Below are 144,179 nucleotides of genomic sequence, written 5' to 3' on the forward strand. Positions count from 1 at the left end.
CCGGAGCAAGTATGGTGGGTCTGACACACCGGTGTCAATGTGTTCTTTTTTCCATTTCCAGGAGTGTATAATGAATTTGCAGCTGAGTTAGGCCCTCTCCTAACTATAACCTGTAGTAGATCCCTCGAACAAAAACCCGTGCCCAGTTCTTGGAAAAGGCACACGTCACACCCGTCTATAAGAAGGGTAATAGACGTCATCCACAAAACTACCGTCCAATATCCCTGACTTCGATTTCTTGTAGAATCTGAGAACATATTCTGAGCTCAAACATAATGAGCTATCTCGAACAGGATGACTTCCTCAGTGCCAACCACCGTTGATTACGAGAACACTGATCATGTGAAACGCAACTCGCGCTTATCTTATACGGCATACTGAAAGAATTGGATCACGGCAACCAGGTAGATGAAGTAATTCCTAATTTCCGAAAAGTAATTGAATCAGTACCGCACCTACGCTTAATGTAAAAGACAATAATACTCTATCTCATAAAAAGTATCAGGACACCAGGCTGAAAACTACTTACAAGTTCGTGAGGCCCTGCATGGGTATTGCTGGAATTCAGTATGGTGTTGGCCCACCGTTAGCCTTGATGACAGTTTCCACTCTCACAGGCATACGTTCAGTCAGGGGCTGGAAGGTTTCTTGGATCACAGGCATACGTTCAGTCAGGGGCTGGAAGGTTTCTTGGAGAAAGGGAGCCCATTCTTCACAGAGTGCTGCACTGAGGAGAGGTACCGATGTCGGTCGGTGAGACCTGGCACGATGTCGGCGCTCCAAGACGTCCCAAAGGTGTTCTATAGGATTCAGGTCAGGACTCTGTGCAGGCCAGTCCATTCCAGGGATGTTATTGTCGTGTAATTACTCCGTCATAGCCGGTGCATTATTAACAGGTTATCCATCCTGTTCAAAGATGCAGTCGCCATCCCCGAATTGCTGTTCAACAGTGGGAAGCCAGAATGTGCTTAAAACATTAATGTAGGCCTGTCCTGTGATAGTGCCGCACAAAACAGTAGTATCCTATGACTACGATATGAATGATTCACCGTTGTAAGCGCCGGCCGCGGTGATCTTGCGGTTCTAGGCGCTTCAGTCCGCAACCGCGCGACTGCTACGGTCGCAGGTTCGAATCCTGCCTCGGGCATGGATGTGTGTTAGGTTTACGTAGTTCTAAGTTCTAGGGGACTGATGACCTTACAGGTTAAGTCCCATAGTGCTCAGAGCCATTTGAACCATTTTTTTCACCGTTGTAATCAGCCGACTCATACAAGTACCTGAGTGTAACACTTTGTGGGAATATGCAATGATCTCATAGGTTCACTCTTGGATAAAGCAGGCTGTACAGTTCGTTTTATTGGTAGAATACTGGGGAAGTGGAATCAGTCTACAAAGGAGATTGCTTACAAATCACTCGTGCGACCAGTTCTAGAATATTGATCAAGTGTGTAGGACCCATATCACATAGGGGTAATAGCGGATATTGAATATATGCAGAGAAGGGCAGCACGAATGGTCGCAGGTTTGTTTAATCTGTGGAAGAGTGCCATAGAATTTCTGAAGGAACTGAACTGGAAGGCCGGCCGAAGTGGCCGTGCGGTTAAAGGCGCTGCAGTCTGGAACCGCAAGACCGCTACGGTCGCAGGTTCGAATCCTGCCTCGGGCATGGCTGTTTGTGATGTCCTTAGGTTAGTTAGGTTTAACTAGTTCTAAGTTCTAGGGGACTAATGACCTCAGCAGTTGAGTCCCATAGTGCTCAAAGCCATTTGAACTGGAAGACGCTTGAACAAAGACGTAAGCTATCCCCACAAAGTCTATCAACAAATTTTCAAGAACCGGCTTAAAATGATTACTCCAGGAACATATGACAACTCCCTACGTATCACTCACTTCGAATTTTATTAGAAAGTGTGTGGTATCGTGATAAAATACCAAACAGTAGCTCCATTCGTCGTAAGTAGGGATCGTAAGGATAAAACTGCAATAATTACTATACGCACAGAGGCATTTAAACAATCATTCTTTCCACACTCCATACGTGAATAGAACAGGAAGAAACCCTAATAACTGGTACAATGGGACGTACCGTTTGCCATGGACTTCACGGCGGTTTGCATGATGTAGATGTAGATGTAGAAGTTCACCAGATCCGTGATTAGAAGGAACACAGATAGTATGAAGAGAGCAGGAAACAACACATTCAGGTAGTGGTGAACTTCTACATCTACATCTACATCATGCAAACCGCCATGAAGTCCATGGCAAACGGTACGTCCCACTGTACCAGTTATTAGGGTTTCTTCCTGTTCTATTCACGTATGGAGTGTTGGAAGAATGATTGTTTGAATGCCTCTGTGCGTATAGTAATTATTCTAATTTTATCCTTACGATCTCTACTTTTGAACATAATCTCCCCCACGCTCAATGCAAGACCTCCAACCTTTACAAAGTGCATAAATTCCTTTAGAAAAAAATTCTTTTGGTAGTTCGCGCTACCACTCATGCATCAGTTCACCAGTACCTGAATCTGTTGTTTCCTGCTCTCTTAATAATATCTGTGTATCTTCTAATCATGGATCTGCTTCGTTTCCTACTCTTAATGGAAGCGTCACAAAACTATTTCTATGATAGTATTGCGCATACAAATCCTACGAAATATTGGCAAACGCATACTGTATTACTTTGATCGCTGGTTAATATACGAGGGTGAGTCAAATGAAAACCTTAAATGTATAATAACAACTCCAAATTTCACCCCGTTATACTGTGTGTTGGTAAGCGTGCTAGAAACAGTGTGCATAATGGCCTGTAGGTGGTAGCATAGTGCAGATGCACACACACCGCCGCAGTATGAGTATAAAGGTGGCCGCTCCACTAGCGACTTGCACCAGGGAAGAACAGCGTTCTGCTACTCGGTTTCAGCGTAGTGGAGGTGAGAAACCTATTGAAATTCATCGACGAATGAAGGTTCAGTACGATGATGCATGTTTGTCACAGCAGCAAGTCTACGAATGGAGTAGGAAGTTCGGAAATTGTGTGACTTCAGTGGAAGATGCTCCTCATCCAGGTCAGGCACAACGAGTTGTGACTCCACAGAACGTTGCAGCAGTTGAACTCACAGTGAAGGAAAACCGCCAAGTGACACTGAATGACATTGCAGCATGTTTACAGATTAGACATGGGTCACCACATTGTGCATGATGTGCTCCAGTTTCATAAAGTGTCTGTAAGATGGGTGGCAATGCTGCTGACTCCTGAAATGAGAGAACGACGTGTTGATGCTTGTGAAGAACGTTTTCGGCACTTTGATCGAGAACGTGGTGGCTTCCTTGCAAGAATCGTTACTAAGAACAAAACCTGGGTTCACTTCCACCAACCGGAAAGGAAGAGAGCGACCATTCCTCATCACCAATTGATTTCCATATGTTAGGACCACTCAAAGACGCAATGGGAGGAACGAAGTACCGTTCTGATGAAAAGGTACGCCATGCGATGCATGAGTGGTTGCGCGGACTACCAAAAGAATTTTTTTCTAGAGGAATTTATGCATTTCGTAAAGGCTGGAGGTCTTGCATTGAGCGTGGGGGAGATTATGTTGAAAAGTGGTACCGCTTTGTACCACTTCTGCATAATAAATAAAATTAAAAAAATATTTACGGTTTTCATTTGACTCACCCTCGTACGTATACTACCCATGAAATCTTGTACCAGAAAGATAGTTTCCGTTCAGTAAGATCTGTGCTCTTTTTATGTGAAGTGCGTTATCATGTAGCTAATCATAGCCAACTGAGGTGTGACACATTCAAGTCATATTCTCAATTGAGCTGGTGTTCTTCAATGACGATGTCTGCACCATCCACAGTACTGCATTCCGTTATTTGTGTATAAACACTATTTATACTATTGCTGATCGAAATAACAATGGGGAGAAATATTCCAACATATGTAGTCACTTGATCACTAGCACCAATTTTAGTATCAAAATTTATGTGGGTCACGGTAGTTTGTACTGGGAGTTCATGACGAATGTAGCTACTGTTTGGTATTTTATCACAATACCACACATTTTCTAATAAAATTCGAAGTTTTTGATGAACAATGGTTTTAATGAAGATTTAACTGAACATTTATTTCTGTAAATATTCATTACAATTCACTTTTCATCAGAATAGTACCTACTCACTGGATGTTTGTTTCCGAAGACTATAAGACACAAAAAATATCAGCAACTCAAATATATGTGGTACACAGGCTGCAACCGTTCTTTGTTCATACTAAAGCAGATCATGCAGGAAAGTGTTAACAATTTAGATATCAAAGCGACACCGAATAGCACACCGTAAACTCGAAAATACACTCCTGCCTAGTCTATTTCTTTCTCTGTCTCTTTCTATGCTTGTCTGTCTATCTGTGTATGTGTGTGTGTGTGTCTAGATGTTTGTGTCGTCTTATCTGTAAAGCTCATTTAACGTGCAGAATAGTCTGACATTGTTCAGTGTTTTCCGTAGATGAGTGTTGGTTACCAGCTCTTACGTGATCAAATGTGCCATGATAGTTATCACTTTTTAGTGAGTGTTCTGAATATCTTGCATATTTGGTCCATTTTTACTGACTGACAAGTGTTGCATACAAACTAATATATGCCTGACATCTTCAATTTATCTGTGGATGTTTCCTGTGTTCTGAGCTTCATCTAGATTGTGTTGCCCGCCCTGTATCTTATTTTAATTCCCTGTTTATTCAAAATGTTGCCTATTCTTTGAACTACACACATGCTAATAAATTAAAGATAATTGATAAATGTGGTGCCACACAAGATGGCACTACACAAAACTGGCGCTAATAGCATAGGCACAGATCTTTTAGTCCACGGTATTGGTGATAAGTCGAGAAAACCGTCCCGAAACACATGTGCTGCAAAACGCCACTGTTTCTGCGCATGTACCCCGACATCAGTGTGTGATATGATCACCATGCACACGTACACAGGCCGCACTACGGGTTCGCATACTCTGGATCAGGTGGTCGATCAGCTGCTGAGGTATAGCTCCCCATTATGGCACCACTGCCTGTCGGAGCTCCTGATTTGTCGTAGGGGTTTGAAGACGTGCAGTGCAACGTCGACTGAGAGCATCCCAGACGTGTTCGATGGGGTTTAGTTCTTGAGAACAGGCAGGCCACTCCATTCGCCTGATATCTTCTGTTTCAAGGTACTCCTATACGATGGCAGCTCGGCGGAACCGTGCGTTATCATCCATCAGGAGGAAGGTGGGACGCACTGCACCCTGAAAAAGCGGACACCCTGGTGCAAAATGACGTCCTGATGCACCTGATGTGTTACAGTTCCTCGGTCAAAGACATGCAGGGGTGTACGTGCACCAATCATAATCCCATCCCACACCATCAAACCAAGACCTCCATACATGTCATTATCAAGGACATTAAGTGGTTGTTATTTGTTTCCTGGTTGACGCCAGATGAAAACCCGGCGAGAATCACTGTTCAGACTATTCCTGGACTCGACCGTGAATATAACCTGAGACCACTGTTCCAATGACCATGTACTGTGTTCTTGACACCAGGCCTTACGGGCTCTCCTGTGACCAGGGGTCAGTGGAATGCACATTACAGGTCTCCAGGCGAATAAACCATGTCTATGCAGACTTCTGTAGACTGTGCGTCTGCAGAAAAGTGTTCCAGTGGCTGCGGTAAGGTCCTGAGCAAGGCTACCTGCAGCACTCAGTGGGCGTCTGCGTTCACTCATGGTGAAATATCGGTCTTCTTGTGGTGTTGTACACTGTCGGCGTCACGTACTGTAGCACCTGCAGACATTTCCAGTCTGCTGGAATCGTTGCTATAATCTAGAGATCACCCTTTGTGGCACACGGTTGGCCCGTGCTACGACCTGCTGTGTTTGACCAGCCTCCAGTCACCCCAGTATTCTTCCCCCCATAACGTCATCAATATGTGTTCTTTGATCCATTTTAAACACACAATCACCATTAGCACGCCAGAAAACGTCTGAATACTTACTCGATGCACCATACTCTGACATGCACCAACACACCTCTGTGTATATAAACTGATGCCCGCGCCACCGTGGAACGACTGCAGGTCAAATGCACTGCATGGTCATAACCCCCGAGTTGATTTAAACCCGCAAACTGCCCACCAGAGCGTTGTTTACCATGTATCAGCATTATACCTAATTTATGAGCATGAGTCTATTTTATTATTGTAGGAGTGCTTGTGCCGTTTCTTTTGTGTGTAAGTTGTTTCTCTGCTGTGCGAAACTTGTGGCCATTGTCTGTGTGTTGTGTTATTTTAGGTTGTTGTGCCGGGTATTGTGTACATGTTGTTCGTCGATTCCTTTCCCGTTTACATTTTTGTTGCTTTCTTTTCTCAAGAATTCGGGTGTCATAACCCTTTCCCATTAGTATTTGTTTTATTATGTTTAGCTTCTATGTGAAATTCAGTTTACTTAAATGTGTACTGTTTAATCAGTGGAGTATACAAGAACATTAAAACAAGATATTTAAAACATCTCAGAGCTATAACAATTAGCATATTTCTTACCTATCATACATTGCATAACTATCACCCAACTAAACTAGTAACGAATTTAAAAATACTGAAATCCTGCCACAGCTTGTTCTACCATTAGGTTTCAGTAGAATAAAACTTCCACAAACGAGGGTGTTAGCAGACTGAAAACAGATTTTATACAAATACATTACACTAAACAATGGCACACTACATAATACATTAATGGATGTTTATAGGAAAGTTGATGCAAATAGCTAAACAAACACAGATACCTACACAGAAGGAGATAAGGATGGGGGTGGCAAGGGAGGGAAGGGGGAGACGAAAGGAAATAAAATTCGAATTTGATACCAAATTCACTTAAGAAAAAAGTCAACGACATCTGGGAATGGACACACAACAAAAGCATTAATTATCCGTTGTGTTCTAGCAAGGTTGAGAGGTGCTATTTACAAATGCAGTTTTGCAAATATCAGTAGAGTCTGTCTGGGGTCCTCAACAGCTTATGGGAATGCAGATTCAAACGGATTTGCGACAGCTAAATGTAAATAATCGCAAGTATAGTCATGACATATCTTCGAACAACGTAATTACTTTTAGATAAAACTTACTTGTTAACTAGCATACCAAATTCAAATTAACATCATTTACCGGCATATTAACCCAGATACGGCTGTTGTCTTTCTGGAAGGATTTTTACAGTGGCGCTTATAACTGCTTATAGCACTTACTTATTCTGCTTGCCAACAGATGGCATTAGTGTAGACTTCATCCAATACACCTTTTCCATTGTTTGAAACATAATTGACCTTCCATTGTCGAGTCACTCATGTGCTGTGTGAGTGTGCTGAAAATGGATTATCTGCCCGACCTTATCGTCGACGAGATAGTATAACGTCTATATGCATATATTTATTACACACGTAAATATTCACATATTACTTCCGAATGTCATATTAGCATACCAAGGATAATATAGATATTTCCTTGCCAAATATTACCCTTACGACCGTCTATTTAATCACATCGTTCTAGAATGACGTTAGCTTATTGCATACAAAAATTAGACCCAAAGTTTTCTGAGATTTTCATTTCGCTGCAACGTAATTTCGAGTGCTTATACAAAGTTTTGGCGACAGAGACTGTGGTTTTAATCACTAAAATGTATGAAACATGCTCTTAAGCACGTTTAACATCACATAACCTTTTCTAAAATTTTCATTGTTTTTATATCAGAACTGAGAACCCTGGTTTATATTACATTTTCGTAAATTCTCATTTAAAAAGCCCTACTTTTGTAAGTTATTTTTACAAGCCACACTTTTGAATAGCATTGATCTTATTTACCTGTAGTTATATGAAACTGAAATGAAACAGTAAGAGTAAATAATATGAAAAATATCTGTAATATAAATAAAAAATATATTTCCTGCACAATTATTTGCAGGGAACTAGTGACTTTAGATGAGCTTCCTGGAAATCTGGACAGTACTGATTTTCCTTTGTTACCACCCTCGGGCGCTACAGATGATATGACAGATGAAGATTCTGGCGATGAAGAAACACCAAATATTTATAATGTTCCAGCTAGTTAGTTGAAAGATCCAGCTGCAATTTGCAGTAAATCTATGTTTAGGAACATAAAAATTCCAATTCCATCTATCTTTACCAATGATGCAGATACTGACCATACAATAAGGAGAGATTCCCTGCCTTCCACATACACTGCTGGAGTACCTCATGCAACACAAAAAGAATCCATTGCATTCAAACGAAAAAAAAACCACTGAACTGCCTCGTACATGCAACTAGGTGAAACAGACACTTTCACCTACAACCACAGTCTGCCACGTTTAGGTCACCATTAGAATATTTTGAGCTATTTTTTGACAATGATGCTATAAGCATGATGGTGAAATACACCAACCAATATGCAGCAAAGAGGAACCGACTTGGAGATTGCTCTGAAGAGAAAATGAAATGTTTTCTTTTTTTTTAATTATTTTGATTCTTAGTGGTTACCTTGTGCTCCAAGGAAGATATATATTGGCAGATGTCAACATATTTACACAACATTTTAGATTCTAACGCAATACCCAGGGACCCCTTCAAATTCATTATGTCAAATATTCACCTTTGCAATAACGACGAACTTGATGGTGCTGACAGATTTTCTAAGATTGGCGCCCTTATAAGCATGATAAATTAAAAATGCAGAGAACATATATCTCATATGCAAAATCATTCAGTCGACGAAAGCATGGTGCCTTATTTCGGGCGACAAAGTGTATAACAATTTATTTGCTGCAAACCTATAAGATACTTGTTTAAGATCTGGTGTGGAGGGAAAAGTAACGGATATGGCTTGAACCATACCAAGGCGCTGACGCACTACCAGTAAAATATGTTAACAATGATCTAGGTTACAGAGTAGCTGGAAGAGATGGCACATAGACTGTACTTTGACACTTCATTTACTTCATTTCAACCCCTTTCAGAGTTGCATCTACATAATATCCAGGCCACAGGTACTATAAGAACCAACAGAATTGGTAAAGATTATCGTTTACAGAAGGGAGAAGATTTGAAAAGGAAACCCAGTGGTACATTTGACTTTAGATCAGAAAGTTCAGCTAATGTATTAGTGGCATCATGGAATGACAACAGTGTGGTGAGAATAGCTACAAAATTTTTCATTATATATCCAACTCACCCAGCAATGTAATATTCAAGTCCGCAGAAAAGACGGATAGTAATTCAACAACCAAGAATCATTTATCACCACAATAAGTTTATGGGCGGAACTGACAGAGCTGACCAAAATATTTGACTTTACAGAGTGTCTAGCAGGGATAAGAAATTATTCTTCCCCTTAATTGCTCATTTCGTCGATGTTGCTGAGGACAATGCATGGCAGCTCAACAGGGAAGATGTCGGTAAAGTACGAGGGCCGTTCAGAAAGTAACCTCCGGTTGATTTAAAAAAATACACCAAGTTAAATAAAAATATTTTAATATATATATCTTACAACTACATCTTTGCACTATTTTTCTACATAGTCTCCATAGCGATTGAGGCACTTATCGTGTCTCTTCACAAGCTTTGAAATTCCTTCTGCATAAAAATCACCCGCTTGTGCCTGGAGCCAGCCTGTGACCGCATCTTTGAGCTCTTCGTCGTCATCAAACCGCTGTGACCCGAGCCATTTCTTCAAATGCATGAAGAGGTGATAATCACTTGGCGCCAGGTCTGGGCTGTAAGGTGGATGGTTGATAACGTCCCACTTGAAGGACTCAAGAAGGGCCGTTGTTCTGCGAGCAGAGTGAGGACGGGCGTTATCGTGCAAAAAAACGATACCGGAAGTCAGCATACCACGGCGTTTGTTCTGTATAGCCCGTCGTAACTTTTTTATTGTTTCACAGTACACGTCTTGATTAATGGTCGTACCACGTTCCATGAATTCAACCAACAACACCCCTTTGGCATCCCAAAACACCGTTGCCATCAGTTTTCTGGCAGAAAAATCTTGCGAGGCTTTTCTTGGTTTGGTAGGCGAATTTGAATGTGCCCACATCTTTGATTGTTCTTTTGTCTCAGGGTTCGTGTACTTAATCCAGGTTTCGTCACCGGTCACGATTCTGTTTGACAATGGTTCTCCTTCGTCCTCATAACGTGACAGAAAGTCTAATGCAGAGGCCATTCTTTGAGTTTTGTGGTGGTCGGTAAGAATTTTGGGCACCCATCGTGCACAGAACTTACGGTAACCCAATCTTGCTGTCACTATCTCGTACAAGAGAGTCTTAGAAATCTGTGGAAAACCAGTAGACAACTCCGACATTGAGAAACGTCGATTTTCACGAACTTTTGCATCAACTGTCTGAACGAGTTCGTCAGTCACCAATGATGGTCTACCACTCCTCTCTTCATCATGAACGTTTTCTCGTCCACTTTTAAATAAACGTACCCATTCACGGACAACTCCTTCACTCTTAACTCTTGGTCCGTACACGGCACAAAGCTCACGATGAATAGCTGCTGCAGAATATCCTTTGGCTGTAAAAAACCTTATGACAGCACGCACTTCACATTTGGCGGGGTTTTCTATTGCAGCACACATTTCAAACTGCCACAAAAACTAAACTAGCGCAGGTACGACGATCACTCGACCACGGCTTGATGCCGACTGACCTGTTGAGTGCGTGAACGCACAGATGGCGTCGCTACTCCCCCCACAACCCGCACTGTGACCGATCGGAGGTTACTTTCTGAACCGCCCTCGTAGATCACATGGCATTTCATCAAAGAAACATCACTGCAATTCTGGAATCAAACTGCCGTGTTGCTACGCAGGGACGAAGACGATATGAAATGGCAAATATTGATTCTAGATATGACAAGCTGAAACATATGTTGTACATTTGCGACTAGAAACTGTTGCAGGAAAGACGAAACAATTTCACAGTCATCAAAGTCAAGAAACATCTACAACACGGTGCATTAAATGTAGTGTACCACTTCATGTAACATGTTTCATACTGTTCCACACAAAATAGTAAGGCAGTACTGTTTGAAAGCGTAAATAGTGACATTGTGTTAAATGAATGTATATTCAGCGAAAGTCATTCCAGAGCGATAGGCCGTTTCTTAAAATCCATGAAAATAAAAATTGTGACACTCTTATGTACATGTAAATTTCGTTATAATTAAGTGATTGAATAAAGTTTTTATAAAAATGCAAATAAAAAGTAATTCAGCATTGTGTGGGTTAAAAGGTATTAGTATGCGATGTCCAAAGGATTCTGCACAGCCGTGTAACGTAAAATAAAAAACCTGGTTTCACACCTAATTTTAAAATATTAATTGTCGCTTAAAACACATTCACATTTTGTATATCTCAGTTAAGAAAACCTACTGACGATAGCACGAAGGTACTCAAACACGCTTGTGTCTATTTGAGGCAGACCTTGTATCCAGCAAATTTATCTGCAAGCACGGCCATTGCAAGAGCAGAATAACCAAATAATTTGTACTAAATTGTTAAGGCTTTCGTTGCCACTTGTTGACAAACTGCCTATGGGCTTCTGTCTCCGGTTCTTCGGCTGACGTTCATCTAATGATTTTTCTGACGTTTCGCCAGCACGAGTGGCAGGAATTGTCAAAACATCACCCTCCATTGCCGGTGGTGAACTGCAGCTGAGCTCGCGGCCGCAGACTAAATGTACCTGGCGCTGACACTTGAACAGCCTCCATGCCAACATAACATTTACCATGGAAGTAGAAAAGGATAAGAAACTGCCATTTCTAGATGTGCTGGTCACAAGGGACGGCGAAAACCTGGGACACAGCGTGTATCGAAAACCGACACACACGGACCGATACCTGCACAAACTTCCAAACCACCACCCGAGCCAGAAAAGAGGCATGATTAGTACGCTCGTAACGAGAGCAGGACGAATATGTGAGCCGCAACAACTCAAAAGAGAAATGCAACACCTGGAAACCGTTCTGAGGAGCAATGGGTACTCCACAAATTACATTAGAAGTGTAACAGAGCTAAACACTCGGCAAAGTAAGGAACCAGAAACGGAATGTCGGGTACGGCCTTTCTGCCATACATTCCCAGAGTGACGGACAGAATCGGCCGTATATTGCGCAAACATGGCGTAAAGACGATTTTCAAACCGATAAGGAAGATCAAAGAGTGTCTTAGATCGGCGAAGGAGAAAAGAGACCCACTTGCAATGTCCGGAATATTCCGTATACCATGCACATGAGGAAAAGTTTATGTCGGAATGACTGAACGATCCATTAACACCAGGATCAAAGAGCATAAGCGACATTGCAGGTTGGGGCAGGTGGAGAAATCGGCCGTGGCAGAGCACGCACTGAATGAGACCGACCACGTAATAAAATTCGCCGACACGGAAGTTCTGGCTTTAGAGAAGCACTATCACACGCGCTTGTTCAGAGAAGCTGTAGAAATACAAAAACACGCGAACAGTTTCAACAAGAAAGCAGAATGCCTTAAGGTAAACGGATCCTGGCTTCCCGTACTGCAGCGAAAGATTGTCGCAGGTAGCAAGAGGAGAACCGCACCGTAAATGACCGTGGAGAAGCCCTCGGACGTTGGCGCGCCAGGTACGTATAGTCTGCGGCTGCGAGCTCGGCTCCAGTTCACCACCGGCAATGGAGGGTGAAGCTTTGACAATTCCAGCCACTCGTGCTGGCGAAACGTCAGAAAAATCATTAGATGAACGTCGGCCGAAGAACCCGAGACAGAAGCCAATAGGCAAATAAATTTTGTTACAGGAGTATCTTAAGGACACAGGCCCATATGTCTTTCTAATAGTTTATTTCGAGTACATGAACATTGTGATGGAACAACACTTTCCATTTGAAGGCGAAGATCGTACACTTCTATGCAAAAAGTTTTGTACGATTATTCACAGTTCCGGCCTGTGTGGCCGAGTGGTTCTAGGTGCTATAGTCTGGAACCGCTTCACCGCTACGGTCACAGGTTCGAATCCTGCCTCGGGCATGGATGTTTGGGATGTCCTTAGGTTAGTTTGGTTTAAGTAGAAATAGGTTCTAGGGGACTGATGACCTCAGATGTTAAGTCCCATAGTGCTCAGAACCATTTGAACCATTTGGTTATTCACACCATTTAAACGAGGTTTACGTACAAATTATTGGAAAATTACTTCTTTGCACGTAAACCGATTTACTTGTCAGTAAGGCAAAGTCTAGCTGCACGCTGACTATGTCGTCAGCTTACTGCCGAAAATGACTTGCTCCAACGATACTCCCTCAAACTTAATTGCAAGCGCCGGTGAGCTATTTAACTGTTCAAATGCAGTGTAAGGTGGGATGCAAGTATGCTTATAAGTTAAGGTGTACGGGAATGGACGACTTTAAAGAACGCAATCACCGAATTAGGACTTGCAATCATAGGCACAAGGAAGGCAACTGTTGAGAGATTTGGGTAACAGGAAGTACATCACCACACCGACGAAAGAAGTAAGTACAATAACGTTCAGGAAAATATGGGGTTACACCAGCCACTGGAAAATGGAGTGAAAAGAAGGTGCAGGGTTTCGAGAAGAGAAGCAACCAGAATAATACGAGGAAAACTTAAATCTAAGTTATTCGGAGGAACTGTTTCAAGATACAGCAAGGTACAAACAACTTTCGATGAAGTTAAAGTAAAAGCGTCCACAATGAAAGAGCAATTCGAAGAACAGAGGAGACAACGGGTAGATGGATGGAGTACGAGCGGAAATAACTCCCTGGAAACGTGCCAGAGAAAGAAAGAAAGGGTAATTCACCTGCCTTCATCGACAGTAAAATTTTATTTGTCATATCATGACGCCCTTAGAGAGGAGTCCATTATCAGGTCTATTAAAATCGAAATAGATTATATTTTCACATCCCACTGCATTCGATGACACCATCAGTACCTAACGCTCTCCATATTATTGTCAGAAGCAAGAGTAAAAGCAAGGCAGCGCAATGGTTGGCATAGTAGACTCACATTCGGGACAACGGTTATTAAGATTTTGATTTTCCATGATTTTCCTACAATATGTGTATCCACACACACACACACACACACATACATACATACACACACACACATACACACTATAGTTCATCTGAATTATAAGATTACAATTGGATAGAGCAAGTTTTCTGATGGTTCAAATGGCTCTGAGCACTATGGGACTTAACAGCTGTGGTCATCAGTCCCCTAGAACTTAGAACTACTTAAACCTAACTAACCTAAGGACATCACACACATCCATGCCCGAGGCAGGATTCGAAACTGCGACCGTAGCAGTCGCGCGGTTCCGGACTGCGCGCCTAGAACCGCGAGACCACCGCGGCCTGCCAAGTTTTCTGAATATTATTTCTATCTGTCACGTACATCCTTGACCTTCAGAGTTTATCAGAAGCTTTTCTAGCTGCGGCTGATTAGTGTTCTCCGATATCAACATAAGAGAAACTGATCATAGAGCATGGTTTTCAAGGGATTAGTATGAATAAAGCTGCATTTATGCAGTTCACGTTAGCACACGTATCTGTTATGTACTAACATTGTAATGAACAACACCTTCACAACAGTCCATGTGTTTCAGTATTTATAAGGGTTGACAAGAAGTGATGTGTTGATGTAAGATTTCAAGGCCGACATTCGGTAGAAGTTATCCTACGAACTCTCTGTAGATACTGGATGGCAGAAACGGAATACCTGTTGGATGTCAAAGAAGCCGATCCAAACCTGTTTGGATAATGAATAAGAAAATTAGTATTTTTGTATCAAATCTAATTAATTTTTGTATTTACAGTCATCCGCAGAATGTGCAAAAACTCAGACTGAAGACTTGGAATATAGCATGGCTGCATTTACTGTAAATACTGATAGAAAGTGGTGACATATGGTGTACTTGCAGAAAATAATGGATTCAAAGATGATTATTTCATTAAGGTATGCCGGCCTGAGTGGCCGTGCGGTTCTAGGCGCTACAGTCTGGAACCGAGCGACCGCTACGGTCGCAGATTCGAATCCTGCCTCGGGCATGGATGTGTGTGATGTCCTTAGGTTAGTTAGGTTTAATTAGTTCTAAGTTCTAGGCGACTGACGACCTCAGAAGTTAAGTCGCATAGTGCTCAGAGCCGAGCAGTCATTAAGGTATTTACGAAATATCTATTTAAAAATCACCGTTCTCATTTGGATCTGCTTAAGAAACGGATGGTTATGTTGTATCATACTTTCCTGGACTGGGTAACGTGCATCTCGTTATTCCACAGGTCTTAAGGAAAAAAATAACCATAAACTGGTACTGTTCCCACAAATAATGTTGCTCCACAGATCTTAAGAAGAGGAAGGAGTGTTTCGAATACTTAAGCCAATTACCATTAACTAAAAATACGCTTTTAAGTGTAGTTAACGTGGAAAACTGGTACTGGAAGACACTGAGATAAAAAAAACGGAACTTAAGTATTTGGAGAAAGTATTTGCTATGAAGGAAACCTATAAGCTGCTACTCGACACAATACCAGTCATTGCCGATGTACAAGCAATGATTACAAAGTACTTTAATCACGGTGCACAGTACAATCACGTAAAATATGCACCACAAATATGAGTCGGCAGTCAGACACAGAATGAGTTGGTAGTCAGCCGCTCGTATTCGTGTCAAGTGTTATAATACTTCAAAAGTGTTTTTTAAGCAAACATACACTTCTTTAAATGGAACAAAATCTATTGATTTTAACAAACTAAACGTAGGGTAATTTAGAATGTCAGAGGTGTTTGTTGTAGAATTCTCGTGCGAGGGGTGTATGAGATACCATATTTTGAAAAGTTTCCACACCGACACATTTGTGCCATTCAGCTTGCATAGTTGTTAGGTACCACGTTTTTACGTTTGTAGTGTACCTGTGCATTTATTCAGTGCATTGCGGTTTGCTAGTCAGTTAATGTGTGACAGTCAAAGCACTATGTCATGAGTGGACGATGGGATTTACTAATGCAGAAAAAGCTGACATTCTCATGCTGTATGGAGGGTGTAGGAAGAATACAGTTCCTTCTTGTTCGCTGTACACAGTAATATATTCCAATAGATGCCAACCGTCTCAGCGATTATTTGTCAACCCCTTCAGCCTATTATGTGAATGTTTTAATGTTACACCTGGACAACGTAACGTTAGGAAACAAGTGACAACAAAAGAGAGGAAATTAATGTTCTGGCTGCTTTAGCGGTTGATCTGTACTTTAACTCCTGTGAAACTGCACGAGGTCGTGGCATTTGTCAGACAAGTGTACCAAACATTATCCATCGACAAAGATTCCATCCCTCTTTCCTTCAAGAGATGCATGGCAACAATTGTGAGAAACGTGTTAAATTCCATATAAGGGCACTAAGACATTGAACTCCATATTTATCACGTATCATTTACCATGTTAACCACCAAAACGAACTACGGGTCTGTTGTCAATCCCAATTGGCTTCATCAGGTGGAACGTCAGCATCCATGGAGTATGAACGTGTGGTGTGGGATACTGAATCATCAGCTCACCTGCCCGTGTTTCATGCGTGTAACATTGAATACACACATGTGTCACAGACTCCTAACACACCATCTTCCATGGATGCTAGAAGTTGTTGCTCTGTAGACTAGGAGAAAACTGTAGTATCAACACGACAGCTTTTCAGCCCATAGTGCATGAAGTACTACACCTAGTCTTCATGAATTGTTTCCAAATCTTTAGATTGGATGCTGAGGAACTGTACCTTGTTTGCCCAATTTACTGGAGTTAAGACAAAGAATCTGCCTACGAGGACATATCAGTTACACCCGATGATATGCAACGATATATCGCTGCACCCAGTTCAGACATCTCCACTGGAATGGTAGTACATGTGTTGCAGTCATTCCATACTAGACTGAAAGTGTGTATTTCCACAGCCTGTGGTCATTTTGAACAGAACCTGTGATAGTCAGTAGTCTCGTAATCGGTCAGAATACACATATCTAGTGTACGCACTTGACTTGTTCTTTAGCTTGTCGTACCACAGGCATTGTACGTCAGTATCCGACCATTTCAAAATATGATTGCTCGTAAACGACTCGCACTAGACTCCTACAACAAACACTGCTGACATTCTAATTTACCCCACTTTTAGTGAAAACCGCACATCAATAGTATCTTCTGTTTCCGTAATATTTGCTTTATCCAGGTACTCTGACAGCTGGTGCCCACCCTTACTTGGGGAGCCATAGCACACTTGATCTCTGAGTCAGCCATAGGCGGCGTCATGCATGTATTCTGAAGCTTGAGACGTTTGCAACTGTTGTGGACTAACTCACCACAATGTGGTCACTTGTACTGCAGACGTGTCATGGCATCTGGTATGGTGGCAGCAGTATGGGGTGTCTTCTTGCAGTACTGGTTTAGATAAGTGAATGTTTCTGTCCCATTGTATCCTGCAACACACTTGCAGCGATAATATTTGAAACTTTCAGAGTTTTACATTTTTAGTAATCTATGTGTTTCGTTGGATGACTATCTAGAAATGTTGTGATAGTGTTGTCTGGTGCAATTGCAAGCTCCTTACAATGCCTGTGTTTTTTCAGAACCTCCTGAGTTACATTTATCAACGCTAGAAGTTATTAAGTAATAAAACGCCCCAATAATTGTTTTTGCAACCATACTACCTTCCATTTCATCCAATTTTATTCTTCACACAATAGTGGCGATGTCTTCAGTTGTTTTTCATTATAATACTAGTAAGCACTTCTCTTGACATCTTCCTACACAAGGAGACCACGCTATCTCACTTGGATGCTGTTTTATTACCAACAATTTTTACACTGGGATTTTTCAGCTCTAACGTCACAGAGTCAGACTTTCTTTCAGCAGCCAAGTTTTAATTGTATTGGTCATAATTCATAGTAAGTTACAGTGATAAAAATAATGGGGCATAATAGAGAGGGAGTTTCATTAGGTCATCAGTTAAACTAATTAAAGTAAGACTCCCTTGGGAAAACACAAAGCAGCCATCTTGTGTCATAAATTAAGTCATATATAATCTCAAGATAACAGTGGAAGTGGCCTGCAGGGATAGGGAGTATTGAGGGACAGGTAAGGATGACAGATGGGAACCAGTATTCTATCTATTCTGTTACTTCTAATGAGTTCAACATCGAAGGATGTTGAAGTCTAATCTTCCTTACTTCAATCCGTTGTCTTCACTGCTAATTTTTATAGTCACTTGGCAAATTACGTTTGTTGTATGTACTTTTAAGAAAAGTATTGCGTGTCAATCTAAAGGCAATAAGTGTCACGGAATAGCCGACCGGAGTGGCCGTGCGGCTCTAGTCGCATCAGTCTGAAACCACGTGACCGTTACGGTCGCAGGTTCGATTCCTGCCTCGGGCATGGATCCGTGTAATGTCCTTAGCTTAGTTAGGTTTAAGAAGTTCTAAGTTCTAGGGGACTGATGACCACAGCAGTTAAGTCCCATAGTGCTCAGAGCCATTTGAACCATTTTTATTTTTGTCACGAAATAAAGAATTTAGAAGAGAAAAAGAAACACAGATAAAGGAAGATATTATGCCGGATTTGAAAGATACGGACTCTCATACTAATAATTAGAGGAATCTTCAACGAGTGAGATATTCTATAGGATTAAGCTCTGCTGAAACATGTTTCTTTATACTTAAAGACGATGAAGAATGTTAATGCTACTGTTTCTCCGACATAACTGTACTCATTTCAATGTCAGTTATCTTATCCATCGTTGGGTGATATATGATAATTCAACTTCCGGAGCCAATAATCTAAGAAACTGAAAGCAATAAGTTTAATTTTTATTACTTTAGTTTCTAATATTATATGACTAATGAGCCCTCAGTGTTTGATTTCGTTAAAGCGTTGTTTGAATTGACCTTTTCTCGTTTGTAATAGGTGTGAACATAAAATACCGTGAATGAATTTCTTAGCGGCCATTGTTGACGATGCAGACCATTTGATGTAATTTGTCCGACTGACTGATTTGTTGCGACAAGATGCGTCAATTTCTCACTTGTCAGTCAGCATTGAGAGACTCTAGAGAGGGGTGGTGTTTGTCGCGCGGCTTTGATTTCGAACAGCGCAAGTATTTTATTTTCTGTTTAAAGTTGCCAAAAAGGGCCAAAGAAACTCGCGAAATATTGAAATTTGTGTATGGTAATAAAGTTGTAATTCCGAAGACTGTTTACAGGTGGTAAAAGCGATTTAAAAGCGGAAATGGGATGGGAGAATACGAGCAAAATTCGGGATCTCCCTTAACCTCAAAAACAGAAGGAAATCTGAAAAACGTGAAACAAATTGTTGGTTAAAATGTTGACTAACTATTCGAGAACTTACCGAAGAACTTAGCGTCTCGTATGGGTCTGTGAAAAGCGTTTTGACTAATAATTTGCAAATGAGATGAGTGAATGTAAAATTCGAGTGATGAGCAGGAGGAAAATCATGTGTCAGAATGGAGGTGAAGGAACGTCTTCATTGAGATGCAGACTTCATGTGCAAAACTGTAACTTCACACGAAACCTAGGTCTATGTGTATGACACTAAGAAGGAAATTCACAGTTGTGAATGAGAAACCAGTGAATCTCTTCACCTTAAAACGGCACGTCAGTGGAAAACGAATATCAAAGTCATACTCATTGTTTTGTTGATACTGAGGGCATAGTGTGCCAGAATTCTTCCCAGACGAATAGCAGTAAACGCCGTATCTTACAATAACGTACAGCAAGGCTTACTAAACTATATAGGAATAAGAAGACCAGAAAAATGAGAGAGTAACTTCTGTCTTCATCACTTCAACGTAATCTACGTCACTTCGCGAAATTTTGCCCGGAAAAAGTGTTTCTTTGTGTCAAAATCCCTTTCTCACCAGATTTAGCACCAAGCGACTACTGTGTCTTCGCAAAAATTAAAACCATGCTTGACAGAAAGCGGTTTCACGTCATCCCTGACATGCAGAGGGCCACAGCAGACCAGTTGAACATCCTTCCAAAAGAAAGCTTCCATAAATGCTTCCAGTCATCGATTAAACTTTGGTGTAAGTGCATTTACAGCCAAGGACAGTTCTTTGAAGGAGACTAAATCATATTCAATGTAATGCTATTACTTTGTTTCTAGTACAATTTTTCACCTAATATTGCGATCACAGTCCGCAGCTCGTAGTCTGGCAGTAGCATTCGCACTTCCCGAGGTTCGATTCCCGTTGTGGTCCGGGATTTTCACCTACCCCAGATGACTGGTTGTAGTTGTGTCGTCTTCCTCATCATCGTTAATCCCCGTTACGGTCGGAAGAAGGCAACGCGATCCATCTCCATTAGGACCTTGCCTAGTATCGCGGTGTGTCTCCCCCGCATCATTCCCCTACGCTCTGTCAAGAAGCATGGGACTTCATTTCCATTTCCGTTTCCATTGTGATCACACCTTGTATGTTGCTTACATGGGTTTAACATGTCCGCATGCATTTTCTATAAGAATACTCTCTCATTTCACTCTTCCCTCTGTCTCTCTCTCTCTGTTATTCCTCTCCAGCCTTTCTATTAATGTCCATATTAATGTCCGTCCTATCCCTCCCCTGCTACTCTCTATCCATTCCATCCTTCCCTAACTCTCTGTCCATCTCCTCCTTTGTGCATCTCAACCTTCCCTCAGCCATGTCCATCTGCACATGCAGACCTTGCAAAACAGGTCGATGAAGTAGGCCAGTACTACTCTCACGACATCCCTCTAATGCAGGGTGGCCTATGCGTCTCAGGTTATGCTAGACTATGGTATTGACAGAGAGAGGGAGGCAGGATATGATGGATAAGGAGAGAAGGTAAAAAAGAGTTGGACAAAGAGATACAGGGAGGAAGCACGAGATGAACAGCGTAGACTGGGTTGAGCTGAATAGAAAGAGAGAGACAGAAGAGAAGAAGATAGGCAGAGAAATGTGGGACAAGGGTATGGACGAAGATGGATGGAGGGTGAAATAGTTATAGAATGTTGAAGATGGAGGGCTGAAGTGAAGGAGGGGAGAGACCGAGAGAGTGAATTTGGAAGAGGAAATGGACAGGGAAAGGAGGCTGGAGGATATGAAAAGGGAGAAGTGGGTAGTAGGCGGTGGGCTGGGAGGGTATTAAGGGGACAGGAGCTAGATGTGTAGAGGGGGCAGTAAGCAATGGAAAGAGTGACTGTGTCAGGAGGAGACTGACGGAAGGAGAGAGTCGAGGATGAGGTAGAGAGTGGGAGGAAGATGTGGATTGTGTAAGGGGACAGACTGGCATACAGAGAGGAAAGAAGGGAATGAACGGAGAGATAGGTGGAGGGGGAAGTGGTAAGATAGAGGGACAGGAGGAGCATTACGTAGGAAGATGTGCAGGGTTGAGGCCCAATACAAAAGGGATACGAGGTTACGGACAGAGGATTGGAAGGAGGTTTTAGGGAGGGACGGAGAAGGTAGAAAAAGAGAGGGTATGCACAGAGGGAAAGAGGAAATGGGGAGGAGGATTTGAACCAATGAAAGTGGATAAAGAGATAATGGGAAGAACAGGAGAACAAATACATGGGGAGGAGAAGATGGGCAGTTAGAGGTGGAGGAGGGGAATGGTCAAATTGACAGGGAGGATGATATAACTGCAATATATATGTGAAATGTATACACAGGCAAAGCGACAGGTAGATCGCTAGCATATATATGAAGCAGCATATATGTGTGTATGTACTCGTATGAATGGGATCTCCTCCCATACTACGTCAGAACTGTGGGTTTTTTAACTTCCTAGTTGCTATGGGGTTAGAGCCACTGGTAAAAATATGTTTTTGAATGATTACAGTGTAGACTACCTTGCACGACAGGAGTTTCAGTTTTATTTACAACTTTACGCATATACCACATGATATTGCGTCTTATGAATATCCACAATAATTCCTGATTTTGAATGTTTCGCTACCATTTACAGAGGACAATAAAATGCAAAAGGTTAATAATCGAACTAAAGATCATGAAATTTGTATATTTTTAAGTAAGTGTATAGTGTGATGAAAATGTACTGCTGTGAATAAACTACGTGGCAAGAAACACAGCGCTACATAGAATACTGAACCAAGAAAGAGCGGAAGGAACGTAAGAAATGAAGATGTTGCAACAAAATAACTTGAAACACTTATGCTAACGACTAGATGTAATTAACTAAATTAAAGGACGCTGCTAGTTTTTCTGAAATGTTTTTGCACCGACGTAGTGTACCATGGCCTCACTGAAGAGTTATCACACTGTTCTGTATGTCGGCTGTCCAGGCACATTCAGTGTCTAACAATACCACCACTTGCAAAATAGGTTAGAAACCAGATTAATAATGTTGCTCACGCAGCATATGTTCTTTATCGGACAACAACAAAGTAATTGACTATGGATGGTATCATCAGAATGGAAATGATGAAGTCACTCTAAAAAGTCATTAATGTTGGCACTTATCCTGAATGGATTCCCACGTAGATTTCGTCAAAGTTGTTATGGCTCATCTTGTTGATTCTAGGGTGATTCCACTTTGACTGCTAGAAGGTCCAGATCAGTATTTTACCAATATTTGAAGAACTAACATATGCGTTTGTCAGGAAATTCTTAATGATAAAACAATCCCAGATAAGAACAATGGTATGGTAGAAATAATTTTTGACTTGTTGTTCACGATCCACATTTTTATTAAACTTCTTGTAAATTCACATATACGTTTTCTTAATTGTCACATCATCAAGAAAACAGTTTTGTATCAATATTCATATATTTAATCACCACTTTAACCAAACACTAGACTTGACTGTTCTTTTACAAAGCGAAATAAAAACTTAAATTCTGCAAAGTGAAACAAAAACTGCTCTGTGCGCATTAGTGCCAAAACGGTTACAAGTCAGTCAAAGATTATGACAGTGTCACAGAAATGAATATGAACAAGAACCATATCACTGTAATATACTGATACATCGGAGTACCTATACATTAATAAAACCAAATGTGAATATTGTCACAAAAATATGTCTGTTACTTCGCAGAAAAGTAGTACGATATTACTGGTATTGAGAACTGGGGTTGGAGTGCCGTAATGGTCACGTATATAAAGAACCATTACAAGTGGAAGCTGTGTAAAGGTGGATTTCACTAATAAAGAGACAAACTATGTCTCTGAAATGGAACATGAGTGAACCTCACATTGGGATACTACTTTGCAATAGATCACTGTTTCTCTTAGAAATGTGGAGCAGTAACCAAAAACCTCCAAATTATGGTCGGAAATGGCGAAGGAATACGCCAGAGTGACCTCATTTATGAAAAAAACGGAAATAACAGCTTTTAGGCATCATTTCCGTAGATGATCTTCTAAGGATTGAACACAAAATATTAATAGAGGAAGATATTTTGATATAACTTCCCTGAAAATACATCGATTACGTAAGAGGGTGAATGCTGATTCGGTAAATCACCTGTTCCGTGTGAGATAATATCATAATTGTCGTAGAAGTAGGTAATACTCTTTTACTTAAGTTAAATGCTGGGCAGGCCACTCATAGCCGACAGAATCTGCTGTCGTTAAGGATGAAATTATAAGCGTCAGCTTATTGTATTAGCGCTTAGAGAAAAAGTAAGAAATTTCTTATATATGCATGTTAAAAACAAATAATACACGTCGGTTTTCATGATAATACTGTTAGTCTATGCTGTATTTTACACAGTGCATTACTCATTTATACATAGCCAACCAATATAATCCTACCTTTTTAATTATTTGAGTCTTCTCATTTTGAGAAGGCAAAGGAGCGATATGTTTTAGTTTGGTTAAAATTTTCTAAAGCCAAGATCACATAAATACTTCCCTATTTAAAACAAGCTGTTTCAACAGACTTTTCTGTCATTTGTAGGCCTGTAACAAAGAGCATGAACACGGAATATGTCTCATAACATGAGATAAGACGTAAAATTCCCTGCACCCGTTCTTATTATTGCATGCATGACAGGAAGTTAAGGTGATTTCCCTGTTATAGATTACTTCGTTGTTGTTGTGCATGCCGCAGATGGGTCAGGCGCTCAACCGCACAAGCCTAGGAGGGAGAGCAGAAATGAGAGGAAAATTGGTGATTGTAGTGGGCGGTGGGGGGGGGGGGGGAGAGGGCGGAGCGCGCCGGCCCCAAATCTCAACACCACTTTCCTGCTGCTCGTACGTCAAACGTGTAGCAGGTAATTATTGCATTTTTCTTTGAACGATCGCATCATCTCTCAGTTGTAGTAGTCGTCCCATCTGCTACTATGTGAATCAAACTTGTCTTCGAGTTCCTTCCCCTTCCGTCGTCTTACCAGTTCCTAGAATGTTCCGAAAAGGGAGCTTGGCGATTAATGACCAGACGCCATGCGATGGAAATGAGTTATTAGGGGTACTTGAAGCTCCGTCTCGCCTTTCGGTGCTATCAAGGGTGAGATCTTGAGCTTATTACGCGACACACGAACATGATCCCGAGTGGTGTCCTCTCTGAGTATCCTCCTTGCATGTCTTACTTCACGACCATGGAGCGTGAACAGTGTGTGTCATCCGCGTAATAATTTTCTGTTCTTCTCGCTGTGAAGGAATCTGAAGGAATATGGAGCCCATGTAATAAAGATATGAATGGAAAGTGAATGTCAAAACACCGTTAGTATTGTAAGATATGAGGAAAGCCTTAAACGTTCTCGCATTGGCATAGAGAACACAAGGAATAAAGACGAAGTTTCTTTGCAGTTTTACAACGTAACCATGTTTTAAAATAACATGTTTGCTAAAATGTTTTTACGGTAGTTTAATATTATTAGTAACTAATACATTTAAAATATTACCTACGTAAGCACCCTCTTTGTCTGAACGACAGCATTTTCTTGTGAATATCAGTCCACCCAGTCGTAACTTCAGATTTAAAAGGAAAGAGATCAGCGCTGGGAATTTAACCTGGCGAACGCGAAAGAACTTCAAAGGGAACAACGTGTAGTATTGTCCCACCAAAGTGACCTGCGTTATCACGATGGGAAGACGTATCATTTTTGCAGAACATGTAGCCCGAGCAGGAACCAGCTCTTTGTGTAGTAAAGGCTGATAGCCACCAATGAGTGCTCCTCTCTCCGTGAGCACCGAACCACTAAAATCCCAGCAAGCGGTCCCCGTAAACTGTCCTGCTGACTAGCCGTCCGTGGTTTTGTAGGGGAACTTTTGATCTCTTGTCAAACGTCGATTCGACTGCCGCTCTGTCACTGACGTGTGATGATAAATTCACGTTTTATCTGCTATTGTGGAACGTCGGAAAACCCTCTGTATCTGGTATCCAGACAAAAACAAACATTCCGAAAAATTAATTGGAAAGCCTGTTTCGCCGAACGTTAACAGACGCGACACCCATCAGGTGGAAAGCTTTTATACATAAAACATCCTCCCAAACAAGAGAACACAGCCTGTCAAAATCTTCGCAGCCCCTGTGATCCCGGGTACTTACATCACAGAGTCAATACAAGATGGTTATTCTGAAATTAAGGTCGATCCGTCGTGAAATGAAAACCACCGAAATCCGTTGAAGCTTTGCACGGATTTGTTGGACAGTGTCTGTAGTATGCTTAACGTTCGCATCACGTGGTATATTTTCAGTTGTGGTTGCACAGCAAATACGTAAAGGCGACTAGATTATAGTGTTCGTACATCCACATTTAAATTGGTTGATGGTGAGACTCCTGCTGGTATAATTTTTATTAAAAATGGAAGTCCTCCACCTGTGCTTAAGGTACTAGTTACTGCCCGCCTTCCATGTGGAGCAGGTATTGGACTCACGGAGGACTTCTAATACTCAGCCACACACAACTGATATCATCAAAGTGTACGGGCCTGAAGATGGCGTTGACGAAACGTCGAAACTAGTAGCCAAATAAATATGAAACCTTAAGTACACCTGGACGAGTTTCAGTTTCAATAAAAAAAGATAATAGTGTCCACCAAGTATGGGTACCTGCTGACAGATTTCACCTGATGTTATGAAACCCCACATAATTTAGCTGTCATGCGTTTCCTTCTTCATGACAATTCTCGGAGAAATAAGGACAATCCTCTAATGTCTTCGATCGGAAGTGTTTGATCATCCACCATAAAGTCCGGTCTTGGCTCCCTCTGATTTTCATCCCTGCTCACATGAACCATTTGCTATGAAGATAACATGTTGGCACAGGCTACGAGCTGCCACCAGTGAAGAGAATTGGAGGAAAGCAAAGGCGGTTGCCTTATATGACTTATGTATTCGAAAGTTGTTACAACGCTACGTCAAATGTCTTACTCGGTATAGCGACTATGTAGAGAAGTAGCTGGAAGCTTCAGTTAATTGTAGCAAATAAAACATTTTTTATTTTCATTATGATTTCCGTTTCACGACCGATTGTATCTTGCTTTCCGAATAACCGTCATGTACCAGAATCTCCTCAGCGATCAACTTCAGTGGAAAGACAATAACCATTAACATCAGTAATCCCACATCTTTAATCCTGAAAACGAAGGCAGAGAATTTTTTTAATCCGTAGTGGAACCACTTCTTTTATATCTACAGGAATTAAATTTTTTAATCGAATCATATACCTCTGATTGAGGATTATCTATATATTTCATTAAAACAAATTAAGGCACACCTATTTACGCGATGTCCCCAAAGAAGAACTAAACGAAAGTCTCTAAAATTTCACTTAGCGCCACGGGAACAGTCGGTCTTTCCTGATGTCCTTGTGTTTTTGTTACATTCAAGTGGCCTCTATGAAAAGGTTTGAGCATTTAGAACATCTGTTCCAACTTAAGAAAATGGTAGTGGAGTTGCCACGATATGGTACCAGTGTAAATATTGGTAGTATCAAACAGACATCATTTTTTAAACGCCTGTTTTCACTTTTGCCTCATTCATACAACTGTGTGTTATATCCCATCATCAGTTAAGTTAAATACTTTTTGTGTCACTTATGGATTTCTGCTGAGTCTTGTGTTTTGCCTATTCTGCCTTCCCTATTACATCTCTCTAAGCTCAGATTTGTCTTCTCTCATATTTGTCCCATTCTTCAGCTAACCGTTGCCTGATACTCCTTTTGAAAATCTCAGCAGGCTTTGGTTCTTCCAATGTATGCAGCTCAAACCGTCTTAATTTCCAACTTTTAAGCAATACCTGCAATACCATCTTCAGTTAATAACTTCTAAATTAAGTTCAGAGCCCACATTTACCCTTGGAAATGCTATGCAATTTAAAATCTGATTTCCAACTTTCTATCTTACCATTATATACACCATCTTGAACTTTCCGGTGTGTTTATCTCTCTTCCTCTGAACGTTCTTCCGTGATTCGTAAAATAAGTAATAACTATGATCATATTGTGTTTTGTGCATAATTCTATCTAGCGCTTCCATTTTTATCCTTCTCAACTTTCCGATGTTCTCCTACCACTTTTCTTTCTCGTCCTTTTCCTACTATCAAATTCCATTCATGGGCCAAAATTTTTCGCACCCCTAACTACCTGAATAATCCCTTTTATCTCTCTTAAACTCTTTCGATATCTTCAACATATGCGGAGATATTCTCACCACAGTAGTAAGTGTTGACTTTGTACCTAACTTGTCTACGGTAGTGTTTTGATTGTGGTATTAGTAACAGCTGACCCGTAGTCCTACAGTTTTATTCGTTATAAGATCTACACATCAGTAAGTCCCACTTCATCTAACGTAAACGCGCACCTCCTTAAATTCTACTGCCTATCCATCCGGTTAAGTCTTCTAATATTCCCCACCAGCAGATCTGAATGGAAGCCATTTCACCTCAGGAAAACTCTACCCATGATGTTACCATCACCATTAATACATAAAGTACAGCTTCATATTTCCGGAAAATATAACGGCTGTAGTTTGCCCTTGTTATCAGCGTTTCGCAAGACGATCACGGCAAGGTCATGTTGCTTGATGTTACAAGAGCGAATCAGTTATCCATCCAGAACGTTGCACCAGCAACTACTGAAAATGTTGCTGCCCGTCTTAAGGAATCATAATTTTGTCTGGGATCTCCAATGTGGTTACACTAATTAACGTTGCGGCTATCTGTTACGTAGGTGCACGCAAGCCACGCCACTTTGACGAGATCCGTTGTTCATGAATCGGCTTATAGAAATTTGTCTTTTATTGATGATAGTACGTCGTGCTTTCAAACACAGAGCGCTGTGTCCTTGGACTCGTAATTTATCTACATTTAAAACTCTATTAACATTATTAATCTGTTTTGTGGTGCACGTTGAGGACCGTTTACGCATATTTACTTGTTAGGATTTGAAATATTCTGAAATTAACTTTATAATTAGATCTGGTTCTTGCCACATGCCACTTCTAACATTTAGGGCAAATTAATTCCACTTCGTTCTCATAATACTCCTACGTAAAAGTATATGTTGTAGTATTTGTTCTAAATAACCATAAACCTATAAGACATCGCTTGTGAATATCCTTTTTATTCAAATAACTTGGGAACTTGCCTTCTGGGTAACACTATCCAAGACTGTGGTAAATATAAGCTATAATAAAGAAACCCCAATGCTGAACCAAAACATCTCTAACAAAATTAATTTCTGAGTCACAAAAATATTATCAAAATTCGCACTTTCCAGTTCGGTAAACTTGCATTGCTCGCTAGATCACCTTACAGGTCAGAGAAGTTGGAAACCATGAGAATAAGTCAAGAAACCCCTAATAATACCGTGTTGCAAATGAGGTATTTGTCCAACTGCTCTATGTTAAGGCAGATGAACTTCCTTGGGTCAACAACCCAATTATTTGCTACGGGAGAGTTTCCTTCTGTAATTAAGGGGAGAGGGATCTGATTATAAAATCAGATCTTTCGAGAAATGCATCTACGAGTTTCTTCACGGAAGAGCGGTCGCAAACAACTTCTGATAGTTAGCAGAGGTCGTTACCCCTGATGCAACGCATTTGTTAGAATGTTAGTCACACAGGTGGATGAGAGAAGTATTTCAGAATTCTAGGAGACAGGGAATTTGTACCTGGGTAACAAAGAAGAATAAGACATGTAACTGGTTTGAAAAAGAAGCACCAAAGTTCTTCAGAGTAATGTTCCGATACTCCTCAAAACCATTCCCTCCAGCGGGCGCATCGTTTTTCATAACACAAGCGGGCGCAAAACGCACTTTGTACACGTGTAAGGAATATTAGTCTTTATGTTACCAAGGTAAGCATGTATGACTACAAAACAAACCAAACATAGAGAAAATAAACTTACATTACGTAAGCTAGATCTCTGTTTAATAAAACAATTATAAAATATTTTTTTTATTATATAACTCATCTTCAGCATACAAGTGTTACGCTACAATAAAGAATCACTCAAAATAGTAATAGTACAATTACATCAGATCCTGGCCAACCACTTATTTGATTACTAGTTATCTCAAAGATAAATCCCTCTTTGTGGGACTGTGCTGCTAGTTTGGAATCTTCTTCATTGTCTGGTACAGATCGTGAATTTTTTTCACTTATCTCGCTGTATATTTTATGTTAATACTTGGACATACGACAAAACAACGTACTACGATGTTAGCTGAAGCTACAATGAAGTAATAGGTGGGATCTCGGCAGTTGGAACCCTACAACGGAAAGCTGCAAGACAATGTAATTTCTAACTAGCGCAGTTTATAATTAGGCGAGCCCGCTCGACGTCTAAGAAACGGCCTTTAATAAAAACGAGATTAATCTTTCTTCTTCATTAATATTGTAATCTTACTCGTCTAATGCATAAAAGGGTTTTTCAGACCGCTTAACAAACAAGACGTCTTCGAATGGTTTACTTATCTTTGATTTGAATGGCATTTTATTTGGCAACGGTAAGTGTATATCTCTACGCTAAAATCGTTTCATCTGAGCATAAGTTTAGCTTCACAGACAGAATAATTGTGCATAGTACGTTTATTCTTTAGTTACAGTATAGTTCCAAAAGAAATCCGTAGGAATTCGATAACTCGATAAATAGTACAATTCTCAAAGCTATCAATTCAACTAAGTACCTGGGTGTTAAAATTACGAACAACTTCAGTTGGAAAGACCACATATATATTATTGTGGGGAAGGCGAGCCAAATGTTGCGTTTCATTGGCAGGACACTTAGAAGATGCAACAAGTCCACTAAAGAGACAGCTTACACTACACTCGTTCGTCCTCTGTTATTATATTGCTGCGCGGTGTGGGATCCTTACCAGGTGGGATTGACGGAGGACATCGAAATGGTGCAAAAAAGGGCAGCTCGTTTTGTATTATCACGTAAAAGGGGAGCGAGTGTGGCAGATATGATACGCGAATTGGGATGGAAGTCATTAAAGCAAAGACGTTTTTCGTCGCGGCGAGGACTGTTTACGAAACTTCAGTCACCAACTTTCGCTTCCGAATGCGAAAATATTTTGTTGAGCCCAACCTACATAGGTAGGAATGATCACCAAAATAAAATAAGAGAAATCAGAGCACGAAAAGGAATGGTTAGGTGTTCGTTTTTCCCGCGCGCTGTTCGGGAGTGGAATGGTAGGGAGATAGTATGATTGTGGTTCGATGAACCGTCTGCCAAGCACTTAAATGTGAATTGCAAGAGTAGTCATGTAGATGTAGATATAGATGTAGATTACATGTTACAAGTAAAAGACTATCATCTAAAGTGGTTGTTGTTGTTGTGGTTTTTAGTCCTGAGACTGGTTTGATGCAACTCTCCATGCTACTCAATCCTGTGTGAGCTGCGTTATCTCCCAGTACGTACTGCAGCTTACAGCCTTCTGAATCTGCTTAGTGTAGTCATCTCTTGGTCTCTATCTACGATTTTTACCTTCCACGCTGCCCTCCAATACTGAATTGGTGACCCCTTGATGCCACAGAACATATCCAACCAACAGATCCCTTCTTCTAGTCAAGTTGTGCCACAAACTCCTCCCCAGTTCTATTCACTACCTCCTCATTAGTTAGAACACGTAATCCAAATTTGGAATCAACTGCTTGTGAATGACTTGAATATAAAGTTGTTTTTGATCAAAATGGTAACAGCGGTTTGGTGATTGATGGTCTCCAGGGCATCTTCTAGCGTTCCTGGTGAAGAAAGAAGTGAAGAATCGGATGAGACACATCGCAAATATGCTGATTTCCATATCTCTCGTTACTGACTCACTGTAGCAAAACACCGCCTCCATCCAGCAGAATTCGAGTACTCAGTGTTATGAAAATTACACCTGGCCCAGTAACAGGTACTGTATCATTCACCCGTAAGAATGCATGGGACTATTTTCTCGCAAAGAATGCTACATGACATCGTGCAATCTACTAATTTAGAAAAGAGGCACATTGCTGGTATCAAGAAACAAATATAGCAGAAAGTTAAATGTGAAGAAATGAATGCGTTTTGGGGCTCCTCATTATTCCTCATGTAGGCAGGAACTATTTCACAAAAACTTCGCCAATCCCACAAATGAGCCACGTTTCCAATTAAAAGACTGGAAGAAGTACGACGAGCATTGAGATTCGTTGGGGAAAAGGCCAGGAACAAGAGTGACAACATGTTACCAGTTCGCAACAATTGGGAGCTTTAGATAGAAAACTGCTGACATAGGGTGACTACCAACAAAATTTCAACTGTTGATGATCATCTCGTCCCCTTCTGAGGCCGTTGCTTGGTTATTAAATAAGCGTCATGCCAAGTAGGCACAAACGGAATGAAAATATTTTGGCTACGTAATTCTTTGGCTTCATACGCCACAGATGGTTTATATTGGATAAGCCCATGAAAAACGTCCATGAACAGCCAAAACAAATCAGAGTTGCTTCTCAAACAGTAAGACAACAGCAAAGACATTGAGAGGATCCTCTACAAATATTACAATCGATAATTTTTTTTTACAAGTGATCCTTTGCGTGAAGAACTATTGCTCGAAAGATAACAAAATTGAGAACTTCATGACAAAACAAATAGAAAATTCCACCTGAAATGAATGCTACCTAGTCCAGGGAAATCTTATACCCATAATTTTATTTCAAAAACAATCGACAGTTGCCAGTTATTGACCCAGAAAAGTATCATGCTGTTAAATTCCCTGCACATCACTGCCATAGAAGAAGAAAGACACAAAGAAAGCCGGGAATAGTTCTGTTCCATATCAAAACTTAATCAGAAGCTGATTCTCTTGACGAGAAAATACGTAGATGCACGTGCAAGAGACGATAAGTTGGCTACTCGTCTTATGGACAAACGTTATGGATGTAACAACCATAAATGTGCTGTGTGTATTTTTACAGCAAAAGCAACTATTAGGAAGGTTACGGAAACTGGAAGATCACCAAAAGGAAATTTCTCATGTGCCCATATCGGTTGGATAAATAAAAGTTTTTATTATTGACTAGGCCACTTACAGAACCTTCTCACGCATTTTTGCGAGTGCACGCAATTATGCATCTTAGAGTTAAAGTGGGTTTTATTTGTTTTGTATGGCACTGACATTTTCCTAGTACCGTGAAAGGTCGTTGAAAATGTATGTTCCGGAGCACTCCACAATTAATTGTTGCCGAGACCGCTGTACAAAACGTGAATGCCATCCTCTGACCGATAGGGCAACTGTATCGGAAGCATATTGGTAATGAATTCGTCTTCATGGACGACAATTCGCGCCCTCATCGTGCACATCTTGTGAACGAACGACTTTCTTCATGATAACGACATCGCTCGACTAGAGTGGCCAGCATGTTCTCCAGACATGAACCCTATCGACCATGCCTGGGATAGACTGAAAAGTGCTGTTTATGGAAGACGTGACCTACCAACCACTCTGAGGGATCTACGCCGAATCGCCGTTGAGGAGTGGAACAATCTAGACTAACAGTGCCTTGATGAACCTGTGTATAGTATGCCACGACGAATACAGGCACGCCTCAATGCAACAGTACGTGCTACTGGGTATAAGAAGCACCGGTGTGTACAGCAATCTGGACCAATTCCTCTCAAGGTCTCGCTGTATGGTGGTACAACAATCAATGTGTGGGTTTCCTGTGGTTTCACGAGCAATAAAAAGGGCGAAAATGACTTTTATGTTGATCTCAATTCCAATTTTTTCTGTACAGGTTCCGGAACTTTCGGAATCGAAGTGATAAATGATACAACATGGAAGAGAACGTAGATGAAGAGGAAATGGGAGATACGATACTGCGTGAAGATTTTGACAGTGCAACGAAAGGCCTGAGTCGAAACAAGGCCCCGGGAGTAGACAACATACCATCAGAACTACTGACGGCATCCGGAGAGCCAGTCCTGACAAAACTCTATCATCTGGTGAGTAATATGTATGAGACAGGTGAAGTACCCTCAAACTTCAAGAAGTATATAATAATTCCAATCCCAAAGGAAGCAGGTGTTGACAGATGTGAAAATTACCGAACTATCAGTTTAATAAGTCACAGCTGCAAAATACTAACACGAATTCTTTACAGACGAATGGAAAAACTGGTAGAAGCCGACATCGGGAGTGATCAGTTTGTATTCCGTAGAAATATTGGAACACGTGAGGCAATACTGACCTTACGACATATCTTAGAAGAAAGATTAACGAAAGGCAAACCTACGTTTCTAGCATTTGTAGACTTAGAGAAAGCTTTTGACAATTTTGACTGGTATACTCTCTTTCAAATTCTAAAGGTGGCAGGGGTAAAATACAGGGAGCGAAAGGCTATTTACAATTTGTACAGAAACCCGATGGCAGTTATAAGAGTCGAGGGGCATGAAAGGGAAGCAGTGGTTGGGAAGGGAGTGAGAGACGGTTGTAGCCTCTCCCCAATGTTATTCAATCTGTATATTGAGCAAGCAGTTAAGGAAACAAAAGAAAAATTCGGAGTAGGTATTAAAATCCGTGGAGAAGAAATAAAAACTTTGAGGTTTGCCTATGACATTGTAATTCTGTCAGTGACAGCAAAGCACTTGGAAGAGCAGTTGAACGGAATGGACAGTGTCTTGAAAGGAGGATATAAGATGAACATAAACAAAAGCAAAACGAGGATAATGGAATGTAGTCGAATTAAGTCAGGTGATGCTGAGGGTATAAGATTAGGAAATGAGACACTTAAAGTAGTAAAGTAATTTTGCTATTTGGGAAGCAAAATAACTGCTGATGGTCGAAGTAGAGAGGATATAAAATGTAGACTGGCAATGGCAAGGAAAGCGTTTGTGAAGAAGAGAAATTTGTTAACATAGAGTATAGATTTAAGTGTCAGGAAGTCGTTTCTGAAAGTATTTGTGTGGAGTGTAGCCATGTATGGAAGTGAAACATGGACGATAAATAGATTGGACAGGAAGAGAATTGAAGTTTTCGAAATGTGGTTCTACAGAAGAATGCTGAAGATTAGATGGGTAGACCACATAACTAATGAAGAAGTATTGAATAGAATTGGGGAGAAGAGGAGTCTGTGGCAGAACTTGACGAGAAGAAGAGACCGGTTGGTAGGACATGCTCTGAGGCATCAGGGTGTCACAAATTTAGCATTGGAGGGTAGCGTGGAGGGTAAAAATCGTAGAGGTAGACCAAGAGATGAATATACTAAGCAGATTCAGAAGGATGTAGGTTGCAGTAGGTACTGGGAGATGAAGAAACTTGCACACGATAGGGTAGCATGGAGAGCTGCATCAAACCAGTCTCAGGACTGAAGACCACAACAACATATACACTCCTGGAAATTGAAATAAGAACACCATGAATTCATTGTCCCAGGAAGGGGAAACTTTATTGACACATTCCTGGGGTCAGATACATCACATGATCACACTGACAGAACCACAGGCACATAGACACAGGCAACAGAGCATGCTCAATGTCGGCACTAGTACAGTGTATATCCACCTTTCGCAGCAATGCAGGCTGCTATTCTCCCATGGAGACGATCGTAGATATGCTGGATGTAGTCCTGTGGAACGGCTTGCCATGCCATTTCCACCTGGCGCCTCAGTTGGACCAGCGTTCGTGCTGGACGTGCAGACCGCGTGAGACGACGCTTCATCCAGTCCCAAACAAGCCCAATGGGGGACAGATCCGGAGATCTTGCTGGCTAGGGTAGTTGACTTACACCTTCTAGAGCACGTTGGGTGGCACGGGATACATGCGGACGTGCATTGTCCTGTTGGAACAGCAAGTTCCCTTGCCGGTCTAGGAATAGTAGAACGATGGGTTCGATGACAGTTTGGATGTACCGTGCACTATTCAGTGTCCCCTCGACGATCACCAGTGGTGTACGGCCAGTGTAGGAGATCGCTCCCCACACCATGATGCCGGATGTTGGCACTGTGTGCCTCGGTCGTATGCAGTCCTGATTGTGGCGCTCACCTGCTCGGCGCCAAACACGCATACGACCATCATTGGCACCAAGGCAGAAGCGACTCTCATCGCTGAAGACGACACGTCTCCATTCGTCCCTCCATTCACGCCTGTCGCGACACCACTGGAGGCGGGCTGCACGATGTTGGGGCGTGAGCGGAAGACGGCCTAACGGTGTGCGGGACCGTAGCCCAGCTTCATGGAGACGGTTGCGAATGGTCCTCGCTGATACCCCAGGAGCAACAGTGTCCCTAATTTGCTGGGAAGTGGCGGTGCGGTTCCCTACGGCACTGCGTAGGATCCTACGGTCTTGGTGTGCATCCGTGCGTCGCTGCGGTCCGGTCCCAGGTCGACGTTCACGTGCACCTTCCGCCGACCACTGGCGACAATATCGATGTACTGTGGAGACCTCACGCCCCATGTGTTGAGCAATTCGGCGGTACGTCCACCCGGCCTCCCGCATGCCCACTAAACGCCCTCGCTCAAAGTCCGTCAACTGCACATACGGTTCACGTCCACGCTGTCGCGGCATGCTACCAGTGTTAAAGACTGCGATGGAGCTCCGTATGCCACGGCAAACTGGCTGACACTGACGGCGGCGGTGCACAAATGCTGCGCAGCTAGCGCCATTCGACGGCCAACACCGCGGTTCCTGGTGTGTCCGCTGTGCCGTGCGTGTGATCATTGCTTGTACAGCCCTCCCGCAGTGTCCGGAGCAAGTATGGTGGGTCTGACACACCGGTGTCAATGTGTTCTTTTTTCCATTTCCAGGAGTGTATATATATATATTTCTACGGATCTTTTACTTTTGCTTCAGTTTAGAGGCACTAATGTCGTTCGAAGTCCTGCGGGTATCAATAATTTGCAACTAGAGAGTTTAATGAAAGAGGGAAACCGCGTTGTTGCCTGCGATAAGTTGGAAGTTTGAATCAGGTATGGACCATGTCCGGATGGCCGAAACGAATAAAGCAACCGCTCTTGGTAAGCAGCAAATTCGGGATCGAGATCCAGTCCAGCACAAGTTTTCAACTTTCGCCACTGCATTACCACAACGCCCTGTCGTTCTGGTAATCGCGAAATCCCGTCCATGCGTAGCCTTTCTTTCGCCATTCTCTATTGCATATAAATTATGTAAAGAGGCAGCAAAACTAAAGAATATGAGCAGTCTCATGAGTGACACTGACCGCCGACTACCACCAGCTATTTCATTAGACACGGAAGAAAAACGAGCAACAGCGCGGCTGATGACGCGGGCAGTATATAAACATCGTACCGGTGGCAGCAGCCGAAGAGTGGGACTGCGGCCGCGCCCCTCGCCTCGTATTCTGGATAAAAGTCGTAGCGCAGACAGGTCACCGTCACAAGGCTGTACCAGTTGAAGCCTATACTCACTGCGCCCTCGGATCTCTCTTGTTGTGACATGTCACGGCTCACTTGATCTTCGTTTATGGATTCTCTTCAGAAACGTGTCACTTTTTCCCCTGAGAAACTGAGGCGGCTTCCTTTTTTAAATATAAGTCTTGAATACAATTAAATGTTTCCCGAACGCTAAGTTCTGTGATAACTTATCTCTTACGGCAGAACACCGTATGTAAAATCAAAATGCTTCGGAAAATAAGTTGCCAGTGTAAAAATCATGAGTTGGCCCTTAGATTTACCAACTGACTGCATTACAATAGGTTCGCTGCTACCTCCACTTCCCATAAAACAAGGAAAGCATAATAAAAGCACAAAATACTGCAAGTTAATCTCAGCACTACGCAGCAATTTAAGAGTTGCACACTATCCAGAGCTACCAAAAATAATAATTAACTGCAGTGGTACATCAATTCGCTCCATTCATTCAACCATCGATACTGACTCGCAAAAATAACCTGAAAGATATAAGTGATCACTGCAGTATCCTTGGCACAGTTATAAATATCTCAGTGCTGAATTAATACAATGCGGCGACTGACAATTACATTCTTCGGTTTTATTAATTTTTTTCCAAAGATACACCGTTTGTCGATGTCGTACCTTTCAGATAATACTGTTCGACGACTCATCCGCGTTCCCACTGGTGTCCATGGTAATGCATTTCTGAAACTCGAAGCTGGGTAGGAGCTCGTACGTCATTATCAAAGGACATGAAACAATTTTGTAACAATATCAATACCAAAAGAAATGTTTCCCACGTGTCTCCTTACTCCCACCATTCAACAACTGTTTGACATTCATTTTCAAAATTTATCAGCTGAAGTTAACATTTTAGCAGGGAATTAAAAAACATACGAGACTGGAGCGTTAAAACCTTTTCACCGCCCCCACGGGGCATAGTTATCGCTACCGCTCACTTCGGTCACTGCACTTCATTCCGACGTCTCAGTGCTTCGGACATTCAGTATTTGTAGTAAGTGTTGCACGTACAACTTCTGATGCGGTAGAGAACTGGTAGGGTGACTGGTAAGGCCCTAGGCCAATAAGAAGTTCCACATTTATATTTCATGGTGAACTGAAGTTCTAATATTGAAATTAATCCCTCAAATTTAACTTCACGGTGTCGAACCTGTGTGGCACAAAATTTGATATCTCGCTTTAAGCAATACACCTATATCTTCTACAGTTAAGCTGAACTTCAGGAATTAGATTTAATTTGAGAAACTATTATTTCCCTTAAAATATAAATAGACACAAGACGAACACGGGCCTGTGACAAAAACGACAACGGTAGTCTATGAAAGGTTTTAGATGGTGCTGAGTGACAGTCATGCGGTATTTTGTGAAAGAGAACATAGCCATCTGACGGGATATCACTGTATTTTCTTCTCTACAATCTACGTCTCGGGTTTTACCCAATTATCCGGTACAATGCTAGACGATCTTAGATCATGAACAAGCTCTATGTTAAATGGCAGTGCATTCATTTAAAAAAACCTCATGAATTCTTACGTTGTCTTGATACTAAGAGCAGCACTGGAATTACGAGCTGTGCATTTATGGGTAAATGAAGTCGTAATCTATGAAAAGAAATAGATACGTATACAAAATACGGAAGTTTGGGTCAGTCTGCAGAGCACGTTTGGACAGACTATATATACTAACTGAAGTGACACTTTTTTGCCGGACTAGGACTCGAAGCCAGATTCCCGCGTGTCACATAGTCTGTCCAAACGTGCTCTGCATTCAGTGTCGAGCATGAACAACCTACCTGTCATAGCTCGGGGGCGTGGATAAGAAAGCAATGTACCTCACGATGCGCAAATATCCTAATTATACTCATCAAATATTTCTGAAAGAGAGCACACAGGGGCTTGCAGCAAACTTTGCATTTAATTTAAATATTTTACGAAACATTTTATGGCTGGCAACCACCATGAAATGTTGATAGGGAAAGAGTTGATCGGTTACTACATTTTCGCAGTTCAAGTAGTGTAACCTCCCGCAATGAAATCTACTGACAATGACAATTAAACAAAAATTAGCAATCTGACCCAAGTATAAGCTCCTCACAAAAAAATGAAAGTCGATTCAGTGATAAGAAAATCTCAGTGATAATGATAATTCAATTAAACCGAAATATCGGTCTTTGGCCCTGTGCAAAAATCAGAATTAAATTCTTACCTCATTGTAACTGCTAGTCAAATTTCTGCTCTTATTCTTGCGCACAGCTTGGAGGAACTGCATTGCAAATAATAATATCCCCCTTTTTTTTGTAATTAAACTGAAACTTTTGTTTAAGGGAAGTGGAACGAAATTTAGTTCAATAAAATTGCTTTTGAAATCATAATTATTATTGGGGCACTTGTTGGAAATTAATTACAATAAATGAACTTTACATTATCTGATGATTACCTTAATTAACAATATACCTCATTCAGCATCTTGACCAGTGTTGCCCACAGACTACATCACACAACCACACTGGGCTGCTACTACTGTACTCCACGACGACTACCACTGAACTGCTCTCAACGATAACTAACAGAGTACTGCTCGCAACACTCGCGCGGTCAAGCGCAGACTAACCACGAAAATAGGCTCTCTGGTCAAAGATTTTAACGTGCCTCACCATCGCTGCTATGTTACATACGTGTTTCATAACCCTCCACTGGGGGGGCAAAAATTTGGCAGCGATGGTGAGTCATTTGGACTTGCCATCGCAAGAAATTTTTACAATTTACAGAATATTCAAATTTAGTACATAAATTAAATGTTGTGCACATGCACCGAGTACAAAACATTTCAGACAAAGACAAAGTGAGTACAAAACATAGTAGCAAATCAGAAAAATGTATATAAAAATTATTTGACAGATAAAGTGCACAGGCACTGAAAAAATTCTTTAACATATTCAGAACAAATAAACAGACTGGCAAAAAAAATTATGTTGACAAGTGACATGAGTGCACATGCACTGCAGTTGAGAACATATTAGCAATTTACGAAATGTATATGCAATTAGTAACAAATGACATAAGTGCATACGCACTGAAGTATTGAATATACAGAATGAGTACAAATCATATTGAAAAATGGGAAAAGTGCACAGGCACTGAAGTTCAGTAGAAAACATATTAACACACAACATAAGTGCACTTGCACTATAGTTCAGAACATATCATTAAAATAAAATACTAAAAAAAATGTATATACAATATAAAAGACAAGAGTGCACATACTGTACTTGAGAACAAATCGAAAAAATGTCTTAGGCATTTTTGCAATAAATAAACATAATGGCAAAAATCATATCGACAAGTGACATAAGTGTACTCGCACTGGAGTTCAGCGAATCAAAAAAAAAGTATAGTCATGAACATAAATAATGTTAGCAAAAAATTATTTTCACTATGTGACAAGAATTAGGATAGGAAAGGGAAGGACTGCATCATGGTTGTAGCACTTTAGATTGCACACAGCTGTTCTGAAAGTCCATATCTTTCCACAGAAGTACAACACCAAGTGACACAATTTGCAGTTCTTTTCCCATCAGAATTCATCAGTGTAGCCAAGACACTGAACTCTCGTAGTAATATTTCGTGTTCTCATTTTGGCAGTACATTAGGTACACCAAACAGTGGGACCATAATAACGTCTTCATCGCTCACGGTGGTGGACAGCATGTCGTGTCAACACCACGCTCTTACAAGGTACGCCAACGTAGAATTAGTGCAAAACCAAAGATAGTGCTCCATGATCACTAGGATAGACAGGACAAATGGACATTGCAGTATGTCAGGGTAGTTAGCTCATGAGGTGAAGGACATTAAGTCACATAATATTGACAATTGCAGTTTTCATTGGTAGTTTGGGGCATTCATAGCCCAGTGATTGAACATTTCTGTACAAAGTATGTAGTATTACAGAAAAATGTTCATAAATTGTTTTACATAGAATCAGTATCCTTCTTTTCCTGGTTACAAAGCATTATTAAATAATCGCATTCTTTTCCATATACCATAGTTAATTAATCATTGGTGATTCCAATAGTATTAATCACTAGCCTTCTCTTAATTACAAAGCATTATGAAGCAATCGCATTCTTTTCCAGTTACAAAGTATGGCATTGTTAATTAATTATTTGTCATTTCAATAGTAATAATCATTAGCCTTTTCCTATTTACAAAGCATTATGAAGCAATCGCATTCTTTTTCAGTTACAAAGTAAGGCATCGTTAAGTAATTATTTGTCATTTCAATAGTAATAATCATTAGCCTTTTCCTATTTACAAAGCATTATGAAGCAATCGCATTCTTTTTCAGTTACAAAGTATGGCATCGTTAATTAATTATTTGTCATTTCAATAGTAATAATCATTAGCTTTTTCCTAATTACAAAGCATTATTACACAATCACATTCTTTCCCAATTATAAAGCATAACATAATTAATTCGTTATTTTCCATGTGACATATTATTCATTGCTGATCAGCATTACTCAGAATTATCATAAACTAGTGACATTATGTGGGACTGGTAATACATTTTTTTTGTTTTGTGCTAGCAAAGCATTGCTTTTGGTAATTATAAGAGAAAGCAAGAACAGAAAAAAGAAAAAAAATTGGTACTGGGTTGTTACTGTAAATAAAAAATGTGTAACGTCATTCGTCATGAGTCAGCTGTAGCAAGGTTATGTAACAAGGCAGTATATGTGATCACATTTATAAATGATAAACACAAATGGGTTAAAAAAATGCAAGTACTAGAACAGGTATAATAAGTAACAGGTTTAGTATGTATCATGAAAAACTTCTCCTGGAAAAAATACAAAATGGATTATTGACCTGAAAGAAGAAACGCACACTATGCTGAAAAGTAGTGAACTTCGCATTAACAAGTAGTGAAATGTGTATAAAATGTGTTCCATAGCTGTCCTTTCCAAAACTTTCCGTCATCCTACTATGCAATATAACACCTGCTGTCAAAACAAACTGCAACAAATACTTAAATAATTACGTAGCATAAATACATGACTTCAACATTATCCTCATCTGTAAAGAAAAAACTTCATTATCAATCACTTCATTATCCATATTATCATAACTTCATTATTATCATCACCTGTAAAGAAAAACTTCATTATTCATAACAGCATATCCTTCATCATTATTCATCAGTATTCATTATCATCTGCAAAAATATCACTTCATTACTCATTATACAACTATTCCTTATCTCTAGCATATTTCATCACTAAAACTAAGATGTGTAGTTCTGTCTGACAGCCTGCATCAATCACCTTGTATTCTGAAAGAAAAAATTAGTTAAGACTGCTATTCTATGATGAGTATAGTATATTCTTGTTAATGCTTGTTAATCCTGATCCATGTACTCTTCCTCATAAAGTTATTGCATCTTCTATCGTTTATTCCGTAGGTGAAATTCCCATTTCTGTTTAATTTATTTTCTTTACACGTTATTTCTTTCTGAAAATGATGAACAGAAATTAACGTCTTGCATTTAAATCATATACCCACTAAATAATTACTGATTAACGGTAACATACTTAAGCATACAGCCTAACATGACAGAAAACGTAATATGTCAAAAGCATAGACAGTGTTCAAAGGCAAAAAAAAATGTACACGGAATATCACAATGCAGCAGCAAAAAAAGAAAAACGTAAAATAGTCACGATGTTGAGACATCATAGGGCAAAAAATGTCAAAGTCAACGGGTGTGTTATACCTTAACTATTTCACAGTGCAAATAGACAAAACTGGAATACAATCGTACACACAAAAAATGGAAAATGTGCATGGTCTGATGTGTAACGACAAGAAAAGCAACCTGCTAACCTTACCTTGCCGGGCACTTGCCAAGAAAAATACGATAATCATTAGTAATTAGTCAGGTGAATATAATTGCATTAGTAAATGGCATCATAGCATGTTACATCATAAAGTGATTTCATTCAATAAACGGTTTAATGTTTGAGATATGGTGATTGCCTTTCGATGTTCTGGTTCTCAAAGTTTCGACGTGTACAACATTGGGGTGAGGGATGCTGCGAATCCGATATGGACCTGCGTATAGAAGTTCAAATTTACTGCACTTACCTTTTAATTTGCTGGATAAATGGTGTGTACGTACTAATATTTTCTGTCCAACGTGAAAGTCGCGGCGTGTACAAACCTGTTTTTGCTGTCTTCTCCGGCGCTCTGCGGCACGTTTGATGTTGTTCAGTGCAATGTCGATTATTTCGTGGTGTCGTAAGCGACGAGATGTAGGAAAATTTATAAATTCTTTAATTTTGTTTGGTGGTTCAACGTTTTTCAGTATAACAGACGGAGATAGCATAGTGGATTCATTTGGAATGGAATTAATTACATCTTGGAATGAGAGTATGTGTGTGTCCCAATCAATATGTCTTTTGTGGCACTATATTCTACACAGTTTACCAATTTCTTTCATTAATCGTTCACAAGGATTCGAAGAAGCATGGTACTTCGATATATAGATCGGAGAAATGTTTCTAGCTCGTAACATGCGTGTCCATATAGCAGATCGAAATTGAGATCCATTGTCAGAAATTACTCTCATCACATGCCCTACATGAAATAGAAAATGTTTTACAAATGCTTTCGAAACAGTTTTAGCAGTAGCTTTGCGTAACGGAGTGAAAGTAACAAATTTTGAAGTGAGCTCAACAGCGACAAAGATGTAGCAAAAACCTCTGTTAGTTCTCGGAATCGGACCAAAAATATCTACTGCGGCCATGTGTCTTAATTTAACAGGTACAATGGGATATAAAGGAGGAATATGTGAAGTGGTGTCTGATTTAGCTTTCTGGCAAATTTTACAAGACGCTAAAACTCGTCGTATACGTTTCTCCATGTTGTTAAAATAACAGTTCTGTCTCAATATAAGAAAACATTTTCTTGCTCCGTAATGTGCGTAACTTAAATGAGTGTACCAGATTAATTTGTTAACAAGTTCGTCAGGGATGCATAATAACCAATTGTTGCTGTCAAGGTGAGAGCGGCGAAATAGAATGTTATTGCGTACAGTGTAGTGATTTCTAATCGTAACATTATTCTTATCTTGCCAAAGGTGTTTAATTTCTTTCCACACATTGTCTTTATTCTGCTCATTTGCTATGTCCTGTAATGACGACGAAATAAAATTTTCAAATGCAACTTGCTGGATGTACATGACGCTGAACTTTGCTTTGCAGAAGTTGGTTGCTACGTCTTGCTGATTGTTGCTGAGAGAACGCGATAGTGCGTCTGCTACAACATTTTGTGTGCCGGGAATATTAACAATTGTAAAATTAAATTCCTGTAAATAAAGCTTCCATCTGCTTAACCTGTCGTGAGTGAATTTAGCTGAAAGTAAAAACTGTATCGCTCTGTGGTCTGTGTAAACGGTAGTGTGTCTTCCATAAAGAAAATGTCTAAATCTCGTAAAAGCCTAAACAACACATAATGTTTCCAATTCTGTAACGGAGTAATTTCGTTCAGCAGGTGACAAAATGCGGCTTGCAAATGCGATGTTTTTAATTACTATTGAACCATCTTCTTCAATTTCCTGGAAAATGTGTACGCCTAAAGCTGTGTTGGAACTGTCAGTAGCAATGGAAAAATTTCTGGAAAGATCTGGGTGCGATAAAAGTGGAGCATTCAACAAAGCATGTTTCAGGTTCACAAATTCAGAATGTGCTTGCTTATCCCAAGACCAAATACTGTTTTTACCTGTCAGTTGACATAATCTAGGTGTGTCTAAAGCAGAGTGATGAATAAATTTACGAAAAAAGTTAATTAAGCCCAAAAAACTGCGTAGTTGCTTTTTTGTCGTAGGAACAGTAATGTCACGTAGAGCTTGAAGTTTTTCCGGATCAGGTGCAATGCCTTCCGCTGAAATTACGTGTCCAAGAAATTTTATAGAAGTTTTGCCAAAGTGCGATTTACCAAGATTAACTGTAAGTCCTTGTGCATGAAAAGTTTGCAACAGTCGTTCTAGAATCAGATTGTGTTCAGTCCAGTTAGCTTCTGCGATAAGAATGTCGTCTACGTACGTCGTGATTCTGTCTTTAAGTTCTGTCGGAAGTATTGTATTTAAACCGCGAATAAAAGCTGCAGATGAAATAGTTAAACCGAACGGTAATTTACAAAATTGATAACAGTCGCCAAAACAAAGAAAAGCTGTATATTTTCTGCAATTTGGATGAAGTTGAATTTGCCAAAATCCCGATTTCAAATCTAATGTAGAATAAATAGCTGTACCATGAAATTTCTGTAAAAGTTCCTCTAGTGTCTGTGGTCGATCTGTTTCATTAATAATAATGTCATTAATGTGACGTGAATCAAGTACGAGGCGAAGTGAGCCATCTTTTTTCTTAACAATATGTAGCGGGTTAATGTACGGACTAACTGCTGGTTCTATAATTCCTTGATCAAGCATATCCTGCAATTCTTTTTTAACTTGTTCTCTGTGAATATACGGAATAGGATAATGCTTTGCTTTAAATGTGTCGTGCTGTTTCACTTGAAATTCATACATAAATCCGGACATAGTACCAGGAATGTTGTCAAAAACTGGAGCTTGTTGTAAAAGAATTTTGTGTAATTGCGTACGTTCGTCGTCTGTAGTTGCACTGCTTTGTCTAACTTTATCGCAAATCATTTGCATCACGTCGTAGTCAGCTTCGTCTGGAGTATTATCGTTGTGTACGTACGTATCCGTGAACAATGTGGGAATACAGTCTATGTTACGTGTTGCGGAAATGACCTCTGTGCGGTTAATTGTTTGTTCTTCCGCAGATAATGAGTGCTGAAATTCTAAAGCCAATTGTACATCTTCATCCTTTAGCATTAAATAAGAATTTTGAAAATCGATAACTGCGTCGTGTTGTACCAGAAAATTCGTACCTAAAATTACGTCTGTTGTCAACAAAGGAACAATCCAAAAATTAGAGTGGAAAGTATGACCTCCAATACAAAATGATAAATGTGTCTGCAATTTAACGTCTACTCCTTTACTTGATACTGCTCCTTTCACTTTTGTTTTGCCTAAAGGTAATGTCGGATAAGTATTCTCTTTGTTGCACACGTTAAAAGTCTCCTCATTTATTACTGATATATGTAATCCGGAATCGATTACTGCTGAGAATTTTGATGAACCAATTTTAATTTCGATGACTGGATGTGAAATAGTTTTCTGAACAAATGGTCTTTCCTGCAAGAGAGTGTCTCTGATATCGTCAAAAGTAATTACATTCTCGTGAACAACATTTTGCGTGTCAAACGTAGTGCTTGTGTTATTGGAAGATGCGATCTGTACATTATCTAGTCAGATTCTGTCTGACGTGTTATTATTATTAGGAGGATTCTGTGGCATTTCTACGATTTGAACTGTCCTATTACTTCTTCCAGACGTATTACGCTCTGGATGGTACCTACTATCGGGTTCATTCATGAGAATATGTTCTTGTTGATTACTTTGTTGCTGGTAAGACCGACTGTTATTATATGTACGCTGATAATTGTGCTCATCGTCTTTACGTCTGTCGTGATAGTCATTCCTATACGGTGCATTGCGATAGGAATTGAAATATTGTCTTCTTTGTACGTAGTTGTTTCCTTGCTGTCGTGCGTTACTATTTGTTGTATCAGGGACTATACGTGCTCGCGGCGGAACATTAAAGCCTGGTTGACCTTGTGCATTACATTGTTGGTTACGTATGCTAACCGGTTGACTTTCATGCTGTTGCGGTGGAAAATTTCTATTGTTACCATAATGTGCTTCCTGTTGCTGAAAATTTTGACGATATTGACAATCTGAGTTTTGTCTGTGATTTAAGTTCTGGTAGTTGTCGTTCCTAAAGCGTCTGTTACTTTTCCTATTGAAATTACGTCCCTGATCATAATTACTGTAAGTTTGTTGACCTTGGTTATTATACGAAAAGTTTTTGTTTACAAATGAATAATCAGATTGCTGTACTTCTAAAAGCTGTAACGGATCCCTGAATGCTGAAATGTTTTCCTTTTGCTGGCCCGTTAGAAGTGACACTCGTAATGACCGTGGTAATTTGGAAATGCATAATTGTATAAGTGCGGATTCACTGTACGGTTCACTTAGGTACTGGTTCTGTTGCACCATGTGCTCAAAAAATTGCGTCACACTGGGAAAATTTGAGTTCTCGTAATTCGGCAAACTAATTAACTGATCTTTAATTCCGCGCTGTGTCGTCTTCGACCAGTACGCTGATAGAAAAGCATTCTGAAATTCCTCTACTGAGTAGCATTGCCTCGCGATCGGTCTCATACGAGTTGCCGGTTCGCCTTCCAAAAAACTGCAAATAAATTCAAGTTTATGCGTAACAGGCCAAGTCGGTGGAAGAGCAAAGCTAAATTGTTGAATCCAATCCAGTGGGTGAATCTGCGTTCTATCGTTTTTAAAAACTTTAAACTTTCTCACTGACAGAAAATGTTTGTAATCGAAATTATCATCTCTGTGTGATAGAACATGTTCAGGATCGTAAGAGAATCTATTGAACTGTGGTTGTTCGGAATCTAAGTCCCGTACTCTCCGTAGATTACTCAAATTATACGCGTTGCGTGAGTCTGGCAAATGTTCGAAAAGTGGCGTCTGTTGTGGTATGTTATTAACTGAAATGTTTTTCATCTCTGTTACTTCTTGTTGTAAATTTGACAACTTCCTACGTAACGTGTTGTTAGATGAATCGATCTCATTAATTGTCTGCTGTAAATTCTGAAATTCTGGTGTTTGGTTAAAGGAAACCGGTGCAGTATCATCTGATTTATTGTCATTACTACTTTCAATAGCATCAATACGACTGGCTAATTCATCATATTTTTCAGTCAGTATTTTTGCCTGATCATCGGTTTTAGAATCGGATGCATTAATCTCTTTTTGCAACTTACGCGTAGTTTCACTCAGTTTTTTAACATCAGCTTTGATGACATCGCAATCCTGTGTTAGTTCTAATTGTTCGAATCTGTCTGTCACTGTTTGAATATTTACTGTGTGTGTATCTATTTTTGATTTAAGATTGGAAATTTCGTCACGTAATTCTGTGTTCGACTGTTTGATGGAATTAATTTCGTCGGACACTGACGCAATATTGTTGTCTACATACGTCTTCGCTTTCGCGAACATTTTACGTTTGTCTTCTTGTCTTTGTGCAGTGATTGTTTCCATGACCTGACGTTTGACTTTATTTTGATCCTGAATAAATTTGCGGAAACGCGTATCACTGTTTTGTATGTGCAGATTAAAGCGTTCGTCAATCTGAGTGTTCTGTTGCTCGAATTTCGCGTCGATCTTTTCATCCATTGTGCGCGAAAGTTCTGCTGTCATTGCTTTAAACTCGTCGCGTAATTGTGTAGCCTTTTCAGAGCATTGTTTAGCGACTCCGCTAATTTCGTCTCTGAGTGTTTCTGTTGCGGCAGTTTGCATTTCCCTTAATTCCTGCGCAACAGACTTAATTTCTTCGCTATTTTTTCTTGAACAAGCCTCAATTTCTGCGCGCAACTGTTCCTTAGTGTCATGACACTGCGCGGCAACAGCTCTAATTTGTTCACTTAACTGTCTGGAATTGTTGTCTAATTTTTCATTTAACTTGTCTTGTTTTTCGTTCTGTTGTTTGACCTGTTCACTAAGTTTGTCTTGTTTTTCGTTCTGTTGTTTGAAATTGTTGTCTATTTTCTCACTTTGCTGTTGTAGTAAACTTCTCATAATTCGTACCAAGTCAAAATTAGCGTTTATATTCTCTGTGCTGTTTAGTGGTGGATCTGGAATTGTCTCGTTTTCTATAACCATTTGGCTATTCTGAGACTTACAAAAAGGTTTGCCAGTCAAATGTACACTGTTGGTCACTATTTCGGAATGAAATGGATCCGTCGTACTTTGTGTATCCTGTTCATTTTCATTAGAAAAATTCGTCTGTACATTACTTGAATTCTCCGAACCGGGTGCGTTAAGCTGGGCAGCGCTCATTACAATAGAGCGCTCCGCGTCATCAATTGTCGTCAAATTCACAGAGGAGACAATTGAGTTGGCTTGTTCATCATTAAGATAAAAGTCATCATTAGTGATTGGAATGCACTGATTGTTAGTGAACGCAGGATTGTCATCATTACACTGCGTGTCACAATTACTATCGTTTACATTATTTAAGTCGGTAGTTTCATTCAAAATACTTCGCGATACACTATTCACAGTCTTTCGCGGCATTTTTACAATAGTCACAAATATTCACAAAATAAATAAGCACAATGCAAAAGCAACACACAAATACAACAGAGCAACGAATTGCCGTTGACCTGTAGAAAGAAAGTCACAAGTTAATAAAAGCGTTGCGCCAAATCCTAATTATATCTAATCAAATAAGAGCAGATCTCTGACTGTTTTTCAAAAGACTCTCAACGAAATTCGATCCTGGACTGGGTGTCGCCAAGTGTAACCTCCCCACAAAATTTTACGTGACAATGTTATATAGAAATGGAGCCAAGAAGCAATATCGTCCCCACAGAAATATTTAAATAAAATAATATAATAATAAATGGGAGCCAAGTGTAACCTCCCGCAATGAAATCTACTGACAATGACAATTAAACAAAAATTAGCAATCTGACCCAAGTATAAGCTCCTCACAAAAAAATGAAAGTCGATTCAGTGATAAGAAAATCTCAGTGATAATGATAATTCAATTAAACCGAAATATCGGTCTTTGGCCCTGTGCAAAAATCAGAATTAAATTCTTACCTCATTGTAACTGCTAGTCAAATTTCTGCTCTTATTCTTGCGCACAGCTTGGAGGAACTGCATTGCAAATAATAATATCCCCCTTTTTTTTGTAATTAAACTGAAACTTTTGTTTAAGGGAAGTGGAACGAAATTTAGTTCAATAAAATTGCTTTTGAAATCATAATTATTATTGGGGCACTTGTTGGAAATTAATTACAATAAATGAACTTTACATTATCTGATGATTACCTTAATTAACAATATACCTCATTCAGCATCTTGACCAGTGTTGCCCACAGACTACATCACACAACCACACTGGGCTGCTACTACTGTACTCCACGACGACTACCACTGAACTGCTCTCAACGATAACTAACAGAGTACTGCTCGCAACACTCGCGCGGTCAAGCGCAGACTAACAACGAAAATAGGCTCTCTGGTCAAAGATTTTAACGTGCCTCACCATCGCTGCTATGTTACATACGTGTTTCAGTAGTAAAACTCGCGCCTCAGACGTGTTTTAAATTGTTACTTCTGTACTACGAATTATATTTACGACACATTTTGTGGAGAGCGTAGACATGTACTACAGAACTTGCGTGCTAAATTACATCACTATAATACACATAGTTCAGTAGATATGACGCTTTAACACTCTGCTGTGTAAAAACGAGATTGCAAGACGACTTTCGGCCCAAAAAGAGCGCCTCCTAGAACCAAGGACCGAATTCAAACCAACTTGGCACATATATTACTTACTATGTGTAAAGAAACTCATGGTGGTAAAAACCAGCAACTTTCTGATGGGGTGGTAATGATAACTCGGTGAGAAATTGGGAAGGAGGAGACGGGCAGATGGAGACAGGAGGGAACTGCCATATGTGACGTACATTACCCGTATGTAGGCGAGCTATTCGGCCGCCCAGTACTGGTATGGTGACGGCTGTTGCTCGCATGGCCTTTGTGCCGTAGATGCACAGAAAATTACGGATTGTCAGGCCATCCTCAAAAAGGCTAACTGACTTATCTTTGACAATCTTATAACAATTTACAGTCAAATGTTAATGCAATTCTGAGTACATCTTCCACCTCAGAACGAATGAGGCGCATCACGTGACAGAACGATTGTTTATTGTGTATTGTATGTACCAAACCGGGGACCTAGAAACGACGGTGAGGCGTAATCCTGCCGCAGCCCTCAGTGGTTCACAACCCCACAACAGGCCACAGCAGTCCACCCACCCCACCGCCGCCCCACACCCGACACCTAAAATAAATATACATGAGGCGAAGGTAGGCCTGTGATGAAAATGACGTTATATATGACTTCTCGCGTTGATACAATAAATTTCACGGGAATCTCGAGATGTGCGAATGAGAGTAAATTACACTCCTGGAAATTGAAATAAGAACACCGTGAATTCATTGTCCCAGGAAGGGGAAACTTTATTGACACATTCCTGGGGTCAGATACATCACATTATCACACTGACAGAACCACAGGCACATAGACACAGGCAACAGAGCATGCACAATGTCGGCACTAGTACAGTGTATATCCACCTTTCGCAGCAATGCAGGCTGCTATTCTCCCATGGAGACGATCGTAGAGATGCTGGATGTAGTCCTGTGGAACGGCTTGCCATGCCATTTCCACCTGGCGCCTCAGTTGGACCAGCGTTCGTGCTGGACGTGCAGACCGCGTGAGACGACGCTTCATCCAGTCCCAAACATGCTCAATGGGGGACAGATCCGGAGATCTTGCTGGCCAGGGTAGTTGACTTACACCTTCTAGAGCACGTTGGGTGGCACGGGATACATTGTCCTGTTGGAACAGCAAGTTCCCTTGCCGGTCTAGGAATGGTAGAACGATGGGTTCGATGACAGTTTGGATGTACCGTGCACTATTCAGTGTCCCCTCGACGATCACCAGTGGTGTACGGCCAGTGTAGGAGATCGCTCCCCACACCATGATGCCGGGTGTTGGCCCTGTGTGCCTCGGTCGTATGCAGTCCTGATTGTGGCGCTCACCTGCACGGCGCCAAACACGCATACGACCATCATTGGCACCAAGGCAAAAGCGACTCTCATCGCTGAAGACGACACGTCTCCATTCGTCCCTCCATTCACGCCTGTCGCGACACCACTGGAGGCGGGCTGCACGATGTTGGGGCGTGAGCGGAAGACGGCCTAACGGTGTGCGGGACCGTAGCCCAGCTTCATGGAGACGGTTGCGAATGGTCCTCGCCGATACCCCAGGAGCAACAGTGTCCCTAATTTCCTGGGAAGTGGCGGTGCGGTCCCCTACGGCACTGCGTAGGTTCCTACGGTCTTGGCGTGCATCCGTGCGTCGCTGCGGTCCGGTCCCAGGTCGACGTTCACGTGCACCTTCCGCCGACCACTGGCGACAACATCGATGTACTGTGGAGACCTCACGCCCCACGTGTTGAGCAATTCGGCGGTACGTCCACCCGGCCTCCCGCATGCCCACTATACGCCCTCGCTCAAAGTCCGTCAACTGCACATACGGTTCACGTCCACGCTGTCGCGGCATGCTACCAGTGTTAAAGACTGCGATGGAGCTCCGTATGCCACGGCAAACTGGCTGACACTGACGGCGGCGGTGCACAAATCGCAGCTAGCGCCATTCGACGGCCAACACCGCGGTTCCTGGTGTGTCCGCTGTGCCGTGCGTGTGATCATTGCTTGTACAGCCCTCTCGCAGTGTCCGGAGCAAGTATGGTGGGTCTGACACACCGGTGTCAATGTGTTCTTTTTTCCATTTCCAGGAGTGTATATGTTGGTAGGTAATTGAGGAATTTCATTGTAAGATTGGACGTGTGTAAGTGTGTTGAAGAGATACTGTGAATTTGGTATCATTAATATTCTGGAAGGAATTCAGAATGGAAATTTAGCTTTTCTGCCTGAGAGAATAAATATCTGTTGTGCAGAAATGAATGATTTTGTAGATGGCAACATTAGTAAATTGATTTAAGTGAAGTCCAAATGAGAGGAGGTTGATTTTATTTGTGTGAAGGAACTATGGCCCTGGGTTGATGTATTTTACGGAGGGGGATATACATGGAGGTAAATGCTCCTGTTGTGAGGTTATATGTATGCAAGCAGTATGGTCTGTGTTTAATGTGACTGAAAGTATTTATGAGCAGCATATTGTGCCGGTGTCATGTGTCTTCAGTGTCGGAAATGTTGTAGTTTAACCGAAGTTTATCAGTCAAGCTGAGAAGGTCGTATTGAATGATACTGAAGTGAAATTATGTTGCTAATTGTATGATTGATAAAGTTGTGCAGGTACATTTACTTGTTGATGGTGATCCATGGTTGAGGGTGACAATGAAATATCTGCTGGGCGTAATGGTTTTACATTTTTGTTCTGAGGAATGAGAAAACCTCCTACATGAGTAGTAAATTGAGTAACCCAAAAGAGGTCGAGGATGTTAATAACAGTGCAAGTGGCTGTGAATAGAATGAGTTAAAAATATTTTGGTTACAGATGGTTGTGAGCAGCAATAAACAGAGCAGTGTTCGAATGGAAGTGGTAAGTATATTTCAATGTTTCAATTAATCAGTGAAAGTAAAGGACCATGCTAGCAGCAGCTGCTTCTGGTCAATGTTATGGTGACGAACTGAGATGATATACGTGAAGTGTATAACAGTGTAGTTTCCGCACATGGAGGTTGCGACCCCATGGACAGCGATACTCATTGTGGGAAGATTCATAACTCTGTGTGCAATATTTTGCGAGCCACCTGCCAGATAAGGCGCCTGTTTGAAGAATTTGTGCGGCTAAAGTATGCAGATATCCGGTCTGTCCCGCGCTTTTGGCAAGCGGGGTGCACTCAGCCCTTGTGAGGCAAAACTGAGGACCTTCTTGATTTAGAAGTAGCGGCTCCGGTCATGAAAATGGACAATGGCCGGGAGAGCGGGATGCTGACCACATGCCCATCCATATGCTCATCCAGTGATGCCTGTGGACTGAGGGTGACACGGCGGCCGGTCGGTACCGTTGGGCCTTCATGGCTCGTTCAGACGGAGTTTAGTTTAAAGTATGCAGATAGCACGAAGTATTTATTGAGAAATTATAATGCAAATATTGGTTCTCAAATACGCTTAAAGTACTACGGCTGGAAAACTCCAGGGCAAGCCGAACTCGCCGGCTAACGGTCAGAGTTGGAATGTCTGCTTTGTGCGTCTAAATGACAGGTATTGGAATTCGTCTGTGCTATTACACGCCAGCGATTTAGCACCCTCCAGCTGGTTTCATTTCTTACTGAAATAAGGCATGGTGCGTTCCTCAACGACAAAAATCGCCACCTCTCCCTAATAACGGTTCAAACAGCAATGTTCAGAGATCATGGAGCCACAACCGCATGCTGTACCGACGACAACTGCGAATGTGGGCCATTAATGGAACACCTATGCCAATGACAGATGGACGATAGGTGAGTCCAGACAGATCAAACACAGATTATGTAGGTGTCCACAGAGGCGTGAAACAAACAGAAACTCTAATGGAGAGCCTCACACAAGCTACAGGCATCAAAGGTACTGGTTTATTAACTATATAAGGTGATGTATTGAGGTACATAATGCTTTTCTGCAGAGCAAGTAATTAAATTACCGAGTGCTAAGAACCAATAAATGTAATTACTATAAGAAGAGTGAGGTCCCCTATGTTTGGCGGGAGTGCAATGATGTTCGGGAAAAGCTGAAGCGACAGTTGCATCAGTTATGTTAAAGAGGATCCTACTAACGACATATGTTCGACTAGTACATGTGAGGGACGCGGTCTGAAAGAAGAGCAACCTAAGTTAGACTCAGCTGAAATGTAACATTAAGGTATATTGTTAATAGCATCAATTGTTCGTGGATCTAAATGTCCATGCTGACATTTTGCTGGCTACGCTCGGGTTAGGTAGAAATCAGTTAGCTGATGCTTCCGCTGTGGTAGTCTTTACCGTTGGATTGGAGAACTGGATTCAGTGGAGTAAAAGCGATACTCCGCGAATTCTTTAGTGTTTCTCATGGCCATGTAGATATAGCACATGCACCTGTCATCAAAAATCGAATAATCGAACACAGATCGTGTTTAAAGGGGAATACATGTGCTTAGATGCACATGTAGTTGACAAAAGTTAAATACACTCCTGAAAATGGAAAAAAGAACACATTGACACCGGTGTGTCAGACCCACCATACTTGCTCCGGACACTGCGAGAGGGCTGTACAAGCAATGATCACACGCACGGCACAGCGGACACAACAGGAACCGCGGTGTTGGCCGTCGAATGGCGCTAGCTGCGCAGCATTTGTGCACCGCCGCCGTCAGTGTCAGCCAGTTTGCTGTTCCAACAGGACAATGCACGTCCGCATGTATCTCGTGCCACCCAACGTGCTCTGGAAGGTGTAAGTCAACTACCCTGGCCAGCAAGATCTCCGGATCTGTCCACCATTGAGCATGTTTGGGACTGGATGAAGCGTCGTCTCACGCGGTCTGCACGTCCAGCACGAACGCTGGTCCAACTGAGGCGCCAGGTGGAAATGGCATGGCAAGCCGTTCCACAGGACTACATCCAGCATCTCTACGATCGTCTCCATGGGAGAATAGCAGCCTGCATTGCTGCGAAAGGTGGATATACACTGTACTAGTGCCGACATTGTGCATGCTCTGTTGCCTGTGTCTATGTGCCTGTGGTTCTGTCAGTGTGATCATGTGATGTATCTGACCCCAGGAATGTGTCAATAAAGTTTCACCTTCCTGGGACAATGAATTCACGGTGTTCTTATTTCAATTTCCAGGAGTGTATTATCAAGTTTTAGTCGTTATCAACCTCTTGTATTTGCTTGTCTCTGCAAATAAATAAAAAATGGAAACTGGCGTTTTAATATCAAGGGTCCATAAAATAAACAAGAAACCTGAGGGACCTAAGGACCCTGAGGACACCACAAATAATTTCCAGTTGGACGGACAGCTTTATAGAGGATCGGTCCTATAAAACTCTTGCTTCCCTGTCAAAGATGCTCTATCTCAGCCATTTTAGAGCACTTCCTGTTATTGATGGTTATTGAACTGACGTATGTCCTTGGTAACTAAGAACACGTCTTCTGCATCTAAATGCCTACGGTACAACTCACAGCGCTTGACAGAGGGTTCATCACACCACTTTCAGACTATTTGTCTGCCGTTTCACTCTCCAGTAGTAAAATTAATAGCAGTATTTCCATGCATACCCTGATTTCTCTTATTTTATTACGATGCTCAACCGTCCCGATGTAGTTTGGAGTAAACGAAATGTTCTCGTATTCGTAGGAGGAGGTTGGTGAATCTAGTTTTGTAAAAAAAATCTCTCTGCAACGAAAAACAGTTTTGCTTGAATGCTTGCAATCATAATCATGTATCATATCCGTGACTAGCTCTCCCCATTTCCTACAATTACAAATCCTGCTCTTCTTTGAACTTTTAAAGTCCTCCATTAGTTTTGTCTGGTAAAAGATGATACACACAGTGCAGTAGTCCAGAAGGCGGAGGAGCTTAATATAGGCAGGCTTCTAAGTGTTTTGTTGATAGGACGTGTCTTAGATTCACTTTCCCCATAACTTTTTCTCAGTGATCATTAATAGTTTAAGTTGTTTGTAAGTTTAATCCCTATGTATTTATTTTAATCGACAACATACAAATCTGTTATCAAAATTTAACGGATTCCGTTTAGTACTTTCGCGAATGACATCACAATTTTCATTGTTTAGAGTGATCCGGCATTTTTCGCTCATACCTTGCCTAAAGAATTTTGCAATTGCTTTTCGTCTTTAGAAGACGTTACTGCAGATTAAACGAGAGCATCGTATGCAAATAATCAAAGAGGACACCTCAAACAGTTTCCTAAATCGTATATGTAGATTAGGCCAACAGAACGCCTGTAACTTCTTGGGAACGCCAAAACATCGCTTCTGTTTCGCTGGATAGCTTTCCGTGACTTACGAATAACTGTGCGCCTTCTCACAGGTGATCACGAACCCAGTCCCAAAACTGCAACAAGGCTTAATGGCAACGCAGTTTTATTACAAGCTGCTATATTGAAAATAGTATTAAAATCCTTCTCTAACACTAGAAATATGAAATCTGTTTGAGATGCCCTGTCATTCACCAACCCATTACTTCGTGTGAGAAAAGGTCTAATTTTGTTTAACGGGATTAAAATTTTCTGAATCCTCGTACCCTCCCCAATATATTTTGTTTCTGTATGGAATTTATCCCAACTTTGCTTCCCACTGTAGCATCTAAGTATTATCAAGCACTGTCCCCACGAACCGTTATCCCACTTCAACTCGTATGCTAAACTTTGACTACACAGAACCTAATATGAACTTAACTGTAACTGTTCTGAATGCGACTTACCTTATGTTAAATGCCCACCTTAAGTAAAACAGTTATCTGGCCCTAATCAAAATTTAAACCTACCTCACGTCCTGACAACATTGCTACAGATTTTCCGAAAGCGTAACAGTGAACAGCAAGTAGCTAGCAGCTAAGCTAGATTTCTGTTTGTAATACATATTCGGATTGTTGCATGTGGTAATGCATAATGACAAGCAGTGTGATGGGGAGAGTAACTATTCCTATGAAATGATAAGCGGAAACAACGTTTCCAGAATGAAATATATATTCAAAAAGACAGAGTAATACTTCGCGTGATCTACACACGTAACATAGGTCTGAACAATAATACGCTTAATAAAGTAAATAATAATTTGAAGAGAGTACAATGTTAACGGAGAATTTCTATAAAAACCAAACAGGGAAGTGGGGTGGTCTTTCTCTGAGCTCTTAGCAAGTTAACTAGCCGACAATAATCATTCCTATCTGCGCAGTGCAGCTGTCTTACCTCGAACTCCCTGTTTTCAAGACATAACATTATTCCAAATTTATATTCTCTTCGCTTTCCAGTATATCCATTTTATTCATCCTTGCTGTCCTATATAATATTCTTCATCTAACAGATACACGGCGCTACTGAATACGTCCATGACAAGACCAAAGATTGCTTATATCTCTCTCTGACGTGCATATCGATGACACACAAAAACCAAATGTCATGACCACCTTACTTCATAAAAATCGAACACAGCACAAGTTCCAAAATCCTACTGTAAATGAACGTCAATGATAATGGGCTGTAATTTAGTGAATTCGTCCTATTTCCTTTCTTGAGTACTGGTGCACGCTCTATAACTTTCCAGTTCTTGGGTTCGGATCCTCCATCTAGAAAACTGTTGTTTATAATTGATAAGTCTGGAACTACTTTATCATAGTACTCTGAGAGGAACCTAACTGGTATACAATACGGACCGGAAAACTTGCTGTTATTAAGTGACCAAAGTTGCCTCGCTACACAGAGGTTACTCATGTGGTCAGCTGTTCTTGACTGCAGTTGTAGAATATTTACTGCGTCTTCTTTGCTGAAGGGATCTCCGATACGTGTCAACTAGTCCTTCCAAGCTTCTGGAAACATAACGAAAGAAGTTCCGACAGAATACGTAACTAGCTAAACAGATATTATAATTGCTTCATATCCTTGGGAGATATCGCTGTTGTTGTAAAAGTTTCTGGAGTTTCCGGAATCATTTTCGTGTATATGATTTTCTGTTGTAGCTACTCTGGGGACGAGGAACAAGAATGGGCCCTTGACCTGACCTGTGTGTTGTAATGAGCAGCCCGCGGTGAGCGCAGAGTGGGACACGAGCGTGCCCTGCTTTTCTGCGCTGCGCCGCTGTCAGCCTGCATGCAGGGCACGGGCCGTCGCGACGCCTCACAACCTCTCCCCCGGCTCCCTCGTTACACGACAACGCCATCTGCAGGCAGGCGCCGGCGCCGGCGCCGACACACTCTCTGTACTCGGCCGACCCAGACACCGATTAACTTCATCGTCGCGCGTGGATTGACTGCTAATAGTGAGACTAAATTAATGTTTCGATGTGACGCTTCACACTCAGCAAATCTGATGTAATTGTTGCCCACAAGTTTCAGATATTAAAAGATAGTGAGGACCACTAGCTCAAGCTGCAACTTGAAGAGAAACATGTCAATTGCCTACGAAATTTGATCGTGCCTATCACATCCATAAAAGTCAAGTCAACGATTTAATATGGTTAACACTATAATACCAGTAACAAAATAAATAAATGGGTCTTTTATAAACACATCTAACGTACAATGATCATATGTAAGTCGCTCGTATATCACACACAGCACTCTTCCGTGAAACCTCACCCTCGCTTATTTCATTTTCAAGGGACAACTTGCGTGTCTCACTGCAGAAATTTATATAAAGTGCTTGATAAAGAAGGTTGAGGCACCCAGAAGACGGCTGGATGTAAATGAAATTTCGTAAACTCACACAGCCGGCAATTTTGACACTGGTCAGAGCTGTAATACTTTGGGACATGTAGCACAGCCATTACAGTGCATCGGGGTTGTCCATATTTAGTGTTGCTACCAGGCTTCCTGAGGTATACTGGGTGTTCGGGAATTTCCGTTACAAACTTCTAGAACATAGGATGGGGAGTGCGTAGATAATATTTTGTCGGAACCCAGGTGCAGAAACGTACTGTTTCTGAGCTACAACCATTTGAAGCATGTTGGTAAAGCGACCACTTTGACAAGTAATTAATTAGACATGGCCAGGCACCAGAGATTGAGTGATGACTGTAAAAGACGGGAAGATGTAGCATACTCGTGTGAGACAGTATTAACAGCAAGTGAGAGAATTTGAAAGGAGCCTGTTGTGCATCTTGTCCAGCTGTTCGAATACCCAGTTTGCGGGGCATTCGGATATGGCCGTTGTCCCGAGCTGGATTTCTTGGGAACGTAAGGGCAGGCAAACTCGTAGCCAAGTTACCGATCGACCACGTCTGACCACCACAAGGGAGTATCGCCGTTTTGTGCTCCAAACTCATCATATCCTCTTGGTCTCCGCGCCTGCCAACTGAAAAGAAGTAGTGGACGCAGCACCATTGGTCAGAGACTAACAGCAGCTGGACGAAGGAAATACGTCCTCCTAAGGGAGGAATACTGTTAACATCACACCACAAGCGGCTGCGCTGGCAGGGGTGTCTGGTGATGAATGGCGTCGCATTGTGTTCAGTAACGGGTCACAGCTCTTCAGACCTTCGTTGGCCAGTGGAGGTCCCATTCTGCCAACGTTTTGCCGTGGCACAGTGATATTACTTCAGGCGTCATGGTAGGGGGAGCCCCTGGTTATGACTTTAGGTCGTGGGTAGTAGTGACAGAGGGAACTCTGGTGGCACAACTGTACGTCATGGAAATCCTACGTCCTCGCGTATTACCTAGCAAATGACGACGTCGTGATGCCACTTTTCAACAGTACGATGGTAGTCCACATACGGCAAATATGTCCATGAGGAATCTGCGTAATGTTGACGTACCCCCGTCGCTTGCAAGATCCCAATATCTACAAGTCTGGACCAGCTTGGACTTCAGTTCCGTTCCAGAGGCAGTGTCCAAGGTAACGAGGACCAATTACAGCAGTTGCCGGTTAGCTTGCCTCGGGAAAGGATACAGCAGGCGGCTTCATGAGAACCTTGTCAACCGAATCAGTGCCTTTAGCCAGGGCAGAGCGGATGTAACGTCATACTGTTAAGTGGTCTCATACTGCCAAGTATCTCAGTAAATTTGACTCTTGTTTTTGTCACTGAAAGGACATCATATACCCTCTCAACAGGGGACGTTTCATTTAGGGTGCTCCCACCTTCTGTAGCTTTCACTTGTTTCATTAGGCAGTGTATTAGCTGTAATACTAATTTCCGTCAGATTATTTGCAAAATCAAATGTAAAAATGTTTTTCGAACATTCCTAATATTATTGTTTCATCAGCAATCAAGTTTTGTATACATATGCGGCTCCTCAGTTGGCGTGCTCTCGCTTGTTTGGAAAACAGGCTACTGAACAGTATGGAACTCTGACTGCATGCTCTTCATTTCCCTACTCATATAGAGTCTATCATAATTAGTTGCAGAAAACTGACTGGGCTGAAATTATATGGTAGTGAAAGAAAGAACAATGCAGTAAGCATATGGTTCAAATGGCTATAAGCACTGTGGGACTTAACATCTGAGGTCATCAGTCCCCTAGACTTAAAACTACTTAAACCTAACTAACCTTAGGACATCACACACATCCATGCCCGGGACAGGATTCGAACCTGCGACGGTAGCAGCAGCGCGGTACCGAACTGAAGCGCGTAGAACCGCTCGGCCACAGTGGCCGGCGCAGTAACCATAGACCCACGAACCAGCCGTTTTCAACATAAGTTAGCAGCTATGGGTAGCATCCTCCATTGACTTCTTATGAAGTACGCTTCAGGTAAGTGCAAATGCATTCGAAATCCCTACTTTTAGATGAATTTCTCGTGTAATTGCCCTCAAATTTCCCCGGCATACGTTATCCGCCACCTCCATGTTTCATGACAAGGGTGATGAAAGATGACACTGCTTACATTACTTATATGTCGCAGAATTATATCGTCACCACCCTGGATTTAAAAATACTTGTTTTCGCACAGTTATCACATTCAGATACTCTTAGATACTCTTCTGCTTTAGGACGTCACATACTTTAAATTTTTCTCTGGCACCAACAGAATTTCTCAATTAGGTATGTGCATGTTGTTTACAATATCGTACCACAATGGATGAGGTTAGTGATGGTAGGTGGTGGTAGGTAGAAAGGTTAGAGTCTATCGTCCTGTGAACTATGAAATTGTGGTAACGTGAGATGCAGTTTAGAAGAAAGATAATTCACATTTGTCTGGGTATTTACCAAATGCCTAACTTCCCTAGCATTCACCTAATAGTACTCCACTGCAAGAACGTACCCACACTACGAACTATGATGGGCAGAAGGAGGGGCAACTCATATCAGTTCCGTGTAAAGTGGAGGGCTGAAGGAAAGGAAGTGCAATATCTTAGGAAGTAAAACTAGGAATTATGTCAAAATTGTGTTTATTATTCACCAAAATTATTAATAGTAGCACTTTATGGTGGGTAACTATGACCTGTAATTCAGTTAACTCAAGTAGAGTAAATTTAATGATAGCTGTACATATCACTATGCTATGATGGAGAAATATGTTCTGATACATATGAATATCTCCGGTTATCCTATTTTAGTAGTTTTTGTCGTGTACTTTTAACAGGAGTAAGAAGCGTGGTCAATTTCCAGGCACAACAGCAGTGCTCAAATTTAGAACTCATGCCTATCTCCAAGTTTAATCTGCCTAACGATCAGTGACGAACGGGGAAATACGACGGGCTTTCAGTAAGTAACGTAAGAAGGTAGGTTGATTTTATTCAGGATCTCAATACACCGTATGATTCCCCACTCTTCTGCCTACAGAACCATATTTTTCCAACATAATCTCCGTTCAATTACACAGCCTTACGCCACCTTACTATAACGCCTGTATACCCGCTTGGCACCACTCTACTGGTCGACGTCTGAGCCAACGTCTTGCAGCAACAATGACCTCCCTGCTGCTTCTCGAGGAGCGCCTTCTCCATTGCGCCAAACAGATGGCAGTCGAAAGGAACGAGATCCTGGCTGTGTGGTGGATGAGGAAGAACAGTCCAGTGAAATCTTGGAGCTCCTCCCATGCGTGCAGAATTGTGCGAGGCCTTGCGTTGTCGTGGAGAAGACGCTATTGTGACGACAAACACGCTGAATTTAATTTCCTGAGGGTAGCAGAATACACCTCGGAGTTATCGTTGCATTCAGAGGGACGACATCGATCAGAATAATCCCTTCAGGGTCCCAGAAGACCGCCGGAATGACTTTACCGACTGAGGATGCCCGTTTGAACTTTTTCTTCGAACAGAGGTGGTTCGTCTCCGCTCCATGGAATGACCTTATGTTTCCGGTTTGAAATGATGATTCAATGTTTCATCACCTGTGACAGTGTTTGAAACAAACTGCCACGATCAGACTCATAACTCGCTAGCGATTCGATAGAGATGGTCCTTGGTTGTTCTTTATGGTCTTGTGCGAGGAACCCAGTGGGCACAGACCTTCCAGTATCCCAACTGGTGGACAAGTGTGTCAGCGCTATCAACAGAGACGTACAGTGGTGCAGCGAGGTGTTTGATCGCGATCCGTCTATCACCTCGATGGGGAATTTTCGCACGTTCTAACACTGCAGGTATCACAGCTGTGTGCGGCACATGGCAGATTAGAAAGGTTTGCGCAAAAACGCCCAACGACTCACTGTGCTATTGTCCACTACAAAGTCACCGTAGACATTGCGCAAGCGCCTATGAATGTCTGCTACGATCTGGATTCCAACCAAAGGAAACTCAATAAGACATCTCTGCTTGCAAAAGCACCTCCGTTACAGACGCCATTTTGAAAGATACGTAAAGTTCCGCTACCGATCAGAACTTCATGAAGCTCTAGGAGCTGAGGTGAAAATATTACATGGTGTATCACGTGTAATTTCTCATTTATTCAACCGAAATTGGCCGAGAAAAGAATTTGTGGCTTTGCTTATTGAACGCCGCACATAATTAAGAATTGCCATGATAAACGACTCTTGGAATACTTGTAGCTAATCACTGATCATATCACAATATTGGTATGTCAAACAATTATGTTTGTGTGGCAGGGAATGACGCGAGTTGATGAGATGATTGTATGTTTGCTCTATTACGAGGGAGGTGAGAGGTGAGGAGGGGCCTGCACCTGGAATATTCTGCCTCTGCTTGAGACTTCCTTGCAATAACAAACCGGTAAGAACATTTTCGTCTCACAGTGCTCGTAGGACAGCCATTCCGTTCATTTGAATGCGCTCATTCTCACTCAGGCGTCCGTACTTATATCACTTTACTGCGTAGGATAGTCGCCAAGATGATATCTAACGCCTGATTTTCACCAAGCCCAACACCTCTCTCAGCTGAACAGCTTGTTGACGTTCCTAATACATCCTGACTTCGTTATCCTCAGTCTTTAGTAATTATCTGTGTATCACATTTATCAGTAGATGTTGCTACATGAAACCATTGAGCATCACGTCGATAGGAGACTGCAGAGGGAAGGTTGTGCCCAACACCAGTCCCTTATATAGATTTCATCTCGATGGTCAAGAAAGCTGTTCATTACGATTGGAATTGTGAATGGCATCCCATCACTATACGGACAGCAACCTGGCAGCCATACAAACCGTCGTTCGCTTAAGCAATGTAATTAGAGAATTAGAAATATCTAGGGGATTCTTACTTTGACTGCTATACCACAAAACCTTATAACGCGATGTAGAATCACCTACAGCTTTATGTTCCTGATGCTTGGCACATGAACAGATGGTGGTGTTCATATTTCTATTATTGTATCATACATTGTGTAAGGCGCAACAGAACCTAGAACTAATTATTTCCCCAATCTAAATGGACTAGGAATCTTCCCAAAATGTCACAATGCGCTTTCCATATTTAAATGTTTGCAAAAAATGCAACGTTTACATCAAGCATTACAATGTTGTTTACCCCCACCTCCGCCTTCCCCCCTCACCCCCCTACACACACACACACACACACACACACACATCCAGCACATTTATATCCAAGACATCACTGTGGGCTCTCAAGGTAAGCGTTTTATCATATTTTTATGTCTAAGCATACGTGGCTAAAACATAATGTTAAATTGACACCTTACTTCTTCAGTCTGGCGCCGGCCGCCGTGGCCGAGTGGTTATAGGTGCTTCAGTCCGGAACCGCCCTGCTGCTACGGACGCAGGTTCGAATCCTGCCTCGGGCATGGATGTGTGTGATGTCCTTGCGTTGGTTGTAAGTCTAGTGGACTGATGACCTCAGATGTTAAGTCACATAGTGCTTAGAGCCATTTGAACCATTTTAAGTTTGGCGCAACACATAATGTAGCAAAACTATCTGTACCAATAGTATAGCTCCAGATGCATGATAGTTAAATTATTACAGAAAACAGCTAACCAAATAAGACATGGACAGTTCAAATTACTGACAGTTACTGTAACAATGTACTTAATTTCATTTTAGCACTACATTAAGTGTAAGGCACAATGAATGCTCAAATTAAATTTTTCCACATCTTAATTGATTTATGATGATTGTCATTAGTCGCACTTGTATCTCCACATCTACAATACATAAAGCGTGTTGATATTTCAATCTGATGCTATGTTGTCGATCGTTAATAGAACGTACTATCATCACGTAATAGTTTTATAGGTTTTCAGTAATATCTTACCTTAGCGAGCGCCTGTTTAGGGGAATAAGGTCGCATGTTCTACACTATAGACATATATAACAAATTACAGTGACTATCAGTTAATTCTTTCCAATACAAATGATTGGGCCTAGTGGAGCTTCTGTAGAATAGAAGCATTTGATGGAGGCTGTTATATTTACCATGCAAAACTACGGGGTCAAGGCCCTGTAAAACTTAAGAGGATGGATATCAAAAGCTAATTTCTTGAAAATAAAATGTTTGGTACAGAAAGATAACTATTTTGGCTCAGTAAATAGCACGTGCAGGTTGCCAAGCATAATACACAAGCATAGTTACAGGTCTCTGATCGCAACTAAAATCTGAACCTTGCACCAAAATAAAATTGAAATGTTTCACGAAATACGTTACATTTCGAGTACAAAACGCACGTGGGTCACTATCGAAAATTAGTAGTACCTACAGATTTTTTAAAAAATAAGTATAGTTTGCATTTTGGCACTATCGATAAAACTTTTACGTTAAGTAACACATGTTAATGACCAAAGTTGAACGGCTGTATCAGATTGTAGAACTTCAAATTAAATTCTTTATTGCTTATTACACTCCACAAAGCTCACTTATTGACCTATTTTGTTAAATCATACATTAGTAGATGACTGTAATTCGGTATCAATACCACAACTACATTCATCAAAACGTTTAAGAATTCTATAACATGGCAAAACATACATGGGCACTACTGGTGATCCACCTTACAGCTTAAAGTGCACTTCTCAACGAGAATTAGTGAAATAAATCTGATTATTCCCACGATGTTGGCACGAAAACATCGTATACATGTACAATGCAGCTTTAGATATTTCATTAATGAGCCACACGTCTTCACCATATCAATATGACCAATATTCCGAGCATTAGCTAATTACCTTTCGTTGAGATATCAAACAGTGACTGTCCAAAATGTGAAGCTGTTGAAACATGTAGCTCTGTCCATATCATCATCTAACCCAGACTGGCTCTGGGCTGGAAGTTCATCATTACTTATGTAAACACATTATTTTCTAAGTAATATTTAATTTCCTCCCAAAAATTAACATTCTGCAATTGATTTAGTCACTTTATTTTCTGCAACCATTGTATACTTTGTGCAATAGCCAATGACTCTCAAAGTTTTGCTTCAGTATATGTTATTTCATTATTGCCTACCAGTTTTTAAGCAAGCAACTAAATTAATTGGACCACAAATGATTTAAATTATTTCAGTCGCTAATGTCAAATGCATTCTCGTCTTCTCCCATATTGATATATGTATGATCATCTGTCTATAATGATCAACCTCTTTTAGTTAATCGATGGTTGACTCTTTGGTTGTATGTGTTTGAAATTAATAACCGGCAGAAGAGGTACCTTTGCTTATGAGCATTAATAAACTGAAAATTTTCTTTAGTGACTCGTCTTTAAATTCGCCATTATCGACCTCATCAAATTCATCATCGTCATCATCACCAACATTGGCATCTTCTTCATCGTCATCACCTTCTTTTTGTTCTTATTTGGTTTCTGCTTTTAATACAAATATTGTTGTCTTGGCTGCAGCTTCGTCATCCCTCTCTGATGAAGTCATATGGGATGTTCTGTATCGAGCATTAGGCATCGCTGGATGTTGGTAGTAATGGAAAGAGACCATATAAATTTTGTATTTAACCTTCTTTTAGTCAGGAACCGCGCGACCACTATGGTCTCAGGTTCGAATCCAGCCTCGGGCATGGACGTGTGTGATGTCCTTAGATTTGTTAGGTCTAAGTAGTTCTATGTTCTAGGAGGCTGATGACCACAGATAGTGCTCAGAGCCATTTTAACAATTTTTGAACTTTCTTTTAAATACTGATTCACTATGTTCATTGTGAGTGATAGCAATTAAGCTGAAGATGATTTATCGTAAAATACTCACTCGTTTACTATAAACAAAATAATGTTTGCTTGCTCATCTGTAGATAACGATAAATATTATCACCCACAAAAACAGTTATCAATTCTCAGCAGAATCATTGTAGTGGAAAGAAATGTATTCCACATTATTACAGTATTCTCCAGTGAAGAACTGGCTATTGTTCCTCTCGCCTCTTCACTATATGTTTCATTTGGGGTTGTTTCTCTATTTGCTTTTCATTGTGATTTCCCATGTTGCCTTCACAAGGGAAATCAAGAAGCTACATCACAACAAATCACAGCAAACTGTTGCAAACTGCCTTGTTTCATCATTTTATATTTGTTTAGAGATAAGAACTGCCCAATGTTTAGAAAAACATCTGTTGCTTGGATATTGTGTCAGTGGACATGCATGTAAGTCAGTAGGTCCAATTATGATGTCGACTAAGCTAGCTGAGACATGTTCTGCCTAGTTGCGAATTGTTTCAACAAGCAAAAATGAAAGAGAAGTTTTTTGTTTTCACATTCATGCAAACGTAATTGTGGATCCATGCTAGGATATTAACTTTATCTAGCAGTAGGAAACATTTATTATCATCTACTGATAATGCTGATTTACGTCACTGCAAATTGGAACAAAGGGCAATGATGATGAGTTTAAAAGGTCAACACGATTAACCTGCATACTACTGGGTCGGACAATAATGGTCTGTATATGGCATGAACCCCTTTACTCAGCATGGATACTATAGAATTTCATTGGAACAAGAAAGAAATTACTAGAATGGTAAATACAGAAAGTGTAAGTAATGGAAAAGTTTGAAACACATACAAAAAAACGGATCAGATCGGGACAATAGAACCATTACAAAAATGGAATGGGTAAGTAGACACATGATGATAAAAAAAAAAACACAAGGGGTCGCAGCACAGAACCACATCCAAACCCAGAATGGGTCACCATATAACAAAGAGATGGGAACACACAGTCTGTTTTATTTAAACTGGCGCAGGTCACCATGTAAAACATGAAAATGGTGAGAACACAAAGGCCGTTTAAGGCAAATAGAGTACTTGAAAGCACACAGTTAGCAAAATGAAGAAGGTCTCACGACACAAAGACCATTTAAGAAGACAGAACCATTTAAAGAAGGAGAACGGGTTACTGTTTAAGCAAATTGCAACAGGTCTGAACACAAAGACCATTTAACGTAATGGAATGTTCGCTATTAAAAAGAAATACCAACAAAACAGGTCGTAATACAAAGAAATATAAAAAAATGGATGTGTTCAAAAGCTTGTACATTTTGGTTCATATGTACTATATAAAAGAACCAAACATATTAAAAATTAAAAAAACCAGAATGGTTTTGAACGCACAGACCAGTTAAGAAAAAGAAACAGTTTGCCACCTAAATAAAATAGAATGGGCAAGAACACACAGACCATTTCAAATCTCGAAAAGGTAACCGTTTAAAAAATGGAATAAATCAGAATAACCAGGTGGTTTAAAGATAGTGAATTAAGTCCGAAAACACCGACTGTTATTAAACTGGAAGAGTTAAGAACACACAGACCATTTAAAACAACAGAATTGGTCAGTGTTTAAAAAACTGAACAGGTCGGATATAGTAATGGGATAATGCTTAAAAAATACAACGGGGTGGAACACATCTACAATTTTGATAAACTTATAGGTCACCATTCAACAACTGGAATGGTACAGAACATGCAGGTCATACGGAATAAATGGATTGAATTAGAAGACAAAAGAACGATCAAGAAACCGAAATGGATTGTGTTTAAACATGGAATAGGCCATCATTATATTAAAATCAGTATGCATCGGAACAAAGAGCCTGTTTAAAGTGATGGTAACAGTACGAAGGATACAAACGTTTAAGAAGCGCAGAACTTCTCAGAAGTGCCGGCCGGAGTGGCCGTGCGGTTCTAGGCGCTACAGTCTGGAACCGAGCGACCGCTACGGTAGCAGGTTCGAATCCTGCCTCGGGCATGGATGTGTGTGATGTCTTTAGGTTAGTTAGTTTTAATTAGTTCTAAGTTCTAGGCGACTGATGACCTCAGAAGTTATGTCGCATAGCGCTCAGAGCCATTTTTTCTAAGGAGTGTAGAAATTACAACTGTTCGCGTATTTATGTCCCTTGCAGCATCAGCTTCTGTTCCGCCAGTTCCGGTTATGACAAATGCCATAAGCATTCCATCAGGATTTTAACGACCACAATCTATCATCCTCAGATCTATTGATACAATTCTTTACTGTTTATTACGAACTGAAGCAGTTGTTAGTTATGCCCCCTGATAAAACAACACCCTTACTTAATTCGCTCCAGTGTGGTTACTACATTCATTACTATTCGTAACCTGGAACAATGGCACATGACTAGTATTCTAATAATCACTTACGCTCAAATCTAAAACTTAGTCAAATTTTTTTAATGATTTCCCATTTATGAATGGCACCTTACGGAATTTCTATGTGTGTATAAGGGACGTGAACGCATCAAGTTTGAGAGCTTACTGTGAAGTTCACAGAGATGCCCCGTATTCGTGTGACGTAGTGGTGTCAGCACGTTACAGTAATTGAAATGGGCATCATTTTGAGTCTCCATTTGGCCGGCAGGTCTAATCGTGCGATGTCCAAAACGGCGGGGTATTCAGATTTGACCGTGGCCCGATTTAGGACTTGCGTTCTGCCCACTCGTCTCTTATAGAGTGCCTGATGGATGTTGCTTTCTCGGATAACTGAACAACAATTGAAGCAATATCACATTACTGGTTTTTATTACAATAAAGTAAATTTGACAATACTTTGGCTATTGGCTACATGCAAACAATCTATGACTTTGTCTATATAGAGTGTCCATACAAATAATGGATACGGATAACAAGTAAAGCTCTTCTAGTGCTCTCTTTTAGTCCGGCTCTAGTAGTATCCGTTTTCTACTGTTCGGCCGAGGCTGGCAGGAGAAGCGCTTACACTCTCTTCGGCTAGAGGCCGCTCCTGTCGTGGTGCGGTCCTTGTCAGCAGGCTATTGGCTGACGTCGTATCACAGTCTTCTCTGCTCCTGCGTTCTTCATCCTCGTGCCGGCGCATTCGTTACGCCGGAACAGGACTGCATGGGTAGGTGAGCGTAGGGATCCTTGTCGTCAGGGTTCGGTCGACAACGCTTGACCACAACAAGGTAGAACGTGGTAATTTAGTACTTCCACACCAACTGACGACTGCCAACTAACAATAAGTAGTGAATACCCTACAATCATTAGTGTCATCCAGCACCATTAGTCGTGGACTCGCCATAGCCGTACAAGGGAGTTAGGATCCCGTGCAAACCTGCTATTAACAGCGCAGCACAAATGGCTGCGTTCGGAGCGGTGGCGTTGCTGGGAAGCATTAACTGCCGATGAATGGCGTTGTGTAGTGTTCAGAAGTAAAATCTCGGTTTCGCATTACCACGGATGACAGTCGTTGGTCAGAATGGTTCCAACCTGGGGAGAGGTCTCATTCTTCATTTCTCTTTTTTTTTGAGAGACACACTGGTGTTTCTGGTGGAGTCACGCTGCTGGGAGCAATGTGGTATGCCTCCAGGTCACGACTAGTACTGACCGAAGAAACAATGACGGCACAACAGTATATCATGGACATCCCAAGTCCTTATTTGCTACATCTGATACAACATACCACATTGATTGTGGTGTCATTTCTTAACAGGACAGTGTCGGTCAGCACGTAGCACGTGTCGCTATGAAGTCTCTGTATGATGTTGAGGTAGTCTTTTTACCAGCAAGATGGCTGGATCCATTCCCTGTAAAGGAAATGTGGTACCAAGTCGGATATCAATTTGGTGCCAATGCATCTGGCATATTAAAGACGAGTTGAACTACAGTGCCTCTGGAGGGGATACAACAACTTTATAACACCCTTCACAACCGAATCAATGCATTCTTCTGAGCCAGTTGGGGTTCAACCTCATACTGCTTAGTGAGTTCATGCAGCCAGGTTCTATGTAATATTGGCTGAAATAACATCAGATACCATTTTGACGAGCTAAGTTTTGTTTCGTTTCCTCCTTCTTTCCTAGGTGCGTCAGACATCCGTCAGGAGATTTTAATTCAGTAAACCTCTATTGTGTATGAACCAACATACCAACTTCATTATCTGAGACATTTAACTTTCGTACAGCTGTTCGTAGGCGCTCATCCTAGGAGCGGCATCTGCAAAGTGGAGTACATTATGGATCTAGATCAAGAAGATGTTACACTGAAGAAATGTTGGATTTCCATAAATGAGGACCTGAGTAATGTTACTCTTCATAATGAGCTAAAATTGTTTAATGAGAAAAATATTTTGATGATCAAAGGTCGTTTTATTTAAAATAAGCAAAGAAGATTTAATCAATGTCCGGCAATAGCGCCGAGCAGATAACACAGTTAAAAAATTTCAGACTTCCCTTCACCATTTGCGACCGGCATAGAATTTTTATGGATAACAAAACTGGTCGGGGCTGGTTTGAAGAACAACGTGGAGAATGCGGGCAAATGATCTGGCCATGCTGATCCCACACCGAAACCCCGTCGAGCACTTATGGGACTTAATCCAGAGGTCAGTTTGTGCAGAAAACCCTGCAAGAGCAACACTTTTCCAAATATGGATGGATATAAAAGCAGAATTGTTCAGTATTTCTGCAGGGGACTTCCAACGACTTGTTGAGTCCATGTCAAGTTGAGTTGCTGCACTACAGCACTTATCTTACAATGAGGTCCGACGTGATATGAGGAGGTATCCCATGACTTCATCAGCGTAAATTTACTTTCCAGGATATAACTAGAACCACACAAACACGACCAATTTTGCTTTTCATGTGGAACAATGGGCCACGTTGACCCATCAACGAATTAAAATTAGAACCAGTCAGATTGTGACAATCAAGACTTTTGTCGATGTTTCTTTCGGTCAGTAATTTTAAATGGGTTCCGAAAATCGCATCACAAATATACCAAATGTCCCACACCCAGCCTAACAGGACGTCGCTGAAAGAACGAAGCTTACATCACCTCGCCAAACTCTCATGAGCAGGGACTCAGGAATGAAAATGAAATCTAGCATTTCTTGCGTATTCCCATCCAAAACCAAAGCTGTACTGGTTGGTCACTCTAGACTCATTAGCACCAAATTTCTGGAGTCCCTACCATCCTTAACCCTACATGGGACAAATATCAAATTCGTTTTTTCAGGAATGAGTTTAGGAGTAATAATAGGAGAAATTCTAAATTGGACTGAGGACGCAACTGCCATGTGGCAGAAAGCATCAGCGTCTCTGCATACCCTAAAAAAATATGATAAGTTCTTCTGTCTTCACTTGGAAAATAAGATTATTAAAACACTTACACTTCCAATTATTCATTATAGCGATGTTATCCTGCTAGACCTTTCTCAGGATAGGTAACGGCGGCTGGAGCTGGTTTTCAATGCCTGTGCTCTTTATATGTGAGATGTTCTACTCGTTGATCATATTTGACCACTATTTCATTATCTGATCTCCGTTTGTGCCGGAAAGTGCAGAGATTTCCGTACCGTTTGTCTGCTTTATTGCGCTATCAATGAACTCTGCCTCTCGTATCTCTCCTCGGCCATAAAGCTTTTGTCCGAACTACTAGAGGACCCACCAGCCGGCAGAGAGGATAATGATACACTACATCTAAACTGAAGGTCCTTCTCATTATGATACAAGCTACATAATTTTAACGGCGTTGAGGTGCATACAGTATGAGTTTCAATGTTCTGTATTTGACATAACCGTCTGCTTAAAATTTCAGGTGTCATATTTTCATGTCTACTAAGGGTAACGATTTCACCCAATTGTTGCTCAAGAGAAAACTCAGCGACTACAACTTGAGCAACCATTTTAGTATTATGTTCTGTACTTTTTTACTTTTAACACTGTATTTTAAAGTTAGATCATTTTCGCTGCTTCATATGTTGTCGGCTTGAGAGAGTAATTGTGTTATTTACTAGGAAGCGTCCTACAAGAATTTTTGGTATCGTGCCCCTACTGCTGATCTATCATGCTACAAGTTGGGCGAAAAGAATTCCTTAATCTGAAACTGCACTGAGATGTGGGGAATAATTAGTTACATTTCGTTTCGATGTTCACTAATTAAACGCAGCTTCTTCGCTGAAATGACCAGAATATAAACAATACATCTGAATAAAAAAGTGATTAACAGTGACATCACGTCCAAGTTTCTGTTTATTAGAATATGAACATAATGGGTGTTGTGTTTCAGGGAACTTTCACTGGACTGGCACGACAAGGTTTGTAGGCCACAGCAGTATCTCTCACACAATGACCGAAGCGTGCAAGACCCTAATCCAGTGTGGAGCTTTATGGATCGGAGGATGCAAAAAAAAATGGTTCAAATGGCTCTGAGCACTATGGGACTCAACTGCTGAGGTCATTAGTCCCCTATAACTTAGAACTAGTTAAACCTAACTAACCTAAGGACATCACAAACATCCATGCCCGAGGCAGGATTCGAACCTGCGACCGTAGCGGTCTTGCGATTCCAGACTGCAGCGCCTTTAACCGCACGGCCACTTCGGCCGGCTCGGAGGATGCAATTATGTGCATTGAAAGAAGTAATCGGACTGTTACAGAATGATGTTGTTCATAAGAATGATTGATTGGCAGCACAGCCAAAAGGGAAATCAGTACTGAAAGCCAAATGCAAAAGCAGCGTCAGGTCACAGTCAGACGACTGGTATCAGGAACAGAAACGAAGTTGAATGCTCGTAAAGCTGAGCGTCCGAATGAAATGGTATCCAGCATAGACTGAGAAGAGAATCACTACAACAGGGAATAAACTGAAGTCACTAGGGATTGATTCAGTAGGAGGACCAACCGTACAACCCATCCTGACAGTTTATCCTGAAATACGTAGCGCTCTGTCACGTAGCCTCAACACGAAACCTCCATACAGACTCTCCATATGAAGACCAAATACAAATTACCCTTCCCCTCCACGTCTCCACAGTTTCCATCCACAGCTTCCCCCTCTTGCGCTTCCAAAACGCAGAACTCTCGTAGTCCCAGTTAAACGTTATCTAATGATGTAGGAGTTATCATTCTCTCATCTTCACTGAACTGCCAAATTTCTACCCGACTATCACAAAAGGCCGTAAAATTTTGCATTTGTGACCAGTAATCCAGCATTCATTCTCACGCTGCCACATTATCAGAAGTGCAATCCTTCGGCAACTGCTCGCGGCGTGTTTTTAACAAGCTTATACACTTCAACGGTCTTGAGCCTCTGCTGAATGGCTGTACATCTGGAGGAAAGAAGAGCCCTTCCCATCTCTCAAACAGGTGTAGGTTTAGTAAAAGGATATGTCTCCCATGCGCAGAAAACCTTACGTCCGTCGAAGGCGAGTGATCACGAACATATGTGTTCGTATTCTATTATGCATTTTAACCATCGGCAGTTTATTTGTCCCATCAGTCATCTACCGGTTTCGGCTATCAACTATCATCCGGGAAGTGAAGTACAACAAAGGCTGAGGCATTCTTCTACTAATTCTTCGTCTTGTTTTTACTATGACGTCTATCTGTTTGACATGAAATATGACTGGCAGTATTCTTAGACAAATTATGTCAGGTGTTTGTAGAATTTCACGGCATAATTTCGAAACTGTTCACCTTCAATGGCATATGGGATCCTTTTTAAGTAATTTTTTGTACCTTGCATCCGGGATTATGGTTAATAACCGAAGCCGGTAGATGAAAAGTGGACAAATAATCAGTAGATGGTTAAAATGCATTTTATAGAAGCTCATGATACCATTTGTGTGACCTGGAACTTATAAATACAATAAAAACTTCGTTTATAAATTCATCGCTATGTTCCCTTAAGACAATTCCTAGTGTGTGTAATGACAATTTCGTTTTATATTTCTTTCGAATGCTACCCATTTGTATGTATTGTAAACATGATCATAGACGAAACAGTGCTTCTCGTATTACAACGCCACTATGATGGTATCAAATCAAATTAGCTAGTCTGCACGCTTCAGATCACATTATTCTGCAGTGGCATCTTAAGTTATCTCTCCTGGGTAATTATTGGTGGCAGTAGCCTCAGATATGTTGTCTACATATGTATGATGTCTCTGTCAGCGACATAGTCTCTCGAGAAGAATTTCTATCTGAATCTCTATTATCTTCCTTAGTGAAGAAGGAAGTTTTGCTAGAAAACTAGGCAGCTATTTTCGCAATGTGTACTTTTGGATTTTGTTAGCATTAGCGTACGTAAAATCCTCACTTTTTTGACAGTCACCTGGAAGAAACGAGTAAACATTGAGAAACTGCAAACACATACATAATATAATTGCTCTCGACAAACGTTTATATTTTCTAAAAATTTCGTTTACAGACAAGATTTTACAAGAATTTGAAATAAATTTATGCGAGAAATAGAAAAATAATTTCTCCAAAATATTTCATTTATTATGTATATTCCCTACCTTTCTCCAGTCTTCATCTATATGTACATCTACATACTCAGCAATTCTGAATTTAAAATGCCCGGCAGAAAACATCTAACCATCTACAGACTACTTCGGTACCGATCCTCTCTTGAATTGGGCATTGCCAAACGAACACTTAATTCTTTCTATATGAGCTCTATCTTCCCTTATTTTATCAGGACTACCATTTTTCTATAAATAGGTATGACGTAACGAGGGAAAAATTTTCGCTTTTGGAGGAGAAAGCTGGTGACAGATTAAGTGAAAAGATCTCTTCGCAACGAAAGATGCCGTTGTTTTAATGCTTCCTACCGCAACTCCGGTATCTTGCCCGTGACACTCTGTCCTCTTCTTCGCGATAGTAAAAAATGAGAAGTCCTTTATTGAAATTTTTCGATGCCATACGTCAGCCCTATCTTGTAGAGACCCAACAATACAGCGGTACTCCAGAAGAGGACGGACAAGTGCAGTGTAGGCGTTCTTTTTATTTGATCAGTTGCATCTTCCACGTGCTATGCCTATATTTGGTTCGCCTTCCTCACAACATTATCTATGTGATCGTTCTAGTTTCATGAAACAATCCATACGTTAGGAGAACTTTAAATGTGGCAGATTAATTAATAAGATATGCAGTGAATACAATAGATCCCTTACGTGCGCTCACTACGTGTTTTCCTTTTTATGTTATTTTGTTAAACGACATCCATGTTCTTATTATTAAGTGCACTTCGCTCTGCCAAAACGAACACTTAATTGTTTTCATTCGAGCTTTATCTTCCCTTACTTTATTAGGTCTATCATTTTTCTATATGCAGGTATGAAGACACGAGGATAAAATTTTTACATTCGGAGAGGAATATTACACGATGTGCAAGTAGAGTTCCATACACGCCTAAGGAGATACAACCTGGGGAAATGGTGAACACTGTTACACTTCTCGTACAGTCATCCAAGCGATGTGTGCTGCAATTTTCTTAATTTACTCTGCAATGCTTCAGCATAAAGTACTTTGGTAGTTTGTCACTGCTATTGCAGAAGGTTACACACCATTTTGTTTGAAACACTCTAGCAAGTGAGTAGTCTGCGTGTACCCTAAGTGTTGCGGAACGGCCAATTCAGTATTTACATATGCGGCATCTTTAATAAACTTAGACCCAAGATGTTAACACTAGCGCAGTGCACGCAGCACACAAGCTGTACCATTCCTTAACTTTTCATTTCGATCTGGTTTCGATTACTTGCACAGTAGGCAGGTGATTCACGTGAGGTACAGCAAAAAGAACTTACTAAGAAAACGGAACGTTCACGTAGACCTAGTGAAATGCTATACTACGTCTGCGACTGTACTGATATATGCCAACATTTCATTACACATCCATGTCTTAATTCGCTACTAGAACACGGTTGAATGTTTTGTTCCAAGCGAGTAAGGGCAGTTACATGTGGTACACTTTCAAATTTATCGATGTATCAACTTTCCGATAAATGTGTCAACGATTTTCAAGCTATTGCGGAGTTAAAATTTAATATTTCTTAATACAACCAATTCTAGACGTACAAAGAAGAGTTACATTTACGTAGAAAAAATGTTTTGAAGCATAGATCCGTTGATATTTAAATTCGTTAGCTCTGGAGTTGCTGATTTACGGAGATGTTTTTGTGGCCAGATCTTAGTTGGATTTTAATTACTAAATTACTTCTTTAGTAACGAAATTTATACTAAACTTTTATTAATATAGCTATCAAAGAGAAAACACTTCTAAGTTGAAAAAGGATTATCGTATCGGAATATACAACTATTCCTTAAGTTCAATGTAATATCGAAGTTCAGTATTTGTCAGAAGGACTAAAATTCAAAAGTGGTGTCAGTGAAATAATAATCATAAGAATATTATTTCAAAATTAAGCCCCTTTTTCTAAAAATACGTTGGGTCCGTTATCATGTGACACTCTCTTCCGCGTAATAAAGTGAAAGTTACGAATCTTTATAAAAAAAAATTCAGTCTGAGTATGTTTGTGCTCGCAAAACTCAAAACGTAGTTGGTTTGGTTGACTTTAAATTTTGACACAACGTTGCATTCGAATACGCGGATATTCACATGTTTTATACGTCCATTTTTTTAAAATAAGTATAATTTATAAATAAATATGTAATGTATATAGGGAAAATGTTGTGACAAAAATTTCGGAAAGTCGTTGACCTATTTGCTTCAGGTTTCTACACAATACTCTGACGAACATCCAGACGAACAGGCTGTATGTATTTTTAAAATATCATAAATATAAACACATATATAATACATATCTGCGGAAAAATACCAAAACCCTGAGAAGGCACTTGACCGATTTACTTCAGTTTAAACGATACTTATGAAACATTTACACAACAATATCTGAATTTTCAATCACAGAAAACAACGCTGAAGGTCAGAGACAGTGGAAATGAGGAGATGGACAGAGGAGCAGAGATGGGGAGGAGAAGATGGACTGAGGAAGGGGGAAGTAGGTGAGGGACAATGAGAGGATAGGAGGAGTACATGGACGAAGAGAGAAGCAGGAGGAGATGGACATGAGGGGGAAGCTTAGGACGCGGTCTCTCTTTTCCTTTTTTTTTTTTTTTTCATTTAACCAGACTAATCCACAGAAACGTGTGTCTTCGTACACGCAGTTTTTTTGTTTCTTTTTTAGGTACTGGAGTACTATCTTCGCAGATTGAGTCGTCCTCAGGTAGCTCAGGTGGTAGAGCACTTGCCTGCGAAAGGCAAAGTTCTCCAGTTGGTGTAATGATCTGGTACACCTGGTACACAGCTTTAATATTTATCTACATCTACATATCTACTCTAAGAGCCTATTCTAAAAGGCTAGCCGAGGGTATGGTTCGCCTTCCCACCAGGATTCCCATTTGAGTTCCCAAAGCGTCTCTGCACTACTTGCATGTGGTGCAATCCTATCGATAACAAATCCAGCAGTCCGCCTCTGAATCCCTGGGATGTTTTCTTTTAATCTGACCTGAAGGGGATTCAAAACACTAGATCAGTACTCAAGAATGGGTCGTACTGAAGTTCTTTATGCGGCCTCCTTTGCACATGAACCACACTTTACTAAGGCTTTCCAAATGAACCAAAGTCGGCCATTTGCCTTCCTCATTGGAATACTGACAAGCTTGTTCAATTACATATAGTTTTGAAAGGTTACTCCTAGATAGTTAATCGACATAATTGTGTCACGCCGGACACAACTAGCGCCGTATTCAAAGTTTAAGGGATTGTTTTTCCTACTCGTCTGCATTAGCTTAACATTTTTCTGCTTTTAGAAATAATTGCCATTCATAAACACGAAATATAAATTTTGTCTAAGTCATCTTGTCTCCTCCTATAGTCACTCACCGCCGAAATTTTTCCGTACATCACACTACCATTATCAAACTGACGCAAAGTAATGCTCACCCTGCCAGAAGGATTCAGAATGGTAATTATTAATAATGGCTTCCACCGAAGTTTGAAATGTCGCAGCTTGTAACCATTATTAACCTTATGCTCTCATACGCGTCCAGAATGACACAGCAGTTTTCTTTCCATGGAGCTCTGTGGCAGATTTAGCGGGAATTGCTCGCTACGTCCATGGGGACATTGTCGAAAGAGCCAGATAAACCACACATTTCTGCAAAGTAAGACTGGTTACGTAAGCTTACTGGATCAAATAATAATGACCTAATGACCCATTAAAAAACGCACTGGTGTATTTGGAGTACTGTAGACGGTATTTAACCGCACGCTGCTGACACCGATCGAGGTGGCGCTGTGGTTAGGACACTGGATTTCAATTTCGGATGACGATGGTTCTAACGGTGTCCACCCAATGATTTACGTTTCCGTGATTTCCCTACATGGCTCCGAGCTACTGTTAGGATTATACACTCCTGGAAATGGAAAAAAGAACACATTGACACCGGTGTGTCAGACCCACCATACTTGCTCCGGACACTGCGAGAGGGCTGTACAAGCAATGGTCACACGCACGGCACAGCGGACACACCAGGAACCGCGGTGTTGGCCGTCGCATGGCGCTAGCTGCGCAGCATTTGTGCACCGCCGCCGTCAGTGTCAGCCAGTTTGCTGTGGCATACGGAGCTCCACCGCAGTCTTTAACACTGGTAGCATGCCGCGACAGCGTGGACGTGAACCGTATGTGCAGTTGACGGACTTTGAGCGAGGGCGTATAGTGGGCATGCGGGAGGCCGGGTGGACGTACCGCCGAATTGCTCAACACGTGGGGCGTGAGGTCTCCACATTGAGCATGTTTGGGACTGGATGAAGCGTCGTCTCACGCGGTCTGCACGTCCAGCACGAACGCTGGTCCAACTGAGGCGCCAGGTGGAAATGGCATGGCAAGCCGTTCCACAGGACTACATCCAGCATCTCTACGATCGTCTCCATGGGAGAATAGCAGCCTGCATTGCTGCGAAAGGGGATATACACTGTACTAGTGCCGACATTGTGCCTGCTCTGTTGCCTGTGTCTATGTGCCTGTGGTTCTGTCAGTGTGATCATGTGATGTATCTGACCCCAGGAATGTGTCAATAAAGTTTCCCCTTCCTGGGACAATGAATTCACGGTGTTCTTATTTCAATTTCCAGGAGTGTATATAAGAAACTATTAGCCTCGCTTTCGGTATTGAAACCAACCTTTACCTAGGTTTCAGCCAAAATATTTGAGCCTTCTTCAGAAGATATACCTGAATCTATAATTTGTTTAAGAGGGCATGGTCTAAAAATAAAACTAGAATAGCCTGAATAGGCGTGGTGGCATCTTAAAAAAGCGGTACATAAGTACTAAGTCAACACCAAGACTTAATTTAAGCTCTGGCGTGCGCCTTTTCTCACGTGAGTTCCCGAGGCCCATCGCATGGCGTCCATGGAGGCGGGGCGAACGCCAGAGCTTAAGTCAAGTCTTGTTGTTGACTTAGTACTTATGTACCGCATTTTTAAAATGTCACCAAGCTATTCAGGCTGTTTTAGTTTTATTTCTAGACCATGCCCTCTTAGACCAATTATAGATTCAGGGATATCTTATGAAAAAGACTCAAATCTTTGGGCTGAAACCTAGGTAAAGGTTGGTTTCATTACCACAGTCGAGGCTGATAGTTTCTTATTTATTAGATTACCACGACTGCTAACTGTGCTGCAATGTTGAAAGTACAAAAATAATGTTAGGATGGTTTCTTTGAAAGGGCAAGGTAGATACCCTTCCTCATCCTTGAAACTATCCGAGCTTGGGCTCCATCGCTAATGACCTAGATGTCGGCGAGAGAGTCAACGCTAATGCTTCCGTCCTCCCACTACTGACGTAAGTGATAGCAATGAAGAGGTGCTTCGTGTGTGTGGAATCTGCGCTGTAACGTGGCTCGACGTGAAGACGTGACAGTATGAAAGAACGGAGGTATCGCTTTGGATATGACCACGATTACATTGTGAATTAAGTGCTGCCATTTCTTCTTAACATGATGAATGTGCTTTCGACGCTACCATCATCGAAATCACAATAGTCATGTTGAGAGGGCTATAGGTACACGTTCCGGGTTTTATACACAATCATGCACCAAACAACACCTCTAACGGTCTTTTAAATCACGCCATCTTAAACCCACAGGAAATGTCTGTGAATATCTGGAGGATCCTGTGAAATACAGCAAACAGCATCCCCTAATTGGTGGACCGAACTGATCTAGTTATCAATGAGTGGCTTCACCTGGCTACGCCATACCTGAAGAATACTGTAGACCATTTTTAATTTCATTTGAGGCTGTTATCAAGGCTGGAGGCAGTGACGCGTGCCATTAGCGACAATTCTCCTAGAGACGAGGAATATTTTGTACCGTTTACCAATTACGTCTCGTGGTAGACTCCCAGGACAATGACAGATAAACCAGAACTAACTCTTGACATAGGAAATGCAACAACTTACTTTAAGTGAAAGGCCTATCAATGGAGTGTTTAGGGAAGGGTGACAACCAGTTTCCTTAGTTGCTAATAGGAATCGCCAGACACATATATGTTGAAATATACTAGCTGTTTTAGAAGCATTACATTCACAAGTTGGACAGTCAGGCTGAAGTACTACCCACGGAGAGGCTGGTTTGACATTTGAGAAAAAGTGAAGATCAGTTCCGTTATCGATGGTGTATTATGGAAACTGCGAAATGTAGCACCATGTTACGATACATGACTATTTTCTGACAATACCGCGATCGCTGCTTGTAGAACGACGGCTACTCGCTCTACGCTGATGTGGAGCTGCAGAGATACGGACTTCAGTCGCAAAGGCGGATGAAACTAATGTAACGGAGCAAAGAGGTTCTGAGGAATACCAGTAACGTTAACAATCTAGTCGTATGTAAATCAACTTAATTTCTCTGTGCCGAATCTTAGATTTGGTATATCAACACATATCATAATTTCGTTAAATTCTGTCTTCATGTGAAAGCTAACCACAGAAACTACCATACGGAATTAGCTACGGTTTTCACTAATACTCAGACTGTTTCAGAATGAGGGTTTATATATATATATATATATATATATATATATATATATACGTATTACAAACAAGTCGTTTGGCATTAGATTCTTGGTGCAATCAATGCAAAGCGTGGGGTGGGGGTCGGTATTTCTTAATAAATGTGTACTGACATACCAAATCTGTGATTAATAACACGACTGAATCATTTTACAACCATCGACGTTTCCCTGACCAATATAGGTAATCAGTGAGAAACAAAATTTATTCTCACAAATGTGCGTTAAAGTTTCTCTAACTAACATTATTATTGGGCTTTATTGGATCTGCCACATTTAAGCACACATTCTAACCGATTAGCGAACCACAGATAAAAGTCAACGTGTATCGAGAAAAATGTTATAGCTTCTTTAACTGAAAATACAATACAACATTACAACAAAACTACATATACTTCCATCAATAAATTATACTGATTCCTGACTGAAGTGGAACAAAACACAATGTATCAGTAAGATAACAACTGGTATTTCATTTTCTTATCAGCCATTTAAGGAAAGGAGTACCTTAAAATTGTGTAACATACTTTCTATACGTTTTCTCTAAATATCTTGCTCTATAACTCCTTCAGGATTTATCTGGACTAAGCCTAAATATCGGAGGATGAACTTGCAACTATCACTTCTATGGGCAATAGTCACTAATTAAATAATGTGTTCAACTAATGCAAGCAATTACACACTAATCTACGATCTGCTCATATATACGTAGTAAATGATTGCTATACTCAGTTCGACGACTCTCTAATGAAATTAAACTTAATTTCCCATTGCCTTCCATGTGTCTTTGTGATCCACCGCTTACAGAGCAGTAACTGCAAACACAATTGTGCACAAATGGCTGAACTTGCTGATCACAGTCTCCAGAGTCTCGTCTATAATTATCCCATGAGGATCTTCTCGTCAATCTGCAGAATTTTGTAATATACGGCTATTGAAGTGTTATTCGATATGGGACCAAACGCAATACTACACTCCTGGATATTGAAATAAGAACACCGTGAATTCATTGTCCCAGGAAGGAGAAACTTTATTGACACATTCCTGGGGTCAGATACATCACATGATCACACTGACAGAACCACAGGCATATAGACACAGGCAACAGAGCATGCACAATGTCGGCACTAGTACAGTGTATATCCACCTTTCGTAGCAATGCAGGCTGCTATTCTCCCATGGAGACGATCGTAGAGATGCTGGATGTAGTCCTGTGGAACGGCTTGCCATGCCATTTCCACCTGGCGCCTCAGTTGGACCAGCGTTCGTGCTGGACGTGCAGACCGCGTGAGACGACGCTTCATCCAGTACCAAACATGCTAAATGGGGGACAGATCCGGAGATCTTGTGGACAGGGTAGTTGACTTACACCTTCTAGAGCACGTTGGGTGGCACGGGATACATGCGGACGTGCATTGTCCTGTTGGAACACCAAGTTCCCTTGCCGGTCTAGGAATGGTAGAACGATGGGTTCGATGACGGTTTGGATGTACCGTGCACTATTCAGTGTCCCCTCGACGATCACCAGTGGTGTACGGCCAGTGTAGGAGATCGCTCCCCACACCATGATGCCGGGTGTTGGCCCTGTGTGCCTCGGTCGTATGCAGTCCTGATTGTGGCGCTCACCTGCACGGCGCCAAACACGCATACCACCATCATTGGCACCAAGGCAGAAGCGACTCTCATCGCTGAAGACGACACGTCTCCATTCGTCCCTCCATTCACGCCTGTCACGACACCACTGGAGGCGGGCTGCACGATGTTGGGGCGTGAGCGGAAGACGGCCTAACGGTGTGCGGGACCGTAGCCCAGCTTCATGGAGACGGTTGCGAATGGTCCTCGCCGATACCCCAGGAGCAACAGTGTCCCTAATTTGCTGGGAAGTGGCGGTGCGGTCCCCTACGGCACTGCGTAGGATCCTACGGTCTTGGCGTGCATCCGTGCGTCGCTGCGGTCCGGTCCCAAGGTCGACGGGCACGTGCACCTTCCGCCGACCACTGGCGACAACATCGATGTACTGTGGAGACCTCACGCCCCACGTGTTCAGCAATTCGGCGGTACGTCCACCCGGCCTCCCGCATGCCCACTATACGCCCTCGCTCAAAGTCCGTCAACTGCACATACGGTTCACGTCCACGCTGTCGCGGCATGCTACCAGTGTTAAAGACTGCGATGGAGCTCCGTATGCCACGGCAAACTGGCTGACACTGACGGCGGCGGTGCACAAATGCTGCGCAGCTAGCGCCATGCGACGGCCAACACCGCGGTTCCTGGTGTGTCCGCTGTGCCGTGCGTGTGATCATTGCTTGTACAGCCCTCTCGCAGTGTCCGGAGCAAGTATGGTGGGTCTGACACACCGGTGTCAATGTGTTCTTTTTTCCATTTCCAGGAGTGTATTATGACGCGGAACACGTTCCGATCAACTTACGGACATAAATTTATGTATCATTTAATGCTCTGTAGAGATACTTTATAATCACTGTTATGACGTTCCACTATACACACAGGAAAGTGACTATTCGAAAGAGTGAATCGCTTACAACAGGCCGGCCGGTGTGGCCGAGCGGTTATAGGCGCTACAGTCTGGAACCGTGCGACCGCTACGGTCGCAGGGTCGAATCCTGCCTCGGCATGGATGTGTGTGATGTCCTTAGGTTAGGTAGGTTTAAGTAGTCGTAAGTTCTAGGGGACTGATGACGTCTAATGTTAAGTCCCACAGTGCTCAGAGCCATATGAACCATTTGAGCTTAAAACATAAAAAGAAGACCGCCGTACATCCATGCTGTAAGAATTTTAGCAATGCCATTCATTATAGCAGCCACGAGGTCAACAACGATACTTCTATCTTGAAATTTTTCCACACGACTCTGACTGCTGCACAACCTTTCCGCCTCATGAAAGTAATCACTTTCTTTCAGACTGGTTAGATTTCCGGCAGGAAACACGTCTCAGACCAAAGTTTCACAGAATCTGACGTAGACCAACAGATCAGTCCTCTAAATATTGCACAGACAAATGGTATCATCAATACTGCAGTTCTTTAGACAATTTATTTCTGTGCTCTCAAACGAATTTTGATTAACATGTTCTTTTGCTGCTACAGAATGTGCCACCACGTCACATACCCCTTCGGTAGTGACTTTGTCTTCAACGGAAACAGAACAATATTTCACACCCTTTCCTCGTTAGCGGTTTGTAGTGTTGTTAAAAGAAAGAACATTGTACGTTTGACGATAGTAGGAACATGGAGAAGCAACTAATTTCCCTTTAAGTTAATCTAGTAGAGCAATCTGCCGATTATCAAGGTGGGGATTATCCGTGCAAAGATCTACAACTTTCATCCGGGATACACTAGTATTCATATTACTCATGTTTTAGAGCCAGAAGACCACGCGATCTCCAAATTCACCACTGGATAATCCTGAAATATACTTTCCCCTCTTTATAGTTTCATCTTCAAGGAAAAGCGCTAACTCTACCCTAGTAACACGACCGAGGGTGATTTCCTGCCTGTAATTTCTCAGTCCTTTCCATATGGTAATGGATGATATAGGTTTCCTTTCGGAACAGTCATCAACCAGAGCTCTTTCTCTGTGTGCATTCCGAAGAAAGCAAGTGGATTAATCATCGCCAGCAGATGACAGCGCGTGTACAGAAAACTGATCCTGCAGTAATTAAAGTGGTATGTGACCGTATACCGCTCTCATTACTGCAGGGGAGATTTCTGTATATGGCTCTTGCCTGTACTTGTCACATTACAGCACAGATGGTTTGTAAATGAACACAGATGTCCGAAACTAGTCACCATTGAGAACAAAGAATAGATACTTCTCAGTGCAATTTATGACGAAGCTACAATCATGTATTTCAATTATAAGACAAATATCGGGCCTATTTTTCATCTACAGCTTGCTGCAAGTTCGAAAACAAATTGCAGCTAGCGACAGATTTCAGTAAAATCATAGCTTCCAGTATAGATCATTGACGATGAGTGTGAACCTATATAACATCTCTTGTTTTTTTCTGAAAATAGCTACGGTTTTCATCCATACAATATCCATACCTCCATAGTAATGTTATAGATGCGAAAGTAAATCTGTAAATTGAGTTTTCATCACTAATCCGTTGAACCTATTTTGTTGAAAAAATTATATAGAAAGAGAGCTGAGTAAGGGCTGGAATACCTTTTTTTACACCAAAACCATGTTAAAAAACTATTAAATTCGTTGTACAAAGAACACGATCTATTTATGTGTTCGCCTGCTAACGCCCGTCCATACACACCGCTGCGTACCAGTAGCTGGGGACGGGGTGAGAGGGGCGGGCGGCGTGGACACGCACACACCGCGCTATGCTTATTCATGGAGGCAGATGCTTACATATATTATAAAATTTTCTCTGCACTAAACTACAGATTGTTTATTTTCTTTCTTCTTCAGTAAAAGCAACGGCATTTAATAATTTTAGAAAGTTTGTACTGACACTCATATGTATCTACACCGGTATACAGTGTGAGTCGCCTAACGTTACCGCTGGATATATTTCGTAAACCACATCAAATTCTGACGACCCGATTCCACAGACCGATCGCGAGGAGAGGGGCTAGTGTAATTGTTTAATACAAACCACATAAAAATGCACGGAAGTATGTTTTTTAACACAAACCTACGTTTTTTTAAATGGAACCACGTTAGTTTTGCTAGCACATCTGAACATATAAACAAATACGTAATTAGTGCCGTTTGTTGCATTGTAAAATGTTAATTACTTCCGGAAATATTGTAACCTAAAGTTGACGCGTGAAACCTCCGACGTTCAGTTGCGTGTTGTAACAAACACGGGCCACGGTCGGCGAGCAGCATCTGCAGGGACATGTTTACGATGACGACCGTGTTTACGAGTGTGGCTGTAGTGCACTGTTGTGGTTTGGTCTAGATGTCGCAGTGTCCGCATGTAGCGCTTGCTGCTATTTTTATTCTGCATTCGTCTCCGCACGCAGACCAACTGTAGTACACTGTGTTACCAGACGTCTGTGATAGTGTAGTGTTGTAGGAACTGTGACCATGTGTATTCGAACTCTGAAAAGGCGGAGATGATACTCATCTATGGCGAGTGTCGACGAAATGCAGCTGAAGCCTGCAGGGTGTATGCAGAACGGTACCCGGACAGAGAGCATCCAACGTGCCGCACATTGCAAAACATCTACCGCAAATGTACGCAACAGGTATGGTCGTAGCACGCAAACGGGTCCGTAAGAGGCCCGTCACAGGAGAAGCGGGTGCAGTTGGTGTGTTAGCTGCTGTTGCCATGAACCCACACATGAGTACACGGGACATTGCGAGAGCCGGTGGACTGAGTCAAAGTAGTGTCATGCTCATACTACAACGTCACCGCTTTCACCCGTTTCATGTGTCGCTACATCAGCAATTAAATGGTGATGACTTTAATCATCGAGTGCAATTCTGTCTATGGGCATTAACAGAGAATGCGTTGCAGTTCTACCTGTTTACCGGTGAAGCGGGTTTCACAAATCACGGGGCAGTGAATCTACGAAACATGCGTTACTGGTCCGTGGACAAACCTCGCTGGTTCAGACAGGTAGAGCGACAGCGACCGTGGACTGTAAATACACTCCTGGAAATTGAAATAAGAACACCGTGAATTCATTGTCCCAGGAAGGGGAAACTTTATTGACACATTCCTGGGGTCAGATACATCACATGATCACACTGACAGAACCACAGGCACATAGACACAGGCAACAGAGCATGCACAATGTCGGCACTAGTACAGTGTATATCCACCTTTCGCAGCAATGCAGGCTGCTATTCTCCCATGGAGACGATCGTAGAGATGCTGGATGTAGTCCTGTGGAACGGCTTGCCATGCCATTTCCACCTGGCGCCTCAGTTGGACCAGCGTTCGTGCTGGACGTGCAGACCGCGTGAGACGACGCTTAATCCAGTCTCAAACATGCTCAATGGGGGACAGATCCGGAGATCTTGCTGGCCAGGGTAGTTGACTTACACCTTCTAGAGCACGTTGGGTAGCACGGGATACATGCGGACGTGCATTGTCCTGTTGGAACAGCAAGTTCCCTTGCCGGTCTAGGAATGGTAGAACGATGGGTTCGATGACGGTTTGGATGTACCGTGCACTATTCAGTGTCCCCTCGACGATCACCAGTGGTGTACGGCCAGTGTAGGAGATCGCTCCCCACACCATGATGCCGGGTGTTGGCCCTGTGTGCCTCGGTCGTATGCAGTCCTGATTGTGGCGCTCACCTGCACGGCGCCAAACACGCATACGACCATCATTGGCACCAAGGCAGAAGCGATTCTCATCGCTGAAGACGACACGTCTCCATTCGTCCCTCCATTCACGCCTGTCGCGACACCACTGGAGGCGGGCTGCACGATGTTGGGGCGTGAGCGGAAGACGGCCTAACGGTGTGCGGGACCGTAGCCCAGCTTCATGGAGTTGGTTGCGAATGGTCCTCGCCGATACCCCAGGAGCAACAGTGTCCCTAATTTGCTGGGAAGTGGCGGTGCGGTCCCCTACGGCACTGCGTAGGATCCTACGGTCTTGGCGTGCATCCGTGCGTCGCTGCGGTCCGGTCCCAGGTCGACGGGCACGTGCACCTTCCGCCGACCACTGGCGACAACATCGATGTACTGTGGAGACCTCACGCCCCACGTGTTCAGCAATTCGGCGGTACGTCCACCCGGCCTCCCGCATGCCCACTATACGCCCTCGCTCAAAGTCCGTCAACTGCACATACGGTTCACGTCCACGCTGTCGCGGCATGCTACGAGTGTTAAAGACTGCGATGGAGCTCCGTATGCCACGGCAAACTGGCTGACACTGACGGCGGCGGTGCACAAATGCTGCGCAGCTAGCGCCATTCGACGGCCAACACCGCGGTTCCTGGTGTGTCCGCTGTGCCGTGCGTGTGATCATTGCTTGTACAGCCCTCTCGCAGTGTCCGGAGCAAGTATGGTGGGTCTGACACACCGGTGTCAATGTGTTCTTTTTTCCATTTCCAGGAGTGTATATGGTGCGGAATCATTGGCGACCTCCTCATTGGTCCTCACTTCAGTGCAGGGGCCCAAACAGCTGCAACATACATTGCGTTTCTACAGAATGATCTGCCAACGTTGCTCGAAAATGTCCCACTGGAAACCCGTCGACGTATGTGGTATCAGCATGATGGTGCACCTGCACATTCCGCAATTAACACTAGGCTGATCCTTGACAGGATGTTCGACGGGCGTTTCATACAACGTGGAAGACGCATACATTGGCCAGCCCGTTCTCCTGATCTTACACCTCTGAACTTCTTTCTGTGGGGTACGTTAAAGGAGAATGTGTACCGAGATTTGCCTACAACCCCAGAGGATATGAAACAACGTACTGTGGCAGCCTGCAGCGACATTACACCAGATGTACTGCGGCGTGTACGATATTCAAATGGTTCAAATGGCTCTGAGCACTATGGGACTTAACATCTATGGTCATCAGTCCCCTAGAACTTAGAACTACTTAAACCTAACTAACCTAAGGACAGCACACAACACCCAGCCATCACGAGGCAGAGAAAATCCCTGACCCCGCTGGGAATCGAACCCGGGAACCCGGGCGTGGGAAGCGAGAACGCTACCGCACGACCACGAGATGCGGGCATACGATATTCATTACGCCAGAAATTGCAATTGGGTGCAGCAAATGATGGTGCCCACATTGAACATCTATTGGCCTGACATGTCGGGACACACTCTATTCCACTCCGTAATTGAAAACGGAAACGACGTGTGTACGTGTACCTCACCCCTCATGGCAATGTACATGTGCGTCAGTGAAAAAGACCAATAAAAAGGTGTTAGCATGTGGACGTAATGTGCTGTTCCAGTCTCTTCTGTACCTAAGGTCCATCACCGTTCCCTTTGGATCCCTACGTAATTCGGTGCTCTCCGGTACACACGATCGAACAGCGGAGGAGTGGTACTCAAGCGTCAACTTGAGGTTACAATATCTCCGGATGTAAGTAACATTTTACAATGAAACAAACGGCACTGATTACGTATTTGTTTATATGTTCAGATGTGCTAACAAAACTAACGGGGTTCCATTTAAGAAAACGTAGGTTTGTGTTAAAAAACATACTTTCGTGCATTTTTTTATGGTTTGTATTAAACAATTACACTAGCCCCTCTTCTCACGTTCGGTCTGTGGAATCGGTTCGTCAGTATTTGATGTGGTTTACGAAATATATCCAGCGGTAATGTTAGGTGACTCACCCTGTATACCCAGCTATTTGTAAATTACTATATTGTCTATTCACCATGCCACGTCATAATAAGAACACTTACATGCTAAACTGCGGAAGGACACGGCCTATTTCCTTCGCCATCCTTGTGCTTTGTCTCTAATGGCCTCGATGTCGTAGGGACGTTAAACCCTATCTTCCATCCTTCTTTCTTTCCTTCCTCTGGCTCAGCCACTGGTAACGGCGTTCTATAATGATGACAGAAAACGCAAACGCGTAGCACCAGCATTATAGAAGAAATTATAACTATAGGTAAGATGGAAAAGAGTGAAGATGCAGTAAGACTACCACAGGATCTTGAGGCAGTCATACATACTACGATATATGTCAAGAAAAATAAACAAAACCTGTTGAAATGTGCAACCAAATACAAGGTGGACCGTTACAGGGTAATAGTTTGACAATTTTAGCTTCCGCGAGAGTAGATGAAACACTGCACTTGTGGTTACAGAATAAGAGAGCAAACGGTAGAAGGAGTTCAAGTATCATGTGTAATGACAGTAAAAAAAATTGAGATGAATTCTTCAGTTACGATGTAATCAAGGATGTGAAAGATAATCACCGGTCGAATATTGTGAAACAGATTATGCAAAATCTTTCAGACATCGCCAGTTGCTGGTTTCCTGTGAACGTGTTCCATGAAAATACAAAGGATCTTGAAGACCTGAGGCTACTTGAAGGTAACAATAATACGATCCAGGAGGAAATTTGCAACACTTTTCTGTGAATGTGGGCTTTGAAGGCTATAATAATGATAAATGTGATACAGTTTTCGACTGAGATAAATTCTGAAACAAAGTTTTGGTTCTGAGGAAGTAGATAATGGAAATAACAGAGAGTGATCCCACAGCTATGGCTACGAACCGAGAGTGGAGCAACTAATTATCTCAGGGGCGAAAGAAGGCGGACGGGGAACAAATTATCACGTAAACCGAGTCTCTGAAATGCGTTATTCTATTAATAGAGTACGTAGGAGAATTTTCATCTTATTGTAGGAATGTTTTGAATATCCAGGTAATGAGAACGTCAACATACAAAGTAAATGAAAACTGGAAAAGAAGACAATTATTTTCCAAAAACTTGTTCAAATGTGTGTGAAATCTTATGGGACTTAACTGCTAAGGTTACCGGTCCCTAAGCTTACACACTTCTTAACCTAAATTATCCTAAGGACGAACGCACACACCCATGCCCGAGGGAGGACTCGAACCTCCGCCGGGACCAGCCGCACAATTAATTTCCACAAATGGAGTCAGCGCAGCTGCCACGGAATAAAGTGTTTTGTAAGTGTAATGTTGTAAATAAGTTGTCAGTTTGCGGTGTGTAATGTGTAAGTGATGGACTGACCTTTCAAATATAACATTTAGCACGTTTCGTCAGCATACGGAACAGCACTTCCGGAAAACAATGTAACGGTGGCATATTTTGCCATGAGTTTTCTGGGGATTTCGATCCCCTGGTGTAGGTCTTTGATCTCACACCAATTCGGTGCCTTGCGCGTTGACGATGATGAAATGATGATAAGAACAACACACACATCCAGACACGACTGGGAAAATCCCCGACCCGCCAGGAAATCAAACACAGCACACCGTCGTAGAGAGTAAGAAACGCTAACCAGAAAAGAAGCCCGAGGCGCTTACAGTTCTAGAAAAATATATGTGTTTGGGTTATCCTTGTTTCTTGTTTGTCGAGTGGTCTTAGCTCCGCATTAACCCGAATAAACGGGAGATTTTTTTAACTACTACCATAAAATATATTCAGTTTTCAATCCAAGAATATATTATCAGCAGGATTTTATACGAAATTTAATATTTTTTTCACTTCCCTGCTCCCATTAAATTGTGACCCTGATGTCACCGTGCAATAACCTATTTTACTGCCTTTCTCGAATTGCAATCAACTCACCTCTCAGGACACATCCTGTAACACTAACGTGATGTGAAACACGCTAATGTTACCCTCTGAGAGGATTTAAAAGTTCGAGTGTGCGTTTGTCTGATGGAAAGGGGTTTCGGACTATAATAGCGAATTTTGTGAAGTTAACAGTAAAACCAAACGGGCCTTAACCTTGGGAGTTAAAGAAGTGGTAAAATGATAAGTGAATAAAACAATGAACGGTCGCCAGCCTAATTAGGCACACTAATTTGGAAATATATATATTTGAGAAAATGGGATATTAATTATTGAAGCTACTTTTGTTGTTATTTCCCTTAGAATCCAGTAAATTATGGGGAAGAAAATTGCACCCAGCTCATACTAAAGACGGCCACAGTCCATAGCATTGCTTAGCCAAAATAGTGAAACGTTACTGCATAAAGTGCAGAACTAATTTAGGACGTGAAGGACTTCTGTCTTGTCCGACATAAATAACAAAAATAAAGATGAATAACATCTTAAATACACTGTTTATGCTCCTATGCATATAGAAGTTTTTCTTAGTAAGAGTAATAGTTAATTTTTTCTTAATAGGAGGAAAATATCATGGGCACCCATTAATGTGGTATAGTTACACTAGGCAAAAGTAAAAAACTGTTTCTAAAAGTTATTCATTCTCTTAAATTACTTCGCTGAGAAGCCCTTACACATCCTCCATAAAGTCCCGATCTCTCCCCACGCGATTTCCATGTGTTTGCAGTCCCGAAAAAAAATAATGGTGATCGATTTGCTTTGGACGAAGAGGTACACGCTTGCAGGAACAATCCTGGTTCCGTAGGCAACAGCAAAAATCTTTCTATGAAGCCTTTGCCCGTCTGGTCTCCCAGTGCTTCAAAATTTCATAAAGGATTTTCTGTGGCCCACCCTCTTACACTGTGGCGGTTAACCAACAACAAGGTCGCTTCGTCGCAGAATATCATGTTGGAGGCGAAATGTTCATCCCCAAGCCCTTCCTTGCAGGCGCCGGCGATAATTTTCCTGTTTTAACTGTAGCACGAACTGCAGACTGTTCGGTCTGAAATGTAACCGCCACCAAAATATCTTCTACACAGTTTGTTGCGCTTTTCCAAGTTCGTGGCTCGACTGCTAGCTTTCTATTTACAGAGACAACAAGCGTCCCTAAATTGTAAATATGAAAGCACAATATCCTGTTTACACAGCGGTTCTTTTTCATAATTAGGTCTGAACGCACACTGCACTGTCGTAACAGAGAAACATCTTGCACATTCAAACACACGAAAATACTTTTCTTCCTTTATCGCCATGTTGTTGAGGCACCACACTGGCAACGCCAACTGTTGGCGTTAGCACACTCGGTGAGTTCACGGTTCCATTGAAAAAGCTATCACATTTGTACGTGTAGTACTTTGAGAAATATAGAACTACGAAAACGAATGAACCAATTATTATAGCAGTGCTGTATATCAATCAACTTGCTTAACCATTACTTCCATCGCCTGTTCCTACCTTATATCAGCAATCTGTGAAATATTTACTGCATAGTTGATGGGCGAAACGTTTTTGTCACATGAGTGGCGACATACAGTAAATAGTAACTAAATACCTTGGTTGAGGCAGTAACTGCAGTAAAACACAAATTTCATTAAAACCACCGCAGATTCCTGCAGCATAGGGATTCAAATTAACTACTTCTCTGTCTCTAAGGTCGTATCAGTCGACAGCTCATTAAACTCAAATCTTCCCTGTTCTGATATAATTCGCATACTGCGGCTGTTTAGTTCTGTAATAGTTCTGTAACAGGTGTGTTAGCACTGTTTGTAGAAGTGTTAACGAGGACGAAGTGGATAACCATTATTATCTCCTTGACACCGGTTACAAACAGCAGTGGAAGTCAGGGCTATTTTGTCCACATTCTACAGCATTTCAGCAATACATATAGACACGTCTCTGCATCTCAAGAGTAGCTCGACTGACATGTTTGAAGGCCGTGGGCACTTTGCCAGTAGAGAAGAAGCGACAGCTTGGTTCCACGTTCGAGTAAACGTCTGGCATGTGTTATGCTTGGACTCGCCAAAGTTATCGCTGGTGGCAGCCACAGCAACTGCGCACAAGTCATGTCACGTCTCGTTGCTGAGAAAAAAACAAACGCTTGTCGGCTTACACCTGTTGCTGTAGCGACGGATCTCTGAGTGACGGACAAGAATAGCCAGGAGGAACAACTTGATATATTTATATCTGTTGTCCTAACGTTTTTCGTACCATGAACATTATCAAGTATGTTTATTTATACATTCTTTTACATGAAGTATTTTCTTTTCTTCCACATCGTTTTGATGAGTATGCTGTAAACATAACACGATCGGCAGCAGCAACAGCAATCAGAAGGCTGAATGCAAGAGCTCCTGGTTTACAGAAAATTCAGTCGTCCTGCAGCACCTTGAACGGCCGGTTAAATCACCCTGTCTTAAACTAAAATATGTCTGTGACTATTTCAAACAGCAGGTGAAACGGAGCAGCCAACATCCCCACAGTTTGGTAACTCTGCAGGATGTAATCATAAAACTGTGGCTTCAACCAGATACGTTATACGTAAAGACACCTGTAAACTCTCATTCACTCAACATTGAGCCCACTGTTAATGAAGATTTGGGTTTACGTTAAATCAGTAAACGTATCATGGCTACACTACGTTAACAATAGTATCCAGAAAAGGGGTGCAAGCCCCAATGAAACACACGACCACACGATAACACCACCGCCTCCGAACTTTACTGTTGGCACTGCACACGGTGGCAGATGACGTTGACCGGGCATTCACCACACGCACACCCTGGCATCGGATCATCACATTGTGTATCGTGATTCGTCACTCCACACAACGTTTTTCCACTGTTCAATCGTCCAATGTGTGCTCACCTTACACCAAGCGAGGCGTCGTTTGGCATTTACCGGTGTTGTGTGTGGCTTATGAACAGCCGCTCGACCATGAAATCCAGGTTTCCTCCTGTACTTGCAGTGGATCCTGATGCAGTTTGGAAGTCCTGTGTGACGGTCTGGATGGATGTCTGCCTAGAATACATTACGACCCTCTTTAACTGTCGGCGGTCTTTGTCACTCAACAGACGAGATTGGCCTGTACGTTTTTGTGCTGTACGTGTCCCTTTACGTTTCCACTTCACTATCGCATGGGAAACTGTGGACCTAGGGATCCCGCGTACATACGTATGACGCAAGTGACATCCAATCACCTGACCACGTTCGATGTCCGTGAGTACCACGGAGCACCCCATTCTGCTCTCATACGATGTCTAATGACTACTGAGGTCGCTGTATGGGGTACCTGTCAGTAGGTGGCAGCACAATGCACTTAATAAGAAACCCGAATGTTTTTGGGAGTGTCCGGATACTTTTGATCACATAGTGTATGTTCAGACAGTCTGTCACCACAGAAGCATTGAACTGGTGAAGGTCAGAGACAAGGCCGAAGTACTGCATTCATTTATCCAAAATTTGTTCAGTAAGGAAATCGTACTGTGGTTCCTCCTTAGTCGTCGAACGAACGTAAAAATCACATATCGAAATAGGTGACTGCGTGAAATCAATCAAATTCTCTCAACACAGGACAGGCGACTAAACCTGATGAGATACCTACACGATTTCAGATAAAGTTTGCGATAGAAATCTCTGGTGTTCTACCAGCAGTCCACCATCAGAGCATCCAATGACTCGAAAAATGGACAGGTCATTCTTTCCCTGTCTACAACAAGGACCGTCGACAGACGCACAGAATTGTAGTTATACAGGGTGAAGGAAAATTATATGAAAACTGCTTGAGAGAAAGCACTTCTGGCTTTTCGTTACATAGAGTCTCAACCACGCCACCATAACGATTAAGGCAATGAAACCAAAGTACAACAGAGTCATATCACACCCTTTATTCTGTCCTCGAGTTAATCGTGGTCTCTCACTTTTGTACTATACACACGCCCCCATAAGCAGAGGTCACACGGTGTGAGATCCCTAGACTGGAGAGGCCGTAACATCTGTCCGTCGTGACCAATGGAACGGTTTTTGATCTTTTAATCAACATAAGCACGAGCGTATTGAGCAAAATGGGACTGTATACAATCACGCACGAAATTCCCTTCTCGTCTAAGTCATAGGGACATGTTGTCAATTGCGAACTCCTTGGGCAGTTGCAAGTAGTAATGTGCATTCACCGTTTGGGGTGCAAAGAAAAACGGGCCAAGTACACCAGTAGCGGTAACGGCAAACCACATATTTACCTTCGGGGGTGCACAAAGACCTTACTGCGTGGAATGAGTGCTGATCATATCTTCAGCCCGTTCTTCTTAGAGTTGTTGGTGTTAATATTTCCTTCGTGGTTCTCCAACTTTATTGCCTGATGACATAATGAACAGTGTGTTTGCCTGTTACTCGGAAGTCTATTCTATTTTGACCGCCGATATTTCTTTTTGTTTCACTCATGGTTCTGCCACGGTGCAAAAGGAGGCGAATTCTAGGAGCCCCGTGTTTCTTACTTTTCATTTGCGGATTCTAGATTCCCCATTTGGGACTGCATAGATTGTGGAACCATTATTTTGAGACCACTCAACACATGTACCGAAGGATGTTCCTTAGTTTCAAGCCACAGTAATCAGTCCATCGTCTAGTTGCAAAGCTACCTGATCTCAGGTGAGATTAATCTACATTCACTGCTAACCCAGGAATGACAACGAACACATATAACGGATACAAATCTCATACAGATTAGAATATCTGCCTAGAAGCACACAAAACACGCCACCATTGAAAACTTCCACAAAATCTCTTCTAAACGTGTAAGTAGGCAGTTTATGTTTTCTTATTGGCAACGTTACGTAGCGCTCTATATGAAAATCACTGGCTGTGCTGTGTGCAGTCTGTGGCTAGTTTGCATTGTTGTCTGCCATTGTAGTGTTGGGCAGCTGGATGTGAAAGGCACGTAGCGTTGCGCAGTTGGAGGTGAGCCGCCAGCAGTGGTGGATGTGGGGAGCGAGATGACGGAGTTTCGAAATTTGTGCATGACTGATATATATATTATGACTATTAAGGTAAATAAATTGTTTGTTCTCTATTAACATCTTTCATTTGCTAACTGTGCCCATCAGTAGTTAGTGCCTTCTGTAGTTTGAATCTTTTATTTAGCTGGCAGTAGTGGCGCTCACTGTATTGCAGTATTGCAGTAGTTCGAGTAACGAAGATTTTTGTGAGGTAAGTGATTTGCGAAAGGTATAGGTTAATGTTAGTCAGGGCCATTCTTTTGAAGGGATTTTTGAAAGTCAGATTGCGTTGCGCTAAAAATATTGTGTGTCAATTTAAGCATAGTCTTATATAATTTTCAAAGGGGACGTTTCATATGACTTGGTCATTTTTTTGTAGAATAATTTGTGGTGCACCACTTTAATTACATAGACATTAAGATGTGAATATACATTTCCCTTGTCTGCATTGTTGTCTTTAGTGTAATGTTTTTTCTGCTTGAGCTATGTCATGTTTAGATATAAGTTATTTCTGCTGCTGTTTGCCAGGCATAGTGTTACTGAATTTGACTTTGTGTTACTCTTCTAAGCTAGTTTTACTACTGATTTATTTTTCTTGTTTGCTGCACAGTGCCTTATATTAGTTGTAGTACTGCAATTGCTTTGCCTATTTAAAATTTTTTTCCTTGATGTTTGTGTTAATTGTTTTATGCTGCTGCATTGCCTCGTCCCTTAGTTTAGCATCTGAGCTCAGTAGATTTAAGTTAGCTTAAGAGGGGGTAGCCTCTAAGAGAATGAGTTGCAATGAATTTGAAGAAATGCACTGAGAAGTTATACGAACAAAGTACAGGTATAGGTAGGATTTTCTTGGATATAAATAATGAGGTAAGACATATGTGAAATAAATACAGAAAGCATGCTTGGATAGGATTTTTTTGGTAGAAGCAAAGGTTGAAACAAGACGAAAGATCTATGGAATGAAGTTTTGGGTTGGACTGCAGTACCAAATGTTACACTGAAAACAAACCCTGTCCTTTCCTTTTGTGTTATCCCACTATGTTTTTGTGTACCCTTGTGTATTTGTTTTCTTCCTGTCTCTGACTAGCGGTTGAGAGGACCCATGTTCCCTGCCACACCTCCTAGTGACATCCCCTGCCCCTACACTCACACATGTGTACACAATGTCTCTCTCTCTCTCGCTATGTGTGTGTGTGTGTGTGTGTGTGTGTGTGTGTGTGTGTGTGTGTGTGTGTGTGTGCTGTGAAATTTAATTGTTTGCCACTCATCGCACATATAATATACTTTTAGAGATTAGTGACTCTGTATCTTTACTCTGCCCAACAATGATGTGAGTCTCTTTCACTTCTGAAGATCACTGTTTAAGTTGTGGAAACTGGTAAAGTGAACTAAATCACGATTTTCTTGTGCAGCTAACGACTGACTTTTAATCTACAGCTACTGAACTACAGCTACACTACTGGCCATTAAAACTGCTACACCAAGAAGAAATGCAGATGATATACGGGTATTTATTGGACATATATATATTATACTAAAACTTACATGTGATTACATTTGCACGCAATTTGGGTGCATAGATCCTGAGAAATCAGTACCCAGAACAACCACCTCTGGCCCTAATAACGGCCTTGTCACGCCTGGGCATTGAGTGAATCACAGCTTGGATGGCGTGTACAGGTACAGCTGCCCATGCAGCCTCAACACGATACCACAGTTCATCAAGAGTAGTGACTGGCGTATTGCGACGAGCCAATTGCTCGGCCACCATTAACTAGACGTTTTCAATTGGTGAGAGATCTGGAGAATGTGCTGGCCACGGCAGCAGTCGGAACATTTTCTGTATCCAGAAAGGCCCGTACAGGACCTGCAACATGCGGTCGAGAATTATCCTGAAGAAATGTAGAGTTTCGCAGGGATCGAATGAAGCACTGGTCATAACGCATCTGAAATGTAACGTCCACTGTTCAAAGTGCCGTCAATGTGAACAAGAGGTTACCGAGGCGGGCTACCAATGGCACCGCATATCATCACGCCGGGTGATACGCTAGTATGGCGATGGCGAATACACGCTTCCAATGTGCGTGCACCGCGACGTCGCCAAACACGGATGCGACCATCATAATGCTGTAAACAGAACCTGGATTCATCCGAAAAAATGACGTTTTGCCATTCGTGCACCCAAGTTCGTCGTTGAGTACACCATCGCAAGCGCTCCTGTCTGTGATGCAGCGTCAAGGGTAAGCACAGACATGGTCTCCGAGCTGATAGTCCATGCTACTGCAAACGTCGTCGAACTGTTCGTGCAGATGGTTGTTGTCTTGCAAACGTCGCCATCTGCTGACTCAGGGATCGAGACGTGGCTGCACGATCCGTTGCAGCCATGCGGATATGATGCGCATCATCTCGACTGCTAGTGATACGAGGCCGTTGGGATCCAGCACGGCGTTCCGTACTACCCCCCTGAACCCACCGATTCCATATTCTGCTAACAGTCTTTGGATGTCGACCGACGCGAGCAGCAATGTCGTGATACGATAAACCGTAATCGCGATAGGCTACAATCCGACATTTATCAAAGTCGGAAACGTGATGGCACGCATTTCTCCTCCTTACACGAGGCATCACAACAACGTTTCACCAGGCAACGCCGGTCAACTGCTGATTGAGTGTGAGAAATCGGTTGGAAAGTTTCCTCATGTCAGCACGTTTTAGGTGTCGCCACCGGCGCTTACCTTGTGTGAATGCTCTGAAAAGCTAATAATTTGTATATCACAGCACCTTCTTCCTGTCGGTTAAATTTCGCGTCTGTAGCACGTCATCTTCGTGGTGTAGTGTATGAACAAAAGCAAATGTGCAGTTTGCTAAGACAGTAGGTAACATGGCATTAATCAAAGGACTGCTAAGCAGTATTTAATCAAATTAAACAATTCTAAACAACAATTATAAACGACATCATGCAAGTAGACACTGTGTACAGCTATAATCACAATCTCAGGTGTATGTAGTATTTTAAGTCATTAAAGACATCGATTTTGGATATCAGGAAGACACAATCCTCGCAGGTAAAACGGAGCTACCCTCCAAATGTAGGGAGTTGATCAGAAAAGCAATTCGATCCGCCATCGTAACTCATTCCTTCAAATCTGAATGTGTGTACTTGTGTGATTCTTTCGCGAAAGATATGTGTCTACAAAATGATCCTAAATATATAATTGCCAAGTATTGTAATTTGACGTTTCTGTAAACAACCATCCAAATATTCTACACATGTCGTTACTGGTACTAATATTTTAGTAATGGCCCATGTATCTAAATGTAAACGAAGTCCTCTCCCTAGATGTGACGCTACTAAAATTGGACCTTTTCATTTTGCAATACTTCTCCAGTCTAACATTGTGTTAATTTCTCTGTTGGTCCAAGATATCGGATATGTGGGAAGACAAAATGGGCCATGAGGTTTGGATCATGCTCACATTCATGTTCCGTAATTATTCTAAGGCGTTCCTCAAAAACATATGGATAATCACGCAGTGCATCCTTCATTTCTTGCATATGACATGTAGTTTAGCTGATTCATTTAATTGCTCATCTTGTTTCGAAGACATTTATTTCAAACTATTCAGCTGCATATGCTTCTGGTAGAGATTTCTGGTCAGAACCTATTACTCATATTTTTATTTAATCACAGAACCTTTCGTGAATAGTGTTGGAGCTTAGCAAATCATTGTCAATAAAATATTTTTCAATACCTATCATTAACTTGCTGACCGATGACCTCTGCAGTTTGGTCCCTTAGGAATTCACACACACACATTAATTTGCCTGGATAGAAATCTGTCCTTGTATTCTTCTGCAGTGAAAAATCAATTCTTAAAATACAATCAACAAAGATATCTCCTATAACCAAAAGTGAATATTCCAATTTCCTTTCATGCAGCTCTATTGCTTCTTTTTCCAACTGCTTCTATCAGTTTAACGCCACTGACTAACAGTGGTCCTATTTCCTTGTTTCCATTCTGTCTGCGATGCAGGTACTAAAGTCAAATCCGCACCTGAGTACAAAATCGATACGACTATTATTTCGTCCATGCATGCCTTAAATGTCGATTGTTATATTTCTCGAGTGCTACATTTCGTTGTTTCAGGTCTGAATTCTTTTTCAACCTGTTCGTCTTGTCGTAATGTAATAGTTTTATTTCTTTCTCCGCCGCATTCCATAGCTTCAGCCAGTGGTTCGGTGTTACAACTGATCATTTCTAATTTTCGCGGTTGTAGCGTGCTTGTCTTCCTTCGCTATACTTAGCATTTCCATTTATTTCATTCGTGTGTTTAGTTCTGGTTATAACTATTCCTACAACATAGACATCCGTCTCACATGCTATTGTTATTGAGGTAATCAGGTGTGTACCTTTTGTCGTTGCGCAATGCCTTCTGTTGTTCCCGTTCCGCGTGCTGCATCTAATTTCGGTCATTCGCCATTCTCATATCTTACATCTCTCCCATTGTATCTTCCAGATCTCCTGTTTCCAACGTTATCATGATATCTTCTGCCATTTCGTGTCATCCTAAAGTTCTTTAAGCTTACTGCTCAGCAATCTTCTTCAGACATATCAGTACTATCAAGTACAGCCAAAACTTATTCTAATCCTATTTAATCATTTATCTCTATTATGTAACGGAAGTTAGCTGTTTTATATGCTTAGAATACCTACGTTTGGCATTTCCTGGTACCAATACATTACTTCATTTAGATAATTTTCAAAATATGTTTGGAGCAACCCTCGTCTTACATTCTAGCACTCGAATTGAAAAACTCTTTGTGTAATTTCTGTTGACTTCCACGTGACCAGTATTTTGACACAAATACAGTTTCAGACTCCTTACAAGTCTCACGTGTGTCCAAGACTTCCAGGTGCCCACAATGCTGTGATGGCTTGCATGCAGCCTCTGAATCGAATCTTTTGGTTTTCTGTCCAGTTTTGTGGCAGTGAACTGTCGAAATTTCTTATGAATACCGCTACGTGTGCCTTGTCTTTTCAGGGTACAACTGTAGAAAATTGAGTTCACCGTGTCATACTACTCTCCATCATGTACGTGGTCATTAAGGCTGCCGTCACACAGAAAGTTCTCACTAGAGTTTCTGTACCTGTGGCACTCCCTAGTTCTGAAATCAGCTGATGGAATTCTGCTCGCAAATTTTTGAACAGTCAATTACAGGTTTTAGTGATGTGAATACTAAAGGCATGATTTGATCACTAATATACTTTACTACCCATTTAACAGTTTCCTTGTAAGAAGCTTGGTTGGTGGGTTGGTTTGGGGAAGGAGACCAGACAGCGTGGTCATCGGTCTCATCGGATTAGGGAAGGATGGGGAAGGAAGTCGACCGTGCCCTTTCAGAGGAACCATCCCGGTATTTGCCTGGAGTGATTTAGGGAAATCACGGAAAACCTAAATCAGGATGGCTGGACGCGGGATTGAACCGTCGTCCTTCCGAATGCGAGTCCAGTGTCTAACCACTGCACCACCTCGCTCGGTTTGTAACAAGCCATTGCCTCTTTTGTTCCTTTTTAATTTCTAACTAAGTCTTTCATGCGACTTATCTATATTTGTCCGAAACCTCATGTTTGTGTTACTCACGATTCTTCTCTAGTGTATCAATTTGCTTTATGAGAAGTTTCACTATGTACACGTCAGTTTCCGCCTTTTAGTCACTGAAAATCTCTACAACTTCGTCGGATAAATCCGTGCATGGGCTTTTATCCATTACGAGAATTTCTTATGTTGCACTTCATGCCTTTCCTTAAACGAGCCATCTAAAATTATTACTAGCCTTTGATCTTTATGTCACCAAGAAGCAAAGAATTTCGTTTGCAATGTGGTTTCCTGAATTCGGATTTTTCCCACTGAATTATGTTACTCTTCCTGAAATTTATCACTTCAACCCTGTGCTTGTAAAATGAACTTACGTTATAACATTTAGTTTGTTGATGTCGCTTGAATGTTCTGTGCGAGCAGTCTCCGTGCGTGTGGTTAACTCACTTTGTGAATGATTATTGTCACTGACTGTGGTAGCCAACTGCTTTTTCAACTCCATGATGCTATGTAACGTTAATTCCTCTTGAGTACCAACCATTGTCATCGTTACTAATGTTAAATTAGTTCATTGTTCATTTCAGATTTCTTCACTTGAATCCATACAGTTTTAATTTCGTTCAATTCGCAGAACAAAGACGTAATTTTTTGTTACTTTCATTGAAGGAAACTAAATAATAATCTTATGATTATCAAACCGAATTACCACAAATTTGATTTCAATAATGCTTACAGTGTTATTAAGGACTGCATCTGCCGTTTCCTGAAATACATTGCCTAGTTATATGCTATGTGATACCAAGCTATATATACTGACCAACACTGAAGCACTACGACAACATATATATATATTTGTGGTAATATATATATATATATATATATATATATATATATATATATATATATATATATATATATATATATGTTGTTGTAGTGCTTCAGTGTTGGTCAGTATATATTCCTTGGTATCACATAGCATATAACTAGGCAATGTATTTCAGGAAACGGCAGATGCAGTCCTTAATAACACTGTAAGCATTATTGAAATCAAATTTGTGGTAATTCGGTTTGATATATATATATATATATATATATATATATATATATATATGTTGTCGTAGTGCTTCAGTGTTGGTCAGTATATATTCCTTGGTATCACATAGCATATAACTAGGCAATGTATTTCAGGAAACGGCAGATGCAGTCCTTAATAACACTGTAAGCATTATTGAAATCAAATTTGTGGTAATTCGGTTTCATAATCATAAGATTATTATTTAGTTTTCTTCAATGAAAGTATATATATATATATATAAAGTAAGCTCCGATTGATCGCGAAATGGAAACGACTATGATAATCCGATAAAGCTTTGCACAGATGTGTTGGGCAGTGTCTCTAGTATGACCCTAGATAGCATCACGTCACTCCTCTCATTTCTGAGCTCACAGTGATCGCGTAAATTTGTCTAGAGAATAGTGTCTCCCGCCAAGTACGAGGACCTGGTGAGAAATTTCGCCTGAAGCTATACAGCCAACATTACATAACTGTCGTGCAGTTTCTTCTACAAGGCAATATTCTCAGCCGCATTCTGAAGGGGCAATGAAGATGCTCCTGCATCGTCTTCAATTGGAAATGTTTGACTACCCATAATTACAGCCCGTAATTGACTCCCCCCCTGCGTTTCATTTCTGCTCACATGAACCGCTGGCTATGAATACAACATTTTGGCACAGAAAACGAGCTGTAGGCCAGCGTAGAGAATTGGCGGAAAGCACTGGCGGCTGTCTTTTATGATGAGGGTATTGGAAAGTTGGTACAACGCTACGACAAATGTCTTAGTCAGAACGGCAACTACGTAGAGAAGTAGCTGGATGGAGTAGCTAACTGTTAAAAATAAAACATTTCTAATTTTCACTGTGGTTCCCATTTCGCGATCAATCGGAGCTTACTTTCTGAACAGCCCTCGTATATATATATATAAGAACGTATGTTCATTGTCGCTGTCAAATTATTGGCTGGATAAGAAATCAGATGACTGTCATAGAGATTTAAATCTGATGTTACAAATTAAACTAGATGTTATTAAAATTACACCAAACGAAAATGAAGAAAGAGTTGTGTTCTCTGTGTAAATGTAAAGGAATAAATGAACAGAGATTTCTTACAAGATTATTTGCTTTCTTATATGGTGCCAAATTAAAAATCCTAAAAAGTATTCTATTTACAATAATCTACAGGTTGCTTTTTGGACAGTGACGTTGCAAGATAGTTGTTAAAACTGAGTAATTTGAAAAGTGGTAAACCTCATTTCTTCATTTATGACAGTGAGGCACAATTTTCGCTGATAAGGCATGGCTTTTATTGACAAGCATTCCTGGGCTGGTAGGCGTGGCTCCCTTTGGGCACGAGTGACGGCATTCCATTCCTCCTCAGATATACAGTAAATGAAACCGCTACACACAGTTAATAAGCAATGACGATTCACCAATCACACAGTCTGGAGCCATTGAATCCTCTCAGTTAAAAATCATTTTAGTTGGAATTACATGTCTCATCGTTAACTACAGCACATTGTACACTGCTCACAGAAAGTGACGGAAACTTAGGGGAGAATATTTCGCTTGTCTTTCATGTATTATCTTTACTTAATTGAGAGAGTGATGGGGCAAGAATTAAAGCACATATTATTTATTGTTCCTAATCCATTAGATGTAGCAGATAATCCGAAACTGCATTAAATATGTACACTGTGAAATGGCTGTTGAAAAGACCCAAGAATCTGGAAATGAGCTAGATGCGGTCGAAAATAGCTGACCTATTTTGCAAACATCACAAAAGTGAACCTATGAGCGTCTGTGTTACATATTGTTTAAAAATCAACATGTCATTGACACGCCCATCTAGTCAGTATGGTACCTCCGTTACTAGTTTCCAATCGTATGGCGACGGTTATACAGAGTTCTTTCTGTTACTCGGTTGTCATATGAAGGCAATGGAAGAAATGCTTTTGCTCAGTGGTTCAAGTCACTTGAAACGCCAGTAAGGCGAAGGAATGGTTAATCTTGATGAATTTGTGAATGTGTATTTGTTGATGCATTTGAGCTACAGAAAATGTACATCAGTGGCACTTCCCCTCTGCACGTGAACAAAAATTGTGTTTGCCTGACAGAAGAAGTCAAGCGCCCTGAAGACACAGTCAGATGTCAATACAACCTCGATCACATACACACCATCAGTGGGTATGACGTATAGTAAATGATATTTATATTCTTTCCTTCTAAAGTGTGATGGAAAGTGGTTGTCCAGCTTCTGAGTGTATGTGTGTGAAACGCTAACCGACTCACTATTCCATTGCATGCCATGCAATGAAGCTGCTGTCTTCCGTTTCAGCAGAATTTTCCAGAATAGTGAACTGAATATGAATCACGGTGCTATGTTTCTTGATATAAGCATATCAGCACTTGCAGGTAGTCTCACAGATACCATTCAAGCATAGAACGAAACACAGAAAGTATCTTGTGAGCATGGAGAATATTATATGCTACAGGTATAAATCTGAGAGGGAGACTTTTGAAGCCTTATACGTCGCGGTGAGTTAATCTGACATCAGGATACCTGTAAAAGGAAACTATTGTTCGACAGCAAGGCAAAGACATGGGATCTATAAAAATAATTACGTTAGCGATTTATTACCTGAGAGTGACCAGCGAAACAGGTGAAAATTGGTTCCATAGTACGTACAAAATTCCATTCCCAAACAAAGCAGGTTTTGACAGATGTGAAAATTACTAAACTATCAGTTTAATGAGTCACGGATGCAAAATACCAACGCGAATTCTTTACAGACGAATGGAAAAACTGGTAGAAGCTGACCTCGGGGAAGATCAATTTGGATTCCGTAGAAATATTGGAAGATGTGAGACAACACTGACCCTACGACTTACCTCAGAAGATAGATTAAGGAAAGGCAAACCTACGTGTATAGCATTTATAGACTTAGAGAAAGCTTTTGACAATGATGACTGGAATACTGTCTTTCAAATTCGGAAGATGGCAGGGGTAAAATACAGAGAGCAAAAGACTATTTACATCTTTACAATTTGTACAGAAACCAGATGGCCTTTATGAGAATCGAGGGGTATGAAAGGGAAGCAGTGGTTGGGAAGGGAGTGAGACAGGGTTGTAGCCTATCCCCGATGTTATTCAGTCTGTATATTGAGCAAGCAGTAAAGTAAACAAAAGAAACATTCGGAGTAGGTATTAAAATCCATGGAGAAGAAATAAAAACTTTGAGGTTCGCCGATGACATTGTAATTCTGTCAGGGACAGCAAAGGACTTAGAAAAGCAGCTGAACGGAACGGACTGTATTGAAAGGAGGATGTAAGATGAACATCAACAAAAGCAAAACGAGAATAAAGGAATGTAGTCGAATTAAGTCAGGTGATGTTGAGGGAATTAGATTAGGAAATTAGACACTTAAAGTAGTAGATGAGTTTTGCTATTTGGTGAGCAAATTAACTGATGATGGACGAAGTAGAGACGATATGAAATGTAAACTGGCAATGGCAAGGAAAACATTTCTATAGAAGAGAAATTTGTTAAGCATCAAGTATAGATTTAAGTGTCAGGAAGTCGTTTCTGAAAGTATTTGTATGGAGCGTAGACATGTAGGGAAGTGAAACATGGACGATAAACAATTTGGACAGGAAGAGAACAGAAGAATGCTGAAGATTAGATGGGTAGATCACATAACTAATGAGGAGATAATGAACAGAACTGGGGAAAAGAGAAATTGACTAGAAGAAGGAATCGGTTGGTAGGACATATTCTAAGGCATCAAGGGATCACCAATTTAGTACTGGAGAGCAGCGTGAAGGGCAAAAATCGTGGAGGGAGACCAAGAGATGAATACTCTAAGCAGATTCAGAAGGATGTAGGTTGCAGTAGGTACTGGGAGATGAAGAAGCTTGCACAGGATAGAGTAGCATGGAGAGCTGAAACACACCAGACTGTGGACTGAAGACCACAACAACAACAGTACGTACACAGAAAAACCGATCTGATCAACGCCAGTAATACAAATAAAAGAATCAAATGAAAACTGAAACGGATGCAAAGCCGAAAATTAACTGTTTTTATATTTCAAAAGTAATCCCACAGCTGTTAATACATTCACCCCACTGTGAGACAAGACAGCCTTCATAGAGGAATATTTATGGTTTTCTACGGAACCATGATTGTACCTGGGCGCTCATCACTTCGTCCGATGCAAATCGTCAGCTAGCAATGGCTTTTTTCGGGGCACAAAAAATATGTAAAACCTAGATCTGTACTGTATGGAGGTTGTTTCAGAACTTCTCAGTTCAATTTTTGCACCGTTATCAAACATGTGGGCGGGCCTACAATTAGCCAAGTATGTTGCGAAAACGCTGCATTAATTTCGCTAGAATGCTCTACCTTATCTTCCATACGGCCGATCTCTCCCCACGCAATTTCCATTCTTTTGGAACTCTGAAGGGAAAAATTCGAGTCCGTCCATTTGTTTCGGGTGATGAGGTGCACGCCTGGCTACACTCATGGTTCCGTAGGCAATAGCAAACATTTTTCCATGAAGGCATTGACCGTATTGTGCAGTAGTGGGATAAACGTATTGACAGTTATGGCCATTACCTTTGAAATAATAAACAGGTTACTTACATCTTTCCATATCTCTCGTTCTCATTACACTGACTCTTACATTACCGACCATGTTCTTATGACAGGAACCATCAAGGCAATTGTTGCAAGTGATCCCGGTAACATTAGAAGCGCTAAACCAGTGAGGCTGTATGAAGATTTGAAACGTCATTCTCCGGAATGCCATTGTACTGGATGTCTTGACTGAGTTTTGGACCCAGCTCAACCGGAACACATTGATACATTTCCTGGTTTCAGGTATTCAGGTGGTTTCAGGCAGTGTATTTCTTTAAACGTCGGAGCTTTACAATTATAAGATTCAACAAACAAATTTACATATAAGGGCCATGCAAATGGAAAAGAGACGTAAGGGGTTCCTACGGAACCGTGATTGGACCCAGCCGTGCATCTCTTTTTTTCCGAAGAAAATCGGTTGCCCCTTATACGACTTGAAGACGAAACGCCCTGGAATCTTGCCGGACCAACATATTGCCAACATTTTTTCGACTACGCTACAGAAGTTTTACCAGGAAACGCTTACAGATCCTTCACACATTCCCGATCTCTCCCTGTGTGGTTTACATGCTTTTCGTGTCCTGTATGAAGCCGTTAGTGGCCGCCGATTTGCTTCGGACGAGCAGGTGCGCGCCTGGATACTGTCATGCTTGCGTGGGCAACCGCCCATCTCCAGAAAAGCCATTATATCTCAATGTGGCATTCATGTATTAATAATTATAGCTATTACTTCGGAAATAATAAACTGTTTAATTTTTCTCTATGTCTCATTTTCATTTGATTGTCCATTATATGACTAAATGAGCAAGAGACAATTACGCTGTGCAGAAAATATTTTTGCAAGAGAGGCTTTCGCCAACATAGTACCAGCATCATTTCGGCAAAGGGGCTTTATTTTACTCTTGCGTTATTACTATATTGAAATCACATTACCAGGAAAAGAAGAAATTAGTAACTTATTTACTCAGTGTTCGTTGAAGAATAAAGAAGAAGAATGTTCTTAATTCTAAAAAGCTTGCCGATGTGGATCATTATCAACTCCCGGATATGTTATTTCTTGAGCTATTGCCTGAAAGCTGTACGAACGAATTTCGTTTTGCGGCAAACTGCGTATAGTATGCCAAGTAAATGAAAAAAGATTTTCCCTACTCCAGCAGTTACGACAATTCAAAGCTTGAAGTAACTGGCTATCTCTTCAGGTTGTGCTTCGTGGTGTAAAAAGAAATAACGTAGGAAACAGTCGCATCTAGTTATCACGATAAGACGAGCGATGAAATGTGCTCACAGAATTTAGAACACTGCATATGTTGTAACAGTAGATCAGTGCAAACGAAGATGAGAAGGAAATTATAAAATGATGATGTCTGTGTTAGAAACAAGAGGAATCAAAATTTAACTAACGACATTATCCGCTGTAAATTATAGCTATGATCCTACAGTATCTAAAATTGGCACCCAGGAAAAAAATTTCAAGAAAAAAAGTCAGTACCATATTCGATAACGACATTTAAATAAATGAAACAATTGTTTTCGCACACAGAAGAACAGGCATTACGAATAAAATATGCAGTCACTACGTGTACGTAGTCCGCCCCGAAAGCTGAGTGGTCAGTGCGGCGGTCTGTCACGCCAAGGAGCCCGGGCTCGATTCCCGGCTGGGTCGGAGATTTTTCTCCGCTCTGGGACTGGGCGTTGTGTCGTCCCCATTATCATTTCATCAGCATCAGTAGAAGGCAACGGGAAACGACGACAGGAATCACTTCCCTAGACGCTAATTCTGTTGACCTCTCTGATGACGCTGGTCCCAGTACCATACATGCCGTAAGGCAGAACACAAAGAATATTTGTACGTAACGCACGTCACCCGCCTGAATAGACGTGCGTCTTAGCACGCCCCAGTCAGGATTCGAGGAGATGCGCCAGCTGCCGATCGAATCCACCAGGCGGATTAATGACGACGGCCGGTGTGCCGGGCGAGCTAGATGAGTTTTTAGCCGGTTACTCATTTCCAGCTAGGAGAATACCGGGCTGGTACCCAGGTCCCTCCACAGTTACGCTATTCGCAAGCAATTCGAAAACCCTCTCGTATTTTCACATGGACAACCATAGATGTAAACGGATGGAGTACACGATTTCCGTCCAGGTTCCTTGGGGGCAGAGGGGAGGCGGTGGGGGTGCAGACCGCAACATCGTTTACAGCATAAAACATTACACATTTATCGTTCCGTTTAAGTAATGTCAGAGAACTACCGGCCCTACAGCACTTTACAGGTTGAGAAGGACATGTCAGTCAGAATAACATTATATACAATGTGGAATTCTAGCTACAAAATGAGAAAACACGAGAGAAAATCCTGCATTGAAATTAAAATATCTTATCTCATCAGGAGAGTGCACCTGTCTTCGCAGAGTGGAAACACAAATCTGAAACACGAATGTGTCGAACATCCAACTCCACTTTAAGAAATTGTAGGCAAGGAACAGAAAATAAGCGAAAATCGTACTCGGTTGTAAAATAAAACATCTTTTTTCGTGTGATAGACATGTCCACAAATAAAGTTCCACATAAAGGAAAGAGTTAGAGCACGAATGTCTCCAATACCCACCATATCCATACGATTTGTTACCCTGTCAGTGCCACGATAGCACACTTTTACAAGAGGAAAGGAGATTACGGTTTATTATCCTACGAACGACGAGGTGATAAAGACACAGTTACTGCTCGGATGGGTGAAAGGTACGGGAAGGCACTAGACCAAGTCCTTTTCAAAGGAACAAACTTATCGTTAACTTTACCCGATTTAGGAAAAACACGGGAAACTTAAGTGTGTATGCTCAGTGAAAGATTTCCGTTCGCTATCCTTGCTAATTCGAGTCCAGCGTCCATTTCTAAAGATATCTGAAATGGAAATTGTAAGAAGCATGTTGTCCAAAGTGCACTGACCTACGAAACCACTAAGTTACTTAGATTTATGCCTAAACTTATAGCTTCTCGCTATCAGTCGGAAACTCTCTCATTGAAAAAGGATATGTTTTCAGTCAATAGTCTCATTTAATGTACTTTTTGGCTACCGTGTACCGAGATCGGTAGGAGGAAAAAAAATGAGTTGCGACTATAGACGGAAGACCAATAGTTTTTCTGTACTGTCATGTTACAGGCTAGTCAGTTACTCGATTTCAGTAATTAACATTGTACTCGCTATAGTTGCACAGGAGTTTCGTGTTTTAAGATGTTAGGATTTGCGTACGATTGTCATTCTACTAGTTCACTCTACTTCAATTGCTCCATGGAAGTACTTCACATTGTGGTGGCCCATTTATTAAAAATGAGGCTATGAAAGTAATTAAATGCTATTCGAGATGCCTCCAGTCCCCAGCGCTAGGACTGATATAACTAGGTTCTGGTGAACCACCATAGTAAGGAGCTTACATTGAAAAGTCAGAAGTATTAAATTACGGTATAAGAATAATAACTGTCGCCCCAAATTTAGCTTCTGACCGCAGTCAGTAATATGGCCACTTGCAAAAGCAAAGAGTACCAAACGTTAAAACGAAGAGTAAATTTTTCTCAGTCCACAAAGTAATTTAAACGAACTGCACCCCGCACAAACTTACGGAAAATGAAAAGGAGAATACTTTCATTTCAGTTCACAGACAGTCTTTGAAACAGAGTCAGTATATACTCAGACAGGAAGAAACGCAACGGCAAAAAAGAATTAATATAAAGTAAGGAAACTTTCGGAATATGTTTGTCTCGCTAGCATATTTACTTTATTAGCGTTGCAAGATTACAGGTTAACGTAATCGCGAGATAAGCCATTGCAATCATGAAATGCTGGTGCATTAATAACTGGCGTAATCATCAGAATTTTGGATGTAAGCATGCAGACGTTTATGTATTGTGTTGTACATGTGCCGTATGTCAGTTTGTGGGACCGAGTTCCCTGCCTGATCCAATTTGTCGATCAGTACAGGGACGGTTAATGCTGTCTGTGGATGACGCTGGAGGTTTCTTCCGATGATACCCTCTAAGTACTCGCCTGAGGACAGATATGGTGATGTAACCAACTAATGGCCAACGCTGGCACCGAGGCACAACCAGCTTTCATCACAAAACACAATAAACCAGAACCCGGTCCTCCAGTGAGCACTCGCATGACACCACTGAAGTCGCAAACGGTGGTCGTATGGGGCCAGTGGAATGCGCGATACTGGATGTCTGTCTCGGAGCTGTCATTGAGGTTAACGACTTGTAACGTATCAGTGTGTCATGGTGGTGCCAACTGCTGCTCAGCTTTGTGCTGTTTATGTAATGCGATGCGTCACAGCCATACACCGAATACAATGGTCTTCTCTCTCTCGGTAGTGCAACGTGGCCTTCCGGAGACCGGTCCTCTTGCATTCTCGTGACCAATGCTGCCAGCAAAAATGTAAAGTGGCTAGGTTGCCGCCAAGTATTTCTACAGTATAGTAGAAGAAATATCCAGCTCCTCGTATCCTTATTGCATGACCTGGTTATAACTCAGTGAGATGTCGTTTTTTTTTTTGTCAGTGGGAGAAGGCTACTCGCAAGAAGTATTGTAGGGAATTTGGCAACCGCCTTACCGAGAAATGAACGGCCACTGAGGGGCGGCGTCATGATGCACAGTGTCACTGCTCTGCAGTGAGCTGTCAGGTGGCGTGTGATGCTGCAATCGTTCAGTTTATGTGAAGGTGATGATATTCAGTTAGCTAACGTAATTCCCTGATTTGTTATCGTAACTCTACGTATTGCCCTTGAACAAAATTACAGCTACGCCAGACAAGTCGTCCGGATGTAGACAGTTATAGCTACCCTTGCAAAGCCAGAGCATGTAGGCAGTTGATAAAAACTGCGGTACAACATCGTTCGGTCCAGAATGAATGCAACGCTAGCGCTAACTATTACGAAGTCCAGATGACCTTACGTTCTACACGACGAAGGCAGCTAGTGGGTGCCGGACTCTTAAGTCAATCTTCTGTACCGCCACCACATTCACATTAATTTCTCAAGTACAGAATTCCCTTCGTGGTGCTTCATACTTCCTTTGCAGATTGAATGAAAAAATGTTTTTATCCCAATATATTACAAACATAATTAAAGCCGTGTGAACGTGTGTTTATATGTCTGAGATCTCTTTCAAAATCCCTTGATCAATTTGTACGAAATCTGGCACAGAAAGAGCAGACCCTACAAGTGGCAGCACTCTGAGGTTCGAGACCTCCTAGCCCCAACTGAAGCATGGATGTGTGGGCCAAAACGTGTTTTCTTCTGCCTCTGGAGTATAAACTGCTCCGCAAAATAAGTATATTATGTGAGAAAACTATCTGCCTGCCACAGAAGCTGCTTTGCAGGTCAGCCTACATTTCAGGGTCAGAGGCTGCCCTGAATGAAAGATGTCTTGTGTTGGAATAATATCAGCCTGTTTTACTGAGTTGCTTTTGTATGAGGACCTCTATGTCAGGACCAAATAAATGATTTGTAAGCTGCTGATGTGTAGACAGCCTTGCATGACAGGAGTGTTGTAGGTGTAGTATCAGACTGCAGGGTCATAGGTGCCGATAAGCATGGTTGGGGACAGGTTGAGATGGATAGACGGTGGGATAGACAGGGTGAGTGTGAGGAGAAAATGAACAGAGACATGGAAGAAATAGGAGATATAGGAGGCACGTGTATGCTGTAGAGGGGTAGGGGACAGTTGGGCAAGTGGGAAGATCTGAACAAGAGAGGGAGCAGGGGATATGATCTGAGGGAGGGGGGAGGAAGATATGGTCAAAGAAAGAGGATGAAAGAACTTGACAAAGGGAGAAGGAGGAGGATGAGGAAGAGGACATGTAAAGACAGAGAGAGTGGGTAGCAGGAGGTATGTCCAATATATATGCCAATGCATACATTGGCGAAGTTGTGGGGAAAATGCTATGTATCAATAAATTGGCTTTTCTTCACTTATCGAACTTGTCCCATCACTTTATAACTGTTTGGCATTTATTTTTCCAGCCTTAAATTTGAAACAAATACCTTACAAGGAAACCCGCACTTTCGACGCCGCAGACGGCTATGGACGTTTACAGCATTCGACACTCCACATGTTTTCTACCATACAACCACAATATTAGCTGTTAATGGAATCTGGGGGCGAGAATGGAGGTGTCCAATAGTGAGAACAGCCCAAGGCTACAGAGCGTAGTTTATCTGCTTCGCCAACGAATATCTCACAGCAGTGCTACTGCGCCATTGGTGTTCATATAGAGCAGAGCAATGGCAAAGATAAACAAATTAAACACTGCATTACATCTACAACAACAGTTTCTGAGGTTGAGATTTCGTTAGAAGGAAACCCAAGAAGTTTTGCAGCATCAGAAAGAAGTTACAGGTAAAATATTTGCGTTTCTGCAAGATTATTCAGTGGAATATGTGGTGTCGTATACACCCGACTGAGCGGACAATGTACATGAGGAGTACAATGATGACAATAAGTGATTAACAAGTGGAAGCGAGGTTCAAACAGGTGTAGATCGATGTATTTCATCATCCTCGTCTGACAGGGAGTCACGAATCCTGTCTCCAATGTGCGTAGTGAAGGACAATCGTTGTCCAAGAAGCGGGTCTATACTAATTACGTGCATGGAAGATCATCACAGCATAGTACATCAATAATTATGAACAGGTTTCGAATAAGTCCGCAGGAATATGACCGTGTAATGTATAAGAAAAACTATGGGTATTCATGGGAGGACAAAAGAAGCACTTTTTTACAAAATCTGACGTTTGAAGAATACTCAATAAAATTTACAGAATGTGGCTGATAGTGACCTAATAAGCTATACACATCAAATTGCGCGCCACACATATGAAGCCATTTGCATTGAAGCAGTGGGTGGTTGTGTAACTTCAAAGAGTGCTACAAAATTAGGAGACATAAGATAAGAAAATATCAAACAAAGCGTCAGCTTGACGATTCACAGCAAACTGCTGAATCAGCCCGAAAGTTTGTAGAAGAAATAAACGAACTTGTCCCATCGTTCAGTAAGGAAATGGTTTTCAGCTTCAACCAAACGAAATTTCATAAGAAAATTCGTACGAAAGGTACCCTTGAAAATAAAGGTTTCAAGACATTTGCATCAATATCAACTAACTACAATGCCTTAGCGCGTATACATTTGTGTCGACTTTTTATCTGTAAGATAAATTCGCTGAAAAGTTATTTATTGTTCTGCGAAAAGTTGGAGGTGGTCTGGTCCCTAGGAGTTTTCCTCGTGTGCGTCATCTAGCAAGGTCAGTACGAAACATTTACGCCACAATATATCAATAATGGAAACTCTATAACTACAGTATTATGATATGAGCATAGCTTTTGGCCGATGGTTGTTCAAATTAACTTGTTTTTATTTCTAGAATGCAATTTTCACTCTACAGTGGAGTGTGCGCTGATATGAAACTTCCTGTCAGATTAAAACTGTGTGCCGGACCGAGACTCGAACACGGGACCTTTGCCTTTAGCGGGCAAGTCCTCTACCAACTGAACTACCCAAGCACGACTCACGCCCCGTCTCGAGTTCGAGTCTCGGTCCGGCACACAGGTTTAATCTGCCAGGAAGTGGTTTTTGTTTACAAACTATCCATTCCTGATAAATGTGTGACATTGCAATTCATACCACGTTGTGAGGTAATGGGCAAGTCGTAGCGCCCTGAAAATATTCAAAGTTCAGAGTTAGCATGGCCGAGTTAGAATCTCTCGGCCGGTTGCGGTCCGGGAGCAGCCACATAGTGTCGAACATTAGCTTAGCAACCACGTGATGCCGCACAATGGCCAGACCATGCAGCTGGGAATTCCATGGCGACGCTGTGTAGATGAAGGAGACATGCTGGGAGTGCGAAAGATGGCGGACTTTGTGAAACCTTAATGGCAGACGTTTCAAAGTTCGTATGGAAATTGATAGTAGCCAGATGAATAATGATACTTCAAAAAGAAACATGTACATTACTATTAATTGCACAACTAACCATATGGTGTAATAAGATTTTCCATATCTTTATTAAAGTTTAGTATCTGACAGTAAATTATACAAGTAACACCGAGCAACGAATTTCCAAAATCTAAACGTTTCATCCGATTTCGTCGATCGTCGTGTTGTTGGAAAGCTATTAGTATAAACCTAAAATGGTATGAATTACGGGCATGTAAGTTGAATAGTACATGAGTTATTGGAGGTCAAAGTGACTGATTACATCCGATGGCGTCAGGCCATAAGTAATCCACAGTTTCACGAAAAGACGGTAACAGTATTCTTGTAAATATATTTATTCGTCTATGTCTTTGTTTATATCCGATATATATACTATGCATGAAGAAATTGGTTAAATATTTACTGTGTTTTACAAAGCACAGAAACATTAGGCTACTGGCTACCTTCTGTTCTATTCCTATGATATACACTCCTGGAAATGGAAAAAAGAACACATTTACACCGGTGTGTCAGACCCACCATACTTGCTCCGGACACTGCGAGAAGGCTGTACAAGCAATGATCACACGCACGGCACAGCGGACACACCAGGAATGGCGCTAGCTGCGCAGCATTTGTGCACCGCCGCCGTCAGTGTCAGCCAGTTTGCCGTGGCATACGGAGCTCCATCGCAGTCTTTAACACTGGTAGCATGCCGCGACAGCGTGGACGTGAACCGTATGTGCAGTTGACGGACTTTGAGCGAGGGCGTATAGTGGGCATGCGGGAGGCCGGGTGGACGTACCGCCGAATTGCTCAACACGTGGGGCGTGAGGTCTCCACAGTACATCGATGTTGTCGCCAGTGGTCGGCGGAAGGTGCACGTGCCCGTCGACCTGGGACCGGACCGCAGCGACGCACGGATGCACGCCAAGGCCGTAGGATCCTACGCAGTGCCGTAGGGGACCGCACCGCCACTTCCCAGCAAATTAGGGACACTGTTGCTCCAGGGGTATCGGCGAGGACCATTCGCAACCGTCTCCATGAAGCTGGGATACGGTCCCGCACACCGTCTTCCGCTCACGCCCCAACATCGTGCAGCCCGCCTCCAGTGGTGTCGCGACAGGCGTGAATGGAGGGACGAATGGAGACGTGTCGTCTTCAGCGATGAGAGTCGCTTCTGCCTTGGTGCCAATGATGGTCGTATGCGTGTTTGGCGCCGTGCAGGTGAGCGCCACAATCAGGACTGCATACGACCGAGGCACACAGGGCCAATACCCGGCATCATGGTGTGGGGAGCGATCTCCTACACTGGCCGTACACCACTGGTGATCGTCGAGGGGACACTGAATAGTGCACGGTACATCAAAACCGTCATCGAACCCATCGTTCTACCATTCCTAGACCGGCAAGGGAACTTGCTGTTCCAACAGGACAATGCACGTCCGCATGTATCCCGTGCCACCCAACGTGCTCTAGAAGGTGTAAGTCAACTACCCTGGCCAGCAAGATCTCCGGATCTGTCCCCCATTGAGCATGTTTGGGACTGGATGAAGCGTCGTCTCACGCGGTCTGCACGTCCAGCACGAACGCTGGTCCAACTGAGGCGCCAGGTGGAAATGGCATGGCAAGCCGTTCCACAGGACTACATCCAGCATCTCTACGATCGTCTCCATGGGAGAATAGCGGCCTGCATTGCTGCGAAAGGTGGATATACACTGTACTAGTGCCGACATTGTGCATGCTCTGTTGCCTGTGTCTATGTGCCTGTGGTTCTGTCAGTGTGATCATGTGATGTATCTGACCCCAGGAATGTGTCAATAAAGTTTCCCCTTCCTGGGACAATGAATTCACGGTGTTCTTATTTCAATTTCCAGGAGTGTATGTTTATTTAAGTGGTTTACTTATTTAATGATATGTGTTAGAGCGTGTTTATGGTCCAGCTGTAGGAATATTTATTTAATGTCAAGCTATTCAAATATAACTCCAGTATTTCGTGTGTGTTTAAATATGTTTGTGAGTGTACGTTGGCTTGGAGACATGGAGGGAGCGCTCTAGCCGATCACAGCGCTCGTTAATGGAGAGACTGTGTGGAAGTGGGGGAAGAGAATAGTTTTGAGAGAGGACAGGGCAGTTTAGGACAGTACGACACAGGATGGGAGGTGCTGGACATGACGGCGTGACGGATGCTTGCTCACAGCTGAGACTTGAAGAGAGTGGAGCGGTTTGCGTGTATTCGTGGTGGATAGAAATACTTTGGACTGCCGCTTACGCATTTGTGTGATCTCTGTGGCTTCTACAGTGAAGACGTACTGTGGGTTTAGAAGTGAATATCTCGCGAGCTGTGTTCTTGTTCATAACTAATTACGTGCTGTGGGAATCTATTGCTTCCCTGTTATTCAACTTACATTTAATTGGTGGACCATCGACACCAATAAGTCTTTTGGAGAAATTTACTGTATTCTCAAAAGCACTTCTACTATCATACACATCCTTTAAAGTCAGTAAGGTAGTACCTGCAGATTTTATTTAATTGTAATCTTTCATTTATAAATTGATAAGTCACGTTCGTAATTCGCAATTGCCGAGTGATATAAACACTCAGCCATTCGATTCATCTGTGTATTCTTATCGTACACTGCAGACTCAGCAGTATTTGCCCTGTAATGCGGCAACTACTTATCCCAGCCCCTAGACAACGAAACAAGCCAAACTTTTAATATGGAAACTCTGAGTCAGAGGCTATGTAGTTGAGGGTCACCTCATTTCATTTCATTTATTATATTTGAAAGCACGCAACGTGGAACCAGTAGAAAGTTCATCCTCTGGGCGTTCGTTCTTTTCCGTGCCTCTGACTCATATCATCGCAACACCTGCAGCTGCGTCTTAAAGAACAGCCGGTTTCACAATAAACTTCACGACAGTTTCCCGTTGGATTGCATGCCATCACATTCCATCAGTTCTCATCACGCCGTCATGCCAATATGATTCTGCTTGGATATCTAGCTGAACGTCCTGCGCGGTTCGTGGCTTCCAAGGAGTTAGCCTTCGAACTTGGACGGTGCGAATTTTTGTGATCACTGTGGCACACCACTTTCCATTCAGTGTTAATGGTTTTTCTTGAACATCTCATGAATGTCGACCATGACCATTTTGCGAAGTGTAATACATATATACATCTCTGCTCTTCTCGGACACGCAATTTGTGACACCGGCCTGATGCACATAGTGAGTCACTAGCAACTAATTTTTCCCTGTTATAACTGTTTATACAACGCTTTGAAATGAGTCTTACTAAATATTGAGCTTGCAACCTTGCACTCGACGTGTTTCTTGTTAGTGGCAAACAAAAAGCTTTTATAAATAGACCACAACACCTTTAGCTGATGAGGAAATCGTCATTTTGTCTACTCATATCAATATTTCCAGACTTATGCGTCATAATGGAGGAACAATTGTAATTTAGGAACAGTGGTATAGGATGAATACCCTTTGCATCCTGAGAAACTCATTTCTGACATGTATTTCTAGGTCTTACAAGTTTTATTTGTCGTTTAGCTGTCTCCCTGCAGTCCTCCATCTCTTAAAATTGATGTGCTAGTACTTTCATACGAAAACACTCCTTTTTATGTTATATTATTTTGGCCTCATGCTCTACTTCTCCTGCTAAAGATAATTTCATTGTTTTAGGAAGCCTCAGGAATTCTCTCATAAACATGTCCCTTCTTTTGATATAGTTCATCTACAAACATTTTTCAACCTGTACTTTTCTGTTATGTGACTGCCTACGCTCACATCCAGTTTATACTTGGCTTAACAATGACGTCGTGTGTGCTAATTTGTTTACGCCTGTGAGTCTGTAGCAAATGTAGACGACATTGCTAAGTGGTGCGATGAGAACATGCAGGATTCATATTGTGAAGAACGTCGGTTTTCTTGAGGAAAGTGCCAAAAGTCTCTTTGTTTCCTCACTCAGAGATTCATCTCTTCCGCTAATGGCCTGGACAAGAGGTCAAACTGTAATCATTGTTCCTTCCTTTAAACAGAATATTCCATTTTAACCGATAGCACTCATCACATGTCAGTACATGTTGTTTAAGCAATTCTAGTTCCAAAATATGGTCTTTTCCCCTGACAATTAAGATTTCTTTCAAAGATGAGATAACTTTTGTGCAGGAAATGAAATATGTCATGTGATGCAGCCAGTGTCAAAAGCCAAACTCAGCCATGCAACATTCACGCAGCACAATGTGTCAATAAAACGAGGTTCACGAAATATTGAGAAGGAACGAAAAATTTACCGTTCGCTTAATACTGGACATGTAGCGCAGCAAACGTGGAAAATGTAATAAATCATTTTCTTGTTAACGGCTGGCATGTTACATTGCCGCCAATTCCAACGCTGAGCTCTATTACCGAGGAAAAAATTATATTACCATTAAATCTAAGTGCTTTTTAAAACAGTAATTCGGACCACGCCTCTCCATATTGCGGTTATGACGTTTTGGTCAAAAATAAATGCTTTAGAAATGGTCGTTATTGTGGATTTTAATGATTATCGATAAACAGCTGTCGCTGATGTTGCGTAATGGCGCTCTAATGTGTCTGATTTCTACATCAGACTAAAGACGGTGAAAATTTTATACTATTAATTTTAATAACTTTCTGCTAGCGCTAAATCTTTTTCGCACCTATAAATATACAGATAAAGTTTTTGTTGTCAGTCAGAAATTACAAATAATGTACTATCGCCACGATATCGTAATAAGAAACATATGCAGGGGGTACTTAAAAATTTCATGCCACAAGCTAATGCTTACTGTTTCCTTGCCCTTACTCGAATGCAGCTCTTTTCTTTTTCAGTCTTAGTTGTATATTTATCAACGTGTGTCATGTAAGTTATTAAGGAACTAATGATCTACTTCCCATCACTCCGCCCAGGTTGGTATCAGAATTCTGTCAAGGTTAATGGTTCTCTTGATATCTTGTTTGCCAAGGATGGCGTACGCCGCAAGATTTACATATTTTCCTCTTTTATTCGGCGAAACGCTGGAGTTGCATGATACCAGATACCCAAAACAGCAGAATTTCAAACTGATCCTCTCAACATAAAGACTGGTGTCTTGGTGGATTTCAAGTCAAATGACGCCACGATCAATGTAAATCTAACTATCTCAAATAGCAGGCGTGGTGTGTTTTTTCATAGGTTTGCATTTCTTCTTGAGAATGTCATCCCACACATTGCTGCTGTAACCAGAGGTTGTTGGAAAAATTTGTAAGGGATATTTTAGGTTGTTCACACCACTGCCTTGACCTTGTTGCTAGCGAATTTCACAAAGCTCGTTCTTCAAAGGGGACCGTTCTGGAAGTGATACTGCAGTGAAGAAAGAGGCGAACTCCTGAGTTACTTGACTGGTGGATAAGACTTCCACTCGGGAATTCTGAGGCTAGTGGACCTATGTGACAAATTCTTAAATAACGGAGAAGACCATGTAGAGAAATAAAATGTCCTTGAACTTTGTGACCCGGATGGGGTAGTAATCAGTGGATGTGATGTACTTGAACATACAAACTAATGAATACAATTCCTAAAAAACTGAATAGTTTTTTCAGGAAAGAGAGATTCACAGTCTACACAAATCAAAAATGCATTGCTCTACGTATGGTCCTTATTCAGTCAGTTATTCAGCTTGTCCAAAATAGGTTTGTTGTTTTGTCTTCCTGAGAGTCCGACCATGGTGACAGCGTCTGGTTCGACAGGCATGAAGACAAGCAATAGACACTCTCGTCTACGAGGGCGTGCATTATCTTGCTGAAATGTAAGCCCAGAACGGCTTCGCATGGAAGACAACAAAACGGAACATAGAATATCGTCAACATGCTGTTTTAGTGTATTGTTGCAGCGGTTGACAACCAAAAGGACACAGCTATAAAAAGAAATGGCATCCCAGACCCTCACTCCTAGCTTTCGGACCATAAGGCCGGCGGCAGCAAGGTTGGTATCTAACCGATTTCCAGGGTGTCTCCAGTCACGTCTTCAGGCCGGAAGCTCACTGACGGCCATAAAACTGTCTTCCTTTGTGAGTCCCGCTTCATTCTGAACACCAACGACCAGCGAGGTCTTGTCTGGAGGCGCCCTGGAGTGCGGTGGGAGACCAACCTGAATGTGACCCTTAATAAGGCACGTCAGCTAGGAGTGATGATCCGTGCTGCCGTTTCTTTTCATACCAGGACCCCTTCGGTTCGCATCCGCGGACCCTTACAGCACAGAGGTACGTCGACGATATTCTACACCTCCTTTTTTTGTCCTTCATTGCAGGCAATTACGGTCTTGCATTTAAGAATAATTGCGCCCCCTGCGAACGGCGAGAGTCTCTACTGTACGTCTTCGGGCCAGCCAAACGTTGTCTTGACCAGAAGACCACCGGATCTCTCCCCAATTGAGAACGCTTGGAGCATTATTTGCAGGGTCCTCCACCCAACTTCGGATTTTGAGGATCTAACGTGCCAGTTGCGTAGAATTTGACAAAATTTCCGTCAGGAAGACATCCAAGAACTCTATCAAGCAATGCCAAGCCGAATAGCTGTTTGCATAAGGGCCCTAGATGGACAAACACATTATTGGCTTTCTCAGTTTGTGAAGCTTGTTCTCTTGATTAAATGATCAAATTTTTCCGTAACTTGAACCGTTTGTTTATCTGTACAAATACATCACATCTGCCGTTTTCCGTCCTATTCGAATAATTTCTTCGTGACGCATTGTTTTCGCTTCCTCTTACAGTGCATATCGTTTTAATTTATTTTCGCGTATATTGATACTGGGATAAATTATGCACTATATCTATGGAGGAGAGATCTGTAGCAGCCAATTATAGTTACTCATACATCTAGCCTTTGTAACTGAAAGAGCGAAAATATTTTGCTTGTCTATAATATTCTATATGCTATCCGTTCACTAGGAGAAAACGTTCCTACCCTCAGTTCGCGATACCGTATTCCCTGTACATATACATTTTAAGTGTGTACAAGAGGGTCAAGCCTTACCTACCTGTATAGTAGGATCAGAGGAAAGCTTATGAAGCTCTCATTCCAGCTTTAGGTGAGTCTCACAGTTCAGCGGTTGGCATCCTTAGGATGATGCTTGGTTAGCAGGCAGTGGTTTCGGTTCGCATGAATTTCAGTTTCCTGAGAAGTCCTTGTAAAATTCTGGAGGAATTAGATATCTATATGTATAGCGCATATTGTTTCAGTAACCGCCGACATCGTTAACACGTTTCCACTTAGAGTAGTTGAACAAATCTATACAGCCAGATACATAGAAAGTTATTTTTCGCTGACGGGAGGCAAATTTCATGATATTGTAATAATAATCTCACCTATTCGTTATTCATAGCTTACCGGAATGGATTACTCATATACTAAGCACCTAAACTTGCTGCAGCAGTTGCCGTCTCCCATATTCTCGCTGAATTTCATTTCTTGAGAGTTTTTGGGTAGAGTTAGTGATTTTTTCATCAGTACATCTTCTCTAAAGACGTTTGTAAGGGTGGCTGTGTATCTGAGCACAGAGCAATCAGCGGTGTTGCTGCTCACGTTGGTGCCGTTTGTAGGTTGGCATCGTGTAATAGGCATAGTGGCGTCTCCTTTTCTTCTTGTGTTTACTGGCACCACTACGTTTGATAGTGTTGTCTATCCACGAGTGGCAGCAGCAGCGGTTATCGATACCTAGTACCATGGAACTATCTTTGGAAGGACGTCAAGTTTTTTCCGGTTCAGTGTGTGTCGCGTTGTTCAGTTTGAACGGAGCAGCAGTGAGGTCCGGCGGCCTGAGAACTTGCCGGCACCGCTGGCAGCACGTAGGCAATGCCAGGTCGAGGGGCTGCAATTGCAAGGGCCACAACCCCGTTGTCCACCGGACCCAGGACATTTGAGTTGAGTGAACATTAACCCAGTAGTGAAACCGAGATCATGTCATTTGTTTGCGCGTTGCTGCTTGCAGGGTTGAAGAGAAGAAGAGCAATGAGCAGAGTGTTTGGAATTGGCGTTATTAGTTAGCCTCTTCTTCTTATTAATCATTGAATTCCTTGAGTTTATTGGTGAAGTTCATCCAGCGGTATTTTTTTGCCTAGTGGCCGCTAGTGCCCCAGTTACCTGCCCTGGAGGTTAGCATATTTTCGCGGAATGTACCTTTCCTTGCCCTGCTGCTGCTGTCTGGTAAGACGTGTAGTTCGACAGCCTCCTTGATGCTTGTCCACATATGTTGATTCCTTGGGACTGCTTTGGTCGTAGTGGTTCCTTCTGCTCCTGTATGTTCTAAACACTGGATTCTGAAGACGAAGTACTGTCCACCGGTGCAGCCTTGCCTGGGTTTTTCCATCGTTTATTGGTTATGAGACGTTAGGTATATTTTGCAAGAGTGTTGGTCTTCGTTTAAACTGTCACTAGTTTGAGCTGCCATCTGGTTAAGAGAATACAACTCTTGGCTACATGTCTCATCGCTTATGAAGTTGAGCGACTTTCCCAGGCCGATCCTTGGAGCACTGTCTGCGGCCCACTTCTCTCTTGAATTGGTAAGATTTTGATGGTTGTCAATAATGCCTTCAGCCGTGAATGCAATTGGTCTTAAGAATTTTTAATTAGATATTTTATCTTAATATGATTGTCCCTTTTTAATAATATTTTTTCAGGAATTTTCTGTCTAGTCCTTCAGCCATCAACTTGTTTTCAGTAATTACTATTGGGGCCTTCAGCTGACAAATAATTTGAATCTCTTGTCAATAAGGCCTTCAGCTGTGAATGCTATTTGCCTTGGGAATTTTTAATTAGATATTGTGTCTTAATATGATTGACCCTTTTTATAATATTTTAGTAAGAACTTGCTATCTAGGCCTTCAGTCGTCAAATTCTTTTATTGAGTTATTACTATTGGTACCTTCAGCCTACAAATAATTTGAATTTCTGGTCAACAAGGCCTTCAGCTGCGAATGAAATTTGACTACAGAATTTTTAATTAGATATTGTCTTAACAGTCAAATTTGATAATTGTTCCTTAACGTCAAACTTATATGAGGGTGATTTCAAATAAAGTGTACATGGTTTTAAAAAAACTGAGCAACCATTGGTAACTGAGTAAGGCCCTATCCATACCTAAATCCAGCCTTTCCCTAAGTACCATGTGTCAGGCTATCATTTTTTCTTACATTCCCTCCATTTCTTTCACATCTTTCTTTAAAAGTTTATTCATTGTACAAATCCATGAACTGCTAATTTGGTTACTCTCTCATAAATCCAGTATTTTGTTTTTACCACCTGGTCTTTCTCTTCCATGTTCATAATCCAACATTCAGTGCCTTAAGTAAGCTGTTAAGAGCATTCCACAGCAAAGTGTTCATGTGACTGCTTATTCTGGTAGGCGCTCTTAGCGAGGGAACTAAAGTAAAAATTCTCTTCCCTTCTATCTGAGAGACAATCCCCCCACTTTTCAAATCAACAATATAAGGGCAGACCAGGTGTGGCTTGAATTTAACAACGGAGCTGATCCCCATGGTACACAAAACAGATCAGAATACTGCAGCAGAAATTGTGAAAAAAGCATGCCAAAAAGTAAACGTACGCAGAATCGCGAAGATTGACGATTTTATACGGGAGCTCGGGTTTCTGTGTGGACTTCAGTGCGAGTTCCACAACGGAACTTTGCCTCTAAACCTGGCAGAAAATCCAAACAAATCCTGGTAGTGTGTACAGTATGCTAGCGTCAAAACACAGTCAATGTTTTCTGTGCGCGACAGCAATGGAAGTACTATCGATAACAGTGCTGCTAAAGCAGAGTTATTAAATACAGGCTTCCGAAATTCTTTCAACAAAGAAGGCGACGTAAATACTCCAGAATTCGAAACAAGAACGGCTGCCACCTTGAGTACCATAGAGGTAGATGACCTCGGAGTAATGAAGCAGTTCAAATCACTTAATAGAATCAAGTCTTCCGGTCCACATTGTATACCAATTCGGTTTCTTTTAGAGTATGCTGATTAAATAGCTCCATACTTAATAAGAATCAAATACAGCCGCTTGCTCAACGGAAGTTCCGTACCCAAAGACTGGAAAGTTACTCAGCTCCCATGAACGTTCAAGGAAGGCAATAGGAATAAGCAATTAAGTTACAGGCGTACATCATAAACATCAATATGCAGAAGTATTCTGAAACGTTATTGTGTTCGAACATTATGAATTATCTCGAAAACAAAATTCTATTGAAAAATAGTCAACGTGGATTTAGGAGACCTGGTTCTTGTGAAACACAACTAACACTTTACCCAAAGCGAATGTTGAATGCTACCGTCAAGGAGTTCCAAACTAATACCGTATTTCAAGATTTCCATAAGCTTTTGACACAACACGTGAGAAACGGATTTTAATTAATTGCATGTTTATGGAAAATCGTCTTAGTTTCGTTACCGTGTTTGTGATTTCAGTGTCAGAGAGGCCGCATCTTGTAGTAACTGATGGAGAGTCATCGAGTAAAACATCAGTGATTGCTGGCGTTCCCTAAGGTAGGCCCTCTCCGGTTGTTTTATTAATATAAACGACTTAGGAGACAGTCTCAGCAGCCGTATTAGGTTATTTGCGTAAGATGCTGTCGTTTACTGCGCAGAAAAGTCAATAGGAAAATCAAAATCAATTACAAAACTATTTAGGCAAGATATCTTTAAAGTGCGAAAATTGGTAGATGACCTAAATAACGGAGAGGTTGAAGCCATCCACATGAGTGGAATCCATTAAACATCTGTTAAACGATAAATCAGTCGAATCTAAAGCTGTAAATGCAACTAAATACCTAGGAATTAAAATCGCGAATAACTTAAATTGGGAAGCACACACAGACGGTGTTGTGACAAAGCGAAAAAAAGACTACGTTTTATTTCCAGTATACTTAGAAGATGCTATCAATCTACTAAAGGGACTACGTACACTACGCACGTCCAACCTCTTTTGGAACAGTGTTGGGCGGTGTGGGATTCTTACCACATAGAAATAGCGGAGACCATTGCAAAAGTTCAAAGAAGGTAGCACAGGGGCGAGAGTGTCACAGACATGATATAGGATTTCGGGTGCATGTCATTTGAACCAAGTCGTTTCCCGTTGCAGCGGGGTCTTCTCACGAAATTTCGATTGCCAACTCTCTCCTCCAAATGCGAAAATATATAGTTGATGCCGACCTACGTACATGGGGAGAATAATAATAAAATAAAGGAAATCAGGCCTGCAACGGAAAGTGTTCGTTTTACTACGCCCTCCTTTCGAGAGTGGAAGAATGGATAATTAATATGAAGGTGGTGCGATGAACCCTCTGCTAGGCACTTAAGTGTGATTTGCAGAGTAGCCACGTAGATCTACTTGTAGATGTATTGCTTTATGAGTACCACTTTATTATCTTCACAAATAATGTGTCGTAAGTAACAAAACTATTTCATTTAATTCGCTTTTGATTTACTTAGTTCTATATGTGTAGTATTTGTTGATGATTCTTTCTTCCATCAGGAAACATTTTTTCATTGCTGCTATCTTCGTCTTCTGTCTTTTGAGAAAACTGTGTATATGCTGCATCGTGTCCACAATAAACTAATTTATTTGACAACAGCCATACATCGTATTTTACATGTCCTCTGTCCGTGAGCAATGATTGCACCCCTATCAGAAGGAGAATTTGTGAGTTTGGTTGCAGAATTTCTAACATTTAAGGCAAACCTGTTGCTACTGAGGAAGACTGGGGTCAATTTCAGTTGGTCGGTAATGAAAAAGCTAAGTGGTGGCAAAACGATTTTCACAGTTTAAGAGTAGAATGTGGAAAGACTGAAACATTATTGTCAAACAAATCTGAGAGGATAGCTGGTCATGAAGTTTTTGCTCAAATTACAGTCAGTCGCTGTATATCAGTCGTTACAAAATTTACACACGAATTTTGAGGAAGGGATATCTAAGGGGATACAGGAGATTAAGTAAACATTTGTTAAGGTTGATGAATTATTTTCGTCTGTTGTATTAGTGATACTTAGCCCTGAGCAGAATTCTAAGGTACAGCTCCTAATGGGAATGGTGAGTCAGAGGAAGTGATATTATTGTTAAGATATAAACATGGTCCAACGGAGGTTAATAGGAGGAAAAAGGACTAGCGCAAGAATGAAAAGAGAGATATTAATATCTTGAATACAAAGTATAATTATTTCACAACAAGATTTATTTATAGTTCGTTACGAATCGGTTTTCGGCTTCTTAGGCCATCGTCAGATAACTTAATACTAACAAATAGTCCACATAACGTCAGCAAGAATTCATAACTCTACAAAGATTCCAGTACAAAGATATTTGATACTTCATGACAATATCGATATAAAACACAAGCATAATGTAAGATCTGAAATGACTGAACAAGTAAATCGTATATTACAGTACATTCAAATATTGAAGTAATGTGGATTTAGAAGCGCAAAATGTTCTACAGGTGAGTATTGGAATAGCTACTGTGTCATATGGACAAATTGGTGAATGTGACCAACCAATCGAACGAAGGGAGAAGGAGACAGAAGCCTATGGAATGTGGTTGTGGAACAGTGGTAACAAGCTTATTATCTAACAGTGAGAGAAATAATAATTGGCTGCTATCTTAATAAGGGTGAGTAATTGAACAGCGTTAGTTCATTTAGGAACACATTAGAATTTTCTTATTTGCGTTTATTAATGACCAGAGTTACAACTAATATTAAGTTCTGCATTTAGTTCCTTTATGGAGAACATCACATCTCACATAATATGAATGATACTCATTTAAAGTATGTTCGGAAAAGATGGAACGTTTCTTTTTCAGTCTCCTTTCATGCTCAGTCTGGTAGTTGTAGCGCTACCTGGATGAGCTACATATAATTTGCCATACAGATTGCAGGAAATTACATAAATTTTGCCCTGTTCTAAAGCTGGAACCGTATCTTTGCTATTGAACAGAAGGTGGACAATAGTATTCCTACTGTAAAAATCAGGAGTATATTTCCTAGATTTTCAGTTTCCTGTGAAGTTCTACCCACATACAGCGTGGGGGGCAATTTGCTATCAGTGTGGTTTTCCGCTGTCTAACGTGGATATAAGAGTGCTGTTATCCTCTGTCCCTTCCTTTTATCTGAGTATGTTGTCAATTGGTTTAGACTATAACCATTATTGTATACTATTTCTTTAATATTTTCAGTTCATTTTCAAAGCTGGAATGAAAAACCATGGAGTGGACTGTTGCATGTTTGTGTGGTCTGGGGTGCTGGGAACCGCCTGGTATTACTGTGTCTGTTGAGGTTACCTTCCTCCTTATCTTAAATGCTGTTGCTTACTGATGTTGATGGTGAGGTCTAACACGTTGATAGAATCTCCTCCTCACTCCTCTGAAAACTTGATTTTAGTGTGGTTTGAATTAAAATGTGAGAATATTTATTTAATTATCTGGTGGTAGCTGTCCACAAGCGCTGTATATAATCCACATAGCGAATCAAAAATTGTATTATGAAACTTAGAGGCTCTTTATCTTAAAGTGTTTGCTCAAAATTATCCATAAACATCTCAGCGCATACGGAAATCAGAGTGGACCCCACTGCTAACCCATCTGAGTAATTGTACAGATCCTATTGAAATTGGAAACAATTTTGCCTTAAGCATGTTTCAGTTGCCATTCCTATACTTTCTGTCCTCATTGTATTTTACTGGTTTTATGCATCCATTCTGCTAAAATTTCCATTTCTTTTGCCACAAGAATATTAGAAAACAGGCTGCTAACATCAAACGAGACTAGTTTTGCACTCTGTAGAACGGGTACGTCTTTTAGTTTTTTCTAGTGCTAGTGAATCAGGTATTTTGGTTAAAGTTTAGATTGTCTTTTAATCAGTAAATATAAATTTTTTACTAATTTATGGCTAGGTCCCGAATTTGAAACACTGCAGGTTTTATTGGAACACCCTCTTTCTGAAACACGAAACTCATATAACCTGGGTGTTACTGGATTCATGTTTGTGACATATTTGGCATGACTATCAGTAAATATAGATATTCTGATTTTGATAATGTTCTTAACTTACAAAGCATATTTCATTGTTTGATAACTCTGAGAACTCTACGTGGTTGGGGAATGTAAACACTTTCTCAAAATATACTCTGCCTTCTTAAACAACACTAAACTGTTTCCCATGTCACCCGGGTGGCACTCACATCTTGAGAACACAGTTTTTTAATGAGGACTACGCTCTTTGCTCCCTGCAGCTAGCGTTGAACGTAACTCCATCTACAGTTTTTAGTTAATGGATTATCTGTTGTTTCATAGACAAATCATCCGACAAAGAGTATTCCAGTGGAATATTCTTTGTCAGACAATGAGTCTATGACATATCTGGCAGCTCAAGAATAAATCTTCATGATTACACACAAGGAGAGCCTTTTGTATGCGTGTTACACTGACTATAAACTGTGAATTATGAAGAATCTAGGCACTTATGCCTGTCCACATACTAGTCTGTAACAGCAATGGCAGGATCTTATAACGATGAAAAATTTTAATAACTCTGGTTTTAACTGTCTTTTACAGTTCTTTAAACAAATTTTATTCAAAAATCAATTCTTACATATTCCTTACAGTCTTACATAGTTAATGTGCGATTTGCTTATGGAAGTTCCTACACACTCGAGTCAATTAAGCTTGGTGGTAGAGCGAAAGATAACTTTAAAGGTTTCCAGAGTTTACAAAAGGAGCTAGAATATGACCATAATGATGAGAACAGTCATTTTATGAGCTGTAATCAGTTTTTTACGCTGACCAAAGGCCAGAATGAAATAAGAATTATGATGTGTGATATGATTTTTCACGTGACAGGTACGACAGTGGAAGACAGACGCATCAGGATGGAAAACCTGATCACAATGAGAATGATCGTTGCAGGAGAGAGAGTGATAATTATAATGACTAAAGTTTTTTTAACTACCAAAGTATGAGAGGTAAAGGCAGCAACAGCCAATAGAATGATGGAGATTCCGGTCTGTGCGTTGTGGAAGTGCGATCACCTGATCCACAGAATAACATATGTATTTAGTGCATGCCGTTACATGATGGTGCGCTACAAATATTATGAACAATAGCCATGAACTGGCTCGCATGTGAGATTTTGGAGACGTGATAGAGCTTTGGCTTGATGGGAGGCAGGTAAATATCAATGCTGCCGTGAGTTTTGTGCTTCACATTAAAGTTAACGGAATTATTTCATTTTGTGTTCTTGGTACAAAGAGTAATTTGTGTGTGTTGAGTGAGAGCGTATGTAAGAGTTTTTGAGGAGTAGGTTCTTCCTTTTGACTCAACTGAGAAGGGCAAACCTAGTGAAAACCCGTAAAGGTGAAGAGACAGGTGTGTGGTGTGTGTGTGTGTGTGTGTGTGTGTATGTGTGTGTGTGTGTGGAATTTGTATGTCAAGGTAAGAGCTTTTCTGTGAATTTTGTGATTGTACCAAGGCTGAAAAATGATATATCGTGTAGATTTTTTTGTATACACCAAACAGTGATGGACCTGGGTAGCCGCGATGTGTTGATGAATTGTAATGGATCTATGCTGAACATACATTTTGATGAAAGTGTGATTAGAGTGAAGAGCTAAAATCATGGTCTTAAATTTTTCTCAAGGTTTCTTTCCTTTTAGCTGAGGCTCATTGTAAATGAGTGTGTGGATGATGCATTTCTGTTACCATATTGCCAAAGAACTATGTGCACAGAACGAAAAATAGACACAGGCACTGACTATGTTGAGAAGTCAGATGAAATTTAATGAAAGGAAATTTGTTTGAGATACTGCATCGCCATTCTACTGTGTTTTCTGAGCACTCTTGTAGTATTAAGGGATTTTCATACCATTATAAGGCTAAAGAACTTAAGAGATGTTCTGTGTGGTCACATACTAGACCTGTAATTTCAAAAGAGAGGGTTGAAACAGAAATTGAGATGCTAAAGCAAGGGGAGATTCAATCAGTCAGTTGTTATTAGGATCCATTTCCTGTGGTGCCAGAGAAGGGAGATGGTAATAGGCTGGTGTAGGATTCCAGGCAGATTAGTACAATTATTGAGCCAGAAACTGATAAGCCATTGACATTAGACGAGTATTTTCAAACATTTCGTGGAATTAAGGTTCTGTGTTAAGTTAATGCACGAGGAAGATATAAGCAGATTGAAATACATCCCTCATGCTGGCAGTTCACGACATTCTTATTTTATAACTTTTGCACTCAGTTTCATAAATTACTTTTTGAGTTGAAAGTCAATAGGGCTATATTTAACAGAGGATTTAATCGGATTCTTCTACTGTGCTTGTCAAGAAGTTTTTCACATATGTTGATCGTGTATTAATAGCCGACGAGAGTTACAAGAATACACTGTGGTTTTGGAATGTTAAGTGTCATTAAAGAATTAAGTGTAATGGTTGAATTGAAAAAAAATGCAGAGTTTGGGCGGAAGCAGGGAAAATTCCGTGGACACATTGCACATTTCCATTGAACATCGATTAGGTATTTTACCTGATCCATAGAAAATAAGACCAAGTAGACTTCCCCATTCCTAGGGCAAGTAATTTGTTCAGTTAACAACAGTAAATCATTTGAAGTGCCAATAAACGTCCGTTGTGCTAATTATATACGTCTGTATCGAATCATGGCTACAGAGCAGACCGAGTGCTTAGTAATATTACCTTTTGGGCTGTATTCACTTAGTAATCCGGGCGTTTCAATCAAGGCAATCTCGTGTGGAACGTAATGACCACAGTTGTAAGAAATATTATTTCACAGAAAACATTCGGTATCATTTCTTCTGTAAATAAGAACAACGTAATTGGCAAATTTTGTGCATAGAGCTCGCTCTGCTATGTGTGTATAGTGTTCGTTTTAAATTTATAGGTATCAGTCCTTTGATCAACTAATATATTTAATTATAACATAAAATGTGAAGAGACCTCCCACCCCATCCTTCCCTAATTATTTTCGTTTAACAGGTATAATTTTCAAAAGAGCCTCCTGTTCTTCAATATATCCAATATATATTCACATCAATTTTACATTATTTATATCAATAAAGTTTTTCAGATGTATAAAAGTGACAATGGTTTTTGTAGCTTTTGTATGTATATACGCCTCTAAATACAGTCTCGGCATGCCGGCATATGGTACATGGCTGAGCATGTCCTTTATTACTGTTCATTTTTTGCTTTCCACATTCCACTCGAAAATGGATCGAGAGGAAAACGACTGTGTTTATGAGTTCAGTTTCCTCTTCCCTTGTCTTTGCGCTCTATACGCAAGACGTATGATGGTAACAGCAAGATCGTTCTACTGTATGTCGCAAATGTCACTACTATTAAGTTAATCAATAGTGTCTAGCGAAAATCACATCATCTTCCCTCAGCAGATTCCCGTTTATGTTTACAGAGCATTTCTCGCCTGTCGATCAAAACTATCAGTAATACATCTAGCGGCACGCCTGACTAGCTTTAATGTCTTTCATTAAACCGACCAGGCGGATCTCAAATACTGTAGGAGCACACAAGAATCGGTCGCAGAAGTGGACTGTATGTTGCCTCTCTTATATTTGAACTACACATTCCTAAAATTCGCGTTATAAACCAAAGTCAACCTTCTACTTTCCTATAGTTGACCTTATAAGCTCGTTCCATTTCCTGTCGGTTTACACACACATATTTCATTAGTACTCCATTCGAACACTACAAGATTTTTTCTCCTCTCATCTTCATAAACTAACTATTTCTCAAATTTAGAATATTCTGTCTTTTACACTGTATATAAATAATATTCAAGTCATGTTTTACACTCCTGCAATCACTCAAACATGGCAGATTCTGTTACGCTAAAGCATGATCAGCAAACAGTCGCAAATTGGTGTTCTCTCTGTTTCTCAAATCGTTTGAGTGTATACAAAACAAGAGCGCTGGTATCCAATTTCCCTCAGGCTTTTCTGACGATACCCTTGTCTCCCACGGACAGTCGCCGTCTAGGGCAACGTACTTGGCTCTATTACTGATAAAATATACGAGTCACTCTCTAGCTTTTTTAACAGTCTGCAGTGTGGCACTGTGTCAAACACTTTTTGGAAATTTCAAAATATGTTAACTGCCTAATGCCAATCACCCATATATCGCAGGATATGGTGCGACAAAGGGACAAGTTGAACTGCATACGAGTGACACTTTCTAAATCCGTCTTGCTTTATGGATATAAGCTTTCTCCCTCAAGAAAATTTGCTACACCATTTATTGCACTATATACAGTTAGTTACAGTGTGCAATAGAAGCTCATGGGGAGTAGATTCAGATACATACAATAACCAGCCTACAACGGCACAGTTATCATAGGCTAAATGAAACGTGATCAAGGAATGTTCCAAGCGAGGCCATTCTGCAGTATGGCTTATAATAGTTAAGTCACAGGTTAAAATTCGAATAATAGTCCGAGTGGAATAAGGCCTATAAGAGGAATTTCAGGTAATGACGTGGTGAGATGGTGTGGATAATATTCGCAGTAAACATTTTATCGGCTGTACATCGCAAAAATAATCCTTTTAGTTGTAGAGTACGAACAGAATTGTTGCCCAGGGGATGGGACGAGGGTGGCACGTCAGGTAGCGTCTAGAGGCCTGGGCTGGAAGCTCTTGTAAATCGCTACAGGCTTCCGATCACTGTCTCTCGAGAATAAAAAATCTCTTCCTCCGTTTAACCTGCCCTTATGGATGGAAATGGTTTAAATGGAATGCGATTCAGCGAAGATGAGCAGCAGCTGCTGCAGGCCCCGTTGTGGTCTCCTGCATGGGTGGGTAGGCTGCCCGCCACTGAGGGTCAACTGTAGCCAAAGTTGGGGTGAAACAGCAGACTCTACATGTATAGTTATGAAGGGTGTCTTCAAAAACTTTCACACAATAGTATAGGAAATAATACTGGTTAAAGTTAGAAGAAAACATTTGTATAATGATGCAGTTCACAGACTGCATTTTATTAAGAGATGAGGCAGGATTCACAAAATATGGCATAGTAAGTTAACTTATTACGCACTTGTAGGTAGATGAACACCTTCAAACAATTGTATAGATAAGGCATCAGGATTGCTTTAGTATGGAGCGGCAGGAACTGTCGCTCGTGAACTCATGGTGCCATACACATTCCCAAACAGATTAACTGATGCTACATATCACCTGTCGCTGTACGATGAATTATCAGTGCTAGTGGAGAACGTTACCCTTGCAGAAAAACCAAGATTGCAGTTGTTTCTCGACGGGGCACGGCTCCATTTTTTAGTTGATCCTGCTCTGCAACTGTACCTAACTGCAACGTATGATGGGAGATGGATTGGTCGACGTGTGACGTCCACAACGACCAAACACAACGATCAATAACGAACAAAATTTTTAAAAAAGTCCCGGTCTGGGCACATATTTTCAACTGTCCCAGTTGACTTAAATCAACGCCTGTATGCAGCTAAGGGCATTAATTTCACTGTAAAAACTACTGTGTTGAATTATTTCTTTTTTCTTATTTTATTCAAAATGGTAGAAAATTAATTTTCAAAAACTCCAGTTCAACGAACGTGCTTCAAATTGGTGATGTAGTTCACAAAGAAAGTCGATATTTCTGCTGGATTACTCGTATCATACAATGCTATATTTAAAGCATTTAGCACCAGATGATTGTTAGACGGTTCACAGAACCATTTTCCGGAAGTCTACAGTTTATAGCAAAATAAAATATTCAGGTAACTTTTCTAATTACAGAAATTTGAAATGCCACTCTATTCTGAGATATGTGGGACTGCGGTAGAGCAACTCCTCATCAGCCATACGTATCTACAGACAGTAATAAGAGACCATACAGTTTGTGTAAAGGGCGACGCTAGGTGGACAGTAGAATCACTGGAAACGAGTGACTCGCAGTAGCGAATAATGCTACACCCTTTGGGAATCCGGTGGGAGTGTCTTGTTTTGGCGAATTCCTGCCTTCATGTGAAGTGCCAACAGTGAAGAACAGAGAAGGCGGTCCTAAGGTATGGGTGTGTTTTTCTCGCTTAGCGTGTGGTCTCCTCATTACAAGGAAATCCTAAATGTGGAAGGAGACGAACACATGTTGCACAATTGTGTACTGTGCATGATGGAGGAATGCTTCGGAGACGATGACTGGAGCAACACGACAATGACCCACACGATAACGCAGCATTTCTGAGGCAAAGGTTTGTGACTCCTAATATTTCTGAAATGAACTGTCCTGGCCGGAGTCTTGATCTGAACCCTATGGAACTCCCTCGGGACGAGTTAGAAAGTCGACTGCGCTCCAGGTCCCTATGTTCAATACCACTAACTTCTAAAATATCCAGAACTGGATGGGAGCCAGCCGAAGTAATGCAATCATTTTTGAACTATACCGCGAGTGTTTCTTGCAAGGAAGGTTTTTTGCACCATGGAAGAATGCTGAGGAGGTGATTATTAGTAAAGATCAAGGCAAGGATCCGATAGTGGCCAATTCCTACCGACTAATTTATCTTGAGAACGCTCTCGGCGAGAAGAGGCACGTCAAATGAGGTGCAGTTACGAAGGCGTTTTTGCTAGGGACGGACACTTATCTCACGTACATTATAGCAATAATGATCGATATTACGGGCGTTTTAGATAATCTATACACACCGCCGTTCTTTGGTCGCCTGAGCGAGTTTAATCATCCAGAGGCGCTGTACAACTACCTAAGATACTGCTTGAGCGCACGATACGCATTTTTAATACGGCCAGTACAAGAAATGATGAAGACCAAAGCGAAAGGCTTTCCGCAGGAGTCATTGTGTAGGCTAGGGTTTTGGGATGTTCACATTGACGTGTTGTTCGTCGTAAGCGGTGATTCCAGAAGAATTATAGAGGACAAATGTAATGTAGCCAGCGGCCTTCCTGCTGTGATAACACCGGTTCCCGTCAGTTCATCGAAGTAAAGTGCTATCGGGCTTGGCTAAATATCGGATGGCCGACCTATAACGTCTGTTGAGCGCTGTTGGCAGGAGGGGTACACTCAACCCCTAGAGAGGCCAAATGAGGAGCTACTTGAATGAGAAGTATCGCCTCCAGTCACGAAAGCTGACAACGACGGGGAGAGCGGTGTGCTGACTACACGCCCCTCCATATCCGCACCAAAAAATGCTTCAAATGGCTCTGAGCACTATGGGACCTAACTTCTGAAGTCGTCAGTCGCATAGAACTTAGAACTACTTAAACCTAACCTACCTAAGGACATCACACACATCCATGCCTGAGGCAGGATTAGAACCTACGACTGTAGCGGCCGCTTGGTTCCAAATCATGGCGCCTAGAACCGCTCGGCCATTCTGGCCGGCATATCCGCATCCAGTGACATCTTTGACACGGCGGTCAGTCGGTACTTTGGGCCTTTAGAGGCCTGTTCAGACAGAATTGGAGTAGGAAATGTGGCGCAGCACTTAATGAACTTGAATAATGGGGTCGAAATGCCGAATTGTCCCTAGCGCGTCACTTCCATACCTTTGCTGAATAGTAACTTAGCAAGGACCTATGAAATAAAATCAAAGAAATAACGAACGATCGACGCAAGTTTGAGTATCGTATAGGAGAGGCAGGCATAAAAGGTACAAACATGAATAATAAAATAACAACCATAGGTATAAGCAATGTCGACTTCCGTTGAATTCAGTTAGGACGTACAACCAGTTAATATCTGCAACAGTAGTAGGATTAATTGCAAGCATTTGATCTCATAGATGAGAGCTTGTGAAGCCAGCTACATTAGTCAAAAGAGTTGGAGGAACATTGCCACTAAGGCTAATACGTGCCTCCTGCATTATCCCGAATGATGCATTGTTATTATTTTTAGGAATATGTCCAATGCACTTTAAAAACAGGAAAATGGGAGCCATTTATTGGTTACAAACATACGGAAGTACAAAGGATGCTTGGAACTGAACCCTATACGAAAACGCGAATCAAGAACATCATTTTACAATTGTCGAAAATGAATTGGGCACTTCAGACACAGGCAGAGGCACGTACGAATTTCTCCCTAACATCAGGGATGGATTAAACACGATATTTCTGTACCCATCGATCACACTGATACATTTCCTGACTGATCACAGCCCATATGTTACGCACTGCATAAAATCAAAAGACACATCAATGACAATTGCGTCTGTGGCACCGTGGGCACTTTAGAGCATACATTGAGGGAAAGTACTCTGTACGAATACGCAGCGGGTAATGACCGTCATGCATAAAGGATAGTGAGGATCGAGTGAGCATGGCGTATCTGGGACTATACTGTAGCCACAGTATCCAGGAAAGCCACGGAAGGTTTCACGAGACATTCGACAGAATATCAGCATCCTAGACAACATACTTAACATATGGAGAGAAGACACCTGAATGAAATGGTTTTCAAGAATTTACGTTGAGCTGCTGCAAGTGATCAAGGAAGTGTGCATTGTGAAATGTCACAGTATATCATGAAATGGCCATTTGCACTGGGAACATTGCTGACGTGCTGTCCTACGCGTAAGGAGTCCACCAGACAACAGCTGTTGACCGGGGTAGTTTCTGGACGGACCCATAAGAAGAAACAACCATTTATGATTTAGATTTATCATAATAAAAGAACAAAACAGAACGGAATCTGTAGTATTAAGAGTAATATTAACGGTAGGCTAGTTGATTAAAGGGGTTTTATTGCAATATTGTAGTCGTAGTGTTAATATGTTTGCATTATTAACATTTCTTTTAGTAAGTATCAGGAGTAAATAATTAAGACACGCGCTTATTATTATCCACGAAAATGTGAATTGCATAACCTATTTTAGCACCTATGATAGTAACCTGTAATAGCGAAGATTACGTAATCAGTCACTGCGGTTTCGGATCCTGATCAAGAATGGGCTGCCATTCCTCCACAGACATTCAGATATCTCACGGAAACTGGACCTAGCGAAGTTCAAGTAGTCATAAAGGCGAAGGGTGGACACATACAATAGTAATGTCCACTAATAATGTTCGGATACTTTCAATTATCCGGTATACTTATATTTCCTTTCCTGCTTCTCTTGGTGACTTACACAATTTTGCTGTCGGTAGGCACAGAACTGTGATCGAGGGATCGGTTGTATATGATTCCTAAAAATGGTGCTATTATATCAGGATACTCTGAAATAATTACAATTGTTCTCAAGCACTTTACGGACTGTCTGTAGCTGTGTTATGTCGGGAGACACTCTTGTATTCGTGAACGCAGACAAAACAGCAGGTACTCCTCATATGCCTCATAGCAGCGTTTCCCTATGTATACTGATACAGGGAAGGTATTTAAAAATTCTCTTAAGAAATTTTCTCAGTTCATTGTGTAAAACAGGAGGACGGAGCCGATGTGATTTCGTCGAAATATGAATCTCAGAAGAATGCTATTATTAAGATTAAAAGAAGTCGTTGGTGAGAAATTTAATAACGACCCGACGGGAAAAATCTGCTGCAGACTTAGTGGGATCTGGGGACCGGAAGGGTGGTCGACGAACTTTAAGGCTGCCTTTCATTTCCCCACCACCTGTTTTGTCTTTCTCAAGCTCTATGATATTTATTGTACAGCTGTCACTGAGATATTAAGCTAGTCAATTTAATTACATCCCGAATCAGTTACGTTCGTAAACTCTGTCCACAAGAGCTGCATCTGGAATTTTGTCTTTGGTATTCGTTGGCTCTTAGCCAATCATAGGGATTTGCGGAAGTGAATACCACGTGCTTCAGTTTCGAAAAGGAAGCCAGCTATTCATTTCTTAGTTCTCTACTATTACAGTCGAGTGATGGGGCTTGGAGTGACGGGACGTGCTTTGTACTTGAGTATCATTTGGAAGAATAGATTTCTTGATCGATTTATTTACATGAGGGCGAACTATGATTCCGAAGAATAGTATGGTGCATCATATTACTGATCAGACAATTCCAGATCAACCAAGTGCGGCGAAGTCTGTAGTAATGTGTGAGCAAATCACAGGTCGAGAATCTGCATCACTTCTCACTTCATTTCTCACGAGCGAGAACTTACATGCTGTTGTGTGGAGTAGGAGAGATTACCATTAATGGATGGAAAGCAGCACGCCGTTAGTGATTCGTTACAGTAAAGGCAAAGAGATGCAGAGTCGCTTACCTTGGTAGAATGTCGAAAACTCATATCTACATTTTGGGTTGCTAAGATCAGAAGTAGGATCATGGTTTAACGTCTCGTTGACGACAGTTTCATCACACTCGGACCATGTCCTCGGAGAGGGTATAGAAAGAAAAAAATTCCATTTTAAATTTCTTTAAAGGAACCGCCCTAGTCTTTGCCTACAGTGAGTTATGGAAACACGGAAATCTAGATTTGGATAGCAGAACGGAAGTTCGTACCGCAGTTCTCCCAAATACGAATCTAGTGTCTTACCATTTCACAATCTCGTTCTATTTTCGGTATTGCGTGATGCTCACCTACCTAAATATAAGGTTTCTTTTCTGTGATCGGATGAGAAACCACCGACAGTTATTAATGAGATGTACTAAAGGCCACGAATATTTCGCCTCTTCATTGTAGATATGGTAGAATACTCGACTAAGGAATAGTTCTACCTTATTCGAGGCCCCTGAAAACACTATTAGTAGTTTCTTGCACTTGATACCCGCTCTGAAATATCTCAGATGAGATAAGGTGACTTCTCACACTTAATGATTGCCCATGAACTTGCAGTATGACCAACATCTTCCTCATCGCTTTCTCTCCGTCCTGCTGGTTACTTTCTCACCGCCTCCTGCCATGTCACATTATATCATCTAGTCATAGTAATGGCACCCCCTTCCCCGCCCGTTCCATAGTATCACTTCCCCCTACTGGGGTAATTTACTTTATTCAACCGCTTTCCGTGAACAAAGGTGCAATGATAGTATAGCATGCTAGTGTAGCTTATACACTATCACAGTCAGTATTATATTACGATGTGTAAATTGAGCTACACAGTGCCAAAAAGCACTGAAAATCTTTCAAATTGCATGCAAAAAACGTAAGAAAACATGCAAGCACTTCTCTAGTTGTGTCATTGTGTGTAATGTCATTTCATCGTATTGTGGAAACGAAAATTATATTATGTTAAAATACTTTAATTCAGCCTAGAATTACAAAGCAAATTCTGTCATATGAGTACTGTAGTACAGCCACAGACATTTTAAGATTAAGTGCTAATGTGGAAACTTATCATAAATATAAGCGATGTACATTTTGACAAACTGAAGTTTCCCATTACTAATATCTCCCGAAAAGTGCTTCACTCATAATTTATAAAGACGATAGAGGAGACTAAAAAGAAAGTTTTGCGGTAGACAAGGAGGTGACCGTATTGTGGATTGAGGCCTTGAGGAAGCAATCCGTGTGACGTGTGTATTCATAAACTCCTTTCGTGTCATGGGAAACCTCCGCTAGCCGCATTGACGCTGGTAATGGATAATTTACTAGCAATGCACGATCGTCTCTAATGTGCCCACGGGAGAGTTTGCACTTATTTACAGATTGGATGCACGAACTTTTTATTCTGTACAAAAGAAATGAGTGCAAGGACGTTAACAATTAATGTGCCACATGAATAGCAGAAATGAACAGAGTGAAATGTACCTCATATTGGGAAGTACATATTAATGAACATCTGAACTGTATGAAACATGTTAACAGTCTTGTCAAACTGCAAGTTCAGTTCTACGCGTGATCATCATTTTAGCACACAAACACATCAACCGAGTGATTTATTTTGAACATTTCCACTCATCAATGTCGCATGGTTTTCTAGGGTAACGTGCCACTGAGGAACAATGTATACGCATCATAAAGGAGAGGAATAGAAACATATCAAGTATCCAGCTATAGTAGACTTCGAAGCACCTCTTCAATGAGTTGCACACTGAAACTGTTTTTTAGTTGTAACATTAATGAAGTCCAGCACAAACAAACCATGACAAACAAGATTAGAACACTGCTACATCAGAAGTAAAAGACACCTGCCCTACCATTTACTAAATCTAGCTGTTGCTCGGAGAGGAATTTAACACAAAACCACGAAGATATTCCAGAAGTCGCAAAGGTCACAAGACAAAAATATAAATATTTATAAAATAAATAAAAGATAAAAAACTAATATAAATAAGTGAACAAATCTTATTTGAAAACGTTACTTCTTTAATTGAGGTTTGATCCCATTAATTTATATTGAAATGGATAATAATAGTTTGTTTAATACGGTAGAAAAATCTGTTTACATTGTTTTTAAATCTGTGTTTCACTTTGCAGGGACAGTAGTTATCCTTACTTGCCCTAAATTTGAGCTCCTGTGATACGTGGTGTCCTCGAAATGGCCAGCATCTAATCATGCACACAGTCAAATTATATATGCATAACTGGCTGTTACCACACTATTTCCATAAAAATCCCCTGTCTGATGACGTAGAGACCGTAATTTTCCAGCACACTATTTCCATACAGATCACACAGCTGATGATATAGAACACACATTTCCTAACTAATTTTTAAATATAACATAACTACATACAAAGGCATTAACTGTTAACATCATCACTTGACTATCTAGGGTTAACTGACGCCTGTCGTCAGTGTTCGAGTAACGTTTGCCGCTCCAGATTTTTAACGTATCAGATGCTGTCGAGAATAGCAATTTACAATCAGCGAACATGCAGCACACACTATCGGGCTAAAAATTTTGTTAAATTATTACATAATTTCTCACCAATAAGAGTGTATAATTCGTACTGCACATTAGTGGAAGTTTAACGGACCAGTTTTCAGCGTCAGGCAGTTATTAATTAGTAACATTTTCTGTGACTTACAAGACCTTATGAAGATGGAACTTAGGTGAAGAGAAAGGACCCTTTGTGACAGTAACACCTGAACCAGTTGCGTGTGTCATGAAGCACTGGCGATGTCACTTCATTAGTCACTAAACTTTTCCAGAGAAAATTATAGGTACGGGAAGTAATTTTATTTTCTAGAGGAAGAAAGTGAAATTTTAATCTTCATACTACTTGCTTTTTGCGTGTGACTATCACGGTACATGTTTCTCTACGCAGTCTTCAGTTTCTTGGAAGGATTAACTCATGTTGTTATCGAACTTGCAGAACGTCGAAGTGAGATTACTTGAAAAACGTAGTTATTTTTTAAGATGATTGGTCAGTACAAGTGTTATAGTTTGATCGAGACAATTAAAGCAGTTTAAAGTATTAGTACTTACGTGCGATGTAACAATATTGCTCCATACATCTCCAAACTACAGCAAAAATTAGTACATCACTGTTGAAAAATCGTAACATGAGATTTTTACAGGAGCATAGATAAAGTGGCAGGAGGTGACCTCGGCAAAGATCAGTCAGGATTCTGGAGAAACGCGGGCACACACAAGGCAATATTGATCCTACGACATATCTTAGAACATATGTTAAGGAAAGGCAAGCCCAAGTTCAAAGCATTTGTAGACTCAGACAGAGCATTTGAC

This window comes from Schistocerca cancellata, chromosome 8, assembly GCF_023864275.1.
Source record: "Schistocerca cancellata isolate TAMUIC-IGC-003103 chromosome 8, iqSchCanc2.1, whole genome shotgun sequence".
NCBI classification, from domain to species: Eukaryota; Metazoa; Arthropoda; class Insecta; order Orthoptera; family Acrididae; genus Schistocerca; species Schistocerca cancellata.